At 48.9% G+C, this 144,179-nt stretch overlaps 2 protein-coding genes and 1 pseudogene across 2 annotated transcripts; 2 read left to right on the plus strand and 1 right to left on the minus strand.

The window, feature by feature from the left end:
• Positions 1 to 10,488: 10,488 nt before the first annotated feature.
• Positions 10,489 to 46,233, plus strand: LOC140399198 (protein CutA homolog). The gene is made up of 6 exons (XM_072488550.1): positions 10,489 to 10,927; positions 15,371 to 15,519; positions 34,446 to 34,505; positions 37,240 to 37,285; positions 39,359 to 39,408; positions 44,790 to 46,233. The coding sequence occupies exons 1-6, from the start codon at positions 10,877 to 10,879 to the stop codon at positions 44,890 to 44,892; spliced, it is 459 nt and encodes a 152-aa protein (XP_072344651.1). The 5' UTR covers positions 10,489 to 10,876; the 3' UTR covers positions 44,893 to 46,233.
• A 4,135-nt stretch (positions 46,234 to 50,368) lies between these two features.
• phf19 (PHD finger protein 19) lies at positions 50,369 to 119,919 on the minus strand. The gene is made up of 15 exons (XM_072488551.1): positions 119,740 to 119,919; positions 114,220 to 114,423; positions 113,293 to 113,374; positions 110,174 to 110,269; positions 101,955 to 102,055; positions 99,532 to 99,680; positions 97,614 to 97,709; positions 88,705 to 88,773; positions 83,396 to 83,519; positions 80,658 to 80,725; positions 71,030 to 71,206; positions 69,746 to 69,848; positions 59,621 to 59,706; positions 58,009 to 58,104; positions 50,369 to 56,510 (listed from the first exon to the last, which is right to left on the minus strand). Exons 2-15 carry the CDS (start codon positions 114,406 to 114,408, stop codon positions 56,183 to 56,185), a joined length of 1,764 nt encoding a protein of 587 aa, XP_072344652.1. The 5' UTR covers positions 114,409 to 114,423; positions 119,740 to 119,919; the 3' UTR covers positions 50,369 to 56,182.
• On the plus strand, positions 71,562 to 72,636 carry LOC140399393 (small ribosomal subunit protein uS8 pseudogene; annotated as a pseudogene).
• Positions 119,920 to 144,179: the final 24,260 nt, after the last annotated feature.

A 144,179-nucleotide genomic window follows, 5' to 3' on the forward strand; every position in this document is an offset into this window, starting at 1 on the left:
CTATGAATAAGAACTGAGTTTGAAGCACCAAACACATCTTTAAAACGTCTGTCGTAGGATGTGAGTGTCAGAGGCAAGGCCAACATTTGTTCCCCACCTGAAATTGTCCTGGAACATGTTGTGGTGAACTGAGTGGCTTGCTTGGCAAGTTTGGAGGGCAGTAGGTCCTGTGTCACATGAGGCCCCGACTGCCCATAAGAACAGCAGATTTACTTTCCCTGAAGGACATTAGGAACCAGGTTGGTGGAGTGGCAGATAATGTTGAGGATTGTCCGAGGATACAGCAGGGCATAGATAGGTTGGAGACTTGGGCATAGAAATGGCAAATGGAGTTTAATCCGGACAAATGTGAGGTAAGCATTTTGGTAGGTCTTACATGGAGAGGAAATATACAGTAAATGGCAAAACTCTTAGGAATATAGAGAGTCAGAGAGATCTGGGCGTGCAGGTCCACAGATCTTTGAAAGTGGCAACATAAGTGGACAAGGTAGTCGAGAAAGCGTCCAAAAAGGTGGGGTGGGGTTACTGGGCTACGGGGATAGGGTGGGGGTGTGGGCTTGGGTAGGATGCTCTTTCCAAGGGCCGGTGCAGACTCGATGGGCCAAATGGCCTCCTTCTGCACTGTAAATTCTATGATTGGACGGGGCATCAAGTATAAAAACTGGCAGGTCCTGTTACACTTGTATAGAACCTTGATAAGGCCGCACTTGGAATATTGCGCACAATTCTGGTCGCCGCACTACCAGAAGGATGTGGAGGCTTTGGAGAGTGTGCAGTGGACGCTTACCAGGATGTTGCCTGGTCTGGAGGGTGTTCGCTATGTGGAGAGGCTGAAAAGACTTGATTGTTTTCATTAGAATGACGGAGGTTGAGGGGCGACCTGATAGAGGTCTACAAGATTATGAGGGGCATGGATAGAGTGGATGGCCAGGCACTCTTTACCAGGGTGGAGAGGTCAGTTACTAGGGGGCATAGGTTTAAGGTCCATGGGGCAACGTTTAGACGAGATGTGCGAGGCAGGTTTTATACACAGAGGTGGTGAGTGATTGGAACGCGCTGCCAGGGGAGATTGTGGAAGCAGATACATTAACGCCTTTTAAAAGGCATCTTGACAAACACATGGATAGGATGGGTATAGAGGGATACGGCACAAGGATGTTTTGCGGGTTTTGGCAAGGGTTGTCTCATGACCGGTACAGGCTTGGACGGTCGAATGGCCTGTTGCTGTGCTGTATTCTTTATTCATTGTTCTAGATCATTAATTAATTGAATTTAAATTCCACCAGCTGCTATTTTGAGATTTGAATTTACAGGGGGGATTTTCCGAGCTCCCCCGCGTGTCGTGTTTCTCGGTGGTGGGAGGTGGTAGGTTGGCGCAATCATTTGCTCCCGCTGCGGTCAATGGGATTTCCCATTGAGTCCTCTTCCCCACGGCGGGGGTTCGCTGTCGGCGGGACTGGAAGATGCCGCTGGCGAGAACGACCGGAAAATCCCCCCCCCCCCCCCGCCCCCCCATGTCTCCAGAGAATTAATCAAAGTCTCTAGATTACTCATCTGTACCACTGTCTCCCTCGTGACTGCACACTGCCACACAGACAAGCAGCTGACCTTAAATTAGAGTTTCTAAGATGTTCTAAGAAGCATTAAAAGTGATGATATTAAGGCTTAACTCCCCCCACTCTGACTCTGCTACATTCTGATCAGTTTAATTTAAACATTGCTCACAGCCACAATTTGTGTTTATTTCTCTATCTCCCGTCATTCTAAAATGAATACATTTTCAAACTTTACTGTAATCGAAAGGCAGAGTGATGGAGATGCTGGAAACCAGAAATAAAAACAGAAATTGCTTGTTAGGCGGCATCTGTGTCGAGGAAACAAGGTCACGGACCTGAAACGATAACTCCTAAACCACCAAGATTTTATTTTTCCTCCAGCGTTTCTGTTTTTTTTACTTTTGATTCACTTTGAATGGTTTCAGAGTTTTATCAGGAAGAGTTGAAACTATTTGTAAATGTGAGAGTTAAATGGCCTTTTGAATGGCAAACATAAAAACTAATATTTTCACAGAACCTCCTCATGTACTTAATTACTATATTCAAAACATGTTAGTAACTTGCAAAGAAACAGAACATTTTGAGGGAAGTTACTGATATTTTAATTTGCAAACACACGGGGCGCCATTCTCCCATCGGGAGTCTAAGTGCCGACGCCGGAGTGAAAAGCGGAGTGTTTCACTCTGGCATCGGAGCCCGCTCCCAGCCCCCTATTCTCCTGCCCCAGGGGGGCTAGGAGGGGTGTCGCGTCATTTACGCGCACCGGGCCTTGGCGGCGCATAAAAGCGTCGCTGCATAAATGACGCGGCCGGCGCCGCGTAAATGACGTCACCTGCGCATGCGCGGATTGGCTGGTGCCAAGCCGCGCATGCGCTGTTGCCATCCTCCTCGAGGCCGCCCCGCAAGAAGATGTCGGATGGATCTTGTGGGGCGGTGGAGGAAAGGAGGTCCTCCTTCAGAGAGGCCGGCCCGCCGATTGGTGGGCACCGATCGCGGGCCAGACCCCATTTGAGGCCCCCCCCCCCCCGGTGCAGGAACCCCCCCTCCTCCCCCCACAGGCCGCCCCCCCCAGCGTTCCAGTGCTCTTTCTGTCGGCAGTGACCAGGGGCGAAATTCTCCGTTATCGGCGGAAAGTCCGCCGATTGGCGCAAAAAACGGCGCAAATCCCACTTGCGTCACGTCATAAAAATGGGCCGATAGTCTCCGGCCCGAAATGGGCTAGCAGCGACATAACGGGATCCGCGCTTGCGCAGTGGTTCACGCCGTGCAGCGTCATACGCGCTGCACGGCGTGACGGCTCATAAGGCCGCGCTGCTCCCCCCCAACCGACCGGAACACCCGACCGCAACACCCGACTGGATGGCTGGCCGTCGCTCAGCCCCGAGGTTCGAGTCACGCGATGTGGAGGCGCTCCTGGACGCGGTGGAGCAGAGGAGGGACGCCCTGTATCCCGGGCACGGCCGCAGAGTTGCCCCACGCCACAGCCGGCGTCTGTGGAGGGAAGTGGCAGAGGCCGTCACCGCTGTGGCCCTGACACCACTGACAGGCACCCAGTGCCACAAGAAGGTGAACAACCTCGTCAGAGGAGGCAGGGTGAGCCTCCCCCATATCCCCCCTCCCCCATATCCCCCCTCCCCCATATCCCCCATATCCCCCCTCCCCCATATTCCCCCTCCCCATATCCCCCATATCCCCCCTCCCCCATACCCCCCTCCCCCATATCCCCCCTCCCCCATATCCCCCCTCCCCCATATCCCCCCTCCCCATATCCCCCCTCCCCCATATCCCCCCTCCCCCATATCCCCCCTCCCCCATATCCCCCCTCCCCCATATCCCCCATATCCCCCCTCCCCCATATCCCCCTCCCCCATATCCCCCTCCCCATATCCCCCATATCCCCCTCCCCCATATCCCCCCTCCCCCATATCCCCTCTCCCCCATATCCCCTCTCCCCCATATCCCCCCTACCCCATATCCCCCCTCCCCCATATCCCCCCTCCCCCATATCCCCCCTCCCCCATATCCCCCCTCCCCCATATCCCCCCTCCCCCATATCCCCCCTCCCCATATCCCCCCTCCCCATATCCCCCCTCCCCCATATCCCCCCCTCTCCCATATCCCCCTCCCCCATATCCCCCATATCCCCCCCTCCACCATATCCCCCCTCCCCCATATCCCCCCTCCCCCATATCCCCCCTCCCCCATATCCCCATACCCCCAAGTGAATCCAGCCCTAACCTTAACCTCTGCAATGCACGCGCAACCGATGGCGTGCATTCATATACCTGCCTAACACTGTTGCCTTTTACCCCTGCCACCACCCCCCCCACACACACACAGGAGAAGCGCGCACACAACAATAGGGAGCATGTGAGGACTGGAGGAGGCCCCGCTGATGAGAGGCCACTGACCGTACACGAGGAAAGGGCCCTGGAACTGGCTGGCGGACCTGAGGACCGGGAGGTTGCTGATGCAGAGGTCGGGGGCCCACCAGCAAGTGAGCCACCGACAGCCCGTCCCCATATCCCCCCTCCCCTATATCCCCCTCCCCCGTATCACCTGATCACTGCCTGATGTCTAACCATGCATGCTTCATTGTGTATCGCAGGACCAAACGTCCAGGCACCCATCCCCGCAGATGCACACCGCCCGCAGGATGCCCCTCGGAGACCACAGGAGACGGAGAGACCCGCACCCTCCAGCATGCGACGCCCGCAGGATGCCCCTCGGAGACCACGGGAGACGGAGAGACCCGGACCCTCCAGCATGCGACGCCCGCAGGATGCCCCTCGGAGACCACGGGAGACGGAGAGACCCGGACCCTCCAGCATGCGACGCCCGCAGGATGCCCCTCGGAGACCACGGGAGACGGAGAGACCCGGACCCTCCAGCATGCGACGCACGCAGGATGCCCCTCAGAGACCACGGGAGACGGAGAGACCCGGACCCTCCAGCATGCGACACCCGCAGGATGCCCCTCGCACACCACGGGAGACGGAGAGACCCGGACCCTCCAGCATGCGACGCCCACAGGATGCCCCTCGAACACCACGGGAGACGGAGAGACCTGGAGCAACAGGGAGACGACACCCCCGTCACGTGCGGGAGCGACCACCCAGCGATGAGGGGGGCAGCCACAGGCCCCCGTCACATCCGAGCCAGGACACCACTACCCAGGACACCACTACCCAGGACACCACTACCCAGGACACCACTACCCAGGACACCACTATCCAGGACACCCCTATCCGGGACAGCATTACCCAGGACACCCCTACCCGGGACAGCACTACCCGGGACAGCACTACCCGGGACAGCACTACCCGGGACAGCACTACCCGGGACAGCACTACCCAGGACACCCCTACCCGGGAAGACGAAATACCGGACAGTGACTCAGAGTGGATGGGTGGAGACGAACCCCCACCCCAAAGTGCCATGGAGTCAGAGTGGGACGAAGAGCACGACACAACGCCACTGCTGTCACCAACACCCTCCACCATCGCAGAAACACTCACCACGGTTGGGCACTTTAGTGATGAGGCGTCTGGTACACTCACTGGTGCGCACAACACAGCCGTCCCGGTACAGCAGGTGGAGGTAGGAGCAGCAGAGGAGCCGGGCGGTCGGAGGGCAGCCCAGCCCAAGCGAACATCTGCCGCCCAGATGGATCCCGGGTTCCTGCAGTTACCACACCCACACACAGATCCGATGCAACCACCGACCCGGAGACGAGCGAAGAGGGTGACGGGCGGCTTGCGGCGGCTGCGGTCGCAGGTGGAGGAGTCCACCCGCGTCCAGGAGCTGGGAGTGGTCCTGGTCATGCGTGCCACCCAGGCTGACACCGCACGGGTGGCGTCCGCGGTGGAGGCAATGGTTGCGACGGTGTCAGACATGGGGAACGGTTTGCGAGGCCTGGGGCCTTCCGTGCAGGCGGCGTCTGTGGGCCAGGAAATGGCTGCCCTCTCACAGGAGGCCATGAGCCAGTGCCAGTGCCAGATGGCAGAGGCGCTCAACGCCATAGCCCAGTCTCAGCAGGCCATGGCCCAGTCTCTGCAGGCCATGGCCCAGTCTCTGCAGGCCATGGCCCAGTCTCAGCAGGCCATCGCTGAGGGCATCGGCGCCAGTGGCCATGTGCGAGCCGGCGTCGCACTGTCACAGACAGGGTTTGCCAACACCCTGGGCTCCATGGCTGCAAACCTGCAGGCCCCTGTCGATACCAGCACGGGCCTCCAGGACTGGCAGCGCCAGAGTCAGGGGCGCGTCAGATGGCCAGTCCATTCGCATCCCCCACCCATGTAGAGGCCTGGGGGCCATCGGGCACCCCGAGGGAGGAGGAGGTGGTGTGGTCCGTCCCGGCTCCCTCTGTAGGGGAGGTCCCGGTACACCGCGACACCTCGGACTCCCCCCCTTCCGTCCCAGGTGCATCGGGTGGGCAACGGGCAGGACAGGCTGGCAGCTCGCCATCCCAGTCGCCCGGGCCGCAGCCTGGCCCATCTAGGCCAGGACGCCCCAGGAAACGGCGGCCAAAGGGATCCAGTGTCAGAGGGCAGGAATCACAGGAGTCCACCTCCAGTTCTGCTGTACCGTCTGGGGAACCACGTAGACGTAGTCAAAGGGCCCGTAAGGCCAAACAATTAGACACTGAGTAAGTTGGCACGGGTGCAGGGCACAGATGAGTTTTAGGGGCTAGGGCACGTGCATGAACTCCTTTGGTTATTAAAGTCAATGTTACACCTACCGAAGCTGCCTTTGTGCTCTGTCCAAAGTGTGCGGGCGTGTCATGTACGTTGAGCGCAAGTGTGTGTGTGAGGGGTGGTCTTACCTCAGCCCCAGGTGAGTCTGCCCCCTTCCCCCTGGGCCGCCATCAACATCCCCCGGGCAGAGGACGGGACCGTGCGCTGCAGTGTCACAGCCGCATGCAGGGATGGTCCGGGTGGATGGTGGTACTGTGGCCATGGGTCAGACATAGTCCAACGATGTAGAGCCAGGAGCTCATCGCAGGGCGGGTTGTCATCATCCTCCATGGCCTGCAATAGACACGCGTCCACCCGCAACTGTGTGAGCCCGGCCCGTTGTGCCGCCGGTGGATCGGCAATGGGGGGGGGGGGGGGGTGTGCATGCGGGTGGGGTGGGTGGGGTTGGGGAGGGGGGTGAGGGTGCTGGGTGGGTGGATGGGTGGGGGGTGTGGGTGGTCGGCTGTTGCCATGGTGTGCGGTCTGTGGCCATACTACCCGATTCCCACGCCCATCTAGTCAGTGAAGCGGGCGTCTATCAGTCTGTCCCGTGCCCGCTGGGCCAGCCGGTAACGGTGGACAGCCACCCGCCTGTGTCTACCCCGTCTGCCCTGACCATTGCCCCCATCCCCCTCATCTGGGGAGGACTGTGCCTCTTCCTGCTGCTCCTCCACTCCGCCCTCCTCTGCCTGCGGCACATCGCCCCTCTGCTGGGCTATGTTGTGCAGGACGCAGCACACCACAATGATGCGGCCGACCCTATCTGACCGATACGGGAGGGCGCCCCCAGAGAGGTCCAGGCGCCTGAAACGCATCTTCAGCACGCCAAAGCACCTCTCGATCACTCCCCTTGTCGCTACATGGGCATCATTGTAGCGGTTCTCCGCCTCATTGCGTGGCCTCCGTATAGGCGTCATCAGCCACGATCGCAATGGGTAGCCCCTGTCGCCCAGCAACCAGCCCCTCAGCCGGGGATGGCGTCCCTCGTACATGCCGGGGATGGATGACCGCGACAACACGAATGAGTCGTGTACACTGCCTGGGTGACGGGCGCAGACGTGCAGGATCATCATGCGGTGGTCGCAGACCACCTGTACGTTCATCGAGTAGGTCCCCTTCCTATTAGTGAACACGGCCCTGTTATCTGCAGGTGGCCGCACGGCGACGTGCATCCCATCGATCGCGCCCTGGACCATGGGGAACCCGGCCACGGCAGAGAAGCCCACGGCCCGGGCATCTTGGCTGGCCCGGTCCACGGGGAAGCGGATGTAGCGGTGCGCCATGGCATAAAGGGCATCTGTCACTGCCCGGATGCACCGGTGCACCGATGTCTGCGATATGCCGGACAGGTCCCCACTCGGTGCCTGGAATGACCCCGTTGCATAAAAGTTCAGGGCCACCGTAACCTTGACGGACACGGGGAGAGGGTGTCCCCCGCCAGTGCCACGCGGTGACAGGTGTGCCAGCAGGTGGCAGATGTGTGCCACGGTTTCCCGGCTCATCCGGAGTCTCCTCCTGCATTCCCGGTCCGTGAGGTCCTGGTATGACTGCCGGGGCCGGTACACACGGGGCGCCCTCGGGTGCCTCCGTTGCCATGGGGCCGCGACGTCCTCCTCCCCCTCCTCGTCCTGTCGGTCAGGTGTCCCTCCAGCCTGGGCGGCTGCCGCCTGCCCCTCTGCGGCAGCCTGCGCCGCCTCTCTGGCACGCTCCTCCTCCTCCTCCTCATCCAGGGCAACATAGACATGAGCGGCTGCCACCACGGCGGCCAACATCGCTGGATGATCTGAAAACATGACGGCCTGGTGGGGGGGAGGGGAACGACGACATGTCATCATTGCCCATATCCCCTCCTCCCCCCAGCCAGGTGGCATGGACCGCATGGGTCCAACTGTTGGAGGCTGGCACCTGGCCAGGTGGACCAACTCATTTGCCCTTCCATCACCCTCCTCGGCACGGACCCCCTCCCCAACCTCCACCCCAGCACGGACCCCCTCCAACCCCCAACCTCCACCCCGGCACGGACCCCCTCCCCAACCTCCACCCCACCACGGACCCCCTCCAACCCCCAACCTCCACCCCAGCATGGACCCCCTCCAACCCCCAACCTCCACCCCAGCACAGAGCCCCCCCCCAACCTCCACCCCGGCACGGACCCCCTCCAACCCCCAACCTCCACCCCAGCACGGACCCCCTCCCGGCACTCCCCCGGAGCCCAGCCTACTCTAACCACCCCCCCCCCCCCCCCCGCCGCACACACACACACACAAGCCGAGACACACCTCTCCTCACGCAATCAGTCTGCGGCCACGCCATTTCCTGCCCAGAGCCAACCCCCCAGGCCGTCACTCAACTCCACGCTGGTCGGCGTGAGCCTGGAGCACCGGGTCACGCCGATGAAAAGGAGGTTTGATTCACCTCGACGTGAACGGTCATCACGTCGACGGGACTTCGGCTCATCCGGAAGGGAGAATATCGGCAGGCCGAAAATCGGCTGCCTTGCGCAGACCCGTGACATTCTCCGCGGCAGCGGCGCCATTAACGCCCCGCCGACTTTTCTCCCTTCGGAGACTTCGGCAACCAGCGGGGGCGGGATTCACGGCGGCCAACGGCCATTCTCCGACCCACTGGGGGGTCGGAGAATGACGCCCCAGGTGTGGACGGCGCCGGTGGGAACCCGTCATATTGGGCAGGCCGCTCGGCCCATCCGGGCCGGAGAATCGCCGCTCGCCCGTTGCAAAACAGCGAGCGGCGATATTCCCAGCGGCCAGCTGTGATTCTCGCTGTGCCGGTTTGGGGGGGGGGAGAATCGCGTGCGGGCATTGGGGCGGCGTGGCGGGACACGGGCGGCGCCCCGGTGATTCTCCCACCCGCCGTGGGGGGGGGGGAGAATTCCGCCCACGACCTCTAAGGCTTTAACTGCCAGTTAAATGTCAAATAATAAATAAAACTTGTATTTTTATGGCACGGGAGCACAGTGATTAGCATTGTTGCTTCACAGCACCAAGGTCCCAGGTTCGATTCCCAGACTTGGAGATAGGTTTTAACACATTTATTGAACATTTAACAATTCTACTACTTGAGTTCAACTCTCCTGCTAACCTTGCTACAGTAACTCAGTCTAACTAACCAGTCTGCTTCCGATCTGCCCCGTGTCTCTCAATAAGTGTCGCCTGTGGAAAGAGAAAGAGCATCGGCGTGATTCTCCGCTCCCGCGCCGGTTTGGAGAATCGCCTGGCGCGCCATTTTTCCCACAACGCCCTCCCGCGATGCACCCAAGCGGCGGGAACGGCCCCGTCGAGTTCTGCACGGCGCAGGCCGGAGAATCGCCCGGGACACCCAAAATGGCGATTCTCCGCTACACCTGCTATTCTCCTGCCCGGGTGAGCCGAGCGGCCTGCCCAAAAAGACGGCTTCCCGCCGGCGCCATCCACACCTGGTCGCTGTCGGCGGGAACACGCGGGAACGCTGAGGGGGGGGGTGCAGCCTGTGGGGGGGGGGGGCGAGGGGAGTTCTTTCACCGGGGTTGCACTCACAAGGGGTCTGGCCCGCGATCGGTGCCCACCGATCGGCAGACCGGTCTCTCTGAAGGAGGACCTCCTTTCCTCCGCGCCCCGCAAGATCCATCCAACATCTTCTTGCGGGGAGGACGGCAACCACGCATGCGCAGGTTGGCGCCGGCAAACCCGCGCATGTGCGGGTGACGCCAGTTAGGCGGCGGATGACGTGGCGCCGTTTTTATGCGGCGCCAATGCCCGGCGCTCACTGACGACGCTGCTTTAGCGACTCGCCCCCTGAGTTTCTCGCGGCCCCGATCCTAGCCCATTTTCGGGCCCTGAATCGGTCGAGATTGGGGCCGTTTCGCGCCGTCGTGTACCTCGATGCCGTTCACGACGGCATGGGCACTTAGTCGCGGGAGCGGAGAATCGCACCCCATGTGTGCCCTGTCCTTTTATATGGGTTGCTCCCTTATGGTAGTGTCACCTATGGGTGTCTTGACTGCCCATTGGTCGTGTCCTATTCTGTGTGTTCATTAGCTGTATGTCTGCATGTCATGATGTCTCTGGTGCTCCCTCTAGTGTTCACTTAGTCTTAGTGTATTTGCATTAACCCCTTGTGTATTTACAGTGATGCATGTCACCACACTATTTACAGTCATAGAAAAGTTCAGTGTGACTGTCTCATTAACCAGACCAATCAGTGGGCAATGGAAGGCTGAGTAGCGAGGCTGCCTTGTGATTGGCAGCGAGGGAAGGATAATCTTATCACAGGTCATCGCCAGGAAAGAGAGAGAGAGTCTGAGAGGGAGGAGAAAACACTAAAGGAAACCAGCAAACCGGAACCGCACTTGAAGTGGATCGAAACACTGATACAAATCGAGCGAACAGGAGTGAACAGATCAAGAGTGACTAAAGCGGAGAGCAGGAGGGACAGGAGTGAGTGAGGGACGAACGAAGCAGATATTGAGAAGTGTGGCAGTGCTGCCCTGCTGAGCGGGACTGCCTGGCTGGCTCCCTGGGCTCTGTCCCCGTGTCCCCGATGGGCAGCGATGGCTGATTCGGTGCTGTGTCCACACTGAGCCGCTTCATGCAGCGCTTCCAAAGCTCCTGGCGCCCAGGGTTTGGCCACGTCCCCTTGGTGAGTCGCAGCTGTCGACTGAAGCGGGCAGTAACATTCCTGCGGGGGCTATTTTCGACCGTGTCTAACATAACTCATCTATAATAAAACTGAAGAAAGCAAAATAGATTTGAAATTACCCGCCGCAAGGAAATTTTAGCAGGGGCCTTGAACATTTCTTTAATAAGGACCCATGGGTGAGCAGACACGCCTCATGGTGCAAAGAGTTGGGTTGGGGAAGACAGGGCGTGCTGGGCGAGTGCTGAAGCGACACCTGTCAAGGGTTTGAAGGGAAAGAGTGAAGCTGTAGTCAGAAAGTAAATTGAGACCTAATTTTGATTAAGAGTTAAAGAGCTGGAAGATAGAATCTCACCCAGGAATAGTTGTGGAGTGATTGGCTTAAGACCCGCAGGCACATTGCGTCAGGGCATTGGGAGGTGGGCAAGGCTGGCATTTATTCTCCACCCCAAGCTGCCCTCGAGAAGGTAGTGGAAGAGGGGGGGGGGGCGCTTTCTTGAAACGCTGCCATCTGTGAGTTGAAGGTACCCTCCCCCATACAAGTGCTAAGATAGGAAGTCCAGGCCTTTGAAACTCAGTGGCAATGAAAGAAGGGCAATTTATTTCCAAGTCATTATTGTCATGTGCCCTGCACCCGCTGCCTTTGTTGGTGATAGGAGATACGATTGAAGGATGCATGGTGAATTGCTGCGGTGCATCGATTCCCTGCTGGGCCACTGTCTGTGCGGAGTCTGCACATTCTCCCCGTGTCTGCGTGGGTTTCCTCCGGGTGCTCCGGTTTCCTCCCACAGTCCAAAGACCTGCGGGTTAGGTGGATTGGCCATGATAAATTGCCCTTAGTGACCAAAAAAGATTAGGAGACTGGGATAGGGGGGAAAGTGAGGGCTTAAGTGGGTCGGTGCAGACTCAATGGGCCAAATGGCCTCCTTCTGCACTGTATGTTCTATGTCTATGTACATCTTGTAGATGGTGCAAGGTGGAGGGAGTTGATGTTTACGTCCGTGAACAGATTGCTGATCAAGTGAATTTCTTTATTCTGGACGGGATTGAGTTTTGCACCTGCAGCCACGCCTCTAAGTGGAGAATATTCCATCACACTCATAACATGCCTTAATAGCTGATGGAATGGCTTTGGTGAGACAGGATGTCGGTCATCACCTAGAATACCCATTGACTCACCTGCTCGAGTAGCCAAAGCTATATATATGTGAGTTTCTCTTTAATGTTGACTCCCAGTGTGTTGCTGTTGGGAGATTTGGAATTGGTAAAACCATTGAATGTCAAGGGGAGGTGGTTAGATACTCTCTTGTTGGAGATGGTCATAGGCTGGCATGGTGTGAATGTTACTTGAACTTATCAGCCTTTGCTTGACTCCCACACATAAAAAACATTTCCCCCCTCTGTCTCCAGAACAATGCAGGTCAGGCAGTTTACACTGGGGAATGCACAAGTCAGTGCACAGCAGTAAAATAAAGGTGCCCCAGTTTAACATCACCATCACCAACTTCATTTATAAAGTGCCTTTATATAGTGCCAACTTGCATTTATATAGCGCCTTTAAAGTACAATATTCCAAGGCACTCAACAGGTGCATTATCCGATGGAATTTGATACAGAGCCACATTGAGATATCAGAACATATGTCGCAGTGATCGATTTTAAGGAATATCTTGAAGGAGGTCAGGAAAATAGAGAGCTTTATTTAGGGAATTACAGAGCTGTCTAGACAGTTGAAGGCCTGCTGAAGTTCTCCCACTGGAGGAGAGCAATGGATAAACGAGATACACACATCTTCAACTGCAATATCAAACGTAGGTCATGGCGCTAGATTCCCACAGCTTTGTGAACAGGTCAAAGTACATTAGCACTATACTTAAATGTTTACCATCGCACATGGTGTGCTTTTCCTGGCAGTCTCTGTACTTTGAATTATTTACTTACCTGCCGCAACTTGAGTGTTCCTTTGTAGCAAATTCTTTAGAAATAAAGTAGCAAACCTTTGTTAAAATTGCCCATGTATGGTCAAAGTTTGTTACTATTCTTCTGCCTTGTGAACATATTAACACCCGTTCTTACTCTCATCAAAAGACTGTTTGATGTAGCATTAGTTGTCGGAAAATCCATTGTACCTTAGTGTTGACTCTCACTTCTGTGTTATTTGTTTATTCCTTTAAGCTGTCAGTGGCCCACATACATCTTGTGATTAATCTTCTGTCATTCAAGTGAAGAGGAAGTAAAGAGATTTACATCACTGACGAGATGTCACTCGTTAGCTTAGAATACATTTATGCAGCAGAGGCAAGGTCAATGGCATTGCAACCAAGTAATCACAGAAAGATTTCTATCTTGGCTCCCCAAGTTCTGGCTTTATAATCACCTGTAACTCAGGCTTAGACATAAAGTAGCTGATGCAGCTGTACACACAACAAGAGGAATAGTTTACGCAGGTCAAAGTAAGCTACACAGGTAGATGGCTAATAAGCATCAAGCAAACTGAGATTGGAAGAAATTTGATTCCTGCCACTTTTACATTAGTCATTGGAACTAAGTGAGCAAAAAAAAAAACTGCAATCAATTATTAGAAATAAACGCTACTGAATGAATATTTGTCCCAGAATTGGACTGAGAGTTAAAAGTCTGGATATAAATGATTAAATGCTACTTTCCACTCAGAGTGAGTTTTGCAGTCAGCGGCGAAGGAATGTTGTTCACCCTTCAAATAAAGCTGTCCATATTTTAATGGGCTCTAGAAGCATAGACTTACTCTTTCCTATTGCCAGTTGGAATTTGGAACTGCCAGTCGACAGGTCTATCATATCAAACAGCATGTAACCTTTGGCTGTTCGCAACAGGAAAACGTACTGACCATAACCTATTTAATGTTTTTAAGATAAAGATAGATAGTTTTTTGAAGAATAAAGGGATTAAGGGTTATGGTGTTCGGGCCGGAAAGTGGAGCTGAGTCTACAAAAGATCAGCCATGATCTCATTGAATGGCGGAGCAGGCTCAAAGGGCCAGATGGCCTACTCCTGCTCCTGGTTCTTATGTTCTAACCGACTAGTCCTTGCAGACAAAATTCAAAACACAAGTGTACAACGTTAGATGTGATTTGCATTTGGACAACGTTTGCCAAACAATCCTGATTGTGCTAAGAATTACATTGAAAGCCAACTAACGATAATCTGGTGCTTCCAGTGTGGCTCACTTACGCATATTGGAGGCCACATATATTCACACACAGAGACCTGCCATGAGGAGCATGTCCACACATTGCACCTTTTTCACCGAAGCAAAAGCTTGAGGGAACAGCCATTCCCTAGTTCATTCCTCCATGGCAATGCCTTGGCCGGAGTCAACCTGCCTCGTTTGAACTTGAATAAAAGCTTGGCAGTTAACTGCCACCTGCTGCATTCTCCATCGCAACGCCTCTACCTATTTAAAAACTCAATTACACCCGAATGAACAACACTTATTTTTAAAAATCAGTCTTTAGAGTAAAAATAGGGAGCAATTAATTTAAGTTCATGCTTTAACACTGATTTGTATGCCAGTTACATTGGTGAAAACTGCAACATCTCAGCCTGTGAAGGAGGAGTCGAGTGTATCCGACAGTAACTTCCAGAATTGTGTATTTGCATGTGCAGATGCCAAATGTTTCTGTCACTCTTAATATAAACAGTGAGCATCGGCAGCCTTCCCGTTATTACCTGCAAATTCTGGCTTGATTATTTTGCTGCCTCTGGGACCTGTTCAAATATGGGTGAAAAATTGGACTGTACACAGCAACAAGACATTACACTGTATCAAATCATCAGTATTAATAATGATGCTGTTAAAACCTATCATTAAATGGACATCCTGGAGTTTTTCTCGCTTTACTTGTGGGAAAAGGAAGGGAGAAACTGTTGACCTCGATATTTAAAGCCCTTGACCGGGCCCAAGACAACATTTGAAACTAGAGTTATGGAAAGCGACCGGTTCAGTGGTGCGATGTTTTCTTGTAACTTAAAAAAAAACATTTTTACCAAGAGGCTACCACTGTTGTTTTAAAGCTACACTAATTAAAAAGTTACTACTGCCTCTGGCACTTGTTAGTTTACCAGAATAAAAATATGATTTTAAGTCAGAAGGTTACTCGTGGAATCATCTGACCTGAGAATCTAGGATTCATTCTCTGGCCGTGCCTACTTTGTGAGCTAAGCAGCAACTTTAGGGTGCGGGGAGGGGGGAGGAGGAGGAGAGGGGGGGGGGGGGGAACGACGATGACGACACATCGGTGGACGAAAACTGGGGGATGCTTGACAGACTAAATTGTTTGAGCTTGATTTTTCTATTGCAGGGTGAGAGTGAAAATCTCCGGAGCCATCTGCTAACCTGTCAGTCTAACTCTTGTAACTGCTTAAAGCTTAGACAATGAACTAACTAATGCTTTTCTTGGTCTTTAGGTTCTGATAATGGCCTTGCTACTATATCCGGGGCTGAAAAACATTGTTGTATATTTGCACTCAGCAGTAACAGGGAGCTATATTTCTGGAACCCACTCTGTTGTTTTCATCAGTTGCCCCAATGAACAAGTTGGCAAGATCATCGCAAGGTATAAAATAAATAATTTTTGTTCTGGCATCATGTTCCAAATCATTACCTGAATTTACTTTGAGGACCATTGAAGTACTTACTCACCAAGGTACTGCATCAAAAACAATCGATTCTGGAAATACGCAAGTATGCCAGTAAGTGCGAAGAAAAAAGAATGATTTACATTTTGGTTAGGAAGTCTACTTTATCTAAAATGCCTGCCTGTTATCCTTTGTATAAATTTGGTCCTGTGTCAATCAGTTCTGGTTGAAAATCGTGGTTTTCCATCACCACATAAATCGTGCGTTCGTACAATTATTTCAGAATTACGATTTTTAAAAGTTTATTTTAGTTACTGCTTTGTTTTTGTAGTCTTTCAGAGAGAGTGTGTTTCTTTAAGAAACCTTGAGCACCAACAGCTTTATGTTATTCACCTTACATTTTCGCACAGATAAGCTAAGGGAATTGAAACAGGAAATTGTGCTTCTACAAACATTTAATCCAGAAAAGGATTTTAAAGGTCTTGTTGTGTGTCGCCACAGTCTTTCCAAAGGTTTGGTTGTAGCGGAAAACTGCAGTAGGGTTGACATTTTTCATGTCATTGTCCAGACAGGCGTTTCGAACAATTTTTGCTTTTTCTGTAGTTTCAATAGGTTTAAAAGAAATCACATTTTCTTCCTTTTGCTGACCTCCCCTCAAAGTCTAACGTTGGGCTCTGTCTCTGTGTGCCCCCTGCCTCAGCCTAGGAACCATTCTTGGATGCCTCGGCAGTGAGTATTGACAGGCTTCTATACAACTGAGCCTCATTTTATCCTCACCTAATGTTCCAGCACAGGCAGCCCCCAAGAAAAGGTGAAACCGAATTACATCTCAAGCATCAACCCAGTTGCATTCCTGAAGTGGCCACATCAATCTCTCACTTTTCTTATTGAAGCAACAACATGCTTTGTAATTGCTTAACAAAAGGCCTTGTCAGCAGTTCAGCAGAGTGAGTACTGCTGGAGCAAGTCATCTTGTTTGTGGCACCCTGCCTCAAAATGTTTGAAGATAAAGCCTGTAAATTCATGCCATGGCTCAATTGACCTACTTTACCTTGTGTCACTGGAGTCTTATTAATTATGAAGCTGTCTTTTTCCCCGATGGGAGGTGGTGTTTTCATTTAATTAATAATCTGACCACAGTCTTCGCACAGCCAATAGAACTTTGAAGTTGACTCTCGAGGTCTCCAGAGGGTTTAAGTAAGTTAATTAGCTAGTGGACTGAATTAACAGGTAACAGTGAAGAAAATCAAATTCTTGGCTGGTTTAGCACAGGGCTAAATCGCTGGCTTTTAAAGCAGACCAAGGCAGGCCAGCAGCACGGTTCAGTTCCCGTACCAGCCTTCCCGAACAGGCGCCGGAATGTGGCGACTAGGGGCTTTTCAAAGTAACTTCATTTGAAGCCCACTTGTGACAATAAGCGGTTTTCATTTCATTTCATTTCATTTTCAAATTCATGGTCAGATATAACACAACAAAACTTAGAATTCGCGGGTAACAAAGGTCACAAGAAGACTGTAGTGTATCAGTATGGGCTTTGCCTGCTCAGAGTTCTGTAGTCATGGTCATAGAATAATCACCGCACAGAAAGGTGCCATTGAACCGATCATGTCTGTGCTGGCTCTCATGACCCAGTTACTCCTACTCCCCTGTCTTTCACCATAGCCCTTCCGGACGTCCGGTTGCGGTGATGCCTAGCTAGCCGCACGTTTCGGCGGCTCCAGCTCCGGCGGACCTTCGGGCTCTTTTAAGAGCCCCAACGGGAAATTTTTGGGCGACGCAACCCGGTGTGGGGTGAGTGAGAAGGAAGTCCCCCCCCCCAACGAAGGAGGAAAAAACCGACGGCGGCGGCTGCAGCGCGAGGAATCGTCGAGGAAGAGACCGAAAGGGAGAAGCACAAGATGGCGGCGGAGAAAGCGCAGGCGACATGGGGGCCTGAGCAGGATGAATTTTTGAGACGGTGCGTGGAGCTGCTGAAGAGGGGGGTGCTGACCCCGATGCTACAGGCAATTGAGGGGCTTAAGGAGACACAAAAGACCCAGGAGACAGAGCTCCGCGTGGTGGAGCAGAAGGTGACGGATAATGAGGACGAGATCCTGGGCCTGGCGGTTAAGACACAGACGCACGAGGCACTTCATAAAAAGTGTACTGAAAGGATCGAGGCCCTAGAAAACGGAGCGCGAAGGAAGAACCTTCGGATACTGGGTCTCCCTGAGGGTGTGGAAGGAGGGGACTGTGGAGCTTATGCAAGTACGATGCTGAGCTCACTGATGGGTGCTGAGGCCCCTACGGGCCCCTTGGAGGTGGAGTGGGCACATCGGATCCCGGCGAGAAGACCAAAAGCGGGAGAACCACCCAGGGCGATAATTGTGCGATTTCACCGCCTTAAGGATAGAGAAGAGGTCCTGAGATGGGCTAAAAAGGTGCGGAGTAGCAGATGGGAGAATGTAGTGGTACGGGTGTACCAGGATTGGAGTGCGGAGGTGGCGAGAAGGAGGGTGAGCTTTAACCAAGCCAAGGAGGTGTTGCATAAAAAGAAGGTGAAGTTCGGGATGCTGCAGCCGGCAAGACTATGGGTCACGTATCAGGAGAGACACCATTATTTCGAGACGGCGGAGGAAGCATGGACCTTTATCAAAGAGGAGAAATTGGATCGGAACTGAGGGACTGATGCTGCAGGAAATGTTATTGTTAATGTTATGGTTGAAGTTAATTGAGAAGTAAATTGGGAAGGGGGGAGACATTGGGAAATGTGGGCGCCGGTGAGGGGGGAAAGACGGGACATAGATGGAGAATGAGGAAGGGGAGGGGGAGGGGAAAGGGAGCTGCGCCACAAGAGGCGGGTCAGGTAAAGGGATGTTCCCGCGCCAGAAAGAATATGGCAGGAAGACAGGCGCAAGGCGGATGGGAGTTCCCCACACGGGGGGGTCGAGGAGTGAGCAGGAGTAGCCGGGGTCAGTTGAAGTCAGCTGACTTACGAAAGTAATATGGGGGGAGCAATCACGCTAGAAAGAGATCTAGCGTGGGAGGGGGGGGGGACAACTGGGTTGCTGCTGCGGAAATCCAAAAAGAAATGGCTAAAGAGTGGGTGGACGGGGATGGTATGCGACGCTGGGGGAGCGAGTGGGAGCGCGGAGGCGGGATATGGGACTGGCCTAGAGAAGGTAATGGCTAGTCGACACGGGAGGGGGGCAGGTAGCCCCCTAGTGAGGCTGATCACGTGGAACGTGAGAGGCCTGAACGGACCGATAAAAAGGGCCCGAGTGCTTGCGCATTTGAAAGGACTAAGGGCAGACGTGGTTATGCTCCAAGAGGCGCACCTAAAGGTGGCGGACCAAGTTAGGTTAAGGAAAGGATGGGTGGGGCAGGTGTTCCACTCAGGACTAGACGCAAAGAACAGAGAGGTGGCCATTTTGGTGGGGAAACGGGTAGCATTTGAAGCAAAGAACATCGTAGCAGATAGCGGAGGTAGATATGTAATGGTGAGTGGCAGGCTGGAGGGAATGGAGGTCGTGTTGGTTAATGTATATGCCCCGAACTGGGATGATGCGGGATTTATGAGACGGATGCTGGGGCGTATACCAGACCTGGAGGTAGGAAACTTGATTTTAGGAGGGGACTTTAATACTGTGCTGGACCCGGGGCTAGATCGATCCAGCTCAAGGACCGGAAGAAGGCCGGCAGCGGCCAAGGTGCTTAAGGGGTTTATGGACCAAATGGGGGGAGTGGATCCATGGTGATTTCTTAGACCTAGGGCGAGGGAGTTCTCCTTCTTCTCCCATGTCCATAAAGTGTACTCCCGGATAGATTTTTTTGTTTTGGGAAGGTCGTTGATCTCTAGGGTGGAAGAAGCTGAGTATTCAGCCATAGCGGTTTCGGACCATGCCCCACATTGGGTGGACCTGGAACTAGGAGAGGAAAGGGAGCAGAGAGCACTCTGGCGATTAGATGTGGGATTGATGGCGGATGAGGGAGTGTGTGCAAGAGTGCGGGGTTGTATTGAGAGATACCTGGAGGTCAATGACGACGGCGAGGTCCCTGTGGGAGTGGTATGGGAAGCACTAAAAGCGGTGGTCAGAGGAGAGCTGATCTCCATTGGGGCCCACAAAAGGAAAACAGAGGCCAAGGAAAGGGAAAGATTACTGGGGGAGATTTTAAGGGCGGATAGGGAATTTGCAGAGACCCCGGAGGGACTGTACAGGGAGAGGAGACGACTCCAGACGGAGTTTGACCTCCTGACCACCAGAAAGGCGGAGGTGCTGTGGAGGAAGGCACAGGGGAGGAGGTATGAATATGGGGAAAAGGCTAGTCACCTGCTGGCTCATCAATTGCGAAAGAGGACAGCAGCGAGGGAGATGGGAGGAATTAGAGACGAAAAGGGAGACACGGTGCGAAGAGCAGGAAAGATAAATGAGGTGTTCAAGACCTTTTATGAGGGACTGTATAGGTCTCAACCCCCAGAGGGAGAGGAGGGGATGCGGCAGTTCCTGGATCAATTGAGGTTCCCAAAAGTGGAGGAGCGGGGGGTGGTAGGCCTGGGGGCACCGATTGGGGTGGACGAGGTTATTAAGGGACTGGGAAGCATGCAAGCAGGGAAGGCTCCGGGACCAGACGGGTTCCCGGTGGAATTTTACAGAAAATATGTGGACTTGTTGGCCCCGTTGATGGTGAGGACGTTCAATGAGGCCAGGGAAGGAGGGACTTTACCCCCAACAATGTCGGAGGCGACGATATCGCTAATTTTGAAGAGGGATAAAGATCCGTTGCAGTGCATGTCCTATAGACCTATTTCATTATTGAACGTGGACGCCAAATTGCTGGCAAAGGTACTGGCATCGAGGATAGAGGACTGTGTCCCGGGGGTGGTGCACGAAGACCAGACAGGGTTCGTAAAAGGGAGACAACTGAATGTTAACGTGCGACGACTATTAGGGGTGATAATTATGCCCCCAGTGGAGGGGGAGGCAGAGATAGTGGCGGCAATGGATGCAGAGAAGGCATTTGATAGGGTGGAGTGGGAGTATTTATGGGAAGTGTTAAGGAGGTTTGGGTTCGGGAACGGGTTTATTAGCTGGGTCAAACTTCTTTATGGGGCTCCAACGGGAAGTGTAGTTACGGGTCGATAAAGATCGGAGTATTTCCGACTATATAGAGGAACAAGACAGGGATGCCCGCTGTCTCCATTGTTGTTCGCATTGGCAATTGAACCTCTGGCCATGGCGTTGAGAGACTCCAGGAAATGGAGAGGGGTGATTAGAGGGGGAGAAGAACACCGAGTCTTGCTATACGCAGATGACCTATTGTTATACGTGTCGGACCCAGCGGGGGGGGATGATAGAGGTTATGCGAATGTTGAGGGAGTTCGGGGATTTCTCAGGCTAAACATGGGGAAGAGTGAATTATTTGTGATACATCCAGGGGACCAGAGTAGAGAGATAGAAGGCCTGCCTCTAAGGAAAGTGGAAAGAAACTTCCGATACCTGGGGATTCAGATCACTAGGAGCTGGGGAACCTTGCACAGACTTAATCTGACACGGTTGGTAGAACAAATGGAGGAGGACTTCAAGAGGTGGGACATGCAGCCTCTGTCGCTGGCGGGCAGGGTGCAGGCAATTAAGATGATGGTCCTCCCGAGGTTCTTATTTGTATTTCAATGTCTCCCTATACTAATCACTAAGACCTTTTTCAATAAAATAGACAGGAGCACCACGAGCTTCGTGTGGGCAGGGAAAGTTCCGAGAGTAAGGAGGGGGTTCCTTCAGCGTAGTAGGGACAGAGGTGGATTGGCACTACCGAACTTGGGCGATTACTATTGGGCCGCCAATGTGGCAATGATACGTAAATGGATGATGGAGGGTGAGGGAGCGGCGTGGAAAAGACTGGAGAGAAAGTCCTGTAAAGGGACGAGTTTAGAGGCGCTGGTGACGGCGCCGCTACCATTCTCGCCAAAAAGGTTTACCACGAACCCGGTGGTGGCGGCAACATTGAATATCTGGGGACAGTGGAGGCGACAGAGAGGGGTGCGGGGTGCCCTGGTGGGGTCCCCAATTAGGAACAACCATAGGTTCGCCCCAGGAAGAATGGATGGAGGATTTCAGAGCTGGCCCAGTTGGGAATTAGGAGGGTGGGAGATTTATTTATAGATGGGACTTTTGCGAGCTTGGGAGCATTGGAGGAAAAGTATAAGTTGCCCCGGGGAAACTTCCTGAGATATATGCAGGTGAGGGCGTTTACTAGACAACAGGTGAGGGAATTTCCGCTGCTTCCGACACAGGGGATTCAGGACAGAGTGCTTTCAGGGGTGTGGGTCGGAGAGGGCAAGGTGTCAGAGATATACCGAGAGATGAGGGAAGAGGGGGAGGAGTTGGTGGGCGAACTAAAAGGAAAGTGGAAAGAAGAACTAGGGGAGGAGATAGAGGAAGGTATGTGGGCTGATGCCCTAAGCAGGGTAAATTCCTCTTCCTCATGCGCCAGGCTTAGCCTGATTCAATTTAAGGTGCTACATAGAGCACACATAACGGGAGCAAGATTGAGCAGGTTCTTTGGAGTGGAGGACAAATGTGGGAGGTGCGGCGGGAGCCCGGCAAACCACGCACATATGTTTTGGGCGTGCCCGGCACTGGAGGGGTATTGGAAGGGAGTGACGGGAGTGATTTTGAAGGTGGTGAAGGCCCGGGTCAAACCAGGCTGGGGGCTAGCTCTATTTGGAGTTGCGGATGAGCCGGGAGCGCAGGAGGCGAAAGAGGCCGACGTTGTGGCCTTTGCGTCCCTAGTAGCCCGGCGCACGATCCTACTCATGTGGAAGGAGGCGAAACCCCCCGGACTGGAGGCCTGGGTAAATGATATGGCGGGGTTCATTAAACTGGAGCAGATAAAGTTTGCCCTGAGAGGATCGGCTCAAGGGTTCACCAGGCGGTGGCAGCCATTTCTCGACTACCTAAGGGAACGTTAGAGGGAAGACAGATGACCAGCAGCAGCAACCCAGGGGGAGGGGGGGGGGGTTAGTTTAGTTTAGGTCAATAGACAATGGGGTTTTGTTACCTGTGTATTGTTAAAAATTTCTGTTTTGTTATTGTTTCGTTTGCTTTGTAAGAGGGAAAAATTGTTGTTTGGAAACATTTTTCAATAAAATATATTTTTTTAAAAAGAGAATGCTCAAGGCCAACTACTGATAGGGCTGAAAGGTGATTGGAGGCAATGTGACAATGGCAACCTGCTCTCCACCGAATGAGTTTCTGATATCATCCAGAATTTATCTCGAGCATTGTCAGAGGGGGTTTCCCCAGTGATAGAGAGAGAAGGCAATCGGGAGAGTGCCAACCAATGTCATTTTCTGTGAATCTCCGTGAGCGACAAGAGCAAGGGCTTCAGAGCAGCATCTGTGGAGAGTAATAGCGTTAAGGGACGGGATTATCCGGCCTTTCTTGCTGACAGGATCCTCTGGTACCGCCAAAGTCCACCCCCCCCCCCCCCCCCCCCCGCCATGGGGTTCCCCCGCCCCTGGGGCCAGTGAACCATGCAAAACGCTGCAGACTTCACCAGGACCGGAAGATCCCACCAGGGACCAGTGGCCCGTTGCTTCCGCCACAGGAAAACCCATAACGGGGAGGGGTGGGGTGCCGCAAAATCTCAGCCAATGTTTCCGATCTGAAACAATTTGATGAAAGGTCATTGTGACCTGAAATGCTAATTCCGATTCTCTCCACAAATGCTGCCTGACCTGCTGAGTATTTACAGGGGGGGGAGGGGGGAGGGGGGGGGGGGTTTAGTTTAGCTTATGCCAAAAGATTATGGGGTTTAGTTATTTGTGTATTGTTAGAAATTTCTTTACTGTTAACGTTTGCTTTGTAAGAGGGAAAAAATTGTTGTTTGGAAAAAAAATTTCAATAAAATATATTCTAAAAAAACCCATAGCCGTTCCAATGTTTTCTAATCAGATAATTATCCAACTCCTTTGAGGAAGCCATGATTGAAGCTGCCTCCACAGTATGCTGACGCAGTAGATTTCTGAGCCCAGCCACCGATGATGTGAAAAAAGTTTCCCTTCATGTCAACTTTGGTTCTTTTCCCACTTATCTTAAAATCAGGATGTGGAGATGCCGGCGTTGGACTGGGCTAGGCACAGTAAGAAGCTTTACAACACCAGGTTAAAGGGACGCTTATGTTGGGGAGGTTAAGGGGTTCCTTTGGCGTGGGGTTCCATGTCCAGATCAGGGCGCTCTTATCTATCAGGAGTTGAGGTGACTGGCTGGGAAAGCTCATTCTGAAACAGCATGACCCACCCTTTCCATTTTTTGAAGTGTTTAAAAATACGGCAGTACGAACCCAGCAAGGCAGTTGGCTCTGCTTTTCCCACCTGAGACAGCACTTTCAGAAAAAAATATCAAACAATTCTGCACTTTGTTTTGAAGGTGAACACTCTCTAGTTTTAAAATTCTTACTTGTGACAATAAAAAGATTACTATTAGACTCCACTGACACAGAGAAATCAGTCACAAGTACAGCTGGTTCACTGGTCACTTTGTTGAGTTGCTGAATGAGTTACTGGAAATCCGCCCATGTTAATTTCATGTAGCTTTTGAATAATAAACGGCCAGAATTTACGATTAGACAACTGGGGCTCTTTCTGGGGAAGGTGGGACCTCTACAGACAGGATGGTCTACATCTGAACCTGCGGGGCACAAATATCCTGGGGGGGAGATTTGTTAGTGCTCTTTGGGGGGGTTTAAACTAATGCAGCAGGGGCATGGGAACCTGGATTGTAGTTTTAGGGTAAGGGAGAATGAGAGTATAGAGGTCAGGAGCTCAGATTTGACGTCGCAGGAGGGGGCCAGTGTTCAGGTAGGTGGTTTGAAGTGTGTCTACTTCAATGCCAGGAGTATACGAAATAAGGTAGGGGAACTGGCAGCATGGGTTGGTACCTGGGACTTCGATGTTGTGGCCATTTCGGAAACATGGATAGAGCAGGGACAGGAATGGATGTTGCAGGTTCCGGGGTTTAGGTGTTTTAGTAAGCTCAGAGAAGGAGGCAAAAGAGGGGGAGGTGTGGCGCTGCTAGTCAAGAGCAGTATTACAGTGGCGGAGAGGATGCTAGATGGGGACTCATCTTCCGAGGTAGTATGGGCTGAGGTTAGAAACATGAAAGGAGAGGTCACACTGTTGGGAGTCTTCTATAGGCCTCCAAATAGTTCTAGGGATGTAGAGGAAAGGATGGCGAGGATGATCCTGGATAAGAGCGAAAGTAACAGGGTAGTTATTATGGGAGACTTTAACTTTCCAAATATTGACTGGAAAAGATATAGTTCGAGTACATTAGATGGGTCGTTTTTTGTACAGTGTGTGCAGGAGGGTTCCCTGACACAGTTTGTTGACAGGCCAACAAGAGGTGAGGCCACATTGGATTTGGTTTTGGGTAATGAACCAGGCCAGGTGTTGGATTTGGAGGTAGGTGAGCACTTTGGGGACAGTGACCACAATTCGGTGACGTTTACGTTAAGGATGGAAAGGGATAAGTATACACCGCAGGGCAAGAGTTATAGCTGGGGGAAGGGAAATTATGATGCCATTAGATGTGACTTGGGGGGGATAAGGTGGAGAAGTAGGCTGCAAGTGTTGGACACACTGGATAAGTGGAGCTTGTTCAAGGATCAGCTACTGCGTGTTCTTGATAAGTATGTACCGGTCAGGCAGGGAGGAAGGTGCCGAGCGAGGGAACCGTGGTTTACCAAAGAAGTGGAATCTCTTGTTAAGAGGAAGAAGGAGGCCTATGTGAAGATGAGGTGTGAAGTTTCAGTTGGGGCGATGGATAGTTACAAGGTAGCGAGGAAGGATCTAAAGAGAGAGCTAAGACGAGCAAGGAGGGGACATGAGAAGTATTTGGCAGGAAGGATCAAGGAAAACCCAAAAGCTTTCTATAGGTATGTCAGGAATAAGCGAATGACTAGGGAAAGAGTAGGACCAGTCAAGGACAGGGATGGGAAGTTGTGTGTAGAGTCTGAAGAGATAGGCGAGATACTAAATGAATATTTTTCGTCAGTATTCACTCAGGAAAAAGATAATGTTGTGGAGGAGAATGCTGAGCTCCAGGTAAATAGATTAGATGGCATTGAGGTACGTAGGGAAGAGGTGTTGGCAATTCTGGACAGGCTGAAAATAGATAAGTCCCCGGGACCTGATGGGATTTATCCTAGGATTCTCTGGGAGGCCAGGGAAGAGATTGCTGGACCATTGGCTTTGATTTTTATGTCATCATTGGCTACAGGAATAGTGCCAGAGGACTGGAGGATAGCAAATGTGGTCCCTTTGTTCAAAAAGGGGAGCAGAGACAACCCCGGCAACTGTAGACCGGTGAGCCTCACGTCTGTAGTGGGTAAAGTCTTGGAGGGGATTATAAGAGACAAGATTTATAATCATCTAGATAGGAATAATATGATCAGGGATAGTCAGCATGGCTTTGTGAAGGGTAGGTCATGCCTCACAAACCTTATTGAGTTCTTTGAGAAGGTGACTGAACAGGTAGACGAGGGTAGAGCAGTTGATGTGGTGTATATGGATTTCAGCAAAGCGTTTGATAAGGTTCCCCACGGTCGGCTATTGCAGAAAATACGGAGGCTGGGGATTGAGGGTGATTTAGAGATGTGGATCAGAAATTGGCTAGCTGAAAGAAGACAGAGGGTGGTGGTTGATGGGAAATGTTCAGAATGGAGTTCAGTCACAAGTGGAGTACCACAAGGATCTGTTCTGGGGCCGTTGCTGTTTGTCATTTTTATCAATGACCTAGAGGAAGGCGCAGAAGGGTGGGTGAGTAAATTTGCAGACGATACTAAAGTCGGTGGTGTCGATAGTGTGGAAGGAAGTAGCAGGTTACAGAGGGATATAGATAAGCTGCAGTGCTGGGCTGAGAGGTGGCAAATGGAGTTTAATGTAGAGAAGTGTGAGGTGATTCACTTTGGAAGGAATAACAGGAATGTGGAATATTTGGCTAATGGAAAAGTTCTTGAAAGTGTGGATGAGCAGAGGGATCTAGGTGTCCATGTACATAGATCCCTGAAAGTTGCCACCCAGGTTGATAGGGTGGTGAAGAAGGCCTATGGAGTGTTGGCCTTTATTGGTAGAGGGATTGAGTTCCGGAGTCAGGAGGTCATGTTGCAGCTGTACAGAACTCTGGTACGGCCGCATTTGGAGTATTGCGTACAGTTCTGGTCACCGCATTATAGGAAGGACGTGGAGGCTTTGGAACGGGTGCAGAGGAGATTTACCAGGATGTTGCCTGGTGTGGAGGGAAAATCTTATGAGGAAAGGCTGATGGACTTGAGGTTGTTTTCGTTAGGGAGAAGAAGGTTAAGAGGAGACTTAATAGAGGCATACAAAATGATCAGAGGGTTAGATAGGGTGGACAGTGAGAGCCTTCTCCCGCGGATGGAAATGGCTAGCACGAGGGGACATAGCCTTAAACTGAGGGGTAATAGATATAGGACAGAGGTCAGAGGTAGGTTCTTTACGCAAAGAGTAGTGAGGCCGTGGAATGCCCTCCCTGCTACAGTAGTGAACTCGCCAATATTGAGGGCATTTAAAAGTTTATTGGATAAACATATGGATGATAATGGTATAGTGTAGGTTAGATGGCTTTTGTTTTGGTGCAACATCGTGGGCCGAAGGGCCTGTACTGCGCTGTATTGTTCTATGTTCTATGTTCTAACACTGAGCTAACGGCGGCCAGAGATCGTTTTATGCACAAATTAGACAACAACTTCAGGTGAGCTGATGCACGCAGTTAAAGACAAAAATCCGGAAGTTTCTGTCCTATATGTGCCCTTCCTTCTTAAACAGCAGAAAACCAGTGGGCAGGATTCTCCGGTCCCCCAGCCGCCTGTTTCCCGGTGGCGCGCCGTTCGCTGGCGGCGGGATTCTATCTGCCGCTTGTCAATGGGATTTCCGACGCCATCGGGGATGAGCTGCCGATGGGAAAAGTGAATCCCGACGACCAGAGAATTCTGACCAGTATCTTGTTGCGTGGGATTTTCTGACCCTTATGCCAGCAGAATCCTCCTGTGCCACCAAAGGCACCTCCCCCCCATGGCTGGTTCCCCGGTGGCGGGGAGGGAGAGCCGTACAAAACACCATAGACTTTGTCGGGATTGTAAGATCCAGACACAGGCTAATGATGAGGTGCCTTCGCTGTGGGAAAACACTCTGGGAGGGGGCACGCTGTCTGATTCATCGTTAAAAAGTATTGAACAGGGTACAGTACTTTCCTTGTAGTTAGGGCATGTCCATTTCAAATTAACCGCCTTTTCTGATGGCGCAACAAGTCTTAATTACTGTCAAATGAACTCTTACACTGAAAAGTTTTTCCAAGTTTGGTGCACACTCCTTCAGTTTTATTTGTTGTAGACTTGAGAAAAATCATGATTTTATAACCTTTTTAATTATTTTTTCTTTTCCTCTTAATCCCATATATATATGGGATTAGAAAGTTAGAAAAAATGTGGAGGTCACTTAATATTTTGAAGGTACAAGCCTAGGTGGGATAGAGCAAAGGAATCTCAGGGTACAAATACTTTATTAAGATTAAAAAAAAAAAAATTTGGCATATCCAATTATTTTCTTCCAATTAAGGGGCAATTTAGCGTGGCCAATCCACCTATCCTGCACATCTTTGCTTTGTGGGGGTGAAACCCACGCAGGCATGGGGAGAATGTGCAAACTCCACACAGGACAGTGACCCAGAGTCGGGATCGAACCTGGGACCTCGGCGCCGTGAGGCAGCAGCACTAACTACAGCGCCACCGTGCTGCCTATCAGGGTACAAATACTAATAATTAAAAGTTAGGCCACTGATCAGCAAAGCCACAAAAAAATAATTCAAGCACTGGGCTTTATATCTAGAGGGATAGAATTGAAAGTTAGGGAAGTTGTGTTAAACCGGTATCAATCTTGGTTACAACTAGAGAGTCCTGAGTGAAGTTCTTGTCAAATTAATAATGATAATCGCTTATTGTCACAAGGAGGCTTCAATGAAGTTACTGTGAAAAACCCCTAGTTGCCACATTCTGATGCCTGTTCGGGGAGGCCGGTATGGGAATTGAACCCGCGCTGCTGGTCTTGTTCTGCATCATAAGCCAACTGTTTATCCCACTGTACCAAACCAGTCGCTAAATTATAACACAGATAACGAGGCACTGGAGAGAGTGCATGGATTTACAAGGATGATACCAGAATTTGTGGTCGACAAATCCAGAAAAGATTGACAGGTCAGGTCTCTTTTCTCATGAACAGAAAAGGCTGAGGAGTGACCTAATCCGTGGGGCAACACGGTAGCCTTGTGGATAGCACAATTGCTTCACAGCTCCAGGGTCCCAGGTTCGATTCCGGCTTGGGTCACTGTCTGTGCGGAGTCTGCACGTCCTCCCCGTGTGTGCGTGGGTTTCCTCCGGGTGCTCCGGTTTCCTCCCACAGTCCAAAGATGTGCAGGTTAGGTGGATTGGCCATGATAAATTGCCCTTAGTGTCCAAAATTGCCCTTAGTGTTGGGTGGGGTTACTGGGTTATGGGGATAGGGTGGCGGTGTTGACCTTGGGGAGGGTGCTCTTTCTAAGAGCCGGTGCAGACTCGATGGGCCGAATGGCCGAATGGGCGGGGGGGCAGCATAACCAGAGACCATTTGTGTAAAAAAGTCACCAAGAAATCTAATTGAGAGTTCAGGTAAAACTTTAATCTTTACCCAAAGAGTGGAGAGATTGTGGAACTCACTGCTGCATGGAGTGGTTGAAGCAAATGGTATAGATACATTAAGGGAACAGATTAGATTTTTTTAGATTTATTGTCACGTGTACGGAGGTACGGTGAAAAGCCAGATTGTTCCATACATGAAAAACATGGGACAAACGATAGATACAAGATGTAAATACATAGATGTAGACATCGGGTGAAGCATACGGAGTATAGTGCTCCTCAGTAGAGAAGATGCGTAGAGAGATCAGTTCAGTCCCTAAGAGTCAGGAGTTTGGTAACAGCGGAAAAGAAGTTGTTTTTGAATCTGTTCTTGTGTCTTCTCAGACTTTTGTATCTTTTGTCCAATGGAAGAAGTTGGAAGAGTGAATAACCCGGGTGGGAGGAGTCTTTGATTATGCTGCCCGTTTTCTCAAGGCAGCGGGAGGTCAATGGACTGTGCTGTGTTCACGACTCTCTGTAGTTTCTTACGGTCTTGGGCCGAGCAGTTGCCATACCAGGCTGTGATACAGCCAGATAGGATGCTTTCTATGGTGCATCTGTAAAAGTTGGTAAGAGGCAATGTGGCCATGCCGAAATTCCTAGTTTCCTGAGGAAGTACAGGCACTGCTGTGTTTGGGGTACAATGATAGATTTAGATGAGTAAAGGTGGGAGGCAGCTGGAGTGGATTGTAAACACTGGCGTGGACTAGTTGAGCCAAACGGCCTGTGACTGTGGGCTTGATCGAACAGCCTTGTTGCACCCTACTCGGGACGTGATGAGGCCGTTAACCCTCATAAGATTTGCGATGCTCAGGACGCCCGGCGAGACCTGACGAGATCTCGCAAGATGTCGCAAGCTGGATCTCACCCTCACTGGATCTCGCCTTCGCTGCATTTTGCGTGTGCTGGCGGGATCCAGATTAATATATTTAAGTGAGCAGTTTGGCGTGGATTCTCCCAAGGCCCAGATTCAAAAGCCCGTGCGTGGGAGAACTCGCCTTGGTGTTTAGCACTGGTCTATACATACATGGACAAGGTGTAGCGACACCTGGGAGGGGTGTGGGGTGGGGGGGATGGGGGTGGGAGGGGTGGGGGGTCTCCCAGGCCATCAGAAGCCCCTCTAGACAGGGTTGTACCCAGGCTCTCCTGCTGCCTTCTGGGCACCTTGGCAGTGCCAGCCTTGCACCCTGACAGAGCCACCTAGGCACTCTGGCAGTGCCACCCTGGCACTGTCAGAGTGCACGGGTAGCACTGCCAGGCTGTCAGGGGCACTCTTCACAGGTTAGTGTCAAGATGCCTGAGGGCCTGGTTGGCACTGCCAGGGATCAGGTCTGGGGGTGCCCTGCCTTTATGAGGTGGGATGAGGGGTGGCTTGAGGACCTCCTAGCGGGTAAATTAGGACTTTGAGGGGGGTGGGGGGGTCTGGAGGCCACTGTGGGAGGGTCTAGAATTTGGGCGTCACAATCTCTTCCTGCAGAGGAAATGAAGGTAAATGCAGCCTTGGCGAGGCATTCCTCAATAATAAGCTTCTTACTAAGTTATTGCTCAATGCTTCAAATTGAATTGGTCACACTTTTATTTTGAACGTTTAGCAGGAGATTTGCGTTTGAAGAGAATTTGTTAAAAAAACCAAGAACAATTGGTACAATTGAGATAAACATTACTCTGCATTCTTTCGGTTGCAACCCTTCAGCACCCTGAAATCTGAGGTTGGTTTAATATTAATCCATTCGGCCACAGGTGTTTATATATGCGGTTTAAACAGTTCCAGTGCAAAAATATTCTTTCAAACTCTATTTGAACATTGTTAGTATATGATGGTTTGAGGGCAAATCAACATCTGACATGTGGGAGGCTTTCAAGTGTCAGTTGAAAGGAATTCAGGACCGGCATGTTCCTGTGAGGAAGAAGGATAAATACGGCAATTTTCGGGAACCTTGGATAACGAGAGATATTGTAGGCCTCGTCAAAAAGAAAAAGGAGGCATTTGTCAGGGCTAAAAGGCTGGGAACAGACGAAGCCTGCGTGGAATATAAGGAAAGTAGGAAGGAACTTAAGCAAGGAGTCAGGAGGGCTAGAAGGGGTCACGAAAAGTCATTGGCAAATAGGGTTAAGGAAAATCCCAAGGCTTTTTACACGTACATAAAAAACAAGAGGGTAGCCAGGGAAAGGGTTGGCCCACTGAAGGATAGGCAAGGGAATCTATGTGTGGAGCCAGAGGAAATGGGCGAGGTACTAAATGAATACTTTGCATCAGTATTCACCAAAGAGAGGAAATTGGTAGATGTTGAGTCTGGAGAAGGGTGTGTAGATAGCCTGGGTCACATTGAGATCCAAAAAGACGAGGTGTTGGGTGTCTTAAAAAATATTAAGGTAGATAAGTCCCCAGGGCCTGATGGGATCTACCCCAGAATACTGAAGGAGGCTGGAGAGGAAATTGCTGAGGCATTGACAGAAATCTTTGGATCCTCACTGTCTTCAGGGGATGTCCCGGAGGACTGGAGAATAGCCAATGTTGTTCCTCTGTTTAAGAAGGGTAGCAAGGATAATCCAGGGAACTACAGGCCGGTGAGCCTTACTTCAGTGGTAGGGAAATTACTGGAGAATTCTTCGAGACAGGATCTACTCCCATTTGGAAGCAAATGGACGTATTAGTGAGAGGCAGCATGGTTTTGTGAAGGGGAGGTCGTGTCTCACGAACCTGATAGAGTTTTTCGAGGAGGTCACTAAGATGATTGATGCAGGTAGGGCAGTGGATGTTGTCTATAACATCCAGTAAGGCCTTTGACAAGGTCCCTCATGGTAGACTAGTACAAAAGGTGAAGTCACACGGGATCAGGGGTGAGCTGGCAAGGTGGATACAGAACTGGCTAGGTCATAGAAGGCAGAAAGTAGCAATGGAAGGATGCTTTTCTAATTGGAGGGCTGTGACCAGTGGTGTTCCACAGGGATCAGTGCTGGGACCTTTGCTCTTTGTAGTATATATAAATGATTTGGAGGAAAATGTAACTGGTCTGATTAGTAAGTTTGCAGACGACACAAAGGTTGGTGGAATTGCGGATAGCGATGAGGACTGTCAGAGGATACAGCAGGATTTAGATTGTTTGGAGACTTGGGCGGAGAGATGGCAGATGGAGTTTAATCCGGACAAATGTGAGGTAATGCATTTTGGAAGGTCTAATGCAGGTAGGGAATATACAGTGAATGGTAGAACCCTCAAAAGTATTGAAAGTCAAAGAGATCTAGGAGTACAGGTCCACAGGTCATTGAAAGGGGCAACACAGGTGGAGAAGGTAGTCAAGAAGGCATACGGCATGCTTGCCTTCATTGGCCGGGGCATTGAGTATAAGAATTGGCAAGTCATGTTGCAGCTGTATAGAACCTTAGTTAGGCCACACTTGGAGTATAGTGTTCAATTCTGGTCGCCACACTACCAGAAGGATGTGGAGGCTTTAGAGAGGGTGCAGAAGAGATTTACCAGAATGTTGCCTGGTATGGAGGGCATTAGCTATGAGGAGCGGTTGAATAAACTCAGTTTGTTCTCACTGGAACGACGGAGGTTGAGGGGAGACCTGATAGAGGTCTACAAAATTATGAGGGGCATAGACAGAGTGGATAGTCAGAGGCTTTTCCCCAGGGTAGAGGGGTCAATTACTAGGGGGCATAGGTTTAAGGTGAGAGGGGCAAGGTTTAGAGTAGATGTACGATGCAAGTTTTTTACGCAGAGGGTAGTGGGTGCCTGGAACTCGCTACCGGAGGAGGTGGTGGAAGCAGGGACGATAGTGACATTTAAGGGGCATCTTGACAAATACATGAATAGGATGGGAATAGAGGGATACGGACCCAGGAAGTGTAGAAGATTGTAGTTTAGTCGGGCAGCATGGTCGGCACGGGCTTGGAGGGCTGAAGGGCCTGTTCCTGTGCTGTACATTTCTTTGTTCTTTGATGTACCGCATTTTCTCATTCACATGCCTTGGGAAGAAGTAAAAATTGTAGAGGCTAAATTAAATTATTTTCCCTTGAACTGTACACAGTTTATGAAATGTAATATGTTCTTATTACAGAGAAATGTCATTACCGAGATCTAATGTTAGGAGGGTTTACATAAAAACGTAGAAAGTATGAGCAGGATTAGGCCACTCGGCCCTTTGAGCCTGCTCCACCATTCAGTATAATCATGGCTGTTCCTGCCCTCTCCCATACCCTTTAACACCTTTAGAGTCTGGAAATCTATTTTTTTTCTTCTATTACCTCTATCTGCAAAGTATTTGTTCTATATTTCTGTCATGTGTCAACATTTTCCTTTGAATAAAATACCAGCGAGGACCATCCCCGTGTTGGTGCCTCGTGATTTTCCTACATTCACTTCCAAAGGTTTGTGTGTCAGTTTGGTCTCTACGTTCCGTGGGTTTTGTGATCCTTTAGATAATGTGGGTAATGTGTAGACTTCCCTCGGCAAGATGCAGCCTTATTGGCAGACTCGTGCAGCCTTGAAAGGAATTGTGCCACTGGTCTGTCCCTTTCGCCTCGAAACGGAAATTATTGCGTGACCTCACAGAGATAACGATTGTGTGGTGATAGAAAGGTGCCGTTGACATCAGTCACCCCTCCGGAAAACCTCTTTTCTCTCTGTGCCAGTCAGGGTGTAAAATAGTTCTGAATGCTTGGCTTCCTTCTCGCACTAAACTGCTGGAAGTAGAAACTGGCTGATGCTACAAGAATTTTCAGGTTGAGCAGACAAACTGCAATTGTAATTCCAGAATTGTGTGGGAACAGCAAGTAAAGTTCTGAGTCTCGCCGAATTGCCACGGTAACTTGATGGTTCTGGTGACACATTAAGGATCAGAAAGGGAGGGATGGCAGGTGGTTAGCACTGCTGCCTCACGGATCTGAGGTCCCGGGTTCGAATCCCAGCCCTGGGTCACTGTCCGTGTGGAGTTTGTACATTCTCCCCGTGTTTGCGTGGGTTTCACCCCCACAATCCAATGCTGTGCAGGGTGGGTGGATTGGCCACGCTAAATCGCCCCTTAATTGGAAAAAAATAATTGGGTACTCTAAATTTATATTATAAAGGATGAGAAAGGGCAACTGCAAGAATAATAAAATGAAGTAATAGAATAACCTTCAAATCTTAAAACACAGGGGTGGCTTCACGTGGTTTGTTAATTAACTTCTCTTTAACCTCCTTCCTCAGAACCATTATGGAGAAGAAGCTGGCTGCCTGTGTGAACATTGTACCAGAGGTGTTTTCCATGTAAGTTGAAGAGACAGAAAGAATCTTTGTTTCAAGGTTTAGCCGTCAGCAAACTGTTCACAAGAATTCACACTTGTGCCTAATTCCGTAACAATAGGTGTCGTCTGGAAACTCAGCAGTGTGCAAGCAAAGCAAAACTTCCACACAAAGGTTTGTGAGAATTTGTCCTGCTGAGGAGACCTTAATTACAGAACCAAGTGAGATGTGGAAAAGGGGGACAAACGGTTAGTGAGAAGGCAGGAGTATAAAGGAATATGGAGTAAGGGCAGGGAGTTGGGATTTTTAAAAATCTGCATGGATTTCCTCCGGGTGCTCCGGTTTCCTGCCACAGTCCAAAGATGTGCAGGTTAGGTGGATTGGCCATGCTAAATTGCCCCTTAGTGTCCAAAGGTTAGGTAGGGTTACTGAGTTATGGGGATAGGGTGGGGGAGTGGACCTAGGTGGGGTGCTCTTTCGGAGAGTCAGTGCAGAGTCGATGGGCTGAATGGCCTTTTCTGCACTATAGGAATTCTAAGTCAGTTCTATTCATAGAATCATAGGTTCCGAAAGGGCACTCTCCCTAGGCCACTCCCCTGCCCCATTCCCGCAACCCAACCGGCACATCTTGTGATACTAAGGGGCAATTTAGCATGGCCAATCCACCTGACCTGCACATCTTTGGACTGTGGGAGGAAACCGGAGCACCGGGAGGAAACCCACCCAGACACGGGGAGAAAGTGCAAAATCCACAGTCACCCAATTGAACCCGGATCTCTGGCGTTGTGAGGCAGCAGTGCTAACCACCGTGCCGCCTAACTAAATGCTACAACAGGCCCAATGGGATGAATTACTTTTTTATGCATCTTGGACTTCAATCATTTTGTCATTAAAAATTTGCTTACTTGTCGCTATTAATCCTGATAAGATTTTCATGTCTCCACCATGGCGGAGGCGGAAGAGACTCTCATCACAGCGCATGCGCGGGGATGCCGTGAGCGACCGCTAACGCTCCCGCGCATGCGCCGCCCGGCAATGTAATTTCCACGCCAGCTGGCGGGGCACTTCCGCCAGCTGGCGGGGCGGAAATCAGCACGGCGCGGACCCAGCCCCTCAAGGTTAGGGCTCGGCTCCCCAAGATGCGGAGGATTCCGCACCTTTGGGGCGGCGCGATGCCCGACTGATTTGCGCCGTTTTTGGCGCCGGTCGGCGGACATCACGCCGATACCGGAGAATTTAGCCCAGGGTGTTTTTAGTTTCGTTTTGAGAGCTGGATACCTGCAGGAAAAGCAAGCAGCTGTATAAGGATCTCTCTGCGATCTAAGGACTGTCTCCAGATCATTTGGGCGATTTCAAAGTGATAACTGCTCTCATAACCCGAATGCTCCTGGGCCTCGTACACTATCCTTATCAAGTTCCACTAGTACTCTGTGTACCAGTGAATTGGCTAATATCCTCACCCTCTAATTCCTCCACAGCCTTGTCCCTCCCCATCAAAGTGACGTTCTGGAGGCATCCTTCGTTTCTGGGACCTGGATTACTGTTTGCTTTCCAATCCTTCCATGTTACTGGTTGATTTATCAGTTGTCATGTCATTGTCTTCTGAAATTCTAACTATTTCATTCTACTGGCTCCTTCTGCTTGGTCTTAAAGAGCACCAGGATCTTATATTTTGGAAATACCTGGGGGAAAAGGCTCTGCGTAGAAATGAGCAATCTGAAAATAAATTGCCTTTATATGTAACAACGATGTCATATAACTAACCAGTTCTGTGGAAGGGTCATTTGGACTCGAAACGTTGGGCGGAATTTACCGAGCAACCCGTCGCGGCGGAGCCGGCCCGCCAGCAGGACTTTCTGGTCCCGCCATTGTCAATGGAATTTCCCGTTGACTGCACCCCTTGTCGCCAGGAAACCCGTGCGCTGTCCGTGGGTCCGGAATATCCCGCCGGCGTGTACAGCCGATAGATTCCGCCCAGTAATTCTGTTTCGCGCTCCACGGAGTCTGCACGCACTCCCCCTGTCTGCGTGGGTTTCCTCCGGGTGCTCCGGTTTCCTCCCACAGTCCAAAGACGAGCAGGTTAGGTGGATTGGCCAGGCTAAATTGCCCTTAATGACCAAAAAGGTTAGGAGGGGTTATTGGGTTACGGGGATAGGGCGGAAGTGAGGGCTTGAGTGGGTCGGTGCAGACTCGATGGGCCGAATGGCCTCCTTCTGCACTGTATGTTCTAAGTTCTTTTTAAGATGCTCATTAGATGCTGAGTTTATCCAGCAATTTCTGTTTTTATTATGTTCGATAACTATTTCTGTTGGACAAAACACCCTTAAAGATACTTTCAACACCCAGAAATCAGTAAGGACAGAGTGAGCTGTTCACTTTAAATTTCATCTATATGTAATGTACGAAAGATGTAAGTAGCAGTTACAATTGCCCTGGATGTTTACTGGAATAACCAATGGCACTTGAAAGCCTTGTGCAGTTTTGAAGCTTGCCCTTTACTATGTCGAACAAGAGCAACAGATGGAGCAACTTTAGAATTGCAGCTTAATGTCAATGTACTATTAATCAATTACCTTGCCAAGGGCATTGCTAGTTAAACATGTGACATTGAGTAGCTATGTGGAAGTGTCTTACAATAAACCAGCTTGAACCTATAAGTTCAGACTGGATTGATTCCTCCGCTGTAACCCATGGTTGTGAGTAACAATAACTGCCTCTGCCCAGCTGACCACTGTGTTTCTTCCCATCAAATGTTCAGGTACAACTGGGACAGTGAAATAACAGAAACCATTGAAGTTTTAATGGTGAGTTGCTGCATGAATCTATTTTTCAAAGCATGGAAAGAATTTTCAAAATCCGGCCTTTTGTTTCTTTTGTCTAAGATGGCTTGCCATCTTGATTGGAGGGTAGTTAATATAACTCCGCTATTCAAAAAGGGAGGTAGAGAGAAAACCGGGACCTGTAGACCGATGAGCCAAACGTCGGCAGTAGGGAAGTCCATTATCAAGGATTTCATAGAAAAGCATTTGGAAAGCAGTGGTGTAATCAGACAAAGTCAGCATGGATTTCGAAAGGAAGATCATGCTTGACAAATCTACTAGAATTCTTTGAAGATATAATTGGTAGAGTTGACCAGGAAGAACCGGTGGATGTGGTTTATTTAGACTGTCGAAGGCTTTTGACAAGGTCTCCCATAGCAGATTACTATGCAAAGTTAAAGCGCATGTGAAAGCTGGTTAGCAGACAGTAAGCAGAAATTTGGAATAAATGGATCTTTTTCTGATTGGCAGGCAACGTCTAGGATCTATGCCAGGACCCAAACTGTTCACATTATATATTAATGATTTGGACGAGGGAACGTAATGTGTTATCTCCAAATTTGCAGATGATACAAAGTTGGGTGGGAGAGTGAGCTGTGAGGAGGAGGAAGAGATGCTTCAGTGGGATTTGGACAGGCTGAGTGAGTGGGCATATGCATGGCAGATGCAGTATAATGTGGATAAATGTGAGGTTATCTGCTTCGATAGCAAAAATAGGAAGGCAGATTACTATTTGACTGGGTGTAAATTGAGAGAAGTGGACACTCAGCAAGATCTTGGTGTTCTCGTGCATCAGTCGCTGAAAATAAGCGCGCAGGTATAGCAGGCAGTAAAGAAGGTAAATGGTATGTTGGCTCCCATAGCGAGAGAATTTGAATATAGGGATGTTTTACTGCAATTGTATAAGGCATTGGTGAGGCCCCACCTGGAGTAGTGTGTGCAGTTTTGCTGTTCTTATCTGAGGAAGGATGTCCTTGCCAAGGCGGGAGTGCAGTGAAGGTTTACCAGGCTGATTCCTGGGATGACGGGACTGTCATATAGGGAGAGACTAAGACAGTTAGGATTATATTCATCGGAGATTAGAAGAGTGAGAGGGGATCTCACAGAAACTTATAAAATTCCAACAGGATTAGACAGGGTAGATTCAGAAAGAATGTTCCCGATGGTAGGGGGTCCGGAACTAGAGGTCTTAATTTGAGGCTGAGGGATGAACCTTTTAGGACTGAGGTGAGGAGAGATTTATTCACCCAGAGTGGTGAATCTGTGGAATTCACTACCACAGAAAGTAGTTGAGGCCAAAACATTGTGTAATTCCAAGAAGGAATTAGATATAGCTCTTGGGACTAAAGGAATCAAGGGGTATTGGGGGGAAGGCGGGAATCGTCATGAATGGTCGGAGCAGGCTTGAGGGACCGAATGGCCTCCTCCTGCTTCTATTTTCTATGTATGTTTTTATGTGAATGACTGACTGGCATTGCACCGTCCATAGGCCATGTGGTGGGGCTGTGGGGATCTGAATTTGGGGCTCAGGCATTTGAACTGAAATGCGAGGGGGCTTCCACTACCCAATTTAGGCAAGTGGGCCCCAGCAGGCAATCTGGTTTCTGTCCTCATCGCCTCTATAACAGACCGGCCTGGATTGTGTCTGCTGGTAGGAGCTCACCCAAACGGATGTGGAAATTGTGCATCTCCGTCTTTCCAGGTCACTGCATCAAGACTTTAAAATAAAATCTTAGCCTTTTGAAAGGCTGCAAGGGAAAACGCAACATGTGGCGGACGCAACCCAATGAAGGGTTAAATGTATGGGAATGGGCAGACATGATAGATGATGAATTGCAGCTGGGCCTGCATGTTGGTGTGGGAAGGGTTGCTTGGCTTGGCTCCCCAGGGCATCCTCTCTGGAGGGCGGCAGTGCAATATTCGTAGATTTTCCAATGAAGGGAAAGCAAGAGAACACCATTTAAGAACAAGGTGGCAGCACCAGCCTCGCCTTCTGGCAAGATCAAACTTAATTAGTCACATTTGAAGACTAATAGGAGATTTTCTATATTTCTGTAGGTGATAAAAACAAGAAGCACAAAAATGCGCGAACTGACAGAATTTATCAGGTGAGTGTATTCATTACCCAAGGGTGTGACAGTGGCAGGATTTACCTTGTCACTTACAGGTTCTTTCTAAAAGGTATTTTAAGAATACAAGATCCCAATGAAAGTGGAAAGACCATTCAGCCCCTTCCATGAACATAAAAACACAGAAAATATGAGCAGGAGTAGGCCATTTGGCCCTTCCAGCCCACTCCAGCGATGAGGACAGAACTCAGATTGCCTGTTGGGGACTACTTTCCTTAATTGGGTAGTGAAAGCCCCCTAGCATTTCAATATGTCCATGGCCGATCCTCTCTCTCAATGCCATACTCCAGTGTTCTCCCCAGAGTCTTGAGACCTTTAGAGTCCAGAAATCTATTTCCTTAAATATATTCAGTGACCGGGCCTCCACAGCCTTCTGAGATAGAATTCCATAGGTTCACTATCCTTTGGGGGAAGATGCTTCTCATCTCAATCCTAAATAGCCTATCCTGAGACTGTGACCCTTTGCTGTAGACCCACTAGTCGGAGGAAACCGCATCCTTGCTGTCTGTCCTGCCCTGTCAGAATTGTATGTTTCCATTAGATCCCTCCTTCCAAACTCCAGAGGATATAGACCCAATGAAACCAGAATACAGGCCCAGCTGACCCAAATTATGAACTATACATCTTATCCTGAACTTAAATAGAATCCCTAAGTGCAGCAGGGGGCCATTCGGCCCATCGAGTCTACGCGAACCCTTCGAATGAGCACTATACCCATGCACACTAACCTGTCCACCCCACCCTATCCCTGTAATCCCATAACCTAACCTGCACATCCTGGGCACTAAAGGACAATTTAGCATGGCCAATCCACCTAGCCTGAGCATCTTTGGACTGTGGGAGGAAACCCACACAGACACGGGGGAGAACGTGCAAACTTAACCCACTTCATGTCCTCAGAGAAGATTACTCAAAATTTCAAACTGACCCACAAATGCAATCAAGCAAGAACTCCAGAATATTATTAAAATCTAATTGGGTTGTGCTTCCAGTGCGGAACCTTCCATTATCTCATTGGCAGAATGAACCATCATTCTGTACTTTGCAACTTGTCCTTACTTTAATTTCAGAATTAATGGATTAATGAATTGTGGATTGCAACAATTATAGTTGTGAGTATCAATCACTCAATTGGATGTAACGATTAGAGATGGGAAAACAAGTTACTGAGAAGGAAACTTCTGGAATTTGGAATCCACAGTTTACATGAACAAGTTTGTTTTTCAGTCTCTTTTTTTTATATATGTCTCGAGGTCTGGCACACACTTGAATGATCATAGAAAGAAATCAGCTCATTTTCCAGCATATACCCCCCCACCCTGCTCGGTGATAAAGGCCTGCTCCTGTTCCCAGTTCTATCAGCCTTTCACAACAAGATCAGTATTTAGTTGGAAAAAGATTTTGTTCCTGATCTTGATCCGGATGCTGAAATACAGTCTGAATTTGCAACTTTGCACGTGTACAGAACATCACAAATTACTATTATACTGAAGCAACCTCACGAAAACAGGCGATATGGTCAGTTACCTTATTGTTGTTGGGGCATTGATCTACAAATTAGCTGCTGTGTCTCCCGAAAAGGTTAGGGTGTCCCGAGCTTATGAAAGGAGCTTTTACTGATCTGCATTCTGCAAGGTTGTAATTTCACCCCTAAGAGCCACTCTATACTCCTAATCTGTCTGAGAATCAGTCCACTTTATCCCACGTAATCCAGCCTGGAGGCAATGCTACCAGTTTTATGTACAGGTACTTAGCAAATTAAAAAGAACAAAAGCATAATCTTACAACAGGTATTAAGAACAAAAATAAAAAGGACATCATTGCAACACCAAAATCTAAATCTGGGTGAAAACCAAAACCTGCAAATATAGGTTGTAGGTTCTACATCCACACGCTGAAGGAACCATTGGTCATTAGATAAACTCAAGGACTGTTTTGTTCTCCGATAATAGGCCATCAATTCCAAAATCGTTCACGTGGGGTCGATCTGGACCAATTAACACCTAAGGAGCTTAAAGTGCACAACGGTGGAAAAAGTAACTGGCAAAATCTTTAGTATATTGTCCCTGTGAAGGGCCCATGTTTTACTTAACCCTTTAGAAATATGCAGCGGCTGAGGTGAATATTTGCAGTTTAATCATTCAGCCCACACCTGAGAAGACACCTCTTGATTTCCAAATATAAGATGTCAGTTTTCAATACGAACAAAAAACAACTTGTATGTACATCTTGTTCATGATTTACATAAATCTTTTAAGTACTTGATGAATCAATTCTGGAGCAGTTCGCAAACTACGAATTAGATTTCCATGCATCTCATTTCTAAAAGCGAATCCTGCATTGAAACATACCAGTCGGGTAGGCACCATTGTATCATATTGTCGGCAGTGCTGTGAGCTGGAGTGTTTCAGTCACTGTAGCTCGTACTCAATTGCCTCAGTCTGAGGAGTTCCTCTACCTAACTGGCTTCAAATAGAACAAAATATGGAAGCACACGATCATTCCAGAGATTGGCTGCCTGAATCACCTCAATCAGTTACCAAGAATTTCAGGACCCAAACCATTCCCACTTTTTGACTATGATTCATCGATCACACTTCTGCTCCATTACTAAGGCCATTAATTTCCACCTTTGTAACATTGCCCCCCCCCCCCCCTGCCTCGGGCCTCAGTTTGTCTGCTGCTGAAACCCTTGTCTATGCCTTTGTTACATCTGGCCTTGACGATTCCAATGCACGCTGACGAGCCTCCTGTACGGTAGCACAGTGGTTACTTCACAGCGCCAGGGTCCCAGGTTCGATTCCCGGCTTGGGTCACTGTCTGTGTGGAGTCTGCACGTTCTCCCCGTGTCTGCGCGGGTTTCCTCCGGGTGCTCCGGTTTCCTCCCACAAGTCCCGAAAGACATGCTGTTGGGTGAATTGGACATTCTGAATTCTCCCTCTGTGTACCCAAATGTGGTGATTAGGGGATTTTCACAGTAACTTCATCGCAGTGTTAATGTAAGCCTACTTGTGACGATAAAGATTATTATTATTCAACCCTCTGTAATCTTCAAGTCATCCAAAGTTCTGCTGCTCATGCCCTTACTTGCATTCCATCCCATTTTGCCCATCACACAAACTTACTGCCCTCATTGGCTCCCGGTCAAAACAAAACAAATCAAATTTAAAACTTACATCCTTCTTCCATCTTTTCCAGCCACACAACCTTTCCAAGCTCTGTGCTCTTCTAATTCTGGCTTTCAGTTCTGGATTTTAACCGCTCCACCAATGGCGGCCGTGCCTTCAGCTGCCTCAGCCCTAAGCTCTGGAATTCCCTCCCTAAACCTCTCTGTGCCTCCAGCTCTCTTTCCCCCTTCAAGACGCACCTTAAAACCTACCTCTTTGACCAAGTCTTTGGTCATCTGTTCTATTGCCTTATGTGGCTTGCTGTTAAACTTTGTTTTCTAATGCTCCATGTTGTGACTTTGGGATGTTTTATTACATTAAAGACTAGTACGATCCCAGGCCAGACCGAAACAGTGACCGAAACCCCAATATTTTATTTTAATTTTGTAAGACTGTGAGGAAAGAATATCTCGCTTCAGGAGTGAATACACAAAGAAATAGGGTGGTATTTTAAAACAAACTTTATTGCAGTATTAAAGTCTTTAACATCACCACTGAAAACAGCTTAAAATTACCCCTTAAACAATACCACTCAATACAGTGAATACAATACCCTTACTTGTTATCTTTATTCCCACTTAAACAACAAGAAAATAAACCATCTCAGCTCTCAATCCACCCTAAATACCAGTGGCGCCGAATAATCCTTGTTTTACAGAGTTATTCTTTGAGAAAGAGATCTCGACACTGCTTTACAGGACAGATCTGACTCTGATCCAAACCCCTGCAGAAACTCTGGCTGGATGTCGTCAAAAGCTGCTTTCAACTGGCTTGTTTCAGTTCCCTCTTGTCCTCTGACAAGTCTGCATTGCTTTAAATAGTTAATCTCTTTTAACTAACTTACAGTGAGAGCAGAACTGTTTCACTGTACATGCCTTCATCCAATTCACTGTACATGCCTTCATCCAAATCAGAACTGATACTGAAAATGCTTTCTCAAAACTTTCTTTGTGCCTGATGCTGTAGCTCCATTCCAGCAATGACACATCTCACCAAGCTGAAATCTAATTAACTCCCCAGGGAATCCCCTTAATCAACTCAAGATTCGCATTAGCCCAAGCTTTTTGCAATGGTTAATTGTACCTCTGGCTCCTAAAACCTTTGTTGTCTTTCAAACCAAGATTTCTTTAAAAACATGACTTCAGCAGTCAAACACACTAACCCAGGCTTTTATCCCTTATTTCACCAAATACTTATAATCCTACATTCATCATAAGACGTAGGGGCAGAAGTAGGCCATTTGGCCCATTGGGTCTGCTCCACCATTCAATGATCATGACTGATCTGATGTGATAATCCTCAACTCCACTTTCCTGCCTTATCTCCATAATCCTTGTTTCCCTTACTGATTAAAATTTGTCTACCTCAGCCTTGAACATACTTAACGACCCAGCCTCTACAGCTCTCTACGGTAAAGAATTCCACAGATTCACTACCCTCTGAGAGAAGAAAGTCACCCTCATCTCTGTCTTAAATGGGCGACCCAACTCTGAGATTACGCTCTCTGGTCCTAGACTCTCCCAGAAGAGGTCCCACAAGAGGAAACATCCTCTCAGCATTTGCCCTGTCAAGCCCATGAGAATCGTATATGTCTCAATACGGCTGCCTCTCATTCTTCTAAACTCCAATGACTACAGGCCCAACCTACTCAACTTCTCATAAGAAAATTCCTCCACACCCGGGATTAACCTTGTGAACCTTCTCTGGACTGCCTCCAATTCCGGTATATCTTTCCTTGGATAACAGGAGCGAAACTGTTCACCGTATTCCAGGTGTGGTCTAACTGGTGCCTTGTATAGTTTTAGCAAGACTTTCCTAATTTTATACTCCAGTCCCTTTGAAATAAAAGCCAACATTCCATCTGCCTTCCCTATTACCTGCTGAACTTGCATGTTGGCTTTTAGTGATTTATGCACAAAGACCCCCAAATCCCTCTGTGCTGCAACTTTCTGCTGTCTTTCTCCATTTAATAAATCCAAGTTGTTGTTGTTTTATCCCTTAAAAGCTGGCAGGAATGAGATATAAGATCCAAAAAGGGGCAATAAGTCTTTATATCCTTGTTTCATTTATTTGTTCTGGATTGTACTGGGTCATGCTGGAAATTAAGTAAACATACAAAATTCTGAAATCAATTTTGCCAGAAAACCTGTCAAAACCTATCCCCTAAACTATTTATTTTCTCCCTCCACCCAGGTCAGTTCATCCTTTTGAAATTCCCGAGGTTATAAGTCTCTCAGTTGATCAAGGCAACCCATTATACTTGAAATGGATAGAAGAAACGGTGCCAGAAGAATGATATACTCATTGTTTAAAAAGAGTTCAATGTTCATTAGTTTTTTAAAACAATTGCTGTATAAATGAGAGACGTGACTTGTTTTTTAAAAAAAAACGCTGCAGCAAAACATAATTGCCCTTAGTGTTGGGCGGGGCTACTGGGTTATGGGGATAGGGTGGAGGTGTTGACCTTGGGTAGGGTGCTCTTTCCAAGGGCCGGTGCAGACTCGATGGGACGAATGGCCTCCTTCTGCACTGTAAATTCTATGATAATCTATGATAATAGTGAATACTCTGCAGAGGAGAGGAAGCCTTTATCCAGCCCAACGCAGTGAATGGCAATGTCATGTACTTGAAAGAACCCCGATGCAAATACATATATTGACTTTTCTCTACCTTCCGAAACTCTGGCTCCAGCCCCGCATGGCGTGATTTCCAGTGGCGGCTGGCCACTGGCCGTCAGCGAGATCTTCCAGTCCCACAGATGTCGGCCGTGTTTTGCGTGACATGCCCGTCCCCTTGCCGGGGAACCCACCATGGGGGGGGGGGTAGAGCCGGAAGATCCTGCTGGCAGGGAGGGACAGAAAGCCCTGCTCTTGGTCATCAATTTATAGATAAGCCAAGGACTAGCTTGGCCTTCAAAATGAAGACGCTGTCAGGCTTCAAATATCCCTGAACGAAAGTGTGTGGGAAATTACAACCAAAATGCTTATCTATTAGACTGGTGACCAAGAGCAGGGTTTTCTGGCCCTTCCTGCCAGCAACCAAAATGAAGGTATTTGCAAGTTTCCACGGCTGATTTTGGAATAGTAAGTAGTGATATTTCCTCTGGTCACAAATGAGAATGAAACGGTTTGAGTGACTGTAAAGTGGGTAAATCGGATTTGCACTGAGCAAACATTTCCAGCACATTAGTCACCAAAGAGAATTATAGTTAATGGTTTATAAAAAGAGTGAAACATCTCAGTTTTGTATTATTGGCGGTCATTTTTGCAGCCCGTCTTGGTGTTGGGACCTTCCAGTCCCGCAAAACTCAAATGGACATTTGGCTGGCCCACCGCATCCTCTGTTCCATGGCAGGACTGGAAAATCCCGGCCCATTAAAATTAAAACATTTACATTTTTTAAAAAAAAAGACAAGGATAGCGAAGTGATAAAAACATTTTGTAGCTTAATTATGACTTTTAGAACTGAATCTTGATTGTTAGCTCGTTAAAACACAGCAGGATTGTTTTATAGCAGCTTATTCATCATAAGTTTTAAAAAATGAAGTTAGCTAATCGAGCTTTAGTACAATGTTTTTACTGTTGTCTAATAGATTTGTGTGCAGCTGCCTGTTCAATTAAAAAATGTATTTTCTGTTGTTTGGGAGGTTTCTCTGAAAACAGCGTGAAATGACCAGCTTTTCTTTTGAAAAGTGCGGCACAGATTTTTGAAAATGGAACACCTTTAAATGAAAGATTAAAGCCGGAATTCACCGGCCATTGGGATTCTCTTTTCCCCCTGGCAGTGCCCCCCCACCCACGGGCTTCCCGGTGGCATGGGGGGACTTTAATGGGCAAATACCATTGACAAGCGGCAGGATGAGAATCCCGCCAGCAGAGAACGGAATGCCGTCGGGAAATACACGGCCAGGTGACCGGAGAATCCAGCCCAGTATATAAACACACGTGTGTGTGTGTGTGTGTGAGTGTATTCATTCCCATGGGCAGCCTGAAACAGACATGGTGTGGAAACGTGTGAAATCTGAGCAGACCTTACAGTCCCTCGTGTCTGCCCCGTCATTCAACAAGATCATGGCTGGGATTCTCCGTTTGAGAGACACCGGGCGAGATTCTCAGTTTCCCGAAGCTGATTCCGTAATCGGCGATCGGGCGGAGAATCCATTTTTATGACGGAATCGGGGCTCACTTGTCTAACTCATGCTCCGCCCCCTCCAAAACGGTGTCATCGCGCCGCTGGGACGACCTCAGATATCACCTGAAGGCCCCGATGGGCCGAGTTCACGACGACACGGGGGGGGGGGGGGGGGGGGTTGTGTGGTCACTCGGCGCGGCGGCTGCAGACTGTGTCCAGCGCCGTCACAGTCGGGCGGGAACCCTGCTGCTGGCCGGGAGGACTTCCGTGAGGGCTGGGGGGGGGCGGCGAGAGGGTGTCCAGGGGGGTCACTAACAGGCAGGTCGTGTCCGCGCACGGCCGGTGCCATTTTGTGCGGCGCGACCGCTGCAGGTTGTCGCCGTGCACATGCGTGGCCACGGACCCGGCAATTCTCCGACCGTTTATTTCGTGGGGGCCGGGGGTTTTACGTGGCGCGGCCGCCAGCCCCACCCCGGTTGGCGGATCGGTGAGGGGGCGCTGACGACTTTTCCCACATAAAACGCCACCGATCCTCCGCACTTGGGGCCAAATTCTCCGATTTTGAGGCTAAGAGTTCCCAACAGAAATTAAAAGGATGCAATTCGCTTTTCCATTGGGGGTGGTATTAGTTCCGGGATTCAGCGCAAATTTAGAGCAATTCCTGGCCCTGTGGGTGTCATAGCTGCTGGGGCCAGAATTAACACTAAAGAGCCTGACAGCTGGAGTTATTCTTTAGCGCTCCACACACACATTGCAGAAAGATGGCTCAGAGAAGACTTGCCCCCCCCCCCAAGGAGTTCAGAAGTCCGAGGTGGACCCACTGCTCGAAGCCAATGAGGAGAGGAGGGACACCCTGTTCCCCAAGGAGGGCCGCAGATTAAAGCCCGCCCTCCCCAACAGCAGGGGCCGGTGTTGCCAGCCAAACCAGGAGACCGATCCTGATCCTGAGGGGCCAGGGTCACTGGCAAGGCCCCTGCCCTGAGAGGGGCAGTGTACCAGGGAGGGTTCCAACGGCTCATTTGTGGTGAGCTCTGCTATTCCCCTGCTTCCTCTGCAATGGGGCAGCGCTTCTGAGGAGTGCCAACATCTGATGAGTCACTGATTGAGCTTGGCCACGGCCAATCCCTGGCTGATACCGCTGGGGTATGAGGATGTCCAGAGGGGCAGTCTGCGTGGGCTCCCACATCACCAGTGGGTCTCGGAACATTCACAGGACACAGTGAGCAATCAGCGATGTGAACAATCAGGAGCCTGTAAGTAGTACCAAAGGGGTGTGTTTACATCCACAAACTGCAGCAATGGCTGTCTGAGCCAGGCCACCCCGATCTCAAGGGTGAGGTCCTGAGCCCATGGACGTGGCACAATGTAATTCACCACTTCTATCCCCCGGTACGAAAGCCCGCCTGACAGAGCTTCCCGCTCTCCCTCAACAGGCGTGACGCCCAGACCCCGCTTGTAAATACTTGCTCCAATTTTCGCCCGCGAGACTTCTGCCTAAGAGGGTCGGAGCATAAAGCGTCCAACCCGTTAATGCTATTTAAATCAACGCAAATGACCGTTTTGCATGGACCCGCCGGCGTGGGGCGCAAACCTTGATAATGGCCATACGGCTCATGTAAACATTCTGATCTGGATCTTGCCCAGCGAGAGCGAGATCCAGATTGTGACGTTTCAAGATTTCATTAAATCTTGTGAGACCTTTCGAGCCTTGCGAGTGGCCTCTCGCGAGATTCAACTGCCTCGTCCCGACACCACGTCAGGCGCAGCGAGGCTGATAAATTGTGCCCAACATCTCCATGTCGACCAAGTCAAGCCCCTTGTATTTTTCAACCTGCACATAGGAAGCGCAAGGCAGGGGACAAACTCAGAACTAGAATAGGGCTGGAACAGGTTACATGATTGAAGCAGAGTTAGATTCTTAATATGTGACAATTATTAGGAGCACAGTGTTCTGGTGCCTGAGGAGGGTAGGGGGCATTCCTGGGATTGAGGCTCAGGAGAGCTCTTTCTGCCTAAAACGTAGCGTATCTGAACCATTAGTTATTACCCACCCACATCAGGAAATACTTAAAATACATAGTCGGGTTCGCCAACATCTGTTCAGAGGAACAGGAATCGGTTAGTCCACCAACCAATGTTCACACACACACCTCCTTGCAGCCAGTGTAGAATGGGCATCGGGAGAGGCCTGGGAACAACATCTGGCAATGCTCACAGCCAGAGAGTGCATAGCAGAACACAAAAAGGAAGAGAAAGTAGTGTGCATCTGCAAATGTGATATTTAAAAATATTTCACCTGTGAAATGCTTTCCTGAAACACCACAATAAAAAAACATGAGCTAGCTTGATCAATCCATTCTAACATCTTTGTAAAATTGAACCCAGATTACATTGTCGGTTCTTAATCTGAGAGAATGCTGGATAAATATACCAAATTGTCTTTCTTGGTGCTTGTTGACATAAGCACTCACTTTGTATAGAATGCTGTTACCTTTTCAAGCTGGGTGAGTTTTCTCAATTAGCAAAGAAAAACCTGATCAATATAGCCTGAAAGCACAGCTGATATCACAATAACGCTGACTTCAGTTAACAATAAGAAGCCTTAAAGTGTGTGTGCTGATGTGGGAGGATATGCCAGTAATTGCAGCAGGAGCCCATGTCCACAGAGCGAATCTGGGCTTGTTTGCACTATAAATCCAAAGCTCCTCCAGCTGTCAAAGCCACTTGATGCAATTTCTAATTTGGATACTTTATCCATTTCAGCTTATCCTGGAAAAATTGGTACCCATTTAATATGTTCAATTTTCCTCACCAGAGCAGCGTTGAAACTCGAGAAATGGATTGCCCCCTTGTTTATGATTTTTTAAAAATTGAGCAAAAAGGTGACTCAAGACCTACCATGCAAACCCACCACTTACTCTCTTCCGTTGTCATGGAAACAGTATTGACAAAGTGTCACGTTGCTTGTGTGAACACACAAAGCCTTTGAGTGCCATAAATAAAGCCCACAGCCAGATTTCAGTGATTTCATCTCAGCGTTGTAAACCATTGACCCGTATCGTTAGATAGCTCCTCCCATGGAGCTGGTTTGCTGTAACTGGTGGCTCAGCTTAACTGGCCTTTTATTCAAGACGATAGTGGTGGTAGAATGCAAAAGTAATCAGTATCCAGGCAGTTAGTTATTTGGTAATATAGAATTTGACTGCGGCTGGAAAAAAAGAACTCTTGTCTAATTTTGAAGAATACTATTATCGGGGTAAACAACTTCATAATGTAAAAGAAGAGAGTGCTAGTTTGCCATGAGGAATGCACCAGTTAATGGTGACCGACAGTTGTTTTTTCCCCCCTGACATTGGCACTCCCGCGATTGTCTTGATGAGTGCAATATGAAAAGCTTCAACGAAAAAGCTGGACAGCATTTTCCTTCAAGGGGTTGTGAATATGACACACAAGTCTCGGATTTTAATCAAAGTGGTTACGTAACTTTTAAAGAAGAGTTTTCTGCACTAAACCGAATTGGAACATCAGTTTAACGGGATTGGGCTCTGAAGCCAAACTCCCTGAATTTGTGTTGCTTTAAAAAATATCACTTTCTCCAAATCCCCCAACAGCGTGGTCAAAAATGAGAAAGGTGACAATAGCACAGGACAACAACTTGACCCAAGAATTTATTGTCAATTATTTTGCATAGCTAGATAATACAGAAAAGAATACTGACTGCATAATGAAGAGTACATGTTTCGTTATGAGAAAAGGGCATTAACATACTGTGCTTGCTTACAAGTGTACAATGGTGAAAAGTAATACTGTAGAACCTCTAATGGTTATGCAAATCACATTTTGCAGGCAACAATGCACCAGGATTGTCATGTCAGATTTTTCTAATGTCAGATCATGTGTTGGGGGGGGGGGGGGGTGACGATGGCACTTTGGTAATATCTAGAAATCAGGAGGCCCAGATTAACGGGTTCAGATCAAACCATGGCAGCTGGTGGAATTTAAATTCAGTTAATAAATCTGGAATTATAAAGCCGGTGGCCATGACAACCATCACTGATTGTCATCAAAACCCCCGTCTGGCTCACTAGATCCACAGCAATGCGGGTGATTGTTAACTGCTTCCTGAAATGTCTCCACATTCAACTCAAGGGCAATTAGGGATGGCCAGAAAATACTGGCCTTGCCAGGGACGTCCATATCCCGTGAAAGAATAAAGGAAAAAAATAGTCAGCAATGCTGGATGGGCATAGGGCGACTGCCTACAAGATACATATCTTATGATCTTTATTAAGGGGATCAGGAGTTATGAGGAGAAGGCAGGAGAATGTGGGGATGAGGAACGTATCAGCCATGATTGAATGGCAGAGCAGACTTGATGGGCCAAAAGGCCTAATTCAGATCCTATATCTTATATCATTACATGGGAGGGGACCTGGTACAGTACTGAGCATAATTCACTAGCTAGCTCCGCTCCAATACCCCCACTCATGGTACTGTTCCAACTGTATCTAATCATTGGACCGATCAGACCACTGTGCATTAACCGGCACACTATAATGACGAAATAAACAAAGTGATTGTCTGTGTGTTGAGCAAAGTAAGTCTTCGCACACAACCTCCTCAGCAAAAAATCTCTAAAGTAATATTGCTATTTGCAACTCAATATTTTTTCCCCTCACAAAGATTATTTCAGCAAAGGGCATTGAAAGGAACTTCACGAAATAGACAAAGCGTTTTCTAGCCACAGTACTGGAATTCTCCTCCTGTTTTCTTGGCTAGGACTGAATGTTGTTCGAGTGACACTGTGGGGGTGGTTTTGAGCCCGCGTTAGCGATCCGCGGGATCGCCGATGTGGACGGAACGTCCAGAGAGAATTGGGAAACTCGATTCCCCAATTTTCCACACCCCTCCCCGGTGACGTCACATGGTTCACGCCTGCAACGGTCGAGAACCTCATTTTGATGTATTTTAATATAATTACCCAGCGCCACACTATCCCCTCTCACTGAATATTAAAAACTCGCCAACGTGATCTAGAACAGCAAATTTGAAGACGTGAATCAATCGAGGGGATTCCCGAAGGATGCAAAAGTAAGTATAACCTTCCCGCTTTTTTTGGGGGGGGTGGGGGTGGGGCATGCCTGGGCAGTGCCCTGGAAATAACCCTTTGCAGAGGTTGGCACAATGCCCTCTGGGGAGCTACATGGGGAGTGGGGGGGAATTCCGGTAATGTATGTGGGGGGTGGGGGAGAGAGAGTGCTGAGGCCATTGAGGGGGGGAATTTGTCGGCACAGGTGGGAGGGGGAATGCCAGTGGTACCCCTGTAGTGGGGGGGGGGGGGAGAGAGGAGAACGCTGGTGTGTGTGTGTGGGCGAATTGATCTTCAGTTCGGATTGCCTTGAAACATGGCGTACCGATTCCTATGTTGCCGGCTCGTGCGCCCGGTGACGGTGGAAACCAAGGCCACTCGTTTTGTTTTCCTCAGAGAGGCTGAAGATCTGAAGTGAAAACCGGGTCGTGCAGCTGGAGAGCTACACACGGGTTTTCCGTCTGAGCCCGACACTTTGAAAAAAATATGGTACGGGTACCAGTATGAAGCAGCATTACCACCAACTTACAGAAGCAGCAAAGAGAAAAGTTTTGGATATCTCACCACAGCTGATGTGAAAGTAACTCGGTGAGCGAATTGTTGTCGGTTTGGTAGGTTTCATTTCAGCATGTTGAAGCAGGAAGGTGGTGAAGGAGGGTGGGGGGGGGAAGAAACAAGCGAGTCCCAGACTGCCGCAGATCTCAGGGACCCTGGAGTGGGGATGGGTTTGATGCAATAGCAGGTGAGGAGTGAGGAGAGGGGTTCAGACCTGCTCTGCTTGACTCCAGAACAAAGTTTTGGAAGGGCAGGTCCCTCATTCACAACTATAAAGGGCTTAACTGGTGTCTGAGGTGACCGCTCAGCATGCGTAGGAAAAGGTCTGACTTGTTGTCATGCGACGGAGAGATGAGCCTTCATGTCCATTGGGTCGTAATGCGAAACTGCGGGCAACATACAGGCCACCCGCTTTCCACTGATTAATTAAAAACAAATCAGAGAGGGTGACTCCGACTGATAATTCACCAACTCCTGTTTCTGCACCAAGATGAGCTTCCATATGATTTATTGGCAATTTTATAACAACTTTTGTCCATGGGAAAATAAAGCCACTAAAAGTGTTGAGTCTTTGGCGAGAGCAGGGTCTATTTTATGGAGTCTGAAATCACTATTATTCCCCATATTGCACACGTGAAAAAGCCACTCGGAAAACTGGGCTTTTTATTTGTCATAATCGACATAAAAAAGATAATTTGTCTCCATTAAAGACTTATAGCAGGGTATTTTCAAGAACAGCATATTTTGATCCCACTCAATCAAGTCGCCAGTTTTCCTGAAAACATGATTTGAGTGAATAATCTTTCCTGTCAATTTTGATCCCACACAGGCTAAATCAGAGAAAGAGCTACATTTCTCACAACAAAAATACCGTCGGTATTCATTGAGAGAAGAGGACAATTAATTGACATCTTTAATGTGGTTATAATCTGGCTAGTTTTGCTTGAAAATTATTCTTTTTAAAATAGAGTTCATACAACCGTTTTCACTTTTAAAATCGACAATGACAGCTCTAGCAACACTTAACCTTGACAATATAAATCATACACATAGGATTCTTTGGCCGTTATTGATAATCAATGTCCAAGCATTTCATTCGCAACACCAGGTTGGTACATTCAGATATATTAAAGGTCAATCCTTTGAGAACAAACAGAATTTCTGTAGCTTTCAAAGTGCATAACTCTTTGCTTTGCTGCAACCACCTGCAGCAGTGAATTATTAAAGCAGTTTCAGTTTTCATGGTTGCTTAGTTAATAAGTGCATAGATTGTCTGAAGCTGAGCCAGGCAGAAAAGACAAGACCCAGGTTTGAACCTTGCTTCTGTGCTGATCTCCACCAAGGCTGACTGTCAGGAATATTACATTTGGTTACGGAAGCCCAGGACTCGCCTAGGGGGCAAAACTAAAGCAATCAAATCAGATTCTTGCTCCCGATAGTTATCCCGGGAACCCTGCCGGATCTGCTAAGGATAGTTCTCAGATCATGACCGGCACCTTTTTTGGCAAGGCAGGGAGCCTGCTGTAAGCAGGGGCTGGCGGGGAAGCAATCAAGTGGCTGTCGTCCTATAAAGGAGGTTGGCCCGCCCTGAAGAGTGCCAGTGCAATCAGAGGGCCTGCAGCGACCACTGCCAGTGGTGGCCACGGCTGGGTCTGCACCTGGACGAAGAGGGCTCACGGTGGGTTGGAGCCTCAGGTAGAGAAAAGTGGGGGGCCTGGAGGTTCCAGTGCCGTTCAGGCTGACTCCGGCAAGTGGGAGGGGAGTGCGGCCGCTGAGGGCGTGCAACACTGAGGTGTGGAGATGGCGACTGCCTCCGGGGCACCCACTTGTGGGTCAAAGAGGGCCTCAAAAGGCAGCCCCAGCCCGAGAGGCTGCCAAGATTTACCTGACCATCTCCTCATCTGGTGGAGAACTTCCTGGAGTGCTGGTAAAATGCCAATTGGCCACTTAAGTGGTTCAATTGGACTCTGGGCAGGCCAGCCACATTGGTGAAATGGCAATACATGGGCACACCACCTAACACCCTACTGGGCCATTTTGCCAGCCTTCCCACATCCTGGCCCCATGAAGCTTTGCCCCACTTACGATGCTCTCTAGATTCAATAACGTGCAATTGGAAATGGGAGGCTGATTGACTGTCCTGTCAAAAGGCTAGCTGTAGTTTCCTGTCGAATGGACTGGTTAAAGTGGCCCCTGGACTTTTGAAAATTCGGACTGCACTGTTTTTTCAAAGCTGGAACATTTGATGCACTGTGCCTCCATTCTCCTTTAGGGTCAGAGAATGTTGGAGACACAGGACACGAGATAAGGGGTAAGAGAGTTGGACTTGTCCTGCCAATGTCTGCCGAAAGTCCAACGCAAAGGTTAAAGTGCCCTCTAAAGAACAGAAACAACATGAAGTCTTTCAAGAAACAGTGACAAAATAAAATCCCAATTTACAGCAACCAAAGTAGGGTGACAGAAGAAAGAATCTCAATTAGCGTGTGACCTGCACACAGTGTTACGGTCATTACCCCTGGCAGCAAAGATTCAGTCTGGTTACACTTCCAATGTTGGCACAGGTACATCAAGCAATTTCTGGGAGGGGGGGAAAAAAGGGTAAAAATTGCAAAGCACGTGAAATCTGCACGACTAAAGACAGACCCACAGAGCAAAAGCAGCAGCTTAAATAGTTGTCAATTCACATTCTCTCAAGCAGGGTTCTCTATATATATTCTCTATTTAGGAAATTCCAGTCCCAATAAAGAATGTGTCGGTACCCACGGGAGAGGGCAACCAGGAGCAGCAACAATTCTACTTATCACGTTATCTGCAGAAGCCGGATTTTCCCTTGACAGACAGAGATATTTCTATCTGGTAAACAAGGGGGATTTTTTGCCAAAAATAAAACTTTTAGCACAGCTGGCTGATAGGAAGATTTAAGCAGCGGAGGCTGACGAATGCAAAGTACAAAGTTTTTTCAAAAGGCTAGCTGTAATTCAATCAGTTACATAGCAACTGGCTACACGATGAGGTAGCATAATTCTAAAGCACAGCCATGTATGAAAATAGATTAGTAAAAAGAGTTAGGTATGCAGCAGATACAGTGGAGCCCACCTAAGATCAACTTATGCGAAGGCTTAATCCCACTTTACGATGAAACATTCTCAGTATATGACACCATTTCCATTCACCGCTGCACAAAACTTAAAAACAATCAAAACTTCCACATCTCAACTTTGCCCTCCAGTCACTTGAACCTGAACCGAGCGTCTTCTCCATCAAATCGTGTTTTAAATAAGACTTTGATGACCACAAACTCACTCATATCAGCCAGACATCAACATCAGCGAAGCTATCCACAATAAACAGCAAGGACAAAAGAAATGGGAGCAGCAGTGGAATAGCTCCTCGATCTCTTCCATTCAGTAGCTCCTACACACACTCCGCTTTCTCCTGGGCACGGGAAAGATCATTCCATTGATGTTGTCTCGACTTCAGGTCATCTGCACAGCTGGATTCTCATTCATGGTCACTAGGATATCTGGAATGTTCCGGAAATGTCCTTCAATCGGATATTTACTACGTTCACGAGCTACCACTAGCAGCAGAAAAACAAATCTCGCCTGCATCATCATTTTTAAAAGAAAATTATATTTGTACAGTTGGCAGCTAAGGAGACCTCAATTCTTCGATTAAATGTTTTGAATAAGAAAGCTCCACTGTGGTTTACTTCAAATTTTTTTTTTTTAAAACAACTACAGACAAGAGTTGCCCAATCCAGGTTTTCACCTTGTTCCTCTGGTTACTGAGGGTAGTTCCCAGCCGCGGTTTAATAAGGAGTGGCACCTTCCCATTCTACCAGGTACTGCACAGTCCCATCCGGGGTCAGCCTCCGGGCAAGCACCTGGAACTTTTCGCCACACGCCAGCCTTCCTGCAGCACCAAAATAATTTGTGATCGACGATTTAAGGTGGGACAGGGAGGTTTCGTCATCACTCATACTATCAAAGGTGTGGCCGTTAGTGTAATTATTATCCATGTGTCGTTCTGTCTCATCCACTCCATTCCCTGGATCATGAATGCCTTCATTCTGTTTGTTTCTGCCATTGAGTGAATATTCTAACGGTGCCTTCCTTTTACGACTCCCCACAGTCTTTCTGGGAGCAAGAAAATAAAACAACAAGGACGGTCAAGATAATAAATAACAACAATGATGACCGGTGTGTGTGTGTGGGTGTGTGTGTGTGTGGTGGGGGGCGGGGCACAGACCTGAAAATGTTGGGCGGGATTCTCAGTTTCCTGACGCCGATTTCATAATCGGCGATCGGGCGGAGAATCCATTTTTACAACCGAATCAGGGGCGGCGCCTGTTTTACGCAGGTTGCGCATGCTCCATCCCCTCAAAAAAGGCATTATCGCGGTGCGCACTGCACTTGCCATTGGGACGGCCTCATGATGTCACCTGAAGGCCCCGATGGGCCCAGTTCACGACGGTGTGGGGGGACGTGTGGTCCTAGACGTGCCGGAACCCGGCGTGGCGGCTGCATCCAGCGCCGCCACAGTCGGACGGGAGCCATGCTGCTGGTTGAGGGGGGCGGCGAGGGGGGGGCACTATCTGGCAGGTTCGGCTCCGCGCACGGCCACGCCACGTTGTATGTCCTCGGCGTGCGCATGCACGGCCACACAGCCGGCAATTCTCCGGCCATTTATTTTGTGGAGGCTGAGCGTTTTACGTGGCGCGACTGCTAGCCCCTCACCGGGTGGAGGATCGGTGCTGGGGCGTCACCGATCTTTCCCACGTAAAACGCCACGGATCCTCATAATCGGAGAATCCAGCCCATTAACTCTGTTTCTCTCCCCACAGATGCTCTCCCAAACTGCTGAGTATTTCCAGTATTCTCTGTTTTTATTCCAGACTTTTGGCACCTGCAGTATTTTGCCTTTATTGCTGCATTGTAGGAAGAATCTCTTTCTAACGCAACTCTGCCTGAGCTCTAATGCAAAGTGCCACCTTTCAGTCAAAGACATTCTCACTGCCTCATGTTTTCTGTCGGTCAGAACAGCTTTTCTGTAATTCGGGCAGCACAGTAGCACAAGTGGCTATCACTATGGCTTCACAGCGCCAGAGTCCCTGGTTCGATTCCCCGCTGGGTCACTGTCTGTGCAGAGTCTGCATGTTCACCCAGTGTCTGCGTGGGTTTCCTCCGGGTGCTCCGGTTTCCTCCCACAGTCCAAAGACATGGAGGTTAGTTGGATTGGCCATGATCAATTGCGCTTAGTGCCCAAAAAAGGTTAGGAGGGGTTATTGGTTACGTTGATAGGGTGGAAGTGAGGGCTTAAGTGAGTTGGTGCAGACTTGATGGGCCGAATGGCCTCCTTCTGCACTGCATGTTCTATGTTCTAATTAGACAGTATTCACTGGGCAGAACCACACACTGAGCACAGTGGGCTAAATCGCTGGCTTGTAATGCAGAACAATGCCGGCAGCGCGGGTTCAATTCCCGTACCAGCCTCCCCGAACAGGTGCCGGAATGTGGCGACTAGGGGCTTTTCCTAGTAACTTCATTGAAGCCTACTTGTGACAATAAGTGATTATTATTATTGTTATTACAAATGTTTGCATAAATAATTGTGAAACAAAAATGTTGGTCTTACAGAGAGTCACAGGACAAGCTTGTTGAGGCAGAACCAGACGTACTTGCTGCATCAGTCGAGTCCAGGTCAGAGTTGAAGGTCCCCTCAGAGCAATCGCTGAAAGCAGGTAAAGAAAAGACAGGGCTGAAATCTCCGCGGAGAAGAAGCAATCAGGCCGACAGAGATTTTGATAAGGGCAGGGTTGGTGAGGCATGTCGGAGACCGACCAGGCCGGAACTGGAGCATAAAACAGAAATGCTTCAGGCCTGTGGCTGCAGTTTGTCCCTGCAGCCAGTTTTGCAAGCACCAGTTTGATGGTGCTGATCGGAGGCCGTAATCTTTCTCATGCTGGGAAAACTGTTATCACCGGGCGTCTCCAGTATTTCCGCTGGACCTCCGAGGAAGCAACACAGCCTGTCCTTTGGGGTGTTTGACCCGGTTCGTTATTTTAAAAATATTTTATGAAGGCATATATAATTTAAACAATTTTCAAGAGGGAAAAACAACAAAGCAAATAACACCCACCCAATCAACAACCAAACCCGACCAATGTGGTTCACACACACAATTCCCCATCCCCCTTTCCCACTAACTATTTCCCACCTTGACCAATGCCTCCTTCTTTCCTTATAAACCGCACCCCCCCCAACCCGACCTTCTGCCAACAGCTTAAGTTTCCCCAAAGAAGTTGATAATCGGCTGCCACCTCCAGGCAAACCCGAGCATCGATCCTCTCGGGGCGAACTTGATCCTCTCAAGCCTGAGAAACCCGGCCATGTCACTGACCCATACCCCCGATTTCGGGGGTTCCAAGTCCCAACAAGATCAGTCTTCGGGCTGCCAGGGAGGCAAAGACCAAAACATCAGGATCTCTCACCTCCTGACCTCCCGGGTCTTGCGACACATCAAAAATCGCCACCTCTGGACTCGGAACCACTCGTACCTTCAATACCTTTGACATGACATCGGCAAATCCCTGCCAAAATCCCCGAAGCCTCGGACATGCCCAAAACATGCGGACATGATTTGCGGGCACTCCCGCACACATCTGTCCTCCTCTCCTTCAAAGAACCTGCTCATACGGGCCGCAGTCATATGCGCCCTGTGGACCACCTTGAATTGTACCAAGCTCCGCCTAGCACACAATGAGGACGCGTTGACTCTACTCAGGGCATCCTCCCACAACCCCGCCTCTAATTCCCTACCCAGTTCTTCTTCCCACTTTCGCTTCACCTCCACTATCGGGGCTCCCTCCCACTCCATCAGCTCCTTATAAATCTTCCCCTCCCCCGCTTTCGACACTACCTGGTCTTGTACCTCCTGGGGCGGCAGGTGCGGAAAGGTCAGGACCTGCCTCCGCACAAAGTCCCTCGCCTGCAGGTAGTGGAACCCATTCCCACCGGCAGCTCAAACTCCTCCTCCAAATCCGCCAGGGGCAGAAAGCTGCCGTCGATAAACAGGTCCCCAAACCGCTCGATCCCAGCTCGAGTCACCTCCGAAACCCCCCCCCCCATCCAGCGCCCTCTCCCGGTGCAAACCAGTGGTGGCCAGTTTGACCCGGTTCTGACACACTCTGCACACAACCGCGGCCTTTTCCAACAGGCAACTCTTTTAAAGGTGGGATCTCACTCACCTCTTCAAACTCTGAATGTCATCCACGGTAAAGTCAAAAATGTTTGCCAAATAGTAGCTGGTACTTTCAGCGGTTGAGAAGTCACTCTGGAGGAAAATAAAGTGATGATCAACAATTGGAATATTACTTGCAAATTATTGTTGCAAATCATCACTTACTAAACACCCTATCACTTGGAAATATTTTAATGTTTCACACAGTGCATTACTTTGTCATTCTTTTGCCAATATCATCTTGCAAATAACAATGAAAGGAGCAGCTAGGTTTTGGTAAAATGGGCGAGGGAGCAATTTTGGTTAGGATAAGGGTAAGGCGTTCCGGCAGAGCAAGGGTTAATGTGGGACTGGAGAACAGTACCACCCACAGTATGATGTACAGAGTCACCTCTGATAGTAGACTGTCTGTGGAGCAGAGTCTGGAAGGAGCCTGCATGGAGACAGCAGCCAAGCATGAAAGTACCCTGGATATGTACACAGTTATGGGTTAGCCATAAATGGTTGATGTTTAACCCTACGAGCCTCCAGACCTCTACGTAAAACGACAATCAAATCCCAGGGAAGCTGGGGAAGGAACCCAGAATCTCAAAGCATGAAGAAGTAAAGAAGCTGAAGCCTGACCTGAGAGAAGAACAAAGAACAATACAGCACAGGAACAGGCCCTTCGGCCCTCCGAGCCTGTACCGTCTTGATACTACCTTGGCCAAAACCCTCAGCACTTTCTGGTGCCGTATCCCTCTATACCCATCCTATCCATGTATTTGACGAGATGCCTTTTGAACACCGTTAATGTATCTGCTTCCACAACCTTCCCTGGCCACGTGTTCCAGGCACTCACCACCCTCTGTGTAAAAAACCCACCTCTAAATTGGCAAGTGGAAATTGCCTAAAAAGAAATTGAAGACAGAATTGGGATGCACCTGGAAGGACCCCACCAGGACATGCGGAGGTCCTTTGTCAGAACTAATTAAACACAGAGTCAGGAACCAAGCTAGGTCAAAAGAAAGGCTGAGCAAAATTCAAAAAAGTCCAAAAAGCAGCAAAAGAATGTACTGTGTGGAAGAAAAGCCAGGCCTAACCAGACGAAGATGCAGAATCGAAGGAGCTGGCCAGGTCACAAGAAAGCTGAGCAAATTGTAAAATAGACTGAATAGATTGTGCAGATGAAAAGCCAGGCCCGAGTGACAGCAGGGTCGACAGACCTAGCCAAATCACAAGAAGGGTGAGCAAACAAAACACAGTAAAAAAAGCTGAACTTAGCTCTCACAATGGGCAGCAATCAGGGTCGGCAGATCCAGAGCGCAGCTAGAAGCAGGCTGCAGCAACGGGTACACAGCCGGCACCGTAACAAGGTGGCCGGGCTGAATTGGGGGGGAAAAAAGTTTTTAACGTACCGGAGACAGAGTAAAGGGTCACCCTCGAGTACTTTTCTCCAATTGAAAAACCAAGCAGAGGGCCAAAACTGCGATTTTAAAGATCTCCTGTGCCGCGGATAAGTTAAAAAAGGGCCCATGAGAGCAAAAACGAACCTGTCAAAACTGACAAAGCACGAGAAGAACAGAAAAAGAGAAAGAAAGTGGCAGGTGCAGAGCCATTGTGAAGAGATAAAAACATTTTAAAAAGTACTCGCTTTATTTTAAAAAGGGGTCATGGATAGAAAATTAAAACTACCAGACCAGCTTAGGCTAAGAGAATGGACAAACCAGACCCACAATTGGGAGCCCTGGAGCAGAACATTTTTAGATTACGTAAGTACATCGGGACTAAGTAAGGAATCAGAAGAAGTGCAAGTTAAAATGTTTCTATACTTGTTTGGTGGTTTTACGAATCACTTAATCCTACACCAAGGTATAGTTGAGTCCTCAACCACATGTAGTGAGATATTAAAAGCCTTTGACAAATATTTTAAACTCCAGGTTATGGAGAGCACAGAGCATAAAAGAAGGTCTTGGACATCCCCAATAAAGCACGGCTGGAGCAAAGAAACCCCAGAATGAGGGAGGCAGGAGACGCCAGAGCTCAGGAGATGAACGACCCCTGAGCGAGAAAGACAGGAGACTCCAGAGTAAGGGAGACAATACTCAAGCAAACTACAAGGTGGTCACAGGCCATGCCAGCACAATGAAGTGCACGAGGCAAATAGCTGAGTGCAGAAGGTAGAAACGGTTGAGAAGCAGCCAAAAGGCTAAAAAATAGAGATGTTTGAAAATTCTGTCACAGTACCCAAACTGCAACAGCAAGTGGCAATGCAGAGAGAACAGCTGGTTGGAAATGAAGGAAAACTATTTGAGGTAGCCCAAAGGTAACAAAACTTGCAAAAAGAGAAACGATGCTACTCCACAGGAAAATGTTCGGAACAAAGCTGAGTTGAAGGAGCTCAACTAAAAGTACAGCCAGACTAAGTACAGCAAGCAGAAAAGTTACTCAATTAAGTCACTGCCCTGAAACGCTCTTTGAAGAATCCATGCTCAATCGTGGCTAAACATGAGGAGCTAAAAAAAACCTGTTAAAAACTACTTCAGAAAAAGTAACATTAGAGAAATCAGTAGCAAAAAAGCAATGCACTGATGCACAGTGTGAGTTGGCGAGAGGTCAACAAGAAAATAAACAGTTGAAAGAACAGCTGATTGTCCTCCAAGATGAAATGCAAGAGGAATACATAACTCTTCCGCAGGATGAAGAAATAAAGACTGTCTTGAACAGTAAAATGGAAGAATAGCAGAAGACACTCGAGGAGATTCAGCTGAAGTACCAAAAAAATTCAAGACGAAGCAACTGAGCTTTGCAAAGAACAGGAAAACCTGCTGAAGGAGCTTCACACGATACAAGGATCCCTCAGGTCATTATTTGTCCCTCTGGAAAATTACAATGAGAGCAAAGTGTGAATGGAAATTGGTATTGAAAGGAAAAACTTTCCAAGGTGCAAGCGGATAATGAAGCCGCGGGCAACACAATTACGGAACTGAAACAAGTTAAGGCTTCGCCGGAGACAGACCTGGCCAACGGTGAAACCAAAACGAAAGACAAGGACAAAGCGCAGACAGAGAAAGGAAAGACAGAAGATTGGAAAATGTAAATCCGATGCTGAAGCTCAAGGAACTAGAAGGAAAAACACTGGGCACCTCAAACATACCGAGAACCATTGAAACATGACATGGCTGAAATTGTGAAACAAGTGGAAATGAAGATGGCATTTTTGAAATGTCAACGTTCAACAAGAACATGGCAGACCTCACAAAAAAAGAAAATCCAAGTCCAATCTGGGAATGAACGGAGTGAACATTCCCTTCGGGAGGATGGGGACAAACCCACTGTGTCTGAACAAAGCAGACAGGTTGTTGATAGGTTGTCAAAGGAGAGCAAAAAGCGAATCAATTTGAAACAATCAAGAGCCAGAAACACAGATTTCTACAATTTCAGTACCAAACTGACCAAGTCAACTCAAAGCAACTGAGACGACCAAACGTGACAAAAATGAGTTCTGGAAGAACTGACAAGACCGTCTGAATTTATAATGTCAGAGACTTGACAGGGGAGATGGGGTAGCAAGCAAAATGGAGATTGTATAGTAAATACATTTGGGTAAGGATTTAGGGAAGGAGGTGCAGTATAAGGATGTTCGGCAGAGTATGGGTTAATGTGGGACTGGAGAACAATACTGCCCATAATATGATGTAAAGAGTCACATGATAGTAGAGCTGCCTTCTTGAACCACTGCACTCCATGTGGTGTAGGTACACCCACAGTACTGTCAGGAAGGGAGTTCCAGGATTTACCCAGCGACAGTGAAGGAATGGCAATACATTTCCAAATCGGATGGTGAGTGACTTGGACAGGAACTTGCAGGTGGTGGTGTTCCCATGTATCTGCTGCCCTTGTCCTTCTTAATGGTAGCAGTTGTGGGCTTGTGAGGTTCTGTCCAAGGAGTCTCGGAGAATCTTCTCTTCCAAAGTCCCACACTTCCTGATCTTTCCCATAGCCCTGCATATTTTCCCCTTTCAAACAATATCCAATTCCTTTTTGAAAGTTACTGTTTAATCTGACTCCGTCACGGTGCATTCTCGTACTCATTTTAAAAAATCCCAGCCCTGTTGGTACTGACTTGTCCTCCAATGGAATAATTTTTGCCTGATTTACTTGAGCAAAAACCCTCAGAATTTCAAACACCCCCATTGATATTGAACCCTCAGAATTTTAAAAATTGACTTCCGGGTGCGGCGATGACCAGCTGAGTCGCACGTTTCGGCAGCTCCCGGTGAAACGGACTTTTGGGCTCTTGATAGGAGCCCCAACGGCAATTTTGACGGCTAAAAGCACTGTGCGGTAAACCAGAAGGGAATCCCCCCTGGATACGGATGAAAAAAGGAGGAGAAAGTGGCTGGATTGCAGTGGATCCTTTAGAACAGCGGCAAGGAAGGCAAGCAAAAACCAAGACGGCGTCAGAAGGTGGCAGTTTAACATGGGGCCCTGAACAACAAGAGTTCTTGAAATGCTGTGTGGAACAGCTCAAAAAGGAAATGAAGAAAGCTGTTGGCCCCGATACTACAGGCGATCGAAGGGCTAAAGGAGGAACAAAAGACCCAGGAACGGGAGCTTCGTGAAGGCAAAGGCAGCCGAGAATGAGGACGACATACAGGGCCTGGTGGTGAAGACGGAGACGCATGAGGCACATCAGAAACGATGTGTGGAAAGGTTGGAGACACTGGAGAACAACGCAAGGAGGAACAACCTGAGGATTCTTGGTCTTCCTGAAGGTGCAGAGGGAGCGGACGTCGGGGCATATGTGAGCACGATGCTGCACTCGTTAATGGGAGCGGAGGCCCCGGCGGGTCCGTTGGAGGTGGAGGGAGCATACCGAGTGATGGCGCGAGGACCGAGAGCAGGAGAAATTCCCAGAGCCATAGTGGTGAGATTCCTCCGTTTTAAGGATAGAGAAATGGTCCTTAGATGGGCAAAGAAAACTCGGAGCAGTAAATGGGAGAACGCGGTGATCCACGTTTATCAAGACTGGAGTGCGGAGGTGGCGAGAAGGAGGGCGAGCTTTAATCGGGCCAAGGCGGTGCTTCATAAAAAGATAAAATTTGGAATGCTGCAACCGGCAAGACTGTGGGTCACATATCGAGGGAGGCACCACTACTTTGAGACGGCGGATGAAGCGTGGACTTTTATTGTGCAAGGAAAACTGGAATGAGCGGGTTATTAAAAAGAACGTTTGAACAAAGTGGTGGGGCGAATGTGGGGGGCGAAGAGGGGGGTTAAAAAGGGGGGAAAGAGGAGTTTTATGTACTAATCCTGCGATGTGGTAACTTTTCTCTCTTCCACAGGTGGTGATGGGGGGAGGAGGGGAGGTGGAGGAGATGGGGCGTTGGCCATTGGGGGCGGGGCCAAGGGAGAAGCGCGGGCTTGGTTCCCGCGCTATGATAATCATGGCAGGAATAGAGAAGCAGGAAGGAGGGGGCGTCGCACGGTGCGAGCCAAGGTCACGGGGGGAAGCCGAGGTCGGCCAGAGTTTGCTGACTTCTGGGAGCAACATGGGGGGAGTAATTACGCTAGCGGGGGATGTGGGAGGGGGGAATTACTGGGTTGCTGCTGCTGGGGAGAGGGGGGAGCTGGTATGGGAGGGGATGGGCGGGCACCGCCTGGGGGAGATACAGCTGCGTGGGAACCGGGTGAGGAGCTGGAAAAAGGGGATGGCTAATCGACAAGGGGGGGGGGGGGTAGGAAGCCCCCCAACCCGGCTGATCACGTGGAACGTGAGAGGGCTGAACGGGCCGATAAAGAGGGCACGGGTACTCGCACACCTTAAGGAACTTAAGGCAGATGTGGTTATGTTACAGGAAACGCACCTGAAACTGATAGACCAGGTTAGGCTACGCAAAGGATGGGTGGGGCAGGTGTTCCATTCGGGGCTAGATGCGAAAAACAGGGGGGTGGCTATATTAGTGGGGAAGCGGGTAATGTTCGAGGCAAAGACTATAGTGGCGGATAATGGGGGCAGATACGTGATGGTGAGTGGCAAACTACAGGGGGAGACGGTGGTTTTGGTAAACGTATATGCCCCGAACTGGGATGATGCCAATTTTATGAGGCGGATGCTAGGATGCATTCCGGACCTAGAGATGGGAAAGCTGATAATGGGGGGAGATTTTAATACGGTGTTGGAACCAGGGCTGGATAGGTCGAAGTCCAGGACTGGAAGGAGGCCGGCAGCAGCCAAGGTACTTAAAGATTTTATGGAGCAGATGGGAGGTGTAGACCCGTGGAGATTTAGCAGACCTTGGAGTAAGGAGTTCTTGTTTTTCTCCTATGTCCATAAAGTCTACTCGCGAATAGACTTTTTTGTGCTGGGAAAGGCGTTGATCCCGAAGGTGAGGGGAACGGAGTATACGGCTATAGCCATTTCGGATCACGCTCCACACTGGGTAGACTTGAAGATAGGGGAGGAAACAGGAGGGCGCCCACCCTGGAGAATGGACATGGGACTAATGGCAGATGAGGGGGGGGTGTCTAAGGGTGAGGGGGTGCATTGAAAAGTACTTGGAACTCAATGATAATGGGGAGGTCCAGGTGGGAGTGGTCTGGGAGGCGTTGAAGGCGGTGGTTAGAGGGGAGCTGATATCAATAAGGGCACATAAAGGGAAGCAGGAGAGTAAGGAACGGGAGCGGTTGCTGCAAGAACTTTTGAGGGTGGACAGACAATATGCGGAAGCACCGGAGGAGGGACTGTACAGGGAAAGGCAAAGGCTACATGTAGAATTTGACTTGCTGACTACGGGCACTGCAGAGGCACAATGGAGGAAGGCACAGGGTGTACAGTACGAATATGGGGAGAAGGCGAGCAGGTTGCTGGCACACCAATTGAGGTAAAGGGGAGCAGCGAGGGAAATAGGGGGAGTGAGGGATGAGGAAGGAGAGATAGAGCGGGGAGTGGAGAGAGTGAATGGAGTGTTCAAGACATTTTATAAAAAATTATATGAAGCTCAACCCCCGGATGGGAGGGAGAGAATGATGGGCTTCTTGGATCGGCTGGAATTTCCCAAGGTGGAAGAGCAGGAAAGGGTGGGACTGGGAGCACAGATCGAGGTAGAAGAAGTGGTGAAAGGAATTAGGAGCATGCAGGCGGGAAAGGCCCCGGGACCGGATGGATTCCCAGTCGAATTCTATAGAAAATATGTGGATTTGCTCGCCCTGGTATTGACGAGGACCTTTAATGAGGCAAAGGAAAGGGGACAACTGCCCCCGACTATGTCTGAAGCAACGATATCGCTTCTCTTAAAGAAGGAAAACGAACCCGCTACAATGCGGGTCCTATAGACCTATTTCCCTCCTAAATGTAGATGCCAAGATCCTGGCCAAGGTAATGGCAATGAGAATAGAGGAATGTGTCCCGGGGGTGGTCCACGAGGACCAAACTGGGTTTGTGAAGGGGAGACAGCTGAACACGAATATACGGAGGCTGTTAGGGGTAATGATGATGGCCCCATCAGAGGGGGAAACGGAGATAGTAGTGGCGATGGATGCCGAGAAAGCATTTGATAGAGTGGAGTGGGATTATTTGTGGGAGGTGTTGAGGAGATTTGGTTTTGGAGAAGAGTATATTAGATGGGTGCAGCTGTTGTATAGGGCCCCGATGGCGAGCGTGGTCACGAATGGACGGGGATCTGCATATTTTCGGCTCCATAGAGGGACAAGGCAGGGATGCCCTCTGTCCCCATTATTGTTTGCACTGGCGATTGAGCCCCTGGCGATAGCGTTGAGGGGTTCCAAGAAGTGGAGGGGAGTACTTAGAGGAGGAGAAGAACACCGGGTATCTTTGTATGCGGACGATTTGCTACTATACGTGGCAGACCCGGCGGAGGGGATGCCAGAAATAATGCGGATACTTGGGGAGTTTGGGGATTTTTCAGGGTATAAATTGAACATGGGGAAAAGTGAGTTGTTTGTGGTGCATCCAGGGGAGCAGAGTAGAGAAATAGAGGACCTACCGTTGAGGAAGGTAACAAGGGACTTTCGTTACCTGGGGATCCAGATAGCCAAGAATTGGGGCACATTGCATAGGTTAAATTTAACGCGGTTGGTGGAACAAATGGAGGAGGATTTCAAGAGAAGGGATATGGTATCCCTGTAACTGGCAGGGAGGGTGCAGGCGGTTAAGATGGTGGTCCTCCCGAGATTCCTCTTTGTGTTTCAGTGCCTCCCGGTGGTGATCACGAAGGCTTTTTTTAAAAGGATTGAAAAGAGCATCATGGGTTTTGTGTGGGCCGGGAAGACCCCGAGAGTGAGGAAGGGATTCTTACAGCGTAGCAGGGATGGGGGGGTGCTGGCACTACCGAGCCTAAGTGAGTATTATTGGGCCGCTAATATTTCAATGGTGAGTAAGTGGATGGGAGAGGAGGAGGGAGCGGCGTGGAAGAGATTAGAGAGGGCGTCCTGTAGGGGGACTAGCCTACAGGCTATGGTGACAGCCCCATTGCCGTTCTCACCGAGGAACTACACCACAAGCCCGGTGGTGGTGGCTACACTGAAGATTTGGGGACAGTGGAGACGGCATAGGGGAAAGACTGGAGCCTTGGGGGGTCCCCGATAAGAAACAACCATAGGTTTGCCCCGGGGGGAATGGATGGGGGATATGGAATGTGGCAAAGAGCAGGAATAACGCAACTGAAAGATCTGTTTGTGGGTGGGAAGTTCGCGAGTCTGGGAGCGCTGACCGAGAAATATGGGTTGCCCCAAGGGAATGCATTCAGGTATATGCAACTGAGGGCTTTTGCGAGGCAACAGGTGAGGGAATTCCCGCAGCTCCCGACACAAGAGGTGCAGGACAGAGTGATCTCAAAGACATGGGTGGGGGATGGTAAGGTGTCAGATATATATAGGGAAATGAGAGACGAAGGGGAGACTATGGTAGATGAACTAAAAGGGAAATGGGATAAGAGCTGGGGGAGGAGATCGAGGAGGGGCTGTGGGCAGATGTCCTAAGCAGGGTAAACTCGTCATCCTCGTGTGCCAGGCTAAGCCTGATTCAGTTAAAGGTATTACACAGGCCGCATATGACTGGAGCACGGCTCAGTAAATTTTTTGGGGTGGAGGATAGGTGTGCGAGGTGCTCGAGAAGCCCAGCGAATCATACCCATGTGTTTTGGTCATGCCCAGCACTACAGGGGTTTTGGATGGGGGTGACAAAGGTGCTTTCAAAAGTAGTGGGGGTCCGGGTCGAACCAAGCTGGGGGTTGGCTATATTTGGGGTTGCACAAGAGCCGGGAGTGCAGGAGGCGAGAGAGGCCGATGTTTTGGCCTTTGCGTCCCTAGTAGCCCGGCGCAGGATATTGTTAATGTGGAAAGAAGCCAAGCCCCCGGGGGTGGAGACCTGGATAAATGACATGGCAGGGTTTATAAAGCTCGGATTAAGTTCGTTCTAAGGGGGTCGGCTCAAGGGTTCACCAGGCGGTGGCAACCGTTCGTCGAATACCTCGCAGAAAGATAGATGGAATGGAAAAAAGAAGGCAGCAGCAGCAGCCCAGGATCGGGGGGGGGGAGGAGGAACCAGAAGGACTCTCAGGGTTGTTAATATATACTGTACAATATGTATAGGTCGTTGCGACAGATAATTATATATTGGACTGTTAAATTATATTTTTGGAGAGTGTTACTTGTGATAAGGCAGTTGCCAATTAGGGTTAGTTTTCATTTTTGTTATTTATTATTTATTCATTTTTTGTTTATAAAATAGGTCATGTTATTTGTGTTGTTATAATATTGTGTAAAGGATGCACAATGTACTGTGTTGGTTGACCAAAAATTTTCAATAAAATATTTATTAAAAAAAAAGAATTTTAAAAATCTTTTTAGATCTCCTCTCAGCCTTCCGCGACCTCGGCTTCCCTCGGCATAACTGGAGGGCAGGGAAATCTCCTCTGCGCTGTCTCCAAGGGTTTGACATCACGCTCTATGATAACCAAATTATTGTTGCACATTCCAGGTTGTGTGTGTTACCAGAATTCCCACATTGCAACCCTGATTCCCAAGGAAATAAAAAAACAAAACGGTTATGATACAGACTTCCTTAAAATGGGGTTCACAATTCACAGCTGAAGCAGGAGGTGGAGGAAGAGGAGGGAGTGGGACTAACCTCTGGAACTGCATCCTGCAGAAACCAGTTTGATTTCCTGCACTTCAGCCCCCTCTTCAATGGAAGCCTTCGCCTGCGAGGTTGAGGCACTTCTGGCAGGGGGCTGTGACACAACAAACAAGAGTCAAAGGCAATTAAATCCTGGATGCAACCATCTTAAAATCATGATGTGGAGATGATGGTGTTAGACTGGGGTGAACACAGTAAGAAGTCTTACAAAACCAGGTTAGAAAATCCAACAGGCTTATTTAAAATCACTAGCTTTTGGAGTATAGCTCCTTCATCAGGTGAGTGAAGAGGTGGGTTCCACAAACACATATATAGACAAAGTCAGTGATGCAACATGGTTTAAAGCGAGTCTTTGCAGGTAGCAAAGTATCATCTTGCATCATTAACTTTGTCTACATAAGTGTTGTGGAACCAACCTCTTCACTCACCTGATGAAGGAGGTACGCTCCGAAAGCTAATGATTCCAAATAAACCTGTTGGACTTTAACTGGTGTTGCAAAACATCTTAAAATCAGGTAGGGATCCAGACAGGCTACAATAAACAACTGAGTTATTCCTCCTCTAAGTCTCATGTCCTAAGACGCCATGGACTTCCATTGCGTTAAACCATGATTAAATCGGCAAAGTATTGGCAGTGGTTTGCCGTTGCCTTCTGCGGCATGGCTGACCAGGAAACTCTTCCACTCTTACCACCTGCCATCAGGCGTACTGGAAGGATTTACAAGCTGATACTCAATCTGTTGAATAATAATAATAATCTTTATTATTGTCACAAGTAGGCTTACATTGACGCTGCAATGATGTTACTGTGAAAAGCCCCTAGTCGTCACATTCCGGCACCTGTTCGGGTACACAGAGGGAGAATTCAGAATGTCCAATTCACCTGGCAGCACGTCTTTCAGGATTTGTGGGAGGAAACCGGAGCACCCGGAGGAAACCCACGAAGGCACGGGGAGAACGTGCAGACTCCGCACAGTCAGTGACCCAAGCCGGGAATTGAACCAGGGACTTTGGCGCTGTGAAGCAACAGTGTTAACCACTGTGCTACCATGCCTATGGAATACACCTTCCATAGGCACCAAGTCCTGGAGTGGGACTGGAGCAGAGGTAGACGACCACTACACCACAAGACCTCCACACCAACAGTTATTACATTCACACGACTACAGGCGGCGAGCATTTATCGCAAACACTGTTTGTCACCAATCTGAAGTATTCGTTGGACTGACAGGCCACGTAGCTGGCAGTCAGTCTGTAAACATGCTCAATACATACCCATACTTTGGAGCAAACACCAACATGTTTTTTCCTCTCCTCTTGATCTCGTTGGAACCATTGTCAGTCAACTGACCAACATTCTCTGGCAAAATAATATTCGGAGGAACTGGGGGTACTCGAGTACGGAGACGAAAAATACATTTTTTCTTTTTAATTTCTTTACCACAGATAAACCTTTAAGATAAAAGATAAGTGCGTCAAGGTTAATTCTTTTATCAGCACGACCCAGGATTCCCTTTGGCCTCCAATGCACATCATGACACTAAATTCTTTCAACGTTAAATCCTCAAGTGTTATATCATTGTGAGAAATTGTTGTGCTTCTCACCTTGCATGAAACTCATGGGACTCTTTGCGAGAGTAAAGAGGACGCTAAATACCGAATAGGAAAGGTCGTCCGAGCATATGATCGAACTAAAACTCACAGCTCTTGAATATAATCAAAATTGAGGTTTTTGTGTCAACAGCAGTCTATCCATCTTCCCTTTCACAATACCACAGCCCTTTCTCTGGTTGTGAGGCGGCTTAAAATGTCTGTCCATCAACGCCCACTAGTAGAGGCCCAGGTGACGGACCAGCAGATTTTCTTCCACCTCCGCCATTTTTGGAGAAGCACCCAGTTTCGAACTCACGCCCCCTTGCGGAGGTATGAACAGAGCGATAGGTATGGAGTCAATCGGGCTGTGATCCATTGTGCCTTCCACTGAGGATGAACTCAATTTCAGAACATACACAAGCCCAGAAGCTGTATATGGGCTGCGGGAGAAGCCTGGAGAATGTGGACAATCTCCCTTTTCATCACCGGCTGCTAATTGTGAAAACGGCCTCCAGCTATCGCAGCCCCAAACTGCCGAGGGAGGAGGCTCCTGATCATTTCCGGGTTTCGGCTCGCGCGCCAGACACTGGTCCCCTTCCCTATTTCCTAATTGTCATTGATTTCCAGGTGCCCTGGCCAGAACTTCCTTCTCTTTTGGCAATATTGATGAAGCGGCATCACGGTGGATGTTCTCATGACCAGCGTCAACAATGGGGAGAAACACGGAAAACGGCAGGTTCTCCTCTGGCCACGCTCCAAGGTGATCGTGCGATTCCTGACTGTAATGATGAAGCATGGCTACATTGGAGAGTTTGAGATTATTGATGGCCACAGGGGTGGGAAAACAGTTGTCAATCTCACGGGCAGACTGAACAAACGCCGTGTCGTTAGCCCCAGATTCGAGGCTCAAGTAAAGGAGTTAGCAAGGTGGTTAAACTGGTCACCTGCCTCCCCGCCAGTTTGGGTATCTGATTCTAACGACCTCAGCGGGCATCGTGGACCATGACGAGGCCAAGCGAAAACATACGGGAAGAAAATCCCGAGGATTCTTTTTCTAAAATGTGAAACCGGTTGATAATAGAACACTGAAACATTCCCTTTCCTGTTGAATGGCGTGGTGCCTGGTACTGTTGTGCCTGTGAGTGGGGAGGTGAGCGTTTTAGCGACAGGGTTAACCAGGGCAGAGCAATAAATGCCAGTCTTGCTATAGGTGGTCACATCTCACGGATGAATATTAAAGAAAAAGAACAAGGTGAGTCGCCGAGTGGCTGTCCAGTTTGATATTTTATTTGAAGCTCTTGGCAGTAAGATTTTCTCATTTTAAAGTTATGTTTTATAAATTACTCATGCGGCATAGGGATGATATTTGCTGGAATCTAATTTATCCCTTTTTTTTAACAAACAATTTTATTGAGGTATTTTTTCGCCATTGTAAACAGTTACAGCTAACAGAAATGTGCAAACATCAATATAAAACCATCAATATAAAACCACTACTTCAATCAAACCATACTGCACATGCCCACTCCTCTCCCCTAGACACTACCCGCCTATTTATCCCTCCTACTCTACCCTAAACTCCCCCCTCACCCCCCCTCTTCCTCTCCCCTCCCCCCCCCCCCTGCTGACGTTCACTCTCCCGCGAAGAAGTCAATGAATGGTTGCCACCTTCGGGCGAACCCCAGTACAGATCCCCTCAAGGCGAACTTAATTTTTTCCATACCCAGAAAACCTGACATGTCCGAAAGCCATAGTTCGGTCTTCGGGGGTTTTGAGTCCCTCCATGCCAGCAGTATCCGCCGCCGGGCTATTAGGGAAGCGAAGGCCAGAACATCTGCCTCTTTCTCCCCCTGGAATCCCGGGTCTTCCGAAACTCCGAAAATTGCCACCTCTGGACTCATCACCACCCTTGTTTTCAGCACCCGGGACATGACCCCCGCAAATCACTCCCAGTACCCTCTAAGTTTAGGACATGCCCAAAACATGTGAACGTGGGTCGCTGGTCCTCCCACGCATCTAGCGCAATTGTCCTCTACCCCAAAGAATTTTCTCATCCAAGCTACCGTCATGTGGGCCCGGTGAACGACCTTAAATTGAATCAGGCCGAGCCTGGCACATGTTGCGGTTGAATTTACCCTACTCACAGCTTCCGCCCACAGCCCGTCCTCCATCTCCCCGCCGCGCTCCTCCTCCCATTTGAGTCTCAGTTCCTCCGTCTGGGACTCTTCCCCCTTCATGAGCACCTTGTAGATATCCGAGACTCTACCCTGTCCTCCTTCTCTAGAGACTATTCTGTCCTGGATCCCGATTGGCGGGAGGCGTGGGAAGGATGGGACCTGTCTGCGCACAAAGTCCCGCATCTGTAAGTACCCAAAGTCATTTCCCCTTACCAGCCCAAATTTCTCCTCCAAGCCCCTCAAACTCGCAAAGCTCCCCTCCAGGAACATATCGCACACCCTCCCCACCCCCGCCCGCCGCCATGTTCGAAACCCTCCATCCAAGGTCCTGGGGGGCGAATCGATGGTTATCACATATTGGAGCCCAAACAGATGCACCCAACCCCCCACATGTTTCCTCCACTGGCCCCATATCCGCAGGGCTGCCCCCACTACCATGCTGGTGGAGTACCTGGCCGGCGACAGCGGTAGGGGAGCCGTGACCAGGGCTGCCAAACTGGTGCCCCTGCACAAAGCCACCTCCACTCGTTCCCAGATAGACCCCGTACCCACCATCCACTTCCTTATCATGGCTATGTTAGCCGCCCAGTAGTAGTTGATCAGACTCGGCAATGCCAGTCCTCCCTCGCTGCGGCTCCTTTCAAGCATCGCCTTCTTCACCCGCAGGGATTTTCCCGGCCAGACAACGCTCATGATGATTTTGCCAGTCCTTTTGAAGAAGGACCATGGGATAGAGATCGGGAGGCATTGGAAGATGAACAGAAATCTAGGGAGGATTGTCATCTTTACAGTCTGCACCCTCCCCGCCTGTGACAGCGGGAGTGCATCCCATCTCCGAAACTCACTCTTCATTTGTTCCACCACCCTAGTCAAATTTAACTTATGCAACCTGCCCCAGTCTCATGCCACCTGTATCCCCAAGTACCGGAAACATTCCCCAACCAGCCTAAATGGCAGCTCCTTCAGTCTATTCTCCTGGCTCCTTGCCTGCACTCCAAACATCTCACTCTTGGCCATATTTAATTTGTACCCTGAAAACCGGCCGAACTTCCTCAATGTTTCCAGTATATTTTCCATACCGGCCAGTGGGTCCGAAACGTACAGGGGCAGGTCGTCCGCATAGAGAGAGACCCTATGCTCCACCCCCGCCCCAAGTCATTCCCTTCCACCCCTTCGCAGCTCTCAACACCATCGCCAACGGCTCTATGGCCAGCGTGAACAGCAACGGGGAGAGTGGGCACCCCTGTCTGGTCCCGCGGTGTAGTCTGAAATAATCTGACATTATCCTGTTCGTCCGAACGCTAGCTTTTGGGGCCTGGTACAATAGTCTAACCCAATTAACCAGTCCCTCCCCGAACCCAAAACGTCCAAGCACCTCCCACAAATAGCCCCACTCCAGCCGGTCGAAGGCCTTCTCAGCGTCCATTGCCACCACTACCTCCACCTCCTTGCCCGTCGGGGGGCATCATGATCACATTAAGCAATCTTCTCAAGTTAGCTGTCAGCTGCCTGCCTTTCACAAACCCTGTCTGATCGTCCCCAATCACCTCCGGTACGCAATCCTCAATTCTAATCGGCAGGACCTTGGCCAGGAGCTTGGCATCCACATTGATCAGGGAGATTGGCCTGTATGATTCCGGGTCCTTGTCCCGCTTTAGTATCAGCGAGATGGTGGCTTGTGACATCGTCGGTGGCAGGGTCCCTCTGTCCCTTGCCTCATTAAAAACCCTTGTCAGGACCGGTCCCACTATCTCCGAGAATTTCTTGTAAAACTCTACTGGGTATCCATCCGGTTCCGGGGTTTTCCCCGACTGCATGGCCTTTAGGCGCCCCAATACCTCCTCTGCTCTAATCGGGGCCCCCAGCCCGGCCACTAGTCCCCTGCCTACTTTTGGGAAGGTTAGTCGATCCAGGAACCTTTTCATCTCCTCCGGCTCTTCCGGGGGTTCTGAAGTGTACAGCTTACTATAGAAGTCCCAAAATACCTTATTCAGTCCTGCCAGGTCCTCCACTCTGCTCCCCTCCCCATCAACCACTCTACTTATTTCCCTGGCCGCCTCCCTCTTCCTGAGTTGCTGCACTAGCAATCTGCTGGCCTTCTCCCCATGCTCATACACCACTCCCCTCGCCTTCCTAAGTTGTTCCACGGCCCTACTCGTGGATAGCATCCCCAGTTCCGCCTGCAGTCTCCGTCTCTCTCTGAGTAGGTCCTCCCCCGGGGATCCCGCATACTCCTTGTCTATCCGGTGAATTTCCCTAACCAATCTGTCCATTTCTGCTCTGTCCGCCCCGACCCTGTGAGCACGAATTGAGATCTGCCCCCGCCGTCTGCGACTACGCCCTCCGCCTCAAATTGAACCCGCTTATTGATCATAAGTGCTACCTCCCTGGACTTAGAATCCAAGTCCGAGTGGAAGACCTGGCTGATCCAGCCCCTCCTTAGCCTAGTCTGGTCAGACACTTTCAGATGTGCCTCCTGCAACGTAATCACGTCCGCCTTTAGAGCCCGCAAATGCGCGAACACACGTGCCCTTTTAACTGGCCCATTTAGTCCCCTGACATTCCAGGTGATCAGCCTGGTTGGGGGGGCACAACCCCCCACCCTGCCGGTCAGCCATAACCTTTCTTGGGCCCGCCCCCGGCCCATGCCATTCCTGGCTCGCCTCTTGGCTGCCTCCACCCCGACCTCCTTTCCATTACCTACTTCAGATCCCCCACGTCGGCAAAATAACTCCACCCCCCCTCCCCCCCTAGCAACATCCCCCGATAACCCCACCCCTGCCATTCACTGGCTGTATTCTCCCCCCCCCATCTGACTCCCTTGACTAGCCAATCTGCTAGCCCGGTGACTCATCGCTCCGGCGCCCCCTTGTCTCACTCCCATTGTTTCCCCGACCTCATCTCCCCACTCCCCAGCACACCATCCCCCACTCCGACCCACTGGAGCAGTCTCACTAAGATGGGAAAGATCAAACAAGATGTAAACATCAACCAGCAACGCGAGGCTGCTCCGGGTACAATACAGGTCCAGCTGTTTACACAGAAAAGTGTTAACCCACGTCCCTTTCTGAGCACCAAAAATAAGAAAAAAAGAAATATATAACACCGCAATACAAGGAAAAAGACCATTCGAGGGGGGGGCGGGGAGATACCCTCCCCCCACATCCTCCACAGGCAAAAACTGCCCACAAAGAAAATACACACGGCACCTTTAAAGCAGTAAACATTCGACCTGCAGTCCAGGCACAGTAAGCGTCCCATCAACCAGTAATTCTCAGACCCTAGCTTGCGTCTGTGGGACCTTTTTTCGAGACCAGCCCTATCGCTTCTTCGGGCTCGGAGAAGTCGTGGTGTTGGCCCTGATGCGTAACCCAAAGACGGGCCGGGAAGAGCAGACCAAACTTCACGTGCTTTTTGAACAACACCTCCTTAACTTGTTTAAAGGCTGCTCGCCGCCTGGCCACCTCCTGGCTTAGGTCCTGGGAAATGCGAAGGTCACTGTTATTCCACGTGCTGCTCTTAGCGCTCTTTGCCCACTGCAGCACCCGCTCCTTCTCCACAAACCTGTGGAACCTGACCACCATCGGACGCACCTGTCTCGCCTGTACTCTGTGTGCCCCCTCCAGCTCCGGCGGTCGCGGACAGGCTTCAGCCCCCATCAGCTGCATCAACAGGTCCGCCACGAACGCTGTGGCATCAGCTCCCTCCGCCCCCTCCGGGAGGCCGATGATCCTCAGATTTTGTCTGCGGGCTCTATTTTCCAGCTCCTCTACTCTGTCCAGCCGTCTTCTCTGTCTCTCCTTCAACCTGCCGCCTTCTAGCACAGCAATCGTCTGCTCCTCCACCGCCTCCCCCAGCTCCTTACCTATTTCATCCTGGGCATCCAACCTCTGGTTCAGCTGATCCACTGCCTTCTGAAGTGGGACCAAGTTATCCCGCTTCAACGATTCAAAACTGCTCTTTATCACCTGCAGCATGTTTTCCAGCGCCTGCTGGATCGCCGGGTCCACAGGTCCGCCATCTTTGCTCCCGGGTCAGCTTCCCCTGCACCTTGCCTTTGTCCCTTCCTCTCCCGTTTGCGCTGCTTTCTGCTCTCCCGCGGTTCCATGCAGCTCTGCCCGTTCCTCAACCATCTCTGTGGCCGTCTTTCCAGCGCTCCGCAGTCCCGCAAAACCGGGGAACCAGGTCCTCAAATCCCGCCGGAGTGAGATCCCCCGAATGTGCGGCTCACTCACTGATTTTCGCCACCGGAAGTCCCTCCATAATTTATCCCTTTTAAATCCATATCCTCACGTAGGTTGCTGGGGTAAAATAAAGATAAAATTCCCCCAGAGACATTTTTTCACAGAATTTACAGTGCAGAAGGAGGCCATTCAGCCCATCGAGTCTGCACCGGCTCTTGGAAAGAGCACCCTACCCAAGATCAACACCTCCACCCCATCCCCATAACCCAGTATGGACTCAGAATAGTCTTTTTAACATATTCTCAGTGCCGCCTGTAAATTTGGTTCTACTGCAACAGTGTACTCTTGAATTTGAAATAGAGAAATAAACCAGATGATACACACTAGGACTGATTATTTCTCTAATCAAATGTTCCACCGATTAGGTGATTAATTGAATATTCACAGTTGCCCCGCCAATCAGAAATGTGATTTACATTAATGTTCGACAATTAAGAATAATAACAGAAGAAACATTGTGAGGTAAACGGCTCTGCCAAAGGTCTTAACTCTCCATTATGAGGCGATGTACAAACAGCCCCGGGGGGGAGGACACTGACCCCCTCCTGCCGACGAGAAGCCGTGCAAATATAGGACTGGTAGTCTCAACATCAAGTGCTCCCCAGCAAGATTCAACTGACCCTTTCTCAATGCTGGGATATATTTATCCTCTTACTTTTCGGATTAAAAATAAATCTTACTCAGTGCTTCCCAAACTATTTTCCTGATGTGACCCCATTTTAACATTTGAAATTTACCGTGATCGTGTCCAAACAAAAGCAAAACTGCAATAAACAGCACAGTGATATATAATTGTTAAAATTCACATATTTATAGAGCAACATTTAATACATCGTATAAATATGACATACTTTTAACATACTTTGTAAAAATGTTATTATTTTCGTACTGATATAGGGTTTCAACCAATTTTCCCCCATTCCCCAGGTGACAGAAGCCAAAACATAGTAGCCCCTCTTTCACCACCGCATCTCATCCACCCCTCACACTTCACCAGCCTGGGTACTTGCGGATTAGAACCACTAAGTGGCACTGTAGCTCTATTGTCCCCTGGTACCAATGTATTTTAATCTGTTCAAATTGCAGGATTTAGATTAGATTTAGATGTATTGTCACGTGTACCGAGGTACAGTGAAAAGTATTATTCTGCGTCGTCCAGGCAGATCGTTCCATACATGAAAAACAGAGGACAGATTCTTAAGCAACAAAAACCAAATTAATGGAATCATTGTTTTGATGTCACATTTCCCAGAATGGCCTGCCTCAGCCCAGTCCATCACACGAACCCACCTCCCATCCATTGACTATCTACACCTCCCGCTGCCTGGGGAAAGCGGGCAGCATAACCACAGACCCCTCCCACCCGGGTTATTCTCTCTTCCAACTTCTTCCACCGGGCAGGAGATACAAAAGTCTGGGAACACACACTAACAGATTCAAATACAGTTTCTTCCCCGCTGTTACCAGACTCATAAATGAGCCTTTTATGGACTGAACTGATCTCTCCATATATCTTCTCTACTGTGTAGCACTACACTTTGCAAGCTTCACCCGATGTCGATGTATTTACATTGTGTATTTGTCGTATGTCCTCTGTTTTTCATGTATGGAACGATCTGCCTGGACGACGCAGAATAATACTTTTCACTGTACCTCGGTACACGTGACAATAAATCTAAATCTAATCTAAATCCTGCAATTTGAACAGATTAAAATACATTGGTATTGGTACCAGGGGACAATAGAGCTACAGTGCCACTTAGTGGTTGTAACCCGCAAGTACAGCAGCAGAGACTATTTTTGCTGGAGAATTCCATATTGGATTGTCAATTGAGGATAGTATTAAACTTCAAAAGGGACATAGGCGGTCTGGTCGAATGGGCAGGCAAGTGGCAGGTGCAATTTAACGCAGAGAAGTGTGAAGTGATTTGTTTGGGTAGAAAGAACGAGGGAAATCAATATAAAAATAAAGGTTACAGCTGGTTCAGCACAGGGCTAAATCGCTGGCTTTTAAAGCAGGCCAAGGCAGGCCAGCAGCACGGTTCAATTCCCGTACCAGCCTCCCCGTGCAGGCGCCGGAATGTGGCGACTAGGGGCTTTTCACAGTAACTTCATTGAAGCCTACTTGTGACAATAAGCGATTTTCATTTCATTTCAAGAGGATGCAGAAACAGGGGAGCTGGGGTGTAAGTGCACAGATCATCAACGGTGGCAGGACAAGTTGGGAAAGCAGTTAATCAAGTGCACGGGATCCTGAACTTTAAACATAGGGGCATGAAGTACAAAAACAAGGAAGTTACGATATTCCTACAAGAAACACTGGTTAAACCTCAACTGGAGTATTGTGTCCAGTCTTAAGACCACACGCTAGGAAGGATATGAAGGCACTGGGGGAGGGGAGGCAGAAAAGATTCGTGAGAATAGTTCCAGGGAAGAGGAACTTCAGTTACGTTGCTCTTCCAGAGAGCTAGCATAGATATGATGGACCAAATGTCCTCCTTCTGTGCTGCAACTATTCTATGAATCTGTACTATGTTGATGTAAAGAAATGACTAAAAATGGTGACAGCAGTAAGTGAGGTTTGTGGACAGCAACTGCGAAATTTTTAATGAAGCATTGTAGGTGTAGATCTTCATGGAGGGTTTTGTGTTGTAAATGAATGCCCTTCAGGAAAAGCAGAAATCTCATTTTAATTTTGAACTTTCACATGTACTGCAGGCGGAGGCGTCAAATGTGAGCTGGATTCAAACTTAGCACCCGAGGGTGATAGGCAGTGGCCTCATGAATGCACAAGTCATTTTCATTATTAAGGCTCTCGTGGAACTAATCAAATGTGGCTTTTGTAATTTTACTATGTCTCTTTGCACAAAACCCAAGATAACGTCTCACCTGCTTTTGTAGCTGTTTAATGCACCGAGAAGATGCGGCTTTCGTTCATGCACTGTCATTTCTGTCAGCTAAAGAGAAATAAGAATAATTATTCAGTATCGAAGCACCGCAATATTTCAGCAACAATATCTTCCGAGATTTTATTCCGGAAAAGAGTCAAGTAGGTCGATCATTGGGAATTTTATAAATTAAAAAAAAAATGTTCCAAATCCAACACGAATTAGACATGTTTTTGATCCACATTGACAATAGAATTATTAACCCCTCGGGTCTTATTAACCATTCTGGTCTTGTCTCAACTGCTTCCTCGCTCCTTTAAATGAGATGAATTTGCTGTTCCGCCAAGGAATGGAAAACTCAATTTACGCGGGAGATTGAGATTGAATTTAATTCTAGTTGGGACATTAACATGGTCAAGATCAAAAAAGAAAATGGCCATACAGTCTGGATTTCGCATAGCTCATTCCCTTTACGCTAAGAGTCATCCTTGTCCCTCTCTGCACCAGCTTCAATGTGATATGGTGATCAGAACAAAACTAAATACTCTAACTGATTACTGTAAAGCCTCTACTTTTCTGGCCATTCGTATCAACATTAGCTTTTTTTAATCATTGTGCCAGCACCCGGCCTTATTTTGTACCTGTGTCCCTTTAAAACTCTCTGTATGGAGGTTATTCATGAAGAACCCGCCTTCTCAACCTTGCCCCTTGCCTGAGGTGTGGCTGGTGATCCTCGGGTTTAGATTTAGAATATCTACAATGCAGGAGGAAACCATTCGACCCATCGAGTCCACACCGACGCTCTGAAAGAACATCCTACACTGGCCCACCCCCTGCAACTCCACCTAACTATTGGACACTAAAGGGCAATTTAGCGTGGCCAATCCACCTAACCTGCACATCTTTGGACTGTGGGAGGAAACCAGAGCACCCGGAGGAAACCCACGCAGACACGGGGAGAACTTGCAAACTCCACACAGACAGTGACCTGAGGCCACAATCGAACCTGGGTCCCTGGCGCTGTGAGGCAGCAGTGTTTATCACTGTGCCACCGTGGTGCCCTAAATCACCACCAGTCAGCTCTTCCCCCTCAAAATGGGAAAGCAGCCTATGCTCATTTGGGAGTATGGCAACCTTATTAATTGTACAAGGTCTAAACCTGACAATTCAAAGTGATTTCTGTGGCACATTATTTTAATTATCCAAAATTTGAATTGCAAATTGTAAATAACATAGCAAAGTGGGGGTTTAGTGCAAAAGAGAATTATCAGATAACTTGAGCCAAATTCAATATATTTACATTGCAGATTTTTCACCAAATTTGTCAGTATTAAATGCGGTTTTCATTTGTCTCTGCAACTACATATGTTTGAAGTCTTTAACTAAACTCTCTGGGTGAGGTTTTAACTCAATTGAAACTTGTCCGCTTACATAGAGCTAACATCAGGCCGTCTATCTCTATTGTACCCCGTTAAATTTCAGGTTCAGAAATTGACAACCTTACAATTGATTTCAGCATGCAAGACATTTCTGTCGAGTTGATTTTTACATCCTTTTTAAACCAGGTTTTGTATTATAAAAGCGTTAGGGAGTATTTTACCACACCCACAATCCCTCCCTTACTACCCAGAGGGATAAAAGTTGAAATCTTGGTCCATTCCTTCAAACACTGCACCCCACTGTTCCCATCCACAGTGTAAATTGGGGTGAATGCCCAGAAGACAATTGGGTCAAGAAGGCCCACTTAAAGAAATTTCTGATGGAGCAAAGGGCAATTAACTGATGGGAAATGTCTTATAAATCTCAATTTATGAGTTTAAAAAAAAAAAAAATAATTAAACCTCTTTAATCTGCTTGAAACTTGTTGATCTTCCAGTGCAAAGAATTGTCCCCAACCCAGTGTTGCAGACTGGCAACATTCCAAGGTCCAGGACTATGTGCAAAGGGACACACTCAAGCTGGGGGCAGCTGCCGCCAAGGCACGATCGGGAAAGGCCACTGTGTAAGGCCTATCCGCCAATGTACACCGAGGGGCTGGAAACCGTGTAAAACCCATCAAACCGCCAGCTTAATCCTGACTGGGCCTAGTAAATGTAAGAGTGTCGAAGCACCTCAGAGTGCAACATGTATATAATTTGAACAGCATTGTACTCTCTGTAACAAAAATATTGGAATGTTTGTGATGTTCTCATTACTGTATTGAAGCACTTCACAGTGCATCTTGATTGCCGTAGTGAATGTGAATATCATTGCACTTTACTGTTATCACAATTTGAAATGTTTCTTTCAGATAGTTTATGAATAAAGTATATTTTTTGCAAAACAAAATTAAACCCTTATAAACCACAAAACAAAGAATTGCATTAAAACTCACTGTCTTTCCTGCAATTAATAAACCAAGCCATATGTTTGACTGCATTCCTGACTTTTTATTTTTCTCAGCAAGTCTGAATTTCACTTTTAAGTGCTTGCTTTTCTGATTTTACACTGGCATTGAAAGGTTAAGAGCCCGAAATAAGTTGCATTCGAATGTCAGTAACCAACACTGGGGACCATTCTTAACATCAATCAAGTCAGCTTCAAGTCAAACGACCTTTCAACTACTTTGTCAAATATTGCTGAAGACAAACCAATTTTTAATATTCGGAAGGTTCTTTGACATCGAATTTAATTTGTACCTCTGTCAGAGCAGGAGAGCGTTTATCTATAGACCAGCTCCACAGTAACATGTGCACCTACCTTTCCAAGCTGGAGGCTCAACCAGTTTTGATTAATAAATATTAATATTTCCTCTTCAAAATCGAAGTATTTCTTTTTCCCACAGACCCCTAAATTGTATAAAACAAGGTGCACGACATCTACCCTAGAAATAAAGCAAAGAGATAGGGTTCAAATAAAAGAACAAAGAACTCCCTAAATATGTGCAGCATTTACTGACGGTGTTGGTCTGTAGTCATCAGGAATATAGAAATGAGGCGTCCAAAGCCCCAATGTGTGACATCTAGTTATACTACGCTTTCAGAACTGAATCCAGAATCGAAGATCGGCCAAAATTGTGTCCAAATATCTGGTGCAGCATGTTTGGGGCAGTCACCTGCCCAGTACAAACTGCAGCTTTTATGCTGGTCCCCCTTGGTGCAGCCGCAATACAGGTTCTGTGAATGTAAGAAATGCAATAATCGCCGACCACCAGTTAACAAACGAACAATTTTGGGTTTATTGTAAATTCAAACTATACACAGAGCACTATAATCGGTGTCTTTGCACCGAGATCTCCGAACCTGTTCCACATTGGACGATCGGGTCACATGACCTTTCCAATGCACTCTCTCTCCCCCCCCCCCCCCCCCCTTAAAGGGGCTAGCAGCTACACCCCTCCCCTTTTAAGTCCCTTATTACATAGTGCATTGATAACCTATACAACTTCCAAAATATTAGCAATATGAAGCATTTTTAACACAGTTTATCAGAAACTCAGCCTGTCAGGGGACCTTTTCTTTCTCTGGGATCGACGTAGCTCAACTGGTTGAGGTTGCACTGTAGAGGCAACTTTGGTTGGACCTGCTTCACTGGGACTCTCTCCTGGTAGCAGCATCTCACTTTCCACTATTTCCTTGGTTTCACTGGGAGCAGCAGCACTTTGGCCTGTCCCTAGCTGATCAGCTGCTTCACTCCTTGGACTAACAACACCACTACGTGTTGGCACCATTGGATCACACCGTAATACTAGCTCTTGGGGCGGCTCCCGCCTAAGCAAGTGGTCTATGTGTTTCTTCAAAAGCTGCTCCTGCACGTTCTGTTCATTGGACACCACAAAGCCCGGGACCGAACTTGGTCCACTTCCAAGGTTCTTTTATAAAAACTGGATCGTCGACCTCAAATGTTCTTTCCACATTTGCTGAATCATGGTTCCTTTTCTGGCAACTCTGCCTTGTCTCCAGCCCTCCCTGCCAAATCTGCCCCTACCCCACATGGTAATGCATTGCATGTGAGTACTACCTTCTTTGAGGGGATGAAATGCACCAATAAGCATGAAGACTGTTGTGCCTGCTTAACTTGGTTAAATGCCTCTTGTCGTGGTGCTTTCCGACTCCATCTCTGGCACTTCTTTAAAGCTAATGTAACGGCGCTAGCAATGTCGAGATTTGGGAGGAACCGCCCATAATAGTTGACCATCCCCAGGAAAGATCTGAGTTATGATGTGTCGAGAAGCTGGTGCCTCCTTTACTGCCCTCAATTTGGCCTCCATGGGGGGACCCCTAAGCATCCACCCGATAACCAAGATAAACCACCTTGTTTACTTAGCGTGCTCCCGCCTCCTGAAATCGCTTCAAAATATTGTCAAATTGGCCAGATGTTCCTCTTCAGTGGATTCCATTATTAAAATAAATGACATCATCTGAATAAATGACAACCCTGGGCAAACCCTGCAGAAAACTCTCCATAGTTTGCTGGAAGATGGCGCAATCCAATGAAACCCCAAATGACAATCGTGTATATTGGTATAACTCCTTATGAGTATTTATGGTGACGTCCTCTTGATGAGTCCTCCAGTTTTAATTGTTGGTCAGCGTGGCACATATCCAACTTGGCATATGTCAAATCCCCAGCCAACCTGGCATATGGATCCTCTATTTCATGGCCTGATTTACCGTCAGCTTGTAATTTCTGCAGATATGGATGATCTTGTCTGGTTTGACTACAGGCACAATGGGTGCTGCCCACCCTGCAAATTGGCCACCCTAATGATGCCCAAGTCTTCCAGTCATTTTAGTTCTGTTTCTACTTTCTCCAGCAATGGGTAGTTCACAGATCTTGCTCTAGAAAATCTCAGGATGGCTTCTGCTTCCACATGGATTTTTGCTTGCAATCCTTTGATCTTTCTCAATTCCTCCTGGAACACATCTTGGTATTTCTGCATAACTTCGTGCAGGCTCTCCTCTTTCAATTTAAACATTTCCAGCTTGTTCAATTTGGCCTCTTGGAGCTGCACCCCATTAAACTCGGTCCAGTAGGTCTGTTTGCTCATGGCAGTAGCTGACACCCCCGTGTCTACTTCCATTTTGATGGAGTGTTGCCTTGCCCACTTTCACATTATTCAGTGACAAAATGTTCCGTTCACCCGCTGGGCGATTCGCCTGGACTATTTACTCTGCTGATGCTGGGCAGGCCCTGCTTGTTTTTACACTTGTGCCTCAAATGTCCTTTCCTTCCCCATGCAAAGCACTCTGCTTCTCTTAATCTAAACGTTTCTGGAGAGTGACTCCCCCGCACCAATAGCACTCTGTGTTATTCCTAGGCTGTTGATTAAATCTTCTATACCTTGCGACTCTCCTGGATTCTGCATTATTATTCTCTCTACTTAAACCAGCGCCTTCATTCCTGGCGCCACTGCTGCTCGTAGCTTCCCACCCTAACTGGTGTACCTCGTAGCTCTGTGCGCTTTGCAGCTTCCGGGGCGCCACCCTCGGCGCTCTTTATCGCTGACGCCTTACGAGCATCTTTTTAAACAGTAACTCTGGCTCAGCGACCAATTTTCTCTGTATAGCTGCGCTGTTTAAACCACATACCAATCAGTCCCGTAACATGTCATTTAACACTGACCCGAAATCGCAAAGCTCTGTGATTTGTCTTAGCCTTGTTACAAAGGGTGCAATGGTTTCTCCGCCATGGAGTTAAATTTGAACCTTTGTAATATTAGTTCCAAGATTTTGACCCAGTGACAGTGAAGGAACGACGATACATTTCTAAGTCAGGATGGTGAGTGACTTGAAGAGAAACTTCCAGGTGGTGGGGTTCCCAGGTATCTGCTGCCTTTGTCCTTCTAGATGGTAGTGGTCGTGGGTGCTGCCTAAAGTCCTCTCATTTCCTGTGGAGTTAGATGTATTCAGTCTACAACAACCAAAATTGTCCAATATATTACTCACGCTCCATGTGAACCAAATTTGAAATTTGGATGTGGCTGGTTTCCTTTCTGATTAGCAAATTCTAATAGTAATAGAACCCATCACTGAAAATGTGGGTGGAATTCCCATGTTTTGAGACTAAGTGAGGTGGCGGGTGGTTCCGGTGGCCCTTGTCCCACCGGCCAGATTGGCGGAATCCCACGCCAGATTCAGTGCTTGGAGCCTCAATAATTATGCAGAGGCGGACTCCCCTCTGACTCTCCTGGTGGGCCGTTCGTTAGTCCACTCCCCAGCTTTCCAAGGTCCGATCGCATATTTAAATACCCATCCGGCACACTCATGTCACTCACTCTCCAGCCCAACCTGTCTTCATCAAACCGTGCAGGATGGCAGCATTCAGAGGGAAAAGGCTCGCAGCCTCAAGAAGAAATCTGTTCCTCCAATCACCTCTCCCCTCCCCCCACCCCCAGCCCATCACCTGCGACGCACCCATGCCTCAGTCGGACTTCTACCCACCACATCTGCAGTCTTCATCCATCCCCTTCCAGTAGGCAGCGTGATAGCCCTTTGACCCCCCCCCTTGTTTGTGAGCTTTTAATGGAGCCTGTTGGGGTCCAGATTCCCTCCTCTCTGTCTTCCCTCTGCCTTCCATTGTTCGTCTTCTGAATCCACCTCCTCGCCCCTCTGCCTGCCATCGTGATTCCCCCGCTCTTCCCTCCTCCTTGCACATCCTTCCTTTCACACTGCCCCCTTGTTTTCGTCAGGCCACCAGATCGCATTTACCCCCCGACCCCCCCTCTCGCAATCCACCCCTGGTCAAACGTGGGACCTTTGTTGCAGTGACCGCATGAGTCCCACAGCACAGAGCTGTCCAGATCGAAAATCACATTGGAATTCTCCCAATGGTGGGTTAATGGAGGGTCAGTCACCCCACTGGCAGGTGGCCCATCTTTTTGGCTCCCGCCAGTTTCACCACACCTACCAGATTCACCATGCCCGCCCGCCAGATTCACCGCACACGCTCGCTACCTGCACGAGGTGACTGGGAGAAGTCCACCCGTTTGATCTCAAAACCCATTCACTCAGTGTATGCACATTCGATTTAACCTTTTTGTGCATTTGATGGTAAAGTGGTTAAGACAAAGCTCAAGATGTGAATCTTTTTTGACACTTCTGCGTTTTGTTTCCAGTGTCGCTGCTTATTAATTATCTGCTAAAATGCTGTGTGACGTTGGTGAAAACAGCAGAGCTCAGCACCATGGAAACACCAGTCACATTGTACAGCGAAGAGAGCTGTCATCATCCTCACCTCAGTCATCCACAGTGATTGCTGCATGCCCAGGAAGAAACAAACCTCACCAATAGGAAGACGCTTTGACAGAGTGTAGCAAAGTGCAGGAAATGTACAACTGTGTTCTGCACAGAGTGAGTCAGTGGGTCTGAAGAGAGAGGAGGCGCGGGTCTGCGGGGAGAGCAGCAGACAGTCTGGAGGGAGACTGGAGGAGGGTCGGGAGGCAGACAGGGGAGGGTCAGCAGGGCGAGTGGGGCAGAATGTTCGCGGATACATGGGGAGCTGGTTAGCATCATTGGTTAGTCAGCTAGCACGTGGCTCAGATCGACACCAACTGGACTGGGTTCAATACTCAGTTCCACCTGAAGCAGACTCTGTGCCGACCTCTCTGTAGCAAAGAATCATGGCAATTTGACCATAGTTTGGCAAATAATCGTAATTAACTTGCCTCAAGCAGGAATGAATCAAGGGCAGCACGGTGGCGCAGTGGTTAGTACGCGCTGCCTCACGTCCCCGAGGTCCCAGGTTCGATCCCGGCTCTGGGTCACTGTCCGTGTGGAGTTTGCACATTCTCCCCATAATGGAAACCCCATTGGCCGGCTGGCGAGACGGAGAATCCCGGGGGCGCGCCGCAAGGACGGAGAATCCCGCCCGTGACCTATGCTCATCTCCACCTTGGTATGGCCTAGTTGAGGATTATCTTTCAAATGTGACTGGGACCTAACATGGGGTTCGTGCTGTGGTGGAATACACGGTAAGATTTCAGAGCGACAATGCTAAGAGGCAAACAATAGGGTCTGCTGTGAATCAAACTTTACCTATTTGTGTTTTAAATCCATTGAATTACTTACCATCTGAGGGGTATACGTTTGATATATTCGGGTCCTTTATTACACACGGAGCAGACAAACAAATAAAATCTGAAAATAGGAGAACGGAAAATATAGTTAATACAATAACATAGACGCAGTGAGTGGGCATCTTGTTAATCGGGATGTATGGCAAAAGAAAACATTAGGGTGAAACTTGAAGAACTACGAGTAAGCAACACACACCATTATTTTTTCTAACAAACAATTTTATTGAGGTATTTTTTTGGCATTGTAAACAGTTACAGCTAACAGAAATGTGCAAACATCAATATAAAACCATCAGTATAAAACCACTACTTCAATCAAACCATACTGCACATGCCCGCTCCTCTCCCCTAGACACTACCCGCCTATTTATCCCTCCTACTCTACCCTAATCCCCCCCCCCCTCCCCCCGCGCTGACGTTCACTCTCCCGCAAAGAAGTCGATCAATGTTTGCCAACTTCGGGCGAACCCCAGTACAGATCCCCTCAAGGCGAACTTAATTTTTTCCATACCCAGAAAACTTGACATGTCCGAAAGCCATAGTTCGGTCTTCGGGGGTTTTGAGTCCCTCCATGCCAGCAGTATTCGCCTCCGGGCTATTAGGGAAGCAAAGGCCAGAACATCTGCCTCTTTCTCCCCCTGGAATCCCGGGTCTTCCGAAACTCCGAAAATTGCCACCTCTGGACTCATCACCACCCTTGTTTTCAGCACCCGGGACATGACCCCCGCAAATCCCTCCCAGTACCCCCTAAGCTTAGGACATGCCCAAAACATGTGAACATGGTTCGCTGGTCCTCCCGCGCATCTAGCGCACTTGTCCTCTACCCCAAAGAATTTGCTCATCCAAGCTACCGTCATGTGGGCCCGGTGAACGACCTTAAATTGAATCAGGCCGAGCCTGGCACATGTTGCAGTTGAATTTACCCTACTCAGAGCTTCCGCCCACAGCCCGTCCTCCATCTCCCCGCCAAGCTCCTCCTCCCATTTGAGTTTCAGTTCCTCCGTCTGGGACTCTTCCCCCTTCATGAGCACCTTGTAGATATCCGAGACTCTACCCTCTCCTCCTTCTCTAGAGACTATTCTGTCCTGGATCCCTATTGGCGGGAGGCGTGGGAAGGATGGGACCTGTCTGCGTACAAAGTCCCACACCTGTAAGTACCTAAAGTCATTTCCCCTTACCAGCCCAAATTTCTCCTCCAAGCCCCTCAAACTCGCAAAGCTCCCTCCAGGAACATATCGCCCACCCTCCCCACCCCCGCCCGCCGCCATGTTCGAAACTCTCCATCCATGTTCCCGGGGGCGAATCGATGGTTATCACATATTGGAGCCCAAACAGACACACCCCCCCACACATGCCTCCTCCACTGGCCTCATATCCGCAGGGCCGCCCCCACTACCGGGCTGGTGGAGTACCTGGCCGGCGACAGCGGTAGGGGAGCTGTGACCAGGGCTGCCAAACTGGTGCCCCTGCACAAAGCCACCTCCACTCGTTCCCAGATAGACCCCGTACCCACCATCCACTTCCTTATCATGGCTATGTTAGCCGCCCAGTAGTAGTTGATCAGACTCGGCAATGCCAGTCCCCCCTCGCTGCGGCTCCTTTCAAGCATCGCCTTCTTCACCCGCGGGGATTTTCCCACCCAGACAAAGCTCATGATGATTTTGCCAGTCCTTTTGAAGAAGGACCATGGGATAAAGATCGGGAGGCACTGGAAGATGAACAGAAATCTAGGGAGGATTGTCATCTTTACAGTCTGCACCCTCCCCGCCTGTGACAGCGGGAGTTCATCCCATCTCCGAAACTCCCTCTTCATTTGTTCCACCACCCTAGTCAAATTTAACTTATGCAACCTGCCCCAGTCTCGTGCCACCTGTATCCCCAAGTACCGGAAACTTTCCCCAACCAGCCTAAATGGCAGCTCCTTCAGCCTATTCTCCTGGCCTCTAGCCTGCACCACAAACATCTCACTCTTGGCCATATTTAATTTGTACCCTGAAAACCGGCCAAACTTCCTCAATGTTTCCAGTATATTTTCCATCCCGGCCAGTGGGTCCGACACATACAGGAGCAGGTCGTCCGCATAGCGAGAGACCCTGTGCTCCACCCCTAGTCATTCCCTTCCACCCCTTCGGAGCTCTCAACGCCATCACCAACGGCTCTATGGCCAGCGCGAACAGCAACGGGGAGAGTGGGCACCCCTGTCTGGTCCCGCGGTGTAGTCTGAAATAATCTGACATTATCCTGTTCGTCCTAACGCTAGCTTTTGGGGCCTGGTCAAATAGTCTGACCCAATTAACCAGTCCCTCCCCAAACCCAAAACGTCCAAGCACCTCCCACAAATAGCCCCACTCCAGCCGGTCGAAGGCCTTCTCAGCGTCCATTGCCATCACTACCTCCACCTCCTTGCCCGTCGGGGGCATCATGATCACATTAAACAATCTTCTCAAGTTAGCGGTCAGCTGCCTGCCTTTCACAAACCCTAACCACCAGGACCTTGGCCAGGAGCTTGGCATCCACATTGATCAGGAAGATTGGCCTGTATGACCGGCAGGATTCCGGGTCCTTGTCCCGCTTTAGTATCAGCGAGATGGTGGCTTGCGACATCGTCGGTGGCAGGGTCCCTCTGTCCCTTGCCTCATTAAAAACCCTTGTCAGGACTGGTCCCACTATCTCCGAGAACATCTTGTAAAACTCTGCTGGGTATCCATCCGGTCCCGGGGCTTTCCCCGACTGCATGGCCTTTAGGCCCCCAATACCTCCTCCGCTCTAATCGGGGCCCCTAGCCCGGCCACTAGTCCCCTGCCTACTTTTGGGAAGGTTAGTCCATCCAGGAACCTTTTCATCTCCTCCGGCTCTTCTGGGGGTTCTGAAGTGTACAGCTTCCTATAGAAGTCCCGAAATACCTTATTCAGTCCTGCCAGGTCCTCCACTCTGCTCCCCTCCCCATCAACCACTCTACTTAGTTTCCTGGCCGCCTCCCTCTTCCTGAGTTGCTGCACTAGCAATCTGCTGGCCTTCTCCCCATGCTCATACACCACTCCCCTCGCCTTCCTATGTTGTTCCACGGCCCTACTCGTGGATAGCACCCCCAGTTCAGCCTGCAATCTCCATCTCTCCCTGAGTAGGTCCTCCCCCGGGGACCCCGCATGCTCCTCGTCTATCCGGTGAATTTCCCTAACCAATCTGTCCATTTCTGCTCTGTCCGCCCCGGCCCTGTGAGCCTGAATTGAGATCAGCTCCCCCCTCACTACTGCCTTCAGCGCCTCCCACAGGGTCGCTGCTGAAACCTCCCCCGTATCATTCACCTGCAAGTAATTTTGCATACACTTCCGCAGTCTCTCACATATCCCCTCCTCCGACAACAGTCCTACGTCTAACCTCCATTGTGGGCGATGGTAATTCGGCCCCCCCGACCTGCAGGTCCACCCAGTGCGGGGTATGGTCCGAGATAGTGATTGCCGAGTATTCCGTATTCTTTACCTCCCCTACCCAGTCCCTGCTCAAAATAAAAAAATCAATCCTAGAATATACTTTATGAACATGCGAGTAGAACGAGTAGCCCCTTCCCGTCGGCTGTCTGGCTCTCCCTGGGTCCACAGCCCCCATTTGCTCCATGAACCCTTTCAGCTCCCTTGCCATTGCTGGGAGTCTGCCCGTTCTGGGACATGACCGGTCCAGCCCCGGGTCAAGGACCGTATTAAAGTCCCCCCCACCCCATTATCAACTTGCGTGAGCCTAGGTCCGGGATCTTCCCCAGCACTCTTTTGATAAAGTCAACGTCGTCCCAGTTTGGCGCATATATGTTCACCAGCACCACTCTTCTCCCCTCCAGCTTGCCCCTTACCATAAGGAATCTGACCCCGCCGTCTGCGACTACGCCCTCCGCCTCAAATTGAACCCGCTTATTGATCATAATTGCTACCCCCCTGGACTTAGAATCCAAATCCGAGTGGAAGACCTGGCTGATCCAGCCCTTCCTTAGCCTAGTCTGGTCAGACACTTTCAGATGTGTCTCCTGCAACATAAACACGTCCGCCTTTAGAGCCCTCAAATGCGCGAACACACGTGCCCTTTTAACTGGCCCATTTAGTCCCGACATTCCAGGTGATCAGCCTGGTTGGGGGGGCACAACCCCCCACCCCGCCGGTCAGCCATAACCTTTCTTGGGCCCGCCCCCGGCCCTTGCGCCGTGCCATTCCTGGCTCGCCTCTTGGCTGCCTCCACCCCCGACCTCCTTTCCATTACCTACTTCAGATCCCCCACGTCGGCAAAATAACTCAACCCCCCCTCCCCCCCTAGCAACATCCCCCGATAACTCCACCCCTGCCATTCACTGGCTGTATTCTCCCCCCCCCCCCCCCCCCCCCCCACCTGACTCTCTTGACTAGCCAATCTGCTAGCCCGGTGACTCATCGCTCCGGCGCCCCCTTGTCTCACTCCCATTGTTTCCCCGACCTCATCTCCCCACTCCCAAGCACACCTTCCCCCACTCCGACCCACTGGAGCAGTCTCACTAAGATGGGAAAGATCAAACAAGATGTAAACATCAACCAGCAACGCGAGGCTGCTCCAGGTACAATACAGTCCCAGCTGTGTACACAGAAAAGTGTTAACCCACGTCCCTTTCTGAGCACCAAAATGAAAAAAAAAGAAGAAATATATAACACCGCAATACAAGGAAAAAGACCATTCGAGAGAGGGGGGGTGGGGGGGGGAGAAATACCCTCCCCCCACAGGCCAAACTGCCCATTACAAAAATACACACGGCACCTTTAAAGCAGTAAACAGTCGACCTGCAGTCCAGGCACAGTAGGCGTCCCTTCAACCAGTAATTCTCGGACCCTAGCTTGCGCCCGTGGGACCTTTTTTCGAGATCAGCCCCTGATCCCTCACAAAGTCCATCGCTTCTTCGGGCTCAGAGAAGTCGTGGTGTTGGCCCTGATGCGTAACCCAAAGACGGGCCGGGAAGAGCAGACCAAACTTCACGTGCTTTTTGAACAACACCTCCTTAACTTGTTTAAAGGCTGCTCGCCGCCTGGCCACCTCCTGGCTTAGGTCCTGGGAAATGCGAAGGACTCTGTTATTCCACGTGCTGCTCTTAGCGCTCTTTGCCCACTGCAGCACCCGCTCCTTCTCCACAAACCTGTGGAACCTGACCACCATCGGACGCACCTGTCTCGCCTGTACTCTGTGCAGGCGGGACAGGCTTCAGTCCCCATCAGCTGCATCAACAGATCCGCCACGAACGCTGTGGCATCCGCTCCCTCCGCCCCCTCCGGGAGGCCGATGATCCTCAGATTTTGTCTGCGGGCTCTATTGTCCAGCTCCTCTACTCTGTCCAGCCGTCTTCTCTGTCTCTCCTTCAACCCGCCGACTTCTAGCACAGCAATCGTCTGCGCGTCCGCCTGCTCCGCCACCGCCTCCCCCAGCTCCTTACCTATTTCATCCTGGGCATCCAATCTCTGGTTCAATTGATCCACTGCCTTCTGAAGTGGGTCCAAGTTATCCCGCTTCAACGACTCAAAACTGCTCTTTATCACCTGCAGCATGTTTTCCAGCGCCTGCTGGATCGCCGGGTCCGAGGTCCGCCATCTTTGCTCCCGGGTCAGCTTCCCCTGCACCTTGCCTTTGTCCCTTCCTCTCCCGTTTGCGTGCTTTCTGCTCTCCCGCAGTTCCATGCAGCTCTGCCCGTTCCTCAGCACCTCCGTCTTTCCAGCGCTCCGCGGTCCCGCAAAACCGGGGAACCAGGTCCTCAAATCCCGCCGGAGTGAGAGCCACCGATTGTGCGGCTCACTCACTCATCGCCGCCACCGGAAGTCTCTACACACACCATTATTAATGTACAAACTGATCAGGAGGTCCAGGAGATTAAATGGAAACCTTTAGAATTGCAGGTCAACTAATGCCGCTTCACCATTTACTTCGCACATCGGGTATCTCTCCCCCTTAGTCACCCTTTAGGTTTAAAAACTTTCTGAATTTTCATTCAACTGTTCATTAGCTTGCCATAGAAAGCTAAATCTTGTAATTAATAGTGTAGGCACACTTTTAACAAGGTGATAATAGTTTATGTAAAGGCAAACACCTCCTCTGGCCCAGAAAGCAATGAATTTAAGATGCTGAGTCTCATTCTTTCCAGTAGTGATTACTGTTGGAAGAGTTTAAAAATGTAGAATTTTTTTAATGTTTACATTTTTATTTTTCCTTTTTGCCTCTTTTTTCACTCTTTTAAACTAATTCTTATTCCTCTCTTTATTTCTCTCTTATGGGCAGCACAGTGGTTCGCACAGTTGCTTCACAGCTCCAGGGTCCCGGCTTGGGTCACTGTCTGTGCGGAGTCTGCACGTTCTCCCCGTGTCTGCGTGGGTTTCCTCCGGGTGCTCCGGTTTCCTCCCACAGTCCAAAGATCTGCAGGTTAGGTGGACTGGCCACGCTAAATTGCCCCTTAGTGTCCAAACAAAAGGTTGGATGGGGTTTACTGGGATAGGGTGGGGGTGTGGGCGTGGGTGGGATGCTCTTTCCAAGGGCCGGTGCAGACTCAATGGGCCAAATGGCCCCCTTCCGCACTGTAAATTCTATGACTCTATGATCTGATCTGACTCTGAATCATCCTCCTTTTCAGCCATTCCTCTGTTTATTTCTCAATCCTTAAATCTCTTTGGTTAAGGTTGTTGGTCCTGGTGTTCACTGGGGCCCCAGATACTCTGGTTGCCCTCCCCATGCTGCGATCAGTCCCCATTTTCAGCAGATTATGGTGCACAATAAGTTTGAGTTGGAGAGAGTAGGAATATGAAATGAAATGAAAATAACTTATTGTCACAAGGAGGCTTCAAATGAAGTTAATGTGAAAAGCCCCTAGTCGCCACATTCCGGCGCCTGTTCGGGGAATCGAACTGTGCTGCTGGCCTGCCTTGATCTGCTTTCAAAGCCAGCGATTCAGCCCTGTGCTAAATATTTCTCACTAACGGCAGTAGTGCCATGAGTGGAGCTACTCCAGCAACATCTGGCCCCAAATCTTCAATGAAAGTGTAATTTTGAGCGCAAGGAGAATGTGCCTTATTATGTTCAGGTTACGAGTGAGCTTCAACTCATGAAAAGTAGAGCACCTGGCACACACTGAGGCGCACTTAAACAAAGAAAACATGCAAAAAAAAATTAATTTAGACAGTCATCCAAGTACTGAAACCGCAAAGACATGGGCTGATGAGCGTCTTTACGAATCAGAAAGTGGGGGAGGTTTGCCCCATTCCCCCATCCTGGTTACACATCAAACAAAAACCTCTTCTGTAACAATGCCATTGAGCTTCTAAGTTATATGAAATAAAGCTTGCATTTTGAGGAATAAATCAGCTCATGCCTGCAGCGTGCAAATAAATAAGCACCATCTACTGTTTGTCTAATAATATTAATAATCTTTATTAGTGTCACAAGTAGGCTTACGTGAAGCCCCTAGTCGCCACACTCTGGGTACACTGAGGGAGAATTTAGAATGTTCAATTCATCTAACAAGCACGTCTTTCGGGACTTGTGGGAGGAAACCGGGACAGCCGGAGGAAACCCACGCAGACCCTGGGAGAACGTGCAGACTCTGCACAGACAGTGGCCCAAGCCTGGAATCGAACCCGGGTCTCTGGAGCTGTGAAGCAACTGTGCTAACCACTGTGCTACTGTGCCACCCTCAAAAGGTGAAATCCACATGACAGAGATTGCCAAATCTTTGTTTTCTACGAGGTCAGCGGTGAGCATGTACCTTTTTTCTTACTCTTTCATAGCATGTGACCATCTCTGGCTAGTCAGCATTTATTGCCCATTCTTAATTGCCCTTGAGAGGGCAGTGGTGAGCTGCCTTCTTCAACCGCTGCAGCCCATGTGGTTCTTGTGGTGCAGTGGTAACACCCCTGCCTTTGCGCCAACAGCTCAGGGTTCAAATCCTACCCTAGGACTGTAGGCCAAGGAAACTTTTCATAACAGAGGGATTCTTGCTCAGCCATGTGACGGAGAGAATGTTGGAACCTCGATACCATGACTATCCATAGCTTCAGATTACAAAATGAATGGACTGTAACACACCATCACCACTGTCACTTCTTATCACATTCAAAATAAACAGGGATGAATGACATTATTCCTTGACCCAGACGGTATAAGTTCATGTTACAACAGACCTGCCACCTATTAACAAAATTTAGTGTGCAAGCCACCCAGCTGCTGTGGAATAAAGTGACCTTTCACAGACTGCCATCAGTGGGTAAAGTGATTATAAATATAACATATTCCACCGGTAATCCTCAAAGGCATTGACACTATCCAGGCCAAAGGTGTCCTGTAGGGTTCCTCCGAACACGGTGTGATGTGGCAGCCGCATATATACGCAAATGCTGCTGAGGAGACCACAATACTGTCTGCCATTTGAGATCTGGTGGCGGATGGATGTAGACGCACTGCTGGTCTCCCGTAACTCCCTCCTCCAAACCCTCAGGCATCAGAGTATATGTCCTGGGACATTTCCACACTACACTGTGAAGAGTTTTACTTCTGGCCAAATTTGTGCCTCACCAAATGGATGTGCCGACAACCACTTTCATTAAATGTGTGCGAAATAAACATTTGATCATTCAATCAGAAAGAAGTAACAACGAGGAAGGAGAAACAAACAAGCCAAATTTGTGACTTTGAAACAAATACGGATGTGCCGATCTCCCGAGTGTAGTTATAAACACCAAAGGCACATACAATAAGAAAACATTGCGTTTCATGTGGGATTAGTAATTTGCAGTGTGGCAGTGAATTAAAGAATGACACTCTTCTAACATCCCCCCCTCTACTAACACCCCCCAACCACACACAACAGTTTATCATTCATCATGACATTAGGAAAATGACTTGAATGTGAGCACACACCTGTCTCCAAACATCATGGCTTCACTCAGACACTGAGTGCAGGCTTCGTGAAACCACTGCTTACATCTGCAGCACTGAAGCATCTTCAGGTACCACCTGGTGCCAAAAGGTAAGAGGAATCACGTTTACATCAGTGTGAAATACTAGCACATTTACAATGACACATGTCAGCACATTTTAATCTTTCCTGGCTAATAATCCACTTGAACATAGAATGCAGGAGGCGACCATTCAGCCCATGGAGTCCGAACCGACCCTCGGAAAGAGCACCCCGCCCTAAATCCATAATCCCACCTAACCTGCACATCTTTTGGACAATAAGGGGCAATTTTAGCACAGCCAATCCACCTCAGTTGAAATTAATTTCTAACAAGTAAACTGAAGACTAGACAGTAATAATAATAATAATCGCTTATTGTCACAAGTAGGCTTCAATGAAGTTACTGTGAAAAGCCCCTAGTTGCCACATTCCGGCACCTGTTCGGGGAGACTGGTACGGGAATTGAACCCGCGCTGCTGGCCTTGTTCTGCATTACAAGCCAGTTGTTGAGTCCACTGTGCTAAACCAGACTCTAACAGTAAGAATTCTGAAGTTTTAAAAGATGTTGCCCGTACATAAAGATCACATATACTCTGTAAGACATTTCCCTGGTAGCAACTATTGAAATATTAATGGAGATGGGATTTTCAGACTTGTCCCTTCTCCCCACATTCTCCCACTTTTCCTCTTGAAGACTCAGATATATTCCCATGAGTGCCAGCGTACCTCAGCCAAGTGGCTACTCCTCATAGATCAATCCAGGAGGGTGGTGTTGACAGGTTAATTGATTATGAAAAACATCATGGCTGAGGCCTGTCTCACTGTCATCTAAAGTCCACAATCTCTAGATCTTTCCAGCAGCAGAAGCGAGACAGCAGTCAGGAACGTGATCCCTAACTGACTTATCCCCCTTGACTGTTTGCCAAGGTCAAATGCAGCATCTCAGTAGTTGTCCCAACGGAGATTAGGAACGAATCTGGGATCTTCTGGTCTGTGCTGTTAGGTATATTTATCCATCAGTCCATTAAGAGGGGGTTTTACGGTTAAATGTAATGAAAGGTGGATACAGAAATATCACCGTTCACTGGATCTTTAACACAAACAGAAAATTGTTGAATTGTCAAAGCACTAAGCTTTCATATGCAGAACCTTACTAGTCTGTCAATTTGTCATTGTAGAGTGGTAAAGTGCTGAAAACCAGATGAAACTACATTTAATGGTCCTTCCTATCTAATCATCTTGCATAAAGCTTCAGATTTAGTGCAACAGGTAGTGATGGATGCAGGTTTTGGGGGTGAGCTCTGATCCCTTTGTTTTGTTCTTTCATGGTATGTGGACATCGTAGGCTACGCCAACATTTATTGCCCTTCCCCAATGGCACTTGAACTGATTAACTTGCTCACCCATTTCAGAGTCGACTACATTACTGTGGGTCTGAGGTCACATGTAGGCCAGGCCAGGTAAGGATGGCAGATTTCCTTCCCGAAACGGCACTATCTGAATCTGATATGATGGGTTTTTTACATGGTCACCATTGCAAAGACGAGCTTTCAATTCCAGATATTATTAATTGAATTCTAATTCCATCAGCTGCAGTGGTGGGATTTGAACTCGTGTCCGTCAGGCATTAGCCTGGTCTTTGGGATCACTAAATCCCGTGACAATACTGCTGCACCACTGTTCACCCAGTACTGAATACTCAATTATTCAGATGGAGGGGTCAAAAGGTCTGAGGTAAAGTCTACCTGTGCCACCCTCAGTGTGTGTCTCCTAGTGATTGGACAAGGAATAAGATAAGGCACTGGGGATGGTGGGAGAAAAATCAAGAGAGGTTTGGGGGCGAGTGGAGTAAAAAATAATCTATTCTGCAAATCTTACTCTCCAGGTCCTCCGCAGTAACAGTAGCACTGCTGCAGGTTAGTTCTATGCAGAGAATCCCAGTTAAGCTCATCCATGTTGTAGGGTAACACTCGTTTGACGATCTGTAAAGCTTTAGCAAGTGGTCCCTTTTTCAAAGCACCTCCTTTCTGTTATAAAGAGGCAGAAAAACAAATAACAGTGTTATCACAGCAGTGTCACAATACCTCAGTATTCATTACATCTCCACGAGAAGCTTTGCACAATATCAAGCTGCTCCGCATGAGTAGAGTGTGCATTATAGTTTCCTCACTGCCTAAATCTAAAATATGATCGCTGTCGAACCGACCCAAACTGGAGCATCTTTCTCGGCAGCCTGTTATTCCTCCACCGACCAGGAGGTGTCTAACCCCCAGCTCACGGGTTCCCTCAATCTTGAAGCTCTACGAGCTGCCTTGTGACCACTCGTTTTCACCTCTACATCAGGCTCTCCACCATGTGGGTAGGAACAGCGACTGAATCATCTGTGCTGAGAATCTATTTTCTGGTTCGGGGGAGGGGTGCGGATTTCGAATTTTTGGAACCTTTTAGCAATTTATCATTTGCAGCAAATTTGGGGTTTCATTGGCCCTTTCCTTTTTGTGCAGGTGGTGCATTGGTTAATATGAAAGTTTCACTGTTGCACCTGAATTACAAATATGATATTTGCACCAAACAGCATCAGATCACAACTGAATGAATGGAGAACCAAGCAATGCGTGATTTTTTTTTTAAAGGAGCAAGATGAAAGAGAAATAGCAATTAAACTGTGTCTGAACTCAGGATATATCACATATCTGACAGCGATTGCCACTTTTAAAAAGAAATTTAAAGTGCCCAATTCTTTTTTTTCTAAGTAAGGGGCAATTTAGCGTGGCCAATCCACCTGCCCTGCACATCTTTGGGTTGTGGGGGTGATACCAACACAGACACGGGGAGAATGTGCAAACTCCACACAGACAGTGACCCCGGATCAAATTGGGGTCCTCGGCGCCGTGGGGCAGCAGTGCTAACCACTGTGCCGCCATGCTGCCCCTAACAGCGATTACCGCTTAACGGAACTCAGATGACATCTATTCACAGCAATTAAACATTGTGGCGTAAAAGGACATCTTAGCGACAGAATAATACATGTACATGACATGGTGCAAGAGGTCGTCCTTATAAGACAGTGTGTCCGACAATTTTCTGCGAGGCAATTCCATGGGAGAGTTGTTAGTCATTAGAAAAATCTAAACATCAGAGCAAAACTGCGTTAAGACATGAAACTCTAGGTATTAGAATCACACTGTACAGCCTGAGGGAGCTAGCACAAAACAGGGTAATAATAATAATCTTTATTATTGTCACAAGTAGGCTTACATTAACACTGTAATGAAGTTACTGTGAAAATCCCCTAGTCGCCACATTCCAGCGCCTGTTCGGGTCCACTGAGGGAGAATTCAGAATGTCCAATTCACCTAATAAACACGTCTTTCGGGACTTGTGGGAGGAAACCGGAGCACCCGGAGGAAATCCACGCAGACACTGGGAGACCGTGCAGACTCCGCACAGGCAGTGACCCAAGCCGGGAATCAAACCCGGGTCCCTGGCGCTGTGAAGCAACAGTGCTAACCACTGTGCTACAGGTGGTGGTGAGTCAATGGTGGAGAGTCAGGAATCGTGTTTTGGAGTTGAGTACTCAGATTTTGTTCTGCCGATTCTTCACACCAATAATGAAGTTCATGCTGAGAACCATTAATAACCAAGAGCATGCTCATTGTTTTTCAGAGTTCAAGGACACAGGACGTTCCCCTGCCTAACATCGTCCCTCATTCAAAATGGCACCAAAGGACAGTCATTCATCTTATTCGCTGTTTGTGGGACCTTGCTGTGCACTGAGTGGCTGTCCCATTTTCCTCAATAGCAACGGTGACTGCAACGCTTCAGGTGTAACTCATTAGCTCTAAAATGCCTCGGGGCATCCTCAGGATGTGATCTGGCGCAATTTTGATTCTTCAATTGGGGGTTATGAAGTGCGCATCATTGGCTCCAAGTCCTGTAAGGGTGATAAATCCATGCGCTGAGGATCATATAAAACTGTCAACAACTGGTATGAATGCACCGTAGCTCGCGGCCAATAACTTTATTTATTTCTTGCTGTCCTGTCAGTCCAATTCCTTCTTTCCGCGTGTTCCCCATTAAATGTCTTGAGTTTTATAAACTAACACCAATTGTTTTAAACCCTTTCCCGGATTCTAAATATGAACCAGGGCTTCATAATGACTCTTCTTTCGGAATGATACAGAACTATTTATTACCCAGTAGACAATCTGAATAATCCTATAAGCATGCACTTATAACTTGAATAGCACAGAGTCAGTATTGCCAATCACACAAGTTACTTAAGCCAGAAATACTCTTACCCTGACAGCCAAAGCAAATATACACTGCCGACAAAACCAAGGTGAAGTGGATGCATTTGTTGTGCTATCTACTTTGGGATTGTGGCATTGCTGATGGTAACCTAAAGAGAAACAGAGTTTTACTATTCAATTTGACTATGTTACTACATTTGACAGCAAGAGGCAAATGATTTGCATTCTGGTAGCGCAAGTAAAATGCATTTGCAACAAGTAAATAAACTTGGCAAAATAAACATTTGGAGACATCCGCATTTGGCAGTCACTAAGGTTAGCTACCATGTAGAGTGCAGAGAGAGAGAGAGATGGAGGAGGTTTAAAAAAGAACATTGTAAATAGATCTAGGGCACGCAGCATGGGATAACTGTAATACCAAACAGGGGTCTATCTAGAACCTTACAGATGCCAATGAAAAAACTACTGCTTATGATGTTACCAAAAAAAATTATAGTCCATTCTGCTATTTCGGGTCCCCGCCGGCAACGTCCGCAAACCTCTCCCCCCAACAACGTCTCCAAGGCCACACAGTGTCATTTCCTGCACTGAGGAAGTCCAGAGATTGGGACGCCAAATGGCATCTCGATCTTTCGGACCCCACCCCCCGACACAGCCCCCACCTGTTGGGAGGGGTCCTCGAACCCCCTGCATCCCACCACATACCGACAGGGAACCCCCGGGAACCGATCCCCGGTGCAGGAAAGAATACCAGCTTGGCTGGCACCATGTCACTCCCAGCCTGGCGCCCTGCCAGGGTGCCCAGATGGCACTGCCAGACAGTGCCAAGGTGCCTGGGTGGCACCAGCAGTGCCAGGGTGCCTGACTGGAGGCTGACCACACAGGGGCCAGTGGCCTCTGATCGCCTGGGAGACCGGTCCCCCCATTCCCCGTTTGTGTGGACCAGTATAGTCGGCGCGTGGCTGGGACCTCATCAGCGAGGTAGCCATTCAGTCCAGCACAGTTAAGTGGGTTTTTCAACTGGGCGGACACAGATCGCGCGACTCCCAATTCCTGCGGGATTCAGCTGGTAAATCGCGCCCAATGTCATTTCAAGAGTGCAGTTTACAAGAGTAGATCATGAAATACCAAGTGTTAGATTCCGATTTATTAATCAACACGTGCTTCCTCGACTTCCGGTTGCGGCAATGCGGAGCTAAGTCGCACATTCGGCGGCTCCCTCAAAAAACAGACTTTTGTGCCCTTTTCAAGGCCCCCAAAGGCATTTTTTCGACGTTTCCCGATGTGGGAAGGAGAGTACAATCGTTCCCCGACAGTATATGGCTTTTACCAGGAGCGGGGCGACTAAAAAAGTGGTGGTGGACCCGAAGAAGGTGCAAGGGGAGAAGAACAAAATAGCGGCGGGCGGGGATCAGGCAGCGTGGATGCAGTGGGCGCAGGAGCAACAGGAGGTTATCCAGCGCTGCTTCAGTGAGATTAATGCAGGCATGCTTGAGCCGATGAAGGCTTCTATCGATAAGCTGCTGGAGACACAGACGGCCCAGGGGGTGGCGATCCGCGAGGCCCGACAAAAGATCTCCGACAACGAGGACGAGATCTTAGGCCTGGCGGTAAAGGTGGAGGCGCACGAGGCACTCCACAAGAAATGGCAGGAGCGGTTCGAGGAGATGGAGAATCGGTCGAGGTGGAAGAACTTGCGGATTCTGGGCCTCCCGGAGGGGCTGGAGGGGCCGGACGTGGGGGCCTATGTGGTCACCATGTTGAACTCGCTGATGGGAGCGGGGTCCTTCCAGGGGCTCCTGGAGCTGGAAGGGGCCCATAGAGTGCTGGCGAGGAGGCCCAAGGCTAACGAGCCTCCGTGGGCGGTGCTGGTGCGGTTTCATCGGTTCGCTGATCGGGAGTGTGTGCTCATGTGGGCCAAGAAGGAGAGGAGCAGCAGGTGGGAGAACGCAGAGGTTTGAATATACCAGGACTGGAGTGCGGAGGTGGCGAAGAGGAGGGCCGGGTACAATCGAGCGAAGGCGGTGCTGCACAGGAAGGGGGTGAAGTTTGGCATGTTGCAGCCGGCGTGACTGTGGGTCACCTACAAGGACCGGCACCATTATTTTGAGTCTCCGGATGAGGCGTGAGCCTTTGTTCAGGCCAAGAAGTTGGACACAGATTGAGGGTCGGGATGGGCGTTTGGGGATTGCGGTTGATATGTTACTTTTTGAGGGGGGGTCCTTTGCTCTTGTTTTTTTTCTTTCTGGTTTGGTGAGGGTGGTTAGGGCGGGTTGGACACTGATTTGGTTGGATTGGGCGGGGGGGGCTCTTGGAGGGGGGTAAGCAAATGGAACAGGGGTGGATGGCCGGCAGTGTGATGGGGCCCCGCGGGGGAGGGGGAGGCCAGAGTCAGGGGTGAGGGGACTGGGCCTGTAAAAGGAGCTGCGTCAGAGGTGGCGGGGCCGGGTAGGTGGTAAGCGCGGGCTTTTGACTGCGCTGAAGACTGGAGGGGGCAGAGCCGGGGAGGGGAAGCGAGGGTTGTTTCCCGCGCTTGGGATGGAAGGGGGAGGTGGAGAGCCTGCGGATGGGGAATGGAAGAGGAGGGTGTGTCACACAATGGGAGGAGTCGAAGGAGAGGCGGGAGTGGCCGGGGTCAGCAGGAGTCAGCTGACTTGCGGAAGTGCAATGGGGGGAGTAAAACAGCTAGGAGGGGTCCTAGCCCGCGGGGGGGGGGGAGGGTGTCGAGTTGCTGCTGATATGGTCAAGGGGGAGCTGGAGCGAGTGGGGGGGTCGAGACGGGGGTCTGCCGCCGTGCGGAACGGGCCGGGCGTAGGGTGCGGGCGCGTGGCTGGCCGAGGAGGGGTTATGGCTTGTCGGCGGGGATGGGGGGCGGGTAGCCCTCGATCCGGCTGATAACCTGGAATATAAGGGAATTGAACGGGCCGGTCAAGCGGGCCCGCGTGTTCGCGCACCTGAAGGGCTGAAGGCGGATGTGGTCATGCTCCAGGAGACACACCTGAAGGTGGCAGACCAGGTAAGACTGAGGAAAGGGTGGGTAGGTCAGGTGTTTCATTCGGGGCTGGATGCCAAGAATCGAGGGGTGGCGATCTTGGTGGGAAAGAAGGTGTCGTTCGAGGCGTCGCGCATTGTGGCAGACAATGGCGATAGGTACGTAATGGTAAGTGGTAAGTTGCAGGGAGAGAGGGTGGTGCTAGTCACTATGTACGCCCCGAACTGGGATGATGCGGGTTTTATGCGACGCATGTTGGGTCGGATCCCAGACTTGGAAGTGGGGGGCCTGGTGATGGGGGGAGACTTTAACACGGTGTTGGATCCGGCACTGGATCGCTCCAGGTCTAGGACGGGAAGGAAGCCGGCGGCGGCTAAGTTGCTGAGGGGGTTTATGGACCAGATGGGAGGGGTGGACCCTTGGAGATTTTCAAGGCCGGGGGCTAGGGAATTTTCATTCTTCTCACATGTCCATGAGGCTTATTCCCGGATCGACTTTTTTATTTTGTGCAGGGCGCTGATAGCGAGAGTAGAGGATACCGAGTATTCGGCGATAGCCATTTCGGATCACGCCCCGCATTGGGTGGACTTAGAGCTGGGGGAGGAGAGGGACCAGCGCCCGTTGTGGCGCTTGGAGGTGGGGCTGTTGGCAGACGAGGAGGTGAGTGAGCGGGTCCGAGGAAGCATAGAGAGGTACCTGGAGGCCAACGATAATGGGGAGGTCAGAGTGGGGATGGTATGGGAGGCGCTGAAGGCGGTGGTTAGGGGACAGCTGATCTCCATTAGGGCCCACAAGGAGTAGAGGGAGCAGAGGGAGAGGGAGAGTCTGGTGGGGGAGATGGTGAGGGTAGACAGGAGGTATGCGGAGGTGCCTGAGGAAGGACTGTTGGGGAAGAGGTGCAGCCTCCAGGCTGAATTCGACCTGGTGACCACCAGGAAGGCGGAGGTGCAATGGAGGAAGGCCCAGGGGGCGATTTATGAGTATGCGGAAAAGGCAAGCCGGATGCTGGCGCATCAGCTTCGGAAGCGGGACGCAGCTAAGGAGATCGGGGGAGTTAAGGACAGAGGAGGGGGCGTGGTGCGGAGTGGGGTTGGCATCAATGGGGTCTTCAGGGACTTTTATGAGGAATTGTATTGGTCCGAGCCCCCACTGGAGGAGGGAGGGATGGGCCGCTTTCTGGACCAATTGAGGTTTCCGAAGGTGGAAGAGGGACTGGTGGCGGGATTGGGGGCCCCGATTGGGCAGGAGGAGCTGACCAAAGGGATAGGGAGCATGCAGGCGGGGAAGGCACCGGGGCCGGATGGTTCCCCGGTCGAATTCTATCAAAAATATATGAACCTGTTGGGCCTGTTGCTAGTTAGGACCTTCAATGAGGCAAGGGAGGGGGGGGGGGGGGCTTTGCCCCCGATGATGTCCCGGGCACTGATCTCCTTGATCCTGAAGCGGGACAAGGATCCCCTGCAGTGTGGGTCTTACAGGCCGATTTTGTTGCTAAACGTAGATGCCAAGGTGCTGGCGAAGGTCTTAGCCACGAGGATTGAGGATTGTGTGCCGCAGGTCATCCACGAAGACCAGACGGGGTTCGTGAAGGGAAGGCAGTTGAACGCGAATGTGCGGAAGCTTCTGATGCCGGCGAGGGAGGGGGAGGTGGAGATAGTGGTGGCGATGGACGCTGAGAAAGCCTTCGATAGGGTAGAGTGGGGGTACCTGTGGGAGGTGCTGAAGAGGTTTGGGTTGATGAGGGGTTTGTCAGGTGGGTTAGGTTGTTGTATGAGGTCCCGATGGCGAGTGTGGCCACGAACAGGAGGAGGTCTGAGTACTTTCGGTTGCACCGAGGGACGAGGCAGGGGTGTCCCCTGTCCCCCCTGCTCTTCGCACTGGCGATTGAACCCCTGGCTGTGGCACTGAGGGAGTCGAGGAACTGGAGGGGGTTGGTGCGGGGTGGGGAGGAGCATAGGGTGTCGCTCTATGCGGACGACTTGCTGCTATATGTGGCGGACCCGGTGGGGGGAATGCCGGAGGTAATGAGGTTCCTCAGGGAATTTGGGGATTTCTCGGGGTACAAGCTCAACATGGGGAAGAGCGAGTTGTTCGTGGTTCACCCAGGGGACCAGGAGAGGGGGACTGGCGAGCTCCCACTAAAAAGGGCGGAGGGGAGCTTCAGGTATTTGGGGGTCCAGGTGGCCAGGAGCTGGGGGGCCCTGCATACGCTTAATTTCACAAGGCTGGTGGACCAAATGGAGGAGGAGTTCAAGAGGTGGGACGCGTTGCCGCTGTCCTTGGCGGGTAGGGTGCAGTCAGTCAAAATGACGGTGCTCCCAACGTTTTTGTTCCTGTTCCAGTGCCTCCCCGTGTTTATCCCGAAGGCCTTTTTTAGGCGGGTCAACAGGAGCATAATGGGGTTTGTGTGGGCGCGAGGGACTCCGAGGGTGAGAAGGGTGTTCCTGGAGCGGAGTAGAGATATGGGGGGGGGGCTGGCGCTGCCCAACCTCTGTGGGTACTACTGGGTCGCCAATGCGACGATGGTGCGCAAGTGGGTGATGGAGGGGGAGGGGGCTGCATGGAAGAGGCTGGAGATGACGTCTTGTGTGGGTACGAGTCTGGGGGCGCTGGCAACAGCGCCGCTACCGCTCCCTCCAAGGAGGTATACCACGAGCACGGTAGTGGCGGCTGCCCTCAAAATCTGGGGGCAGTGGAGGCGGCACAGGGGGGAAGTTGAGGCCTCGGTGTGGACCCCAATACGGGGGAACCACCGGTTCGTCCCAGGGAGAACAGATGGAGGGTTTTAAGGGTGGCACAGGGCAGGGCTACGAAGGTTGGGAGACCTGTTTGTGGACGGGAAGCTCGCGAGCCTGGGTGAGCTGGAGGACAAGTGTGGGCTCCCCCCGGGGAACACCTTCAGGTACTTACAGGTAAGGGCGTTTGCCAGGCGGCAGATGGTGGAATTCCCACGGCTGCTGCCACACACAGTACAGGACAGGGTGCTCTTGGGGGGGTGGGTGGGAGTGGGGAAGATCTCGGAAACTTACCAGGTGATGCAGGAGGAGGAGGAGGCCTCGGTGGTGGAGGTGAAAGGTAAGTGGCAGGAGGAGTTGGGAGAGGAGATCGAGGAAGGGACGTGGGCAGATGCCCTAGGGAGGGTGAACTCTTCCTCTTCATGCGCGAGGCTCAGCCTCATACAGTTTAAGGTGCTGCACACATGACCGGGACAAGGATGAGCCGGTTCTTTGGGGGCGAGGACAGGTGTGTTAGGTGCTTGGGGAACCCAGCGAATCACACCCATATGTTCTGGGCATGCCCAGCGCTGGAGGAATTTTGGAGGGGTGTAGCGAGGACGGTGTCGAGGGTGGTAGGTTCCAGGGTCAAGCCGGGCTGGGGGCTCGCAATATTTGGGGTGGCAGAGGAGCCGGGAGTGCAGGAGGCGAAAGAGGCCGGTATTCTGGCCTTTGCGTCCCTGGTAGCCCGGCGGAGGATTCTTCTTCAGTGGAAGGATGCGGGGCCCCCAAGCGTGGAATCCTCAATCAATGATATGGCGGGGTTTATTAAGTTGGAGAGGGTGAAATCCACCTTGAGAGGGTCGGTACAAGCGTTCTTTAGGCGGTGGCAACCGTTCTTAGACTTCCTGGCAGAACGGTAGACATTGGTCAATGGCAGCAGCAACTCGGGGGTGGGTGGGGGGGAGGTTTACTTTATTTTTGTTTTTGTTCAATTACACTGGTGGGTCTGAGGGGTTGTATATATTTGCTGTTTGCTTTGTGTTAAGTCGGGGTGTTAATTTATTATTTATGTACAGGGAGAGGGGGGTATGGAGGGTTGCTTTTTTGGACTGTGTTTTGTACTTAACCCTGTTGGGTTCCTTTTTCATTTTGTTACTGATATTCTGTGAAAACCTTAATAAAAATTATTTTTTTCAAAAAACATGTGCTTTCTCTGAGCCTGTTTCTCAGATCAGTACCTTAAAGCCAGTAAAAAAAGCAGATGCTCAAAATTAGAAGCAAAAACAAAAATGCTGTAAATACTCAGCAGGTCAGGCAGCATTTGTGGAGAGAATCGGAATTAGCATTTCAGGTCACAATGACCTTTCATCAAATTGTTTCAGATCGGAAACATTGGCTGAGATTTTGCGGCACCCCACCCCTCCCCGTTATGGGTTTTCCTGTGGCGGAAGCAACGGGCCACTGGTCCCTGGTGGGATCTTCCGGTCCTGGTGAAGTCTGCAGCGTTTTGCATGGTTCACTGGCCCCAGGGGCGGGGGAACCCCATGGGGGGGGGGGGGGGGGGGGGGGTGGACTTTGGCTGTACCAGAGGATCCTGTCAGCAAGAAAGGCCGGATAATCCCGTCCCTTAACGCTATTACTCTCCACAGATGCTGCTCTGAAGCCCTTGCTCTTGTCGCTCACGGAGATTCACAGAAAATGACATTGGTTGGCACTCTCCCGATTGCCTTCTCTCTCTATCACTGGGGAAACCCCCTCTGACAATGCTCGAGAGAAATTCTGGATGATATCAGAAACTCATTCGGTGGAGAGCAGGTTGCCATTGTCACATTGCCTCCAATCACCTTTCAGCCCTATCAGTAGTTGGCCTTGAGCATTCTCTTTTAAAAAAAATATATTTTATTGAAAAATGTTTCCAAACAACAATTTTTCCCTCTTACAAAGCAAACGAAACAATAACAAAACAGAAATTTTTAACAATACACAGGTAACAAAACCCCATTGTCTATTGACCTAAACTAAACTAACCCCCCCCCCCCTCCCCCTGGGTTGCTGCTGCTGGTCATCTGTCTTCCCTCTAACGCTCCCCTAGGTAGTCGAGAAATGGCTGCCACCGCCTGGTGAACCCTTGAGCCGATCCTCTCAGGACAAACTTTATCTGCTCCAGTTTAATGAACCCCGCCATATGATTTACCCAGGCCTCCAGTCCGGGGGGTTTCGCCTCCTTCCACATGAGTAGGATCCTGCGCCGGGCTACTAGGGACGCAAAGGCCACGACATCGGCCTCTTTCGCCTCCTGCATTCCCGGCTCTCCGCAACTCCAAATAGAGCTAACCCCCAGCCTGGTTTGACCCGGGCCTTCACCACCTGCGAAATCACTCCCGTCACTCCCTTCCAATACCCTTCCAGTGCCGGGCACGCCCAAAACATATGTGCGTGGTTTGCCGGGCTCCCGCCACACCTCCCACATTTGTCCTCCACTCCAAAGAACCTGCTCAATCTTGCCCCCGTTATGGCCTTGAGCATTCTCAAAGGGGATTATTAAGAGTGCCTCTTACCTAGCCCGCATTTGCCACAAATCAAAATTTCATTAGGTGCTGTAGATGTTTTCTCCGAGCAGATGTTACATCTCGGCTCTTCTCCAGGAACACCAGCTGCTCGGGGGGAAAAAAATGATCTTTTAATGCAGAAATGTTGGACAAAGAAACACGTATTAGAGAAAATGTAAAGACATATGAGAATTAAGTAATATTTATATATTGGAAGGGTTGCAGTTTTTGAATGACCTCAAAGTGGGTGGGTGGGGGGGGGTGGTCAGCTAGGATTTCTGCTCTGATTAAATATTGCAAAATGGAAACGAGTGAATCGGCACACTGGTTTGCATCTCTCTCTCTCTCTCTCTCTCTCTCGAGGTTTATCTCTATTAAAGTCAACCATCAATAAAAAATCAAGAGAGATGTAAGAACGGGCTGCTGTCTCATTAAGCACTTGTTTTACACCATTGCACCAAGTCAACATCTACCCCATTGACTGCTGTTAGATAGCATCTGTGTGTGGGAATTTCAGGCTAGGAGCTGGATTGTCTCAACAATGACGCTTCCCCAGATTCGAACAGCCCGTTGACTCTCACTGTTCAAGGTCAAACATAGAGTGGTCACTTGAGGAAATAATGGAGCGTTGCCGCCATCTTTGGAGCAGCATGCCTTGTAAAGGATTACTGCCTTCCAGAAAGGACATAAACAATAAACAAAGAAGTACTGTCAGCAATTGCAGCTTAAATATATCAGAAAAACACTTGGAACTAAATAACAATCCTCATTATCGTTTTGTTTTGGTGATGGGGAACACCTGTTTAAAACATATTCCAGATTCCCCAGGGCGCAATTGGGAAATGCACAGTGCATATGTAGATCAGGTCAGGTTAGAACCATACAACTCTTCACCCCCACAACCCAAAGATGTGCAGGTTAGGTGGAGTGACCACACTAAATTACCCCTTAATTGGAAAAAAAATAATTGGGTACTCTAAATTTATTTTTTAAAATAACTCCATAACTGGAGTTCCTAAATTAAGAGGGGATGGGGAGGGGGAGTTGCAGATAATGCAGTTAGTGAGACAGTTAGCATGTGGATCAGATTAACACCAATAGTTTGGGGTTCGATTCCTGTTCCACCAGCGGTAGACCTGGGGCGTGCCTCCTCACCCTATCCGCAGAAGAAAATCATGGCTCCTGCCTGTGGTTCAACAAATAATCGTCAAGCCTTCAGGAAGAGAAGTCGAGAGGAAGTTAAGGAGGGGAAAAAAGACAAGGGTCTCCACTCTCGACTCTCATCAATGGGCTCTGACTGGAAAATTCACTTGTGCGGATGTATGGGTGAGTAAAGAGCAGCGTACAGGCAGCAACCTCCACATTTACACAGGTTAACTACACTCTGGACTTTGTTACGAGGCTATGCCCCACTTTTCTTGAAAATATGATTTTTCAATTTTGCAGATGGGACAGGGACACAGCAAACTGCTTAAAAATGCAAAGCCACTTCCAAATGTGGAGGTGAGAAACCAACAAATCACCTTCAGGAGAATGTGAAGAGGGAGACATTTCTTATAATCCAGGCACCCATCGTAACCTGTAACTAAGGAATTGTAGAATCCTTACAGTGCAGGAGGCCATTCGGCCCATTGGGTCTCCACCGATATCTGAAATAGCAGCCCACTCAGGTCCACTCCCCCGCCCTATCCCCATAACCCCACCTAGCCTGCACATCCCTGGACACTGAGGAGCAATTTTAGAATGGCTGATCCACCTAACCTGCACACTTTGGACCATGGGAGGAAACCGGAGCACCCAGAGGAAACCTACGCAGACACACGGGAGAACGTGCAAACTCCACACAGACAGTCTCCTAATCGAACACGAGCCCCTGGTGCTGTGAAGCAGCAGTGCTAACCACTGTGACAAAAAGCATTAAAAATGCAACGTGCTAGATATTGAAACAATGGCTGCCAGACAGACAGGCCCAAAACCTCTTGGAAATACACAATGGGTGTAGTATTTCAAGGCAATGCTGCCCAACCACTTGAGAGAGATTGACACAGGTGGTGTCTAGAAATTCTTCAGCAGAGGAAACAGGCTGCTATCTCTCTCTTGTAATAAGCATGTCGCCCTGTTTGAGAAGCCAACTCTACTAGAATCCAGCAATGAGCTGAGATTTCTCAATAATTACAACATCTTCTACATCTGACTGCACCCAAGAAACCAGCTAATCCAAATCAGCCGCATTGTTTAAAATCTATGCCTCAAAAGGCACTTAAGCATATACTATTTTACCATTTTTAAAAATTGGACTCTCATTCCCTTTATTTGATACCTGTGTGTATGTGAGAGAGTCCTAATAACTGGAATCATAGAATTTACAGTGCAGAAGGCCAGTCGGCCCATTGAGTCTGCACCGGCCCTTGGAAAGAGCACCCTACTTAAGCTTACACCTCCACCCTATCCCCATAACCCCACCTAACCCTTTTGTTCACTAAGGGCAATTTAGCATAGCCAATCCACCTAACCTGCACATCTTTGGACTATGGGAGGAAACCGAAGCACCCGGAGGAAACCCACGCAGACACGGGGAGAAAGTGCAAACTCCACACAGACAGTAGCTCAAATCAGAAATCGAACCTGGGACCCTGGAGCTGTGAAGCAACTGTGCTAACCACTGTGCTATCGTGCTGCCCTGCTTTTTAATAAATTTTCTCTGGTCTTGTGATTAATAAATTTGCTTTTTATTTGGTTCCTTATTGCTCACAGCTTCAATAGTTAAATACATTCTGATTTGGAAAAAGGTATATTCTTGTGAAAAAGAAACTTAAACTTTTACTTTGACCAGTTGTCACACCTGTTAATGAGAGCTTATACTTGGGGGAATGGCCTCTGGCATCAGCGATACTGTGCCTTAAGGTGGGGTGGGATGGGGGCAGATGTAAAATAAAATACGATTCAGGTCTTCTTTACTTTCCTCATCAATTTTTAAATAAAAGTGCTGATATTGTACAAACTTCATTGAGAGAGAGTCTATTATTGTAGAAAGTCAGCATATTGACCTTTTAAACAGTGGAATGATTCTGTAATGTGGTGGCCTTCAACTCAATAGCTGTCCATATAGTGCTGAATATTGCACTCACCATGTTGTATATCTTTCCAAAGAATCCAAAATTCAGAATTATCTTCAAAGACTAAAAGACAATTACGTTTATGCTTGTTTACCTGCAAAGTTTCAGCAAAATCAATTCATTAATTCAGTTCCAAATGCATGATTAATATTTCAGAATTAATTAATAAAACAGATAATTATCTCATTCTAATCATAATACATTATAATAAAAATAAATATTATTTTTCTCTTTAAGACTACTGGACCTGGTGTACATCAGTAAATCAGTGAAAAATACACTTACAGCAAAGATTAGAAGAAACAATTTTTACTCAATCAACATTAAATGTTTGTAAGGTACTTTGAAAAAATAGTAGTACTCAAAATACAGTTAGGAAGCCATGGTGAGGGAGTCAATTTACAGCAGTGATGAACTCTTTAGATTGGTTTTCTCTCAATACTGGGGGTTTATTTTTCTTTGTGTAACATTAATCAGGGACCAAGAGCTACAAAGTGAGTTTGAAAATCAGGAAATTTGGGTTTGAACCTCAAGCTCAACTGCAATTCACACTTGGGCTTCTCCCGGGGTTGTCCGGTGGTGAATTTGGTTGGGGATAGTCATATTCCTTCCTGCACTGGCCAAATGCCCACGTTTATCTGTTGGCGGATTAGCTAAGGAGTACAGAGATTCACACAATCTGGGTCCTCATGCCCACACAACCGGAGAGGGCAGTAGGGGACAAAAAAAAAGACAAATAAATAGCAATACATTCATTTAAATCTGTGTGGAAACATAGAAAATAGGAGCAGGAGGAGACCATTTGGCCTTTAAAGCCTGCTCAGCTATTCGTTACGATCATGGCTGCTCATCCAACTCAATAGCCTGATAGAACTAAGTGTACAGGCATTTTACTGAACACAACATTTTTAAAACTGTTTTGGTAAGGAATATCCATGCCTTCTTGATTTTTCCCAGGTAGAGCAACCCATCTGTCCATCTGGATAAGACATACTGCTCTTCACTAAATACACAAAGTTGATCCAAATGCGCTGTTCCATTCTGCAGAGACTTATTAGAAATCTTCTGGATGCATTTGGAGGTGACACCAACATCTCGCCGTTGTGGTTCCAATGCGCCTTTCTCCATCAGCTCCTCCTACTGCTGTAACACCAAAATGAGGGGGAAAAATCACATATTAAGAACAGGAGATTAGCCAAGTGATAATTTCTACTACGCTCAAACGCACTGAACTATTGCCCATCATCTGTGGAGACCCGAGGTCACTTCCAAAAATGTAATTCTAAAGTTACTGTTACTACAAATAGAATTCACAGCATAGTTTATTAGTACTACATAGAAACAACAACACAGAAAACAGGCTAGTCAGCCCAATTTGTTTGGGCTCCACATAAGGCTCCTCATGCTCCACATATCCCCTACCTCAATTTGTTTCTTACCTTTCAATGAATGAGTGGCCCCCTTATGCCTCTCTACCTCGCTATCTTCTTTCGAGGCACAACTTAAAACCTACCTCCTCTGACCAAGCTTCTACTCATCTGCCCTAATGTCTCTTAATGTGGCTCATTTATCATAGTTTGTTTTACAATGCATCTGTGAAGTTCTCTGGGGCATTTTATTACGTTAAAGATCTGACATAAAGACAAGCTATTATTGTTGAAGTCAATAATGTTGGTTAAGCATGATCTTGATTTTAGACATGCGCGCATTTTTAAATTATGTCCTCTGTCTCCAGATGTTGTTGTCTGATATCTTAGCAAAGAGTCTGGTATCTTCCCTGCCACTGATGGTAAACTAACTAACTCCTCGGTCCCAGGAGCTTGATTTTAAAGGGCTCGAAATTTATTTTCAAAGCCCTCCTTGGCCTCACCTCCTCCCCATCTCTGGAACCACCTCCAGTTCTACAACCCTTCACGGTCCCTGTATCCCTCCAATTCTGACTTTGTGCCCATCCCCGATTTCGGCAAGATGCAGGCCATAACGTAAGCTGACACACCAAAGCAACATTGAGGGGTGTCATGTTGACGGAAATGGTATACTTCAGAAGAGACAATTAAGGTTATTTCTGATGGTTTAGTGTGAATCATGGTTTGAAAACGAGCAGCAGGATCTTCTAATATCCTGACAAACATTCAATTCACCCTTTAGTTTAAATGGAGATACTTATATCATAAGTCACCACTCCCTAAAACGTTACATTTGTGAAGTACTTTGAAAAATTTAAATTGTGGCTAGATACTTTTTTTATTTGTTTGATATCTCTGTTACAGTTCCTTTCCTTCCAAAATCGTAACTTTAAATGTATCCATGCAAGAGGCTGAACAATAATAAAACAAGTAAATTCTTGATTATTTTCAAAATCATTGACTAAAAGGACATTAAAAAGTGAGTCAAAAACAAGATAATGCAAAAACTGTACTGATGTATTTACATCTTAAATAAAACATTCAATATATGAATATTATTTGCTTATTGAAACACACAAATATTTAAATTACCCCCAAGGTGCAGGCAATTTACCTGCTCAATTAAATCTGGAAAATAAATATCACCTGTGGGAACATCAGTCCCAGTAAATTATGTTGCCCCAATTAAATTACAGCAGGTAGAGAGGAATGGTGTAATTTGAATACAATTTTAATTCAACAGTACACTTCCTTTAATATCCAGTCCATCACCTCCCTGTTACCTGCTCAATTTGTCTGCCTGATTTTGTTCCTATATGATTATTATGCTCACATTTTTAACCTGATTACTTGGTCTATGTATGAATATTTTCGATTTAAGTCACACTGCAATTCAGTCTTCAGGCTGTGTTTCCCAGTGTGCTTCTCGAAACAAATACCATTATTTTTTTTTAAATTTAGAGTACCCAATTAATTTTTTCCAATTAAGGGGCAATTTAGCGTGGCCAATCCACCTAGCCTGCACATCGTTGGGTTGTGGGGGCGAAACCCACGCAAACACGGGGAGAATGTGCAAACTCCACATGGACAGTGACCCAGAGCCGGGATCGAACATGGGACCGCGGTGCCATGGGGCAGCAGTGCTAACCACTGTACCACCATGCTGCCCTAACAAATACCATTATTAATACAACAGCATTCTGCATTATTTTCACTAAATCTTCCTGCTTACTGAGGAGATGCAGAACTAGAATGTCACCCTTATGTACCAGGGATAAGGCTCCTCGGTTTGGATTGTCAGGATAATGCTAACACAACCTCGACTTTGAAATATCCAGGCTTCACGTTTCCATAAGATTGCTGCAGTGGATCCTGACATTCAGTAACCCATTTGTCCTCCGCTTGTGATATTCTGAACCCCGAACACTAACTCTTCATTACATTTACTATCAGAATATATACCCCAATGTGTGCACAATTTAGGGGTTGTTCTGAGCATGTGCTTTTAATCCAAAATTTTAATAATCACAGTAGTCAAAATACAGAAACAATAGTTCCATCAAGAGTTTTTTAAGCATCAATTACACTGAAAGGACTCCTGGATAGTTCTTCAGCTGAGTTACTCTGCATCCACACAAGGTATTTGAAAGTGCCGACTCAAGCAACAGAACTCTTATCAGGTATTGTCATCAGGTTAGTATTGTATCAGGAGGATGTGAAAGCTTTAGAGAGGGTACCGAAAAGATTTAGGGGAACGATTCCAGGGATCAATTACTTCAGTTAGGTAGGTTGGAAAAGCTTGGGTTGTTCTCTTTAGAGAGGGTTGAAAGGAGATTTAATAATAATAATCTTTATTGTCACAAGTAGGCTTACATTAACACTGCAATTAAGTTACTGTGAAAAGCCCCTAGTCGCCACTTACATCGCCTGTTCAGATACACAGAGGGAGAATTCAGAATATCCAAATTACCTAACAGCACGGGCGGGATTCTCTGACTCCCCGCCGGGTCGGAGAATCGCCGGGGAGCGGCGTGAATCCCACCCCGCCGCTCCACGCCGAATTCTCCGGGGCGGGGATCACGCCGCGTCTGTCGGGGGACGTTGGTAGTGGTCCCCCGGCAATTCTCCGGGCCCCGATGGGCCGAGCGGCCACCCGTTTCCGGCCAGACCCGCTGGCGTGAAATGGACATAGTCCATCCTGCCGGGACCTGGCTTGGAGGGCGGTTAACCGGGACCTGGCTTGGAGGGCGGTTAACGGAGTCCTTGGGGGGGCGCGGGAGGATCTGGGCCACGGTGGCCTGGCCCGTGATCGGGGCCCACCGATCTGCGGGCGGGCCTGTGCCGTGGGGGCACTCTTTCCCTCCGCGCCAGCCTCTGTAAGGCTGTGCCATGGTCGGCGCAGAGAAGCACCTTGCGCCAGCGATTCTGCACATGCGGCAGAACATGCTGGCAGTTCTGTGCATGTGCCAACTCGCGCCGCCCCATGGTGGTCTTTCGCTGCTGGTTGGCGTGGCGCCAACCCCGCCAGGACCGGCCTAGCCCCCGGAAGTGCGGAGGATTCCGCAACATCCGGGCGGCCCGACCCGGAGTGATTCACGCCGCTCTTAACGCCGGCGTCGGGCCATCTGGCCAGTTGCGCGAGAATCCCACCTCATGTCTTTCGGGACTTGTGGGAGGAAACCGGAGCACCCAGAGGAAATCCACGGAGACACTGGGAGAATGTGCAGACTCCGCACAGAAAGTGACCCAAGCCAGGAATCGAACCTGGGACCCTGGAGCTGTAAAGCAACAGTGCTAACCATGTGCCGCTGTGCCGCCCAAATGGAGGTGTTTAAAATCATGAGGGGTCGGGACAGAGTAGCTGGGGGGGGGGGGGGGGGAAACTGTTTACATTAGCAGAAGTGTTGAGAACCAGAGGGCACAAATTTAAGGTGATTGATAAAAGAACCAAAGGCGAAATGTTTTACACAATGACCGTTTAGGATCTGGAATGCACTGTCTGAGAGGACGAAAGAGGCACTGTCAAATGTGGCTTTCGAAAGGGAACTGGATAAGTACCTGAAGAGATTTTAAAAGCTGCGTGGGGGATTGTGGGGGAAGGAATGGGACCAGCTAAATAGCTCTTGCAGACAGCCTGTACTAACTTGACAGGCTGAATGGACTCCTGTGCTGAAACCATGCTATGATTCTATCAGCCCTTTAACCATGTGAGGATTCACTTACATCTCAAAATAACATGAGTTTATAATTTTTCCAAAAAAAGACGTGCATTTTAAATAATAATTCCACACTCTGGCAGAAGATTTTGAATTAAACAAACTGACGGTCTCTTTCATATTCCAGTGCTGAACGTTTGGGCACGGTGTAATTGGCCTGATGAGGTTGGATTCCTTCGATGTGACTGAACTTCTCTGTTGACCACTTAACTTCCTGAAAGTTTCACTTCACCTGGCGGGGCGAGGGTCAGTAAAGCAATAATAAAGCTAGGCTAACCCATCAAGGTGAGTGAGCCTGTCGCGCTGCACAGACTGTGCCGGTCTGCACACACCAAAGGACTTCCTCAGAATGTCAAAGCGCGCCAAAGAAGTCCCGCCCTCCCCCTCCGCGCCCGACTGCCATTGGTCCAAAGTTTGCAGCGGCCGCTTCTGGAGGTTTGGAATGGCCCGTCTCGCAGTCAATCAAACCCTCAGGCCGGCGACTTGGGAGTCTCTGTGCTCCTGACAACTGACAGCAGCGCCGTTACTTTTAATTTCTCTTTTGCAACTTTATTGCACTTACAGCAAAGAAGGGATCCAGTTCGCGCACAACATGCACCGTCCACCACAAACCGAGCATGGCACTGCCTGAGAACATTTAAAAATCACACCCGGCCCTACCTCAGCCCAAACTGGTCAGGCGATTAAAACAGTAAAATACCATTCAATAAAACAAAAACCCCTCATGTAACTGCAGCAAGTAAAATGCAATTTAAGCAGAGAGATTCCAGCACTGGGCGAACTTTATATTAAACATGGCCGCTTGCAAAGGCAATAGTTTTGTGCAATTTTTAAACTATATTTTGCGTTCGGCAGGACACATTTTAAATTGACAAATCAAACTGCCTTATTGAATTCAAAAAATAAAATCCAGCTGCGGATCATCCAGGGGCTCTTGAAACTTAAAAGTTACTGCAGCCGATTGAATATAGATGGTCAGATTTTAATTCGCATGCTGGCATTTTTTTTGGGGGGGGGGGGGGAGACGCTACATTTTTGGGCGATTTTGCATCAACATCTCAAATAATTGCCGGGAAGTAGTTTGTATTAGATGGAGAGTTCAGGATTAACTGCAGCCTTCGGTTTTTGGAGAGTTTCAGCTCATTTGCAATTTTCTGAAGGGACAACTTCAGACTGCACTCATCTGTCACAATCTGCCTTCACTTCGATCCGAACCAATGGTTAATTCAACATCAAACAGCCAAACACTTGGTTGCATTTTTCAAACTCCTTCCCCGCCCTCTCTCTCTCTCCTCTCTCCCTGCTGTAGGACAAACCTGGTCAAACTCCTGCCTTACCCTCTCTCTCTGTCTGTCCTACACACACACGTTTCCACTTCACTGTCGTCTTTCCCTCTGAGAGTCGCGCTTCCCTCTGAACGATAAGGAGTCCCTTTGCAGACCATTCGTGCGCACCACCTCTTGCTGCTTTTTTTTGGGGGGGGGCACTGTCACTATGTACAGTTCCACTCACAGCTCCCTGCCCCAGAAGTCGCCATTTTTTCTCTTTCCCGCGATTTATTTGCGTGTGCTTATGTAATTAACACATCATCATAAGGAAGTTAGCAGCGAATGTGTGCGGGCTCTGGGCACACGCACCACTCCCCTCCTCCCGCCCCTGAGCACCGCCCATTGCAAGTGCAACGCCGCAGAGCAACTTCCCAGCACAGCACCAAGTCAGAGGCACAAACCAGAGAATCCCTACGCTGCAGGAGGAGGCAATTTGGCTAATCGAGTCTGCACCGACCCTCCAAAAGAGCATCCTACACAAGCCCACTCCCCCCATAAGCCCACTTAACCTGCACCTCTTTGGATACCAAGGGGAAATTTAGCAAGGCCAATCCATCTAACATGCCCACCTACGGAATGTGGGAGGAAACCGGAGCACCCGGTGGAAACCCAAACAGACATGGGGAGGAAGTGCACTCCACACAGTTGCCTGAGGCAGGAATGGAACCCAGGTCCCTGGCGCTGTGAGGCAGCAGTACCACCAAGTCACCCAAACAACAGGTACTGACCCAGTTTCTCCCACCCCCTCTCCCGGGGTGACAAAGCCAAAGACTAGATCCCAAATCCCAATTGTATTGAGGTGACATTTTCATATCGTTCCTGATTCAGAAAATAGCAAACTTTCACAAGACGTTTTTTTTAAATTGGATGTGCATATAAAAATTAATTGCAATTCCTGAGGTTCGTGTACACTTTTTGGGAGTTCTTTACCTGTCTTGATGTGTTTTGCATTTTGGGGGGATGCTGGAGACAGGTGGGAGGTATCCCCAATACCTTCACAGTTGACAATGACACTTTTGCACAATGTCCAAAATTACACCAGAAATTTGGACCCTAGCGCAAACACATGAATACTGTTCCCGCATAATTTAAAAAACAATCATGATTAATTTCACAAAAATGTCTTAGTAAATGAGCCAACATGCTTGAATACCCACTTTGGGAGGAACAACATGGAGAGGCAGGCTGGACTTGGTGGTACTATTTTGAAGGTGGTGCAAGAGCAGTAGGATACAAGGACTCATTTTCCAAAGGTTTTGTGATAGTGCCAGCCCAAGTTGATAAGAACGGTTAAGAGAGCACATGGAATACTTGGCTTTTTAAGTAGGGGCACTGAATACAAAAACAAGGAAGTCATGGCAAACCTTTTCAAACCATTGATTAGACTTCAGCAGGAGATATGTGTAATTCTGGGCACCATACTTTAGACGGTGTGAGAAAGGTTTTAAAAAATTAATTCATGGGATGTGGGCCTCAATGCTGGACCAGCATTTATTGCCCAACCAGTAGACAGCTTATCTATTAAAACAAACTTTAATTTGAACACAGAATGAAGCACATTAGCAACAAATAAATAGTTTTGCAGTTAATTGGTAAAACATCTTAACTTGTTTCCTGAAACCTGCCTCTACATCCCAATAAAGCAACCCATATATTTCAAATACCACTTAAGTATAAAGTTAACAACCAGTTTTTACTTGCTTATCTTGGTGCAGAATCCTTGGAGAGAGAAACCTTGGGCTGGATTCTCCAATCCTGAGGCTAGGTGTCGGCGCAAAAGGAAAATCCGCGGGAGTTTCACGACCAGAAATTCAGCACGAATCCTTCACCGATTCCGGTACCGGTGAGAGACTAGCACTGGTGCCACGTGAAACGCCCATGGATCACACCACAAACGGCCAGGCAATCGCTGTGTACCGGGACGCGCACGCGCAGGGCTGATGACCTGCACCGGTCATGCCGGAAAACATGGCACCAGCCATGCTCGAACCCTAACCCACCAACCGCGACCCCAAAGCCCACCCCCTGTCCACCCTCCACCGCTCCCCCCAGCACTAGCAAAAGCCCCCCCCCCCAGCCAGCGGCACAGTACCCGGACGAATGTGGCGGCGCTGGACACTATCCACAGCCAGCACCCCGGGTTCCCGACCACTGGGACCACACATGGCCCGCGTCATTGGGAACTCGGCCCATTGGAGGCAGAGCATCGCGGGTGGGAAGGCCGATGATGCGCCAACAGCGTTGCAACGATGCGCGGCGCATGTCCCAATGATAGCGGTTTGAAGGGGGCGGTGCATGGTGGACCGGCATCAAACCGGCGCCTGCCCTAATTCTGGCATCGGAATCCATTTTCCGCCCGATCGCCGATTCCAATTTCAGCGTTGGGCTACGGAGATTCCAGCACCTTATTTTTAGGACCAAGTTGAAAATCTTCTGCTCAGCTGCGAGTCATAGAAGCAACTCCCTTGTCCAGACAGACCTGGCCCCTCCCATTAGCTACATCAGTTGCACTCAAAGCACAGAGCATTCTTTTGTCTTTTGTTTAGCCAGGCTCGAACTGCTACAACATTACATTAGCTCTCTATCTGCAATCAGGTAAAATGACTTTTAATAGATATTAGAAAAACACTTCCCCTGTAAAAAAATTCACTGATTACCTCACTTTTAATCACATCTCTAGCAGACACACTGTCTGAATGCATTCTAACCGAGGATTTAATATTAATGCAAAAATACAAACAATAAATTATGACAATTTCTTATATTTATCACACCAGCAAAAATTATATCGTCACTAGTTTGCTTTTGATTGCAATTAAAGAGAAAAAAAGTGAGGACTTCTATGAAAAATGTTTCCCAGCAATTCTCTATGATGTCTGCCATACCAGGGTGAAATAAATAGAAAAGATGAAATGAGAATCTGAATTAAGCCAACCAACTATTATTCCATATCTGCCAGGATATCTGGTGACAGTTTCCTAGATTTCTGTTTCTTGGATTGCCCCATCTCCAGCACAGATAGGGGTCCTGGATGAGAGAAGCAGAAGGTTGGATTTGGCATTGCAGCAGGTTTGAATACTGGGATTGTTTCCGGCTGCGTAGATTGTCTAATGGTCCCATGTTCCGTAGTGGTACTGACGGCAAAATTGTTAGCATTAACCGTCATTCTTCCACTGAAACTGACAGCAACATTGGGAGTCCACACATACGCAGGACAATGTGGAGATCCAAAAGTGCTTCTATGTATGAATCTAATGGTATAAATCCTGCTGCGTTTTACGTCCTGCTCAATTACTGTGAACTGCATTGCTGGTGTCGAATACCATGAGTCTGAGGGATTCACATAGGACTCTTGATGAAAGAGGTGCCAATTCAATGTAAGTGCATATCAAAAACTGTAATAAATTGGGGAATAAAAATTGCTACAGTTGACCTGTGTGTGTTGCAATGTGAATTTCCTGGAGGTTCAAAGAAATCAGCACCTTCACTGTCCTCCTTCAGAAATAGTCTGAGAGCTTGTTGAATACCATTACCTAAAGATTGAGCACCTCCCAAGAGCTGGTTGAAGCAGCAAAGTTCAGAAGAGCACAAATACACAGGCGAGCCAGACCAAAATTGCTGAGACAAATGAAACAAAGTGAACTGAAAAGATTTAATTTTCCAGTCAGATGGGATGGGTGTATTTTATAAAGCACCCATTATGTGAATATTTGCTTGGATAACTTATGGTGTTAACTGTGAAATCCAAGTTAATCTGGAAACTTGCACATCGTCATGGAGAAAAGCTATTTAAGGAAAAAGGGTTTGCATTCTTCTCTGGGAACAGCAAACGCCTGGTCACAGGTTGCATTTTAAATTGGACAATTGGCATTTAAATCAGTTTCATAGTTCAGTTACCACTTGTGCAGCTGACTGACAACCATAACAACAACTTGCATTCATGTAGAGTCGCATTCATTTTCAGTACAGAAAGAGGCCATTCTCTCTGTGGAGCAATTCAGTCAATCCCATTCCTTCCCCTCCAACCCCGTAACCCTGCAACTTTGTTTCCTTCAAGTGCCCATCCAATTTTGTTTTTAAATCAATAAACGTCTCTGCTCCACCACCCTACTGAACTGCGAGTTCTAGGTCATTACTACTACTAATAATCTTTATTATTGTCACAAGTAGGTTTACATTAATACTGCAATGGAGTTACTGTGAAAATGTCCTAGCCGCCACACTCCGGCGCCTGTTCAGGTACACTGAGGGAGAATTCAGAATGTCCAATTCACCTAACAAGCACGTCTTTTGGAACTTGTGGGACAAAACCGGAGCGCCTGGAGGAAACCCACGTAGACTAAGGGAGAACGTGCAGACTCCGCACAGACAGTGACCCAAGCGGGAATTGAACCGGGTCCCTGGCACGCATTTAACATTGTAAAATGGGGCCAAGGCACTTCACAAAAGCAATATCAAACAGAATGTAATACAAAGACATATCCGGGATATATTAGAACAGGCGAGAAGTAGGTTTTAAAGAGCATTTCAAAGGAGAGAAGGCAAGTAGAGATGTGGAAAGTTTAAGGAGGGAATTCACAATTTTAGGACTGAGGCAGATGAAAGCATTGCTACTAATGGTGGATTGATTTAATTCATGAAAATGCAAGAGCCTGGATTGGAGCAGCAATAAGAACTTGGAGGCTGGTAAGGGTATAGAGATAAGGAGGGTGATGCTATGGAGGGACTTGAAAACTAAAATAAGAATGTTACTCTCAGGGTGTTGGCAGACCAAGTACAGTAGTGATGAGTAAGTGTTACTTGGTGAAAGTTAGGATAAAGGTAGCAGAGCTTTGGGTGAGCTCAAGTTCACAAAGGATGCAGCAGAGTTGGCCCGCCAGGAGAACATTTAAATAGTTGAGTCTAGAGGTAATAAACACACAAATAATTAATTGGAACTTTGATTAACTTTAGCTATACTTGGATATCTTTATTAGAATACACCTAGTGTATTGAAGCATACTCCAAAACTACACACAATTAAACACCAGCACTGATCTTTTGATTGACAGGAATAAACAAGTCTTGCTACAATTATTCAGGCCAATCCTACCCTTAGCTCATGTGGCTTTGGTGAGATCACACCCAGAGTACTAGGTGCAGTTTTGGCCTCCATATCTAAGGAAGGATAATACCAGCTTTGGAAGCAGTAAACAAATTTTCACAAGGGTGGGTCCTGGGATAAGAGGTTGGTCCTACAACGAGATGCCAAATAAATTGGGCCGATACTCTCTGGGGTTTAGAAGAGTGATCTCATTGAAACATACAAGATTAATTAGGGGGCTTGACAGGGTAGACTCTGAGAGGTTGTTTTCCTTGGCTGGGGAAGCTGGAACAAGGGGGCACCATCTCAGGTTAAGGGGTTGATCATTTGAGACTGCGATGATTAAAAAAATCTTCACTCAAAGCTTTTGAATCGTTAGAATTCTCTACCCCAGAAAGTTGTAGATGCTCCATTGTTGACTACTTTGGGACATATTTCTGGGGCAAGAGGTTCACCTGCCAACGGAAAATACTGACCTTAGCTTTTTTTGCTGACCCCACTCGATTTTTATGTGGCCTTTGCATGTGTCATGAAGGCCTTGGGTGTAAAATGCACCTCTTCTGAGGTTACGGTCCCCCATTGTGAGCACCACAAGAAAGTTATACATCCTTCCGCTCACACATTTCACATGCTGGTGTGGGTTTGGAAGCCATAAATAAAGAAAGCAGCTCCTTAAAGAATTCATGACCACAGTGGAAGTCCATGAGGAGTCAGGAACATTCTGCAAGGTAAGTGTAAAATGTTTTAACAGCTGCCAATGTCATTATTAGATGCTGTATCGTAATGTAGATGCGTTTTTCATACAGTGATTTATCATAAGGATCTGTCCAGCAAATCATTATGCAAGTGTTGTCATGCATTACACTATTGTTTTCAGTGCCGTAATTGACTAAATATGTAAAACAAATATCCTATCAGTCTCTGCTGTCATGTTTTGTTCTGTGCTTTAAGTTGATGGACAGCTTTGGCTGTTAAAGAAAACCCTGCTTTTGAAAGTTGAAAAAAATCCTCACAACCTGCTCCTCTCGATTGATTGACAGACACTCTGCATTGAAATGGAAAACCATTGTGTTCTGTCACTATTAGGTAAAGTAGTTGGAAGCTTTTGTTATGACCACTGTAGCCATTTTGAAAGCCTGGCTGGGTTTCAAAAACCACTATTGGCTTTAGTTCAGCAGGTGGCCTAGTAATCCAAGAACAATTGAAATTTTTAAGAGGCTTTAATAACAAAATATATCTTTGTTGTGTTTTTTGTGATTACAAACCTAATAGGCACTTAAAAGATTGCTTTTTTGTGCATGGAGTACCTTGTAGATTCTTTTTCCCAGCATTGATATACTGGGAAAATCTTTTATTAGATTCTTAGAGGTTTTAGTTTTTTCCTCAATAATTTAAAAATAATTCCTTTTAGTATTGGATGTCTCTTGAGGATTGTACATAATTCATATTAGGTGATGTGTTATGAAGGATATGCAAGGCCTTCAGTGTCCTTAAAATGTCTCTCTGTCCTCTCTGAGATCGGGTGCCATCCTTAAGTTGTAAAAAGAGGATCTGCTTTGGAAGCTTATTATTTGACATGTGGATGAAACATCCGGAGTGGCAGAGCTGATTTCAATGACCATGGTTACGATGCTGGAGGAATAAGGATGCTGGAATTTGTTGGTCTGACTTTCCACTTGACTTTGTGAGTTTCGTGCAGAGACACCGCTGATGAAAATGCTCCATCAACTGGAGGTGCCTCTGGTAGCTGACCCAAGACTCACAGTCATTTTTTATTTTTATAAATATTTTATTGAAAATTTCTGGTCAACCAACACAGTACATTGTGCATCCTTTACACAATATTATAACAACACAAAGAACAATGACCTATTTTATAAATAAAAAAAATAAAAAATAAAAAATGAATAAATAATAAATAACAAAAATGAAAACTAACCCTAATTGGCAACTGCCTTATCACAAGTAACACTCTCCAAAATTATAATTTAACAGTCCAATATATAATTATCTGTAGCAACGACCTATACATATTATACAGTATATATTAACAACCCTGAGAGTCCTTCTGGTTCCCCCCCCCCCCCCCCCCCCCCGATCCTGGGCTGCTGCTGCTGCCTTCTTTTTTCCATTCCATCTATCTTTCTGCGAGGTATTCGACGAACGGTTGCCACCGCCTGGTGAACCCTTGAGCCGACCCCCTTAGAACGAACTTAATCCGCTCTAGCTTTATAAATCCTGCCATGTCATTTATCCAGGTCTCCACCCCCGGGGGCTTGGCTTCTTTCCACATTAACAATATCCTGCGCCGGGCTACTAGGGACGCAAAGGCCAAAACATCGGCCTCTCTCGCCTCCTGCACTCCCGGCTCTTGTGCAACCCCAAATATAGCCAACCCCCAGCTTGGTTCGACCCGGACCCCCACTACTTTTGAAAGCACCTTTGTCACCCCCATCCAAAACCCCTGTAGTGCCGGGCATGACCAAAACATATGGGTATGATTCGCTGGGCTTCTCGAGCACCTCGCACACCTATCCTCCACCCCAAAAAATTTACTGAGCCGTGCTCCAGTCATATGCGCCCTGTGTAATACCTTAAACTGAATCAGGCTTAGCCTGACGACGAGTTTACCCTGCTTAGGGCATCTGCCCACAGCCCCTCCTCGATCTCCTCCCCCAGCTCTTCTTCCCATTTCCCTTTTAGTTCTTCTTCCATAGTCTCCCCTTCGTCCCTCATTTCCCTATATATATCTGACACCTTACCATCCCCCACCCATGTTTTTGAGATCACTCTGTCCTGCACCTCTTGTGTCGGGAGCTGCGGGAATTCCCTCACCTGTTGCCTCGCAAAAGCCCTCAGTTGCATATACCTGAATACATTCCCTTGGGGCAACCCATATTTCTCGGTCAGCGCTCCCAGACTCGCGAACTTCCCATCCACAAACAGATCTTACAGTTGCGTTATTCCTGCTCTTTGCCACATTCCATATCCCCCATCCATTCCCCCCGGGGCAAACCTATGGTTGTTTCTTATCAGGGACCCCCCCAAGGCTCCAGTCTTTCCCCTATGCCGTCTCCACTGTCCCCAAATCTTCAGTGTAGCCACTACCACCGGGCTTGTGGTGTAGTTCCTCGGTGAGAACGGCAATGGGGCTGTCACCATAGCCTGTAGGCTAGTCCCCCTACAGGACGCCCTCTCTAATCTCTTCCACGCCGCTCCCTCCTCCTCTCCCATCCACTTACTCACCATTGAAATATTAGCGGCCCAATAATACTCACTTAGGCTCGGTAGTGCCAGCCCCCTCCTCTAAGTACTCCCCTCCACTTCTTGGAACCCCTCAACGCTATCGCCAGGGGCTCAATCGCCAGTGCAAACAATAATGGGGACAGAGGGCATCCCTGCCTTGTCCCTCTATGGAGCCGAAAATATGCAGATCCCCGTCCATTCGTGACCACGCTCGCCATCGGGGCCCTATACAACAGCTGCACCCATCTAACATACCCCTCTCCAAAACCGAATCTCCTCAACACCTCCCACAAATAATCCCACTCCACTCTATCAAATGCTTTCTCGGCATCCATCGCCACTACTATCTCCGAAAGACTCACAGTCATAAAGAACGATGATGACAACAATGCTGCAGACTGAAGCCTTTGTACTGTTATGGAGATCTTTGTTGTCGAAGACCTGGTTGCACAATCTTTGGAAGGCTGTGCTGGCACGGCCAACTCTGTGATGGATCTCCGCTCTGATGGTGACCTTTGGACAAAGGTTGCTGACAAGACATGGGAAGTATTTAACAACTTCTAAAGTCTCCCCGTCAATCACAAAAACTGGAAATGTAGGCACTTGCCCAGGGTAGACTCGTTTTGCTCTTACTGATCTTAAAGGCTACTCAGTGGACTCACCCGAGTCACATTTTGCCAAGTTGAATGCTGTAATCTACTATTGGCCATGTTCCATTATGCCATAAAAGAGCTTCTGGATTAAGTTTCTGTGACTACAAGGGTTATGTGGCCCCTTTTTCACTGTTTCCTGCCCCCATGGTTTCAATCACCCACCAGCTTCCTTTGTCACATAGATGTTATCTTTTGCCTCATCACGTAGCTGCTAATGATCTCCTATTGTTTTTTTAAAAAAACGCATTTTATTCAAACTTGTATCAAAGTAGATTACAGCAAATAAACACCCCGGGAAACATTCTTCCCAACAATCAACTATACAGTTTATACAAATTTTTCTCCTTTTTCACCCCCCCCACCCCCGGCGACAAACAGCTCCTCAAACACGTTCACAAACATCCCCACCTTTTCTCAAACTCCCCTGCTGAGCCCCTTAACTCATACTTTATCTTCTCTAACCGCAGGTTACCCAACCATGCTGCTACCCCCGGTGGCGATGCCGACCGCCACTCCAGCAAAATCCATCACCGTGCAATCAGAGAGGCGAAGGCCAAGACATCGGCCTTCCTCCTCTCCATGAGCTCCGGCTTCTCTGAAACCCCAAATATCGCCATCAAAGAGTCCGGGTCCACTCCCTCCTCCACTATCCTGGCTAAGACCACGAACACTCCCACCCAGAATGTTCCCAATTTTTCACAACCCCAAAACATGTGCGCATGATTCGCTGGCCCCCGCCCACACCTCTCACACTCATCTGCTACCCCCTGAAAGAACCCACTCACTCTCGCCCGAGTCATATGCACCCTGTGCACCACCTTAAACTGTATCAGGCTCATCCTTGCACAAGAGGAGGTCCCGTTTACCCTTCGAAGTGCCTCACTCCATACTCCCCAATTGATCTCCATTCCCAACTCCGCTTCCCATTTCTCCTCCACCCGCTCGCCTCCGTGCTCCCCCAGTCACTTATATATATCCCCAATTCTTCCCTCCCCTTCCACATCCGGAAGGAGCAGTCGCTCCAGCAGGGTGTATCCCGGCAATCTAGGGAACCCCTTCCAGACCTTCATGCAAAGTCCCTAACCTGTAGATACCTGAACTCACTACCCCTCGGCAGCTCTACCCTCTCCCTTAGCTCCTCCAGACTGTCGAACCCTTCCTCCAAATACAAATCGCTCACCTTGACCAGCCCCACCTCCCTCCACCTCCTGTATACACTATCCACCCCCCCCCCCCCCCCCACCCCCGACTCAAACCCATGATTCCCAAGCATCACTGGGCTCCCTGAATACCGACTCAGAGCCATTGGGCAATGCTGCCGTCACCATACCCTCAAACTAGACCCCTTACAAGATTCCTCCTCCATCCTAACCCACTCTACCCCTTCTCCTTCCCACCACCGCCGCACGTTGTCCACATTCGCCACCCAATAATAATGAAGCAAGTTTGGTAACGCCAACTCCCCCGGCTGGCTCTGCCTCTGTAGCAGGGTCCTCCCCACCCTCGGCACCTTCCCCGCCCATGCAAAGTCAGAGATGATTGTGTCCACTTTCTGAAAAAAGGCCTTTGGTATAAAGATCGGGAGACCCTGAAAGATAAACAAGAACCTCGGCAGAATATTCATTTTCACCACTTGGACTCTCCCCGCCAATGTTAAGTGCAGTGTATCCCACCTCTTAAGATCCTCCCTGGCCTCCTCCACCAGCTTCATTAAGTTCCACTTATGGAGCCCTGTCCATACCCTCGCTACCTGAATCCCCAAGTACCTAAACCTATCCCTCGCTACCGTGAATGGCATCCCCCCTAAATTAGCCTGCTGTGCCAGCTCATTCACCGGAAATACCTAGCTTTTCCCTACATTCAGCTTGTATCCCGAGAACCCTCCAAACCTCCCCAACAGGCCCATAATCCTTCCAATACTCTCCAACGGATCCGAAGCATACAGCAAGAGGTCATCGGCAAAAAGCGACACCCGATACTCCCTCTGTCCCCTCATTATCCCCTGCCACTCTGCCGACCCCCTGAGAGCCATCACCAATGTCTCTATGGCCAGCGTAAACAGCAGCGGCGACAGCGGGCATCCCTACCTCGTACCCTGTGTAAGTCAAAGCTTTGTGAGCTTAAATCATTCGTCCTCACCCTCGCTCTTGGCGCCACATACAGCAACCGCACCCATGCCACAAATCTCGACCCAAACCCAAACCTTCCCAAAACTTCAAACAAGTACCGCCACTCCACCCGATCAAATGCTTTCTCCGCGTCCATGGACACCACCACCTCCGGTACCAGAACACTCGACGGATTCATCACCACATTCACCACATTCAACAGCCAACTCATATTACTCCCGAGCTGCCTGCCCTTCACGAAGCCTGTTTGATCTTCTGCAACCACCCCCGGGACACAATCCCCCATCCTCCCCGCCAACAACTTAGCCAATAGTTTCACATCCGTGTTCAATAGTGATATGGGTCTATACGACCCACATACCACCGGATCCTTACCTTTTTTGGGGATTAGTGTGATTACTGCCTGCTTCATCGTCTCCGGCAACTCCCCCTTCTCCAGTGCATCATTAAACGCCCCCAACAGATGTGGTGCCAGATCTGCCGCAAATTCCTTATAAAATTCTGCCGGTTTCCCATCCGGCCCAGGGGCCTTCCCCGACTTCATACACCTGATACTATCCAGCACTTCCCTCAGCCCCAGGAGCTCCTCCAACGCCTGCCTCTTTGCTTCCTCCTCCTGGGGAAATTCCAGCTCGTCCAGAAACCACCCCATGTCCCCCTCCTCTCCTCCTGGGTCTGCCTCATAAAGTCCCTGGTAATACTCTCTAAATGCCTCATCTATCTTCCCTGGCTCTGACACCACATCCCCAGTCCGGATCTTCAATATTTCCCTGGACGCAGCCTGCCTCCGCAGCTGGTGCGCCAGCATGTGGCTCGCCTTCTCCCCCATACTCGTATTGCCCCCCTCTTGCCCTACACAGTTGCCCTACCGCCCTCCCCATTGTCAGCCAGTCAAATTGCCCCTGCAACTTTTTCCTCCTCGCCAATCTCTCCACGGTGGGCACCCGCAAATATTCCCTGTCCACCTCCACTATCTCGCTCACTAGACGGTCATGTTCCGCCCTCCTTTCCTTATTCGCACGAACCGCAAATTAGATAATTTCTCCACGGACCGCTGCCTTCAGTGCTTCCCAAAAAATGCCCGCCGACACCTCCCCATTCTGATTGAACTCCACATAATCCCTAATCACCAACCGCACCTTATCACAAAAACTTCCATCCGCCAACAACCCCGAGTCAAACCTCCACCCCGGCCTCTGCTCTTGTCCCATACTGAACCGAATATCCAGCCAGTGAGGTGCTTGGTCCGAGATAACTATCCCCACACACTCTGCCCCCTCCACCCCAACCAAAATCTCCCGACTTATTACAAAGTAATCAATACTCGAATACACCTTATAGACGTGTGAAAAGAAGGAATACCCCCTTCCCTCTGGGTTCTGAAAGCGTCATGGATCCACCATACCCATCCTCTCCATAAACCCCCTCCAGCTCCCTTGCCATTCGTACCCTACCCATCGACCTGGGGCTCGATCTATCCACCCTCGGCTCCAGGACACAGTTAAAATCTCCTCCCATGAACAACTGGTACGTGGCCAAATCCTGGATTGCTGCCAGCAACCCCCTCATAAAACTCACATCATCCCAATTTGGGGCATACACATTTACCAACAATACCCCACTCACAATTACATATCTCCCACCTGGATCCCTCACCTTCTTCGCACTCCGAATCCCATTTTTTGCTCATTAAAATCGCCACACCCCTCGATTTCAAATCAAACCCCGAGTGAAAAACCTGCCCACCCCACCCCTTCCTTAACCTAACCTGGTCCTTCACATGGAGGTGTGTCTCCTGCAAAAAGACAACCCCCGCTTTCAAGCGCCTGAGGTGCGCGAACACCCGCGACCTTTTAACCGGCCCATTCAGTCCCCGGACGTTCCACGTTACCAACCTTACCAGAGGCTTGCGCCTCCAATCCCCTCTACCGTCCATCATATTCCGCACTTAACTCCTGCCCCTTTAATTCCACTCTGTACCTAGCCCATCCCAGATGGCCCTTTTCTTCGCCCTTGACCATTGATGCGCAATCAATTGCACAAAGACGCAGATTGGGTACAACTGTGGCTTTATTACAGTCAGATGCGTGGCCTCCTGCTGCAGCTGGCGAAATGGCAGGGCACTGGAGGTCAGGCATATTTATACAGATCTTAGTGGGCGGAGCCAGCCGGCAGGGGCTACCGGCGAACCTGTAGTGCAGGTCCTACCTTACATCCCATAATACAGTGGTTCACCACATCCACCCCCTGTTAAAAATGAGTCCGGCGGGGGTGATGTGAAACTATATACAAATAGTGCAATTATGTACAGTGTTAAGAATGGGGAAAAAAAAGACAAGTCCATGTTGATGGTCCGGAGTCCGTCAAAGGTTCAGCCGATCCGGTGCTTTGGTGCTTCGTTGGGAGCAGCGTAACAGTGGCAGCGAAGTCGGTGCTGGCGGTGGTGGAGGTGGCACCGATGGCGGTGGTAGCGGTGCTGATGCTGGCCAGTCATCGGGGAACTCCGGGAGGGTGCCGAAATTCTCTTCCTCCTCTTGTGCGGGAAGGGGGGGGAAGGGGTTGGTCTAGTGGGGTCAATGTTGGCGACGCGGTGGGAGGGGGGGGGCATGGGTGGGGGAGTGTGTTGAGGTGGAACGTGACGGTGCCATGTCCCTGAGTGAGACAGTATCTTGGCGGCCATCGGGGAACTCCACGTAGGCATATTGAGGGTTGGCGTGGAGCAGGTGATCCCTGTCCACCAAGGGGTCTGCCTTGTGGAGTCGGACGTGCCTACGGCGAAGGACCGGTCCTGGAGCTGCGAGCCAAGTCGGGAGCGCCACCCCGGATGTGGACTTCCTGGGGAAGGTAAAAACACGTTCATGGGGTGTGTTATTAGTGGCGGTGCACAATAGTGCCCGGATGGAGTGCAGAGCGTCAGGGAGGATCTGGCTGCAATAAATTGATGCACAAAGACGCAGATTGGGTACAACTGTGGCTTTATTGCCGTCAGATGTGTGGCCTCCTGCTGCAGCTGGCGAAATGGCAGGGCACTGGAGGTCACGCATATTTATACAGATCTTAGTGGGCGGAGCCAGCCGGCAGGGGCTACCGGCGAACCTGTAGTGCAGGTCCTACCTTACATCTCATAATACAGTGGTTCACCACAACCATGTCATCTCTCACCCCCTGCCGCGTCGCAGAACCGCCCCCCCCCCCATTTCCCCTTTCCCCCCTCCCCCTGGCCACCCTTCTTGGCCTTCTCCCCCACCACCTCACTTCCGTTCACCAGCATAACCTGCTAGAGCGGCTGCCTCTACCCAAAGGCACATCCTAATCACCTCCCCCTCCCTCTCCCCCCTCCACTCCTCAGCTCAAAGAATAAAGCCTCCTGCTGGCCTTACCCTCCCCCACCCAAACAAGGACTTCTCCTGAACTCCAGGTAGTCTTCTCCAAAAGCAAACAAACAGATGTTAAACACAACCAGTCCCATAAAACAGGAGGGGGGATGGGAACATCCATCCCCACATAAACTTTTCACCCTTACAACTCCTTACAATCTCAACATTGAACATAACCCCCCCCCCCCCCCACATAAAATGGCAAAAATCCCCCAATCCCTACACCCACTTCTAACATGCTCCCGACCATTACATAGTGCCAGCACCCCGGTTCCCAAGCATTGTCCACTCAGTTCTCCCCCAGTTTATGCTCCTTAATAAAGTCTTCGACCGCTTCGGGGGTCTCGAAATTATCCCGGCCTCCGAACATCACCCATAATTTCGCCGGGTAGAGCCCCCCAAACCTGATCTGCTGCCAGTACAGCACCGCCTTGGCCTTGTTGAAACCTGCCCGCCGTCTTGCCAACTCAGCTCCGATGTCCTGATAAATCCAGACGTTATTTCCCTCCTAGTCGCAACTACGCTTCTCCCTGGCCCACTGTAGAATTTTCTCTTTCTTCACAAATTTATGGAGCCTCACGATCACCGCTCGCGGCGGCTCCCCAGCTCTAGGCTTTTGCCTCAGAGACCTATGCGCTCGGTCCACTTCAGGTGCCTTATTTAGCACCTATTCTGCCACCAGTCCCGCCAGCATCTTCGAGACGTACCTCGTGGCACTCATACCTTCCACTCCTTCAGGCAGGCCCACTATTCGCAGGTTCTGTCATCTCGAGGTATTCTCCTGCTCCTCAACCTTTGCCCTCAGCGTTTTACAAAGGTCTCCTAGGAGCCCCACCTCCGCCTCCAGAGCCACCACACGATCGCTGTGGTCCGAGATCACTCCTTCAATCTCCCGAAACCGTGACCCCTGCACCTCCAAACACCTCTCCATCTGCTCCAAAGCACTCTTCAGCGGTGCCATAGCTTCTGCAATGGCCTTTGCATGATCCTCATGCAATTCTTTCCTCTGTTTATGGAATTCCTCCTTGATAAAAGTCATCAGTTCCTGTATCTGGGGCCTTACAGCTTGCCCCTCCCCCGCCTGCATGCTGGAAGAGACTGTCTGTGAATCACAAGACTGTTTCAACTTTCCAGCCAAACCTTTCACTGTTTTCTGCCGGGTCCGGTGATCAGAAGACAGACCATTCCAGGGGTAAACTACTCCTCTAACATTCACCTACGCCTTTTCATCAAAATTCCACCCGGATCTGGGTAAAAAGAGCCCTTTTCTGTGACCTTGAACAGGAACAGCCCTTTATGTGACCAATCACTCCATGGTCACAAGTGGAAGTTCCCCAGATCTCTGTGCTTTCTTTAGTATACAGAGAAAATAGAAGCAGGAGAAGCCCATTTGGCCCTTCGAGACTGCTCCATCATTCATTATGATCATGGCTGGTCATCAAATTCAATATCCTGATGCCGCATTCTCCCCCATATCCTTTGATCCTTTTAGCCCCAAGAGCTATATGTAATTCCTTCAGCATGGTAAACATTCGCTGCACTCCCTCCATAGCAAGAACATCCTTCCTCAGATAAGGTTTTAGATTTAGATTCATTGTCACGTATATCAAAGTACAGTGAAAAATATTGTGCTGCGTATAGTTCAGGCAAATCGTTCCATACACAATAAACATAGGCCATATGATAAACCCACAATGTAAATACATAGACATTGGGTGAAGCATACAGAGTGTAGTGCTACTCAGTAGAGAAGACGCATGGAGAGATCAGTTCAGTCCATAAGAGAGTCATTCAGGTGTCTGGTAACAGCGGGGAAGAAGCTTTTTTTGAACCTGTTCATGCGTGTTCTCAGACCTTTGTATCTCCTGTCCGATGGAAGACGGTTGGAAGCGAGCATAACCCAGGTGGGAGGGGTCTTTGATTATGCTGCCCGCTTTCCCAAGGCAGTGGGAGGTGTAGACAGAGTCAGTGGATGGGAGGCGGGTTCACATGATGGAATGGGCTGTGTTCACAACTATGGCCGAACAGTTGCCATTCCAGGCTGTGATGCAGCCTGATAGGATGCTTTCTATGGTGCATCTGTAAAAATTGGTAAGAGTCGATGTAGACATATCGAATTTCCTTAGTTTCCTGAAGAAGTATAGGCGCTGTTGTGCTTTCTTGGTCGTGGCGTTGATGTGGGTGGACCAGGATAGATTGTTGGTGATGTGCATACCTAGGAATTTGAAGCTGTCAACCATCTTCACCTCGGACACCAAAACTGCACACAATACTCCAGGTGTGGCCTCACCAACTCCCTATACAATTGCAGTAAAACATTCCTATTCCTATGCTCAAATCCTCTCACTATGAAGGCAAACATACCATTTGCCTTCTTTACTGCCTGCACAATCTGTGCGCTTACTTTCAACGATGGTTTCATGAGGAAACCAAGGTCTCGCTGAGTATCCACATCTCTCAATCTACCCCCATTCAAATAATAATCTGCCTTCCTATTTTTGCTACCGAAGTGGATAACATCATATCTATCTACATTATACTGCATCTTCCATATGCCTAGCTTGCCCAAATCACGCTAAAGCATCTCTGCATCATCCTCACAGCTCATCCTCCCATCCAACTTTGTATCATCTGCAAATTTGGAGATAATATATTTCGTTCCCTCATCCAAATCATTAATAGATAATGTGAACAGTTGGGGGTCCTAGCACAGATCCCTGTGGTACCCCACTAGTCACTGACTGTCAATCGGAAAAAGTCCTATTTATTCCAATTCTTTGATTGCTGCCTGCTAACCAGCTTTCTATCCATCTCAGAGGGTTGGTGCAGACCCGATGGGCTGAATGGCCTCCTCTGCACTGTAGGGATTCTATAGTTCCATGGTTTTAAGACATTACCTGCAACCCCATACATTTAAACTTTGCATAGTAATCTGCTATGTGAGATCACGTCAAAAGCCTTTTGAAAGTCTAAATAAACCACATTTAATGGTTCTCCCTGGTCAACTCTACTAGTTACATCTTCAAAGAATTCCGGTAGATTTGTCAAGCCCTTTCGTAAATCCATGGTGACCTTGTCTGATTATACTGATCAGCTTTCCAAATGCTGTGCTATGAAATCCTTGATAATGGACTCTAGCAACTTCCCTACTACCACGTTAGGCTCACCCTGTTTTCCCTCTGCTTGCCTTTTTTGAATAGGGGCTTACATTAACTACCCACTGATGTGTTGGGTGCTCTGGATCCGTGGAACACATACAGGCCACCAACACTTAAAATAGTGCAACACTATTTTATTAAGTTAGAAACTGTTGAACATACTTTCACTGTGGGTTAACACGATGTTAGATTAAACTAAAGACCTAAGCCTGTCCGAACCAGTCTATGCACTCAGCACATGGTGAGGATCTGTGCTGTAAGCTGTAAGCTCTGTCCCTGTAGGAGGCTGCATCCCGAATGAGCGGGAACTCTGATGCCCCCTGTCTTTTTCGTGAGTGTGCTCTAACTGGTGATTGGCTGCGGTGTTGTGTGTGTTGATTGGTCTTGCTGTGTGTCCATCAGTGTGTGTGTATCTGCACCATGACATACTGGTGTATATTATGACATCCCCCCTTTTAAAAAAAAATGTATGTGTGTGGCAATAAATAATGTATGGTGAGAATGTTCCTAACTACGTGTGGGGTGCGAAGACATATTTACAGGACTACGTACATGAGAACTAAGCTATTTACATAGGAAGGTGCCTGGTGCAGAGCAGTATGCAACAAGAATAACGAGATCAAAACTATATACAAATCAGGGAAACGATCAAACAAAGCAACAAAACAATTCAGTCTATAAGTCCGCAAAATTCATAAATTAAGTCTCTGAGGTGGGCGACGAATTCTGGTTGACCGCCTCAAGGGTGGGTCGAGAGCCGCCGGTTCAGGAGCGGGCTGGACTGCGTCAGAGTCAGGGGAAGGCAGAGTGACAGGGAGCTCTGCATAATCCATGGCAGGGTCAGCAGGAGTGCGAGGCGACAGTGGAGGATCACGTGGTGAGCGTGGAATGAGACGAAGGGCTCGTCGATTGCGGCGCAGAATAGAGCCATCCAGTAGACGAACCAGGAACGAGTGGGGGGCCACCTGCCTAAGGACAACAGCGGTCGCAGACCAGCCCCCATCCGGAAGATGGACACGGACGTTTGCATCTGGAACCAGAGCAGGGAGATCAGCTGCACGGGAGTCGTCAGCCGCCTTGTGCTGTGCACGAGACAGCTGCATCCGGCGAAGGACCGGAGCGTGGTCGAGGTCTGGGACATGGATGGATGGCACCGTCGTCCTCAGGGTATGACCCATGAGTAACTGGGCTGGCGACAGGCCAGTGGAGAGCGATAGGCCAGCAAGGCAAGGTGGAAATCGGACCCAGCATCGGCAGCCTTGCATAGGAGCCGTTTGAATATATGTACTCCCTTCTCCGCTTTGCCGTTGGATTGGGGGTACATGGGCAAAATTGTACCGCCTGGCAAAGTTGGACCATTCCTGGCTGGCGAAGCAGGGGCCATTGTCCGACATAATTGCACATCCTCCCCGTGTCTGTGTGGGTTCCCTCCGGATGCTCCGGTTTCCTCCCACAGTCCAAAGATGTGCAGGTTAGGTGGATTGGCCATGATAAATTGCCCTTAGTGTCCAAAATTGCCCTTGGTGTTGGGTGGAGGTGTTGAGTTTGGGTAGGTTGCTCTTTCCAAGAGCCAGTGCAGACTCAAAGGGCCGAATGGCCTCCTTCTGCACTGTAAATTCAATGCTAATCAATGATTAATCTAGGACAAAGGTTCGGCACAACATCGTGGGCCGAAGGGCCTGTTCTGTGCTGTATTTTCTATGTTCTATGTTCTATAACCGTGAGCGGGATGCCGTGTCGAGCAAATGTTTCTTTACATGCACGAATGACGGCAGACGAGGTGATATCGTGCAACTATATCACCTGCGGGTAATTCGATAAGTAGTCCACGATCAGGACATAGTCTGTACCCAGCGCGTGGAACAGGTCGATGCCCACCTTGGCCCATGGTGACGTGACCAACCCATGGGGCTGCAGGGTCTCACGTGGTTGGGCTGGCTGGAGACGCTGTCAAGTGGGGCAGTTGAGCACTGTGTTGGCTACGTCCTCGTTAATGCCAGGCCAGTACACTGCCTCTCGGGCTCGTCGGCGGCACCTTTGCACGCCAAGGTGGCCCTCGTGTAGTTGTTCCAGGACAAGTTGGCGCATGCTATGCGGGATGACAATGCGGTCCAGTTTTAGAAGAACCCCGTCTACTACCGCCAGATCATCACTGATATTATAGAACTGAGGGCATTGGCCCTTGAGCCACCCGTCCATTGGGTGGTGCATGACATGCTGTAGCAAGGGGTCAGCCGCCGTCTCGCGGCAAATTTGGACGAGGCGTTCATCCGTGGCAGGTAGATTGGAGGCCGCGAATGCCACATGGGCGTCAACCTGGCAGACAAATCCCGCTGGGTCACATGGAGTGTTGACTGCCCTGGAGAGAGCATCAGCAATGATGAGACGAGGTTAGGGATAAATTTCCCTCAAAAATTGATCATGCCCAGAAATCGGAGGACCGCCTTCTTGTCCTCTGGTGTTTTCATAGCTGTGATGACAGCTACCTTGTCCGCATCCAGCTGCACACCCAATTGGGATATGTGGTCCTCGAAGAACTTGAGTTCCGTCTGACCAAAAGAGAATTTGGCCCTGTTGAGGCAGAGGCCATGCTCATGTATACATCTGAATACGCGCTGGAGGCGACTAACATGCTCCTGCCGGGTGGTGGATCAAATGATTATGTCATCGACATAGACGCGAACACCTTCAATGCCTTCCAACATTTGTTCCATAATCCTATGGGACACTTCTGATGCAGATATGATCCCGAACGGCATCCTGTAGTAACAATATCTGCCAAAGGGGGTATTAAATGTGCAAAGTTTCCTGCTGGATATATCAAGTTGGATTTGCCAGAATCCTTTTGAGGCGTCGAGTTTGGTGAAGAGCTTGGTGCGAGCCATCTCACATGTGAGCTCTTCGCGCTTGGGAATTGGATAATGCTCCCTCATGATATTGCAATTTAGATCCTTGGGATCAATGCAAATTCTCAATTCGCCAGAAGGTTTTTTTACACATACCATGGAACTGACCCAATCGGTCGGTTTTGGAAATCACTCCTTGGTTGGTTCTGGAGGTCCTGCAGCTGCTGCTTGAGGCGGTCCTTACGGGGTGCTGGGACCCTGCGAGGTGCGTGCACCACAGGCGTGGCATTCGGTTTTAATAAAATCTTGTAGATGTACGGGAGCGTGCCCATGCCCTCGAAGACTTTGTGGTACTGGTTGATAATGGCGTCGAGCTGCGCCCTGAAGTCGGTGTCCTGAAAGGCAGACGCGTCAGCAGGAGAGAGAGAGAGTGAACTCTCTGAACTAGGTTCAACAGCTTGCATGCCTGCGCGCCAAGCAGGGAGGCTTTCGAGGAGCCCACGATTTCAAAGGGAAGGATGGCTTTGCGTCACTTCGAGCTGACACGAGCCGCTGGCAGCAATGGCATTGCCATTATAATCTAATAGCTGGCAGGCTGATGGGAGGATGGCTGGTTTGACACGAAGGCTTTGGAGGTCAGACCGCGCAATGAGATTGGCGGAGGCACCAGTGTCCAGCGGAATCGTATTTGGGACCGGTTGACCGGTGAAGATTGTGAAGGGCGTGGAACGATGCTGTATACCGATAGAGGCTGGATTCTTTGCTTCGGGGACACCCTGTTTTTTGTAACGATACTGATTCGAAAAGGTGTCTTCGGGTCCTCGGTGTCAATATCGGGTAGTGGGTCCGCATCGGACTCGGTGACCGTGGGTTGAATGGCCCGGACATTCCTGCGAGTCTGGCCGGAGCGATACGAATTGGCAGGTCGAGCTGATCTGCATAAAGCAGCATAGTGTCCAAGTTTGCCGCATCTCAGGCACTGTCGGGATTTGGCAGGGCATTGCCGCTTTAAGTGGGCGGAGCCATAGTTGCCGCACGTTGTAGCATCAGTACGTTCGCTGCGCCACCGCGCATGCGCGGTGCGGCCGTACGCGGTGCGTGCCTGCGCAGTACGTTCGTCGACGTCGCCGTCCCCTCGTTCGGTCCACGAAAAGCGTGCAAAATGGCTGCCCTCGTCCAGGCTGAGGCCCTGGAGTTGCTCGATTGGTTGGACCCGTTCTGCCTCGTGGGGACCTTGCCGTGTCGTTTCAGCCGCTTGGATGTGGGAATACCGACTAGTGGCGTGTTCATGTAGCACGCAGGTCTCGACGGCGGTTGCTAGGGTGAGCTGCTTTACCTTGAGGAGCTGGTGGCGTAGGGGGTCCGACTGAACACCGAAAACGATCTGGTCGCGTATCATGGAGTCGGAGGTGGGCCCATAATTACAGGATTGCGCAAGGATGCGGATGTGGGTGAGAAAGGACTGGAAAGGTTCATCCTTACCCTGTAAACACTGTTGGAATACATAGAGGTGAATGAAAGTTTTGAGCGCTATGTTGCAGTGACTGTCAAACTTGAGGAGGACGTCTTGAATTTTGATTTAATATTCATCATCAGCAAAGGTGAGAGAATTGAAAATGTGGATGGCATGTTCCCCGGCCGTGGATAGGAAGAGACCGATCTTCTTGGTATCCGAGGCATCTTCCCAGTCTGTGGCTTCCAGGTAGAGCTGGAAGCGTTGTTTGAATATCTTCCAGTTGGCCCCCAGGTTACCGGTGATGCGGAGCAGCGGCAGAGGGTGGACGCTGTCCATTTTGCAGGATGACTGTATGCTGGTGGAAGGCAGATCACTTGCAGGTAGGTCTAAGAAGTTTTAATATCCCTCAACTCCTGGTATCATGATGTGTTGGGTGCTTTGGATCCGTGGAACACATACAGGCCACCAACACTTAAAATAGTGCAACACTATTTTATTAAGTTAGAAACTGTTGAATATACTTTCACTGTGGGCTAACACGATGTTAGATTAAATTAAAGACCTATGCCTGTCCGAACCAGTCTATGCACTCAGCACATGGTGAGGATCTGTGCTGTAAGCTGTAAGCTCTGTCCTTGTAGGAGGCTGCATCCCGAATGAGCGGGAACGCTGATGCCCCCTTTTTTTATAGTGAGTGTGCTCTAACTGGTGATTGGCTGCGGTGTTGTGTGTGTTGATTGGTCTTGCTGTGTGTCCACCAGTGCATCAGTGTGTGTGTATCTGCACCATGATATACTGGTGTATATCATGACACCCTCCAATTTGTAGGAACCATTCCAGAGTCCAAAGAATTTTGGAAAACAATCACCAATGAATCTACTATTTCTAGGGTCACCCTTAAGTACCCTGAGATGAACATTATCAGGTCCTGGAGATGTATGTCTTCAATCCCATTAATGTTTCCCAAAACCATTTCTTTACTAATATTGATTTCCTTCAGCTCCTCACTGAAACTTATGTTTCTCAGAAATTCCGGTACATTATTCATGCCTTCTTTTGTGAAGACAGAAGCAAAATACAAATTAAGTTCCTCAGTCATTTCTTTGTTTCCCGTTATGAATTCCCCTGTTTCTGAATGCAAGAGGCCTCCATTTATTTTTGTCAATATTTTTCTCTTTACATACCTTTAGAAACTTTTACAGTCAGTTTTTATGTTCCCCACTAGCTTACTTTCATACTCTATTTTCCCCTTCTTAATCAATCCCTTGGTCTGCCTTTGCTGAATTTTAAACTGCTCCCAATCCTCAGATCTATGACTTTATTTTTGCTTCTTCTTTGAATCTAATGCTATCTTTAATTTCCTTCAGCAGCCATGATTAGGCCACAGTTCCCTTTCCACTCTTGTGCCAAATAGGAATAAACAACTTTTGGAGTTGATCTATTTTTTTTTTAAATTTATTTGGGTATTTGCAAGTTTTTATAATAACAACAATAACAATGACATAGAATCATAGAATTTACAGTACAGAAGGAGGCCATTCGGCCCATCGAGTCTGCACCGGCTCTTGGAAAGAGCACCCTACGCAAGCCCACCCCCCCACCCTATCCCCATAACCCAGTAACCCACCCAACACTAAGGGCAATTCTGGACGCTAAGGGCAATTTAGCATGGCCAATCCACCTAACCTGCACATCTTTGGACTGTGGGAGGAAACCGGAGCACCCGGAGGAAACCCACGCAGACACGGGGAGAACGTGCAGTCTCCGCACAGACAGTGACCCAAGCCGGGAATCGCACCTGGGACCCTGGAGCTGTGAAGCAATTGTGCTAACCACCATGCTACTGTGCTGCCCTAAAACATGGTGCAATAAACAGTTCCACGCCCATCACAATCTTCACACACCCCAACAATAAAACAACAATTCGGCCCTCTCCTCCCCCACCTTTGGAATTCTGCATCTGCTGACATTTTAATTTTCCCCGAGAAAGTCGACGAACGGCTGCCACCTCCGGGTGAACCCTAACATTGACCCTCTTAAGGCAAACTTTATTTTCCCAAGACTGAGAAACTCAGCCATGTCACTAACCCAGGTCTCTACACTCGAGGGCTTCGAGTCCCTCCACACTAATAAGATTCGTCTCCAGGCTACCAGGGAGGCAAAGGCCAAGATGTCGGCCTCTTTCGCCCCCTGAACTCCCGGCTCTTCCGACACTCCAAAGATCGCCACCTCCGGACTCGGCACCACCCATGTTTTGAGTACCGTGGACATTGCCTTAGCGAAACCCTGCCAGAACCCGCTAAGCTTCGGGCATGCCCAAAACATGTGGACATGATTTGCTGGACCTCCTGCGCACCTCACACACCTGTCCTCTACCCCAAAAAACCTGCTCATCCTGGCCAATGTCATGTGTGCCCGGTGGACTACCTTGAATTGTATCAGGCTAAGCCTGGCACATGATGAGGATGTATTAACCCTGCTTAGGGCATCCGTCCACAGAC

This window comes from Scyliorhinus torazame, chromosome 22, assembly GCF_047496885.1.
Source record: "Scyliorhinus torazame isolate Kashiwa2021f chromosome 22, sScyTor2.1, whole genome shotgun sequence".
In the NCBI taxonomy this organism is placed as follows: domain Eukaryota; kingdom Metazoa; phylum Chordata; class Chondrichthyes; order Carcharhiniformes; family Scyliorhinidae; genus Scyliorhinus; species Scyliorhinus torazame.

Excerpts from the sequence above, each read along its gene's own strand:
- LOC140399198 (XM_072488550.1), top strand. The coding sequence starts at position 10,877 with ATGCAGCGCTTCCAAAGCTCCTGGCGCCCAGGGTTTGGCCACGTCCCC. Across the intron at positions 10,928-15,370 it reads GGTTTGGCCACGTCCCCTTG|GTTCTGATAATGGCCTTGCT; the intron begins GTGAGTCGCAGC and ends CTTGGTCTTTAG. Across the intron at positions 39,409-44,789 it reads GAACTGACAGAATTTATCAG|GTCAGTTCATCCTTTTGAAA; the intron begins GTGAGTGTATTC and ends CCCTCCACCCAG.
- phf19 (XM_072488551.1), bottom strand. The coding sequence starts at position 114,408 with ATGGAGAAAGGCGCATTGGAACCACAACGGCGAGATGTTGGTGTCACC. Across the intron at positions 113,375-114,219 it reads ACCTGGGAAAAATCAAGAAG|GTAAACAAGCATAAACGTAA; the intron begins GCATGGATATTC and ends GAAACTTTGCAG. Across the intron at positions 88,774-97,613 it reads GCCATGATGTTTGGAGACAG|ATTTTATTTGTTTGTCTGCT; the intron begins GTGTGTGCTCAC and ends TCCTATTTTCAG.